The 144,179-nt window shown below is 42.5% G+C and overlaps 2 protein-coding genes across 7 annotated transcripts; both read right to left on the minus strand.

Moving 5' to 3' along the window:
• Positions 1-7,989: 7,989 nt before the first annotated feature.
• On the minus strand, positions 7,990-11,695 carry LOC147901209 (pentatricopeptide repeat-containing protein At4g13650-like). Of its 2 annotated transcripts, XM_087375548.1 has the most exons (3): positions 11,448-11,695; positions 11,088-11,285; positions 7,990-10,998 (listed from the first exon to the last, which is right to left on the minus strand). In XM_087375548.1, the coding sequence occupies exon 3, from the start codon at positions 10,615-10,617 to the stop codon at positions 8,053-8,055; it is 2,565 nt and encodes an 854-aa protein (XP_087231674.1). In that variant the 5' UTR covers positions 10,618-10,998; positions 11,088-11,285; positions 11,448-11,695; the 3' UTR covers positions 7,990-8,052. The 2 variants fall into 2 exon arrangements, with proteins under 2 accessions (XP_087231674.1, XP_087231673.1); XM_087375547.1 differs by having other exon boundaries at positions 11,088-11,695.
• A 13,843-nt stretch (positions 11,696-25,538) lies between these two features.
• Positions 25,539-112,865, minus strand: LOC147901210 (pre-mRNA-processing protein 40A-like). Of its 5 annotated transcripts, XR_015541218.1 has the most exons (32): positions 112,688-112,864; positions 111,588-111,670; positions 111,379-111,447; positions 110,935-111,276; positions 110,612-110,812; positions 110,413-110,492; positions 110,103-110,172; positions 101,692-101,744; positions 101,496-101,553; positions 101,127-101,404; positions 91,008-91,095; positions 87,438-87,545; positions 87,144-87,212; positions 86,785-86,862; positions 86,531-86,617; positions 86,376-86,410; positions 83,172-83,277; positions 82,957-83,037; positions 82,766-82,858; positions 82,592-82,645; positions 69,846-69,962; positions 69,664-69,762; positions 66,439-66,486; positions 66,254-66,346; positions 65,550-65,657; positions 65,374-65,438; positions 65,185-65,287; positions 36,084-36,422; positions 35,734-35,890; positions 35,336-35,366; positions 35,002-35,159; positions 25,539-26,089 (listed from the first exon to the last, which is right to left on the minus strand). XR_015541218.1 is itself a non-coding variant. In XM_087376313.1 (30 exons), exons 1-29 carry the CDS (start codon positions 112,761-112,763, stop codon positions 35,756-35,758), a joined length of 3,216 nt encoding a protein of 1,071 aa, XP_087232439.1. In that variant the 5' UTR covers positions 112,764-112,864; the 3' UTR covers positions 35,002-35,366; positions 35,734-35,755. The 5 variants fall into 5 exon arrangements, 2 of the variants coding, with proteins under 2 accessions (XP_087232439.1, XP_087232438.1); XR_015541219.1 differs by lacking the exons at positions 25,539-26,089; positions 111,379-111,447; XM_087376313.1 differs by lacking the exon at positions 25,539-26,089 and having other exon boundaries at positions 35,002-35,366.
• Positions 112,866-144,179: the final 31,314 nt, after the last annotated feature.

A 144,179-nucleotide genomic window follows, 5' to 3' on the forward strand; every position in this document is an offset into this window, starting at 1 on the left:
TCTGCCATGGCCTCCAATCCGGCCTGCTCTACCTCTGTCTCTACCTCTTCTAGCATTTGAGTAGAAGATAGTTTCTTTTGAAGTTCCTCCTGAAGCAGATGCACCACCATTTCTCTGTTCTTCAGAAATTAGAAGAGCAATCAACTCCTCAAAATCAAGAAAATTCTCACGGACGGCGATGGATGTACGGAATTGTGCATAATCCTTTCCTAGACCATTCAAGGTCACAGAAACTAAATCATCATCTTCCACTGGCGACCCAATAGAAGCAAGTGCATCTGCAATCTTCTTCACCTTCATGTGGTAGTCATTGATGCTCATATTTTCTCTCTGCACATTATGCAACTCCTGCTTGAGAGCTGCATTTTCTTGGCTTGCGTATTTGTGCTATACATTTTTGTCAAAGTATCCCACACCTCCTTCGGCATGCTTACATCCTGAATATGCACACAATCATAGAATTTGAATTTTTGAAATACTGATAGACAGCTAGTACATAACTTTTCTGGCTCTCTCATGCCAGCCTTTAAATGCCTGCAACTCATGTTGATTGGGAACATTAGGAATAACTGGTTCTTGTTCAACTCCAGTAATGAACTCCCAATAGCCTTTTCTCTTAAGGAAATTCGTCATTCTAAACTTCCATGCTTGGAAGTTGTTCTTGTCAAGCTTTTCAGTGACTATCTATGAAAGAGCATCAGACGCCATTATAGAACACTGCAAAAATATTATGTCACTGCAAAAAACACAACTCTGTGATCCCCGGTGATTTTCTCTACAACCGTTGGCGCTTGATATGTATTGGGTGCAACTTGATTTGCATAGATTGGTATTAGACCCTCTGCACCTTCTACATAGTACATTGGGTACTCTGCTTCATACTCGAATGGTAAGTCTACTTCCTCGGCTTGCAATTGTTGTATTGGAACTGCCTCAGGAGCTGGATTTAGTGCTCTTGGATATGGTCATGGATTCAGATTCTTGAGTAATTATTTTTTTGATTCAAGGCCATTTCAGGGCCCGTTTTGGTGGCGGAAGTTTTTTGCAGGCACTCAGAAAAGTGCCCTATTTTTGCTGTGCGACCACTATTCCACAGGTCGGTGAAAAGTTGCTGCAGAAATTGCATCGTATGCCTATGCGCAGAGATATTGGGAGTGACAGAATCATTTTTATTGCCTGTTGATGCAAAATCCTCACTAGGAAGTGACTGTGTGGTCAAATACCACTTTTGTCAGTTTTGCAGATTTGCCCTTGTGAGGCAGAACACAGGGGGGGTAGGTTGCTCTCTTGTGGGCACGCTGATCCGGATATTGCTTTACATAGACGACGTGGCTCTCTTGTCTTCCTCGGCAGAGGGGCTCTAGAGACACCTTGACGAACTACAGTCCTTTTGTGAGTCTCATGATTTGAAGGTCAACCTGGGTAAAACCAAGGTTATGATCTTCAATACATCTCGAACCATTATGCACCAGGAGCAGTTCGTATTTGATGGGTCATCTGTTGAGGTAGTTGCATCATACACTTATCTTGGGGTCGTCTTTTCCAGACCCATCTTCACTATGAGACCCGCGATGGAGGCACGCTCGGTCCAAATGACCTTCTGGTGCCCTCATCGTGGTAGCCCCGCTACTTTCCAACCACTCTATAGAGATTGTGGCATAGGACATGCCTGTATGGATTGTCCCATGAAAAATAAGGTCCCACAACAAAAGAGGTTAAGCCTAACGTCCCAATCGACATCATCGCGATGGACCATCAAAGCCTGGGGCCAACAAGCGTAATATCACAACCTATGAATGTAATTACACGCCAACAGGAAGAGGCCACCAAGGACCCTAACATTCCAATCCAACCCAGACGACTTCTTAAAATGACTACACAGTGCCTTTATCTCCGCCAAGCAATGCACAGCCAAGCTCATCCACATCAACACCCAAGCCTCAAATAAAAGAAGCTCCATACCCAAATGTAGAGGTGGAGAAGGCTCATTTTCACGCACTTCAACAATGGGTACAAAAGGAACAAGCTCAATTTGACGCTAAGAAACAAGCTCAATTTGAGACTAAGAAACAAGCTCAAGATCCAATCCATGACTTGGCCCCACAGAGTATTGATATTGTACTCGAGCCTCTGTTCCAACAACAACCTCTGCAACATAATGTACCGCCATGACAACTTGAAGGAGCCGCACTCTCTAGCATCCTAAGTTGCCCTGTGCCAATTCCCATCGGAATCCTCCTACGGAATTGTCGCAATCTATGGGAGAGTTTCAAAGGGTGGATTGAAGTAGCAAATCCCCCTCCACCTATGGAAGACATCGAAGATATCCCTATGTAGATGGGTGAGAGAGATGATATACGCAACATCACAGTGCCTTTGATCCACAAGGCATATAATGAATTCCAAGCCATTGAGGATGGTGGAGCAGGCGTAAATGTCCTATCAAAGGAGCTCTACGATGAATGGGGTCTCCCACCAATGCAAAAGGCTAATTTCAACATACGCCTTGCCGATAATTCACAGGCTAAACCCTTGGGAATAGTGAATGGCATGTCAACAAAGGTCGCAGGCGTCCGCTTTTCCCTTCAATTCACAATCTTGGATCTCCCCAAAAAATCCTATCAAATCTTACTGGGACGTCCTTGGTTACGGGAAGCATCAATCCTCCATGATTGGGGAACTGATAGACTGACAATCCAAAATTGTGACACCGCAGCCAAGATGAATGTGGGGACAGGAGCTTTAAAACCAATTGTGCCTAGAGCGTTGGATGCAACCATCGACAACTGCCATTCATTAGACCCCATCTTCTCGTAGATAGATGCTGAGGTGCTACAAGCAGATTCTCCACTCACACATGAAGAACCAATCGATCTAGAGGTGCCATTATTTATGACTGACCTCGAGTGCGATAATGAACCTGAAGAAGGTACCCATTCCAATGATAACTCAGATTGTCCGTGGGACCTTGAAACTGAGGCTGAGAATGCTGAAATTGAAGATCAAGTCTATGACAATGACTTAGCCATTCTGCATGCCCTAATGGCAGTCAAGCTTTCAAAAATTGAACCTCCAAAGTTGAATAACAATAGAAGATCCCACAAGAAAGCCGAAGGAGGGAATCGCAAAAAAGCCAAGGCCGAACACTTCAATGAATTCGAACGAGTCCAAAAAAGGATCGTTGAATTGTATCTTGCAAAGCCATCTCCCTCAAAATCAGAACCACCACCTCTTGAATGGTCTCCCGAGGGCCTAGAAGGAGTATGCACAGAAAATGAATCCTTACTTGGGAACACCTTACCAATGGAAAAGTTACCCCACAGTTCCCAACGTAAGGAGTTTCGGAAGTATAAATCACGTGCGGATGAAGCTCGATCAAGAGACTTTAGAAAAAGAAAGTAAAAAAGAGCCTAACAAATTGGTTAATGAAACTATGCCACCTAGTACACATGGCACATGTCAGGCTAGTTCAACACCATCAAAGGCCAATCTTCGAGAAGTGCCAGAGAACTTCAAGAATTACACAAGTGGCAATGTCCCCATAGCAATGCCAAGACCACTAAGAGAATCTAAAGCTCAAGAAACCGATAGCATTGGAGAAACTCCAATCTATGAGGGACCGGCAAAAACTCGCACAATAAACGTCGCCCTTGAAGGGGAGGAAGAAAAATTGGTTTAAATTGGGAAACAGCTTCAACAGGAAGATGAAACCAAACTTAAAGCACTCCTAATGGAATACCGTGACTACCTAGCATGGTCATACAAAGAGATGAACGAATTTCACCAGACGTGACAATACACACCTATAAGGGAAGGTGCCCTTCGTAAGGTATGTGGAACTTATCACACAAATCCTAAGTATGACACCAGGGTTTATGATTGACGAGCTGCAAAAACTCTTAGATGCTGGATTCATCTATGATTGGGTTTCAGCATGGAGGTCTTAATATTCTTAATATCCATCTGCACATTCTTGCTCATAAGGGGAAACTCATGCTGCAGTTTTTGCAAAGTTCTCAACCATGGGCTGTCATGATTCATCAGTTACTCTTGCATGTTGAATCTCCAGCTTTTGGTCATTGGAAGCTTTCCCAGTGGGAGTTCCTTTTTGGTTCTGTGACAGGCAAAATCCTCGGCTGTCCTTTGGTTTTCCATTTGTTAACATATCCTTTCTCACTTGGATTGGCATGGTAGTGATTCCTTGCAGGGCAACTCTTTTAGAGCTGAAAGTATATATTGGTCTAGAGTGTTCGCCCTTCCTTTGGATTTGCAAGAGCCTCGACATTCGTATTTTCTGAGTCTCGAGGGGATTCGTTTGGTTCAAGATGTTGTTGATGATGCTAGAATTCCCCTTACTTTTCCTTTGGCTGTTGCCAAATTTGGCCTTGGAATGCATTATCGTCCACTTTAACATAAGATTACTTTGATGCTCCAACCTTTTCAGCCGGTTCCTCCATTGTATCTACAGGATCGTCTTCAAGACTGGACACTTTCTTCTGTGGGCTTGTCATACCATCCTCTACAGTTTGCACATATTACTGTCTCTTCTCTTTATAAAATTCTACTTCCTCCGCCATTTATCTCACAAAAGGCAAATCAGCTTTGGCATCTTAATCGTCCTATGAAATGGTGGCGGAAACGTTTGAGACAAATTTGGCATTCTAAGATTCCTCTCCGTCAACAGGTTTTCTTGTGGAGAGCTTTGTTGGGTATTCTTCCTCATGGACAACTCTTGGCACGACGACATATTGCTTCCTCTATTTATCGCAGATGTCCGACTCCGAGAGAGACCGTGCCTCATCTCTTTTGGCATTGTCCTTCCTCTTATGCTTTCTTGGACTTCCTTGGGCAGATTTTGAGAGCTTGGTTTCCTCAGATTGCTTTTGGCAAGTTCTTCTGGCTTTTTGGTGTACATCCACCCAGACAGGAGTTTGATTTCTTTTTTGTTTGGGTTCGGTACAAGGCACTTTGGACTCTCTGGAAGGATCGTAATCATAGGGTCTTTGGTGATCCTGTTTTTTCCACTTTCTCTTTCTTCACACACTCTTTCAGCAATCGCTTTTTGATTGCTTGCAATCTCGTGTCTTTGATTATGATGTATATTTGTCCTACAGTGAGATTTTCTCTTGATATAGCTCTCCCTTTCTGGGATAGCTTTTTTTGTAATATAATGACTCAAAGAGATTCCACAAAAAAAAAGTGTGTGTGTGTGTGTGTGTGTGTGTGTGTGTGTGTGTGTGTGTGTGTGTGTGTGAGAGAGAGAGAGAGAGAGAGAGAGATGATATGATATGATTGGATTAAGGTCCTCGTGAGAACCTTCAGGATCTATGGGACTGGTGACCACTATTAAATTTATAGTGGAGTCTATGTTGGAAATGAGGGATAGAATCACTTTAAACCTCTCAACCTCTATGCGGAATAGGAGCAGCTCAGTCTCACTCACTCAATGATGCAAACCATGCAAGAGAACCTCACTCAGATGATAGAGTATAGACAGCGCATACAAGAGAGAGAATATGAGAGAGTAACTCAGATTTGTTCCTCCAAATAATGGGCAATGCACAAGCTCAAGGTAAGCACAAAAGCCCAGCAAAGGGCTGGAACCTAAATCCTAAGACCACTCTCTATCCTTCCTACTCTCCGTCTTGTGTAGGCTTCAGTGCAGCAAAGGGCTGGAACCTGAATCCTGAGATCACTCTCTATCCTTCTTGCTCCACGCTGCCTTGTGTGGGCTTCAGTAGCTGCTGCTGTGGCTGATGAAGAATGAAGGGGGGCTTTATATAGGGGCAGCCAGCCCCCCTGAGCAGGCCGACCAGCAGGTCGTTTCTGCTGTAGGCGGCCGACCAGCCTGGTGGGCTGGACACAGCCTCAGGGGTTGGCCTATAAATAGGGCCTCCCCTGACTGCCTTTTGGTACTGGTTGCTGCTTGTGTTGCAACCCATAGCCCCTTCACCCCCCCCTCATGGTACAATGCCCCTTGTCCCCACAACCGGGGGCTCACGGGTGGGTGGCATTGACCTCCAACAGTCTGGTCTTTCACATCCCGTGAAATAAACATCTTACAAAATTGCTATGTATTTAGTACTTGTGCTGCTACTTGTGTGCTAGCCGGAGTATCTGGTTGCGGTGTTCCAAAACTTCTTTCTATAGCTTCCTAGCTTTTTGGCTGGTTCCAGCAGATTTTTCATGCCTCTGCTGTCCCCATGAGAGAGAGAGAGAGAGAGAGAGAGAGAGAGTGTTTAAATAAGAAGAAATGGAAATAGCTAACAAAGAGGCGAGGAAGTTTAAATTCCAAATTTCAAAATATACGGGGAAAAAAGGTAGTTTTGAATTTCGATTCAAGCGTGCTTTTTGTCCTCGTACTCAGTTTCTTGCTCAATCTTGAATGGCAAAAGCAAATTCTTTAGTCATACATTTGTACTCTTCTCTGGAGTATGAATACATAGTGACACTCTTTTCGTTTGATTTCTTTCTGTTTGTTAGCACTGCCTCGATAGAGAGAATGCTATAGCAGAGGGTTGAAACCCCTTTTTGTGAATTTCCACGTTGATTTCGATTTTCAAATAACAAAATGCTTGATTTAACTGTGTTTTGCATGAGGACAGGCATTGACACGTGGACCCAGGCTCTTTTGCATGCCTGGCAAGATCGGCTGAAAGCCGAATGTTTGCGGTTTGAACCCATCTTGCCGGCTGCCATGTGGGCAGCAAACAATTGTCCTTGGATTAGGGCAGGTCTGTCCTGGAAGGGACAGCCATGATGTTGGCCATCCCTCAGGCCACACAGAGGCCTTGCCTGACATTGAACAAAAGTCTAGCCAAGTTATGGATCCAATGAAAGGGCATGGAGGGGTGCACAAAGACCTACATATAGGCATGTGCATAGCCCAGAATATGCTTTAGGTATTAGGGCAAAGCCCAATCAAAATGTGCATGAAGTTGGCAGCAATAGGGCTATATGGTTTTACCTTTCTCTTAGCCATCGGGTTTTATGGGTTCATGTCATTACAGGGACGATCCTCCCGATAATACGCGGTATTCATCAATATATGGGTCATTTTAGCTCTTCGCATCACTTTGGCTCTGAAGCAGCTGCTCAGTACTAGCATTCCATGGACATGGTTCCGTCAGGCTCTTCAGGTCGTCCAGCCTACAGACCAGTCGGCATATCCCAAATGGGTTGGCTAGAGGGCAAGTCAGTTGTTCAGATCAGTACTTCTAGCCCCTATATAGTAAGCGGCAGAAAGCATGAATTGGTCTATCAGATCAGCAGTACACGACAGCAGAGTCATCCAATGATCCAGCCATCAGGTGCTGCAAAGGTACCGAGCAGTAGTAGGGTGTAGCAAAGGCACTACCAGCAAGTACAGCAGACCCTAGCACTTGTGAAGAGCTCAGGAGGTGAGCCAATCACAGAGATGCACAAGGTCACAGAGTGCAAATAGATAGGGCAACAGTATGGGACCTCAGATCTTGCACTAGTGGAGCAGCAACCTGCTGTAAGATTGTGACTGCACATTTGTGATCATGTTTTGGTCCTTTCAATGGACAACTTGAGATCTGAGCGTCGAATTCATTCATATATATCTTGAGTAGGATCTCGAGTTCCCAGGTGTAGTCTCGTGGAAAAAAACATTCTGGTCTGGTTGGGTGGTTGGCTGGTCAGGTGTAATCATTCCTTTGTTGGGGGAAAAAAACATTCTGGTAGATGCAGAACAGAAAAGTCTTTCTGTGCATGTAGGCTGTCAATATGGCATGGAATGACGTCAATATGGCAAGGAATGATGTCCCGCGGACGGGGAATTCTGGCGGTGATTTTGGGCAAGCAGAGGTCGTGATTCCATTTGTAGAGGGCTGTCAGGCTGGTCCAGATTGGCTTTTGGAGCACGGGATGACCACAAGGCCTGGATAACACAATGCACATCTTGGACGTACACTTCTTCCCCTGTTTTGAGGGACAGATCCTCTAGCTTGGCATATGTATCATGGCTTTGAGAATGCCCCCCCCCCCCCCCAAACCTCCGCGCCCTCCACAAATGTATGCAGAATTCCATCAAGCTCGGCCCAAGTCTGCCCTGGCTTCATCCATGCTTGTTCTCTCGATGTTGGACATCAAGACATAAGCTGCAGCATCCTTTTCATCCAATCGCACTGCATGTTCAAAGGCCCACCTTCCAATCTCCACATTACCCCACTTTCGGCAAGCACCCAGCACAGTATGCCATACGGCAAGAGTAGGATGGAAAGGCATTCTCTCCAACATCGTTACTGCTTCATCTAATTGCCCTGTACGACCAAGTAGATCAATCATGCAAGTATGGTGCTCAATAGTTAAAGTGATGTCATAATCTTTGCTCATAACCTCAAAATACTTCTGGCCCTTATTCAGTAGACCAGCATGACTGCATACAGTCAGAACGCTAAGGAATGTTACACCATTGGGCTTCACGCCTTCTCTTTTCATTTGCTCGAACATATGGAAAACAATCTTACTTTCTCCTAGCTGGGAATAGCCTGCAATTAGTGCACTCCATGAGAAAACATCCCTTACTGGCAGCTTATCAAACACTTCCTGTGCTTTTGGAAGTGAGCCACATTTGGCATACATGTCAACCAAGGTGTTGCCAACAAAGGAATCTCTTTCCAATTCTTGTCTGGCAACCTCAGCATGTATTTCTTGGCCCTTGTCTATGGCTACTATGCTGCCACAAGCTTTCAAGCTGCAAACAAACGTGACATCATCTGGAGATACACCCTCCAATTGCATTTGTTCAAAACAATTCAATGCTTCCTCACCAAGCTCATGCTCCGCATATCCTGCAATCAGTGCAGTCCAGGAGATTACATCTCGGACTGGCAGCATATCAGACACCTCCTGTGCTTTTGCAAGAGAGCCACATTTGGCATACATGTCTACCAAGGCGCTTCCAACAAAAGGATCTCTTTCCAATTCCTGTCTGGATATCTCAGCATGCATATTTTCACCCTTGTATATGGCTCCAGTGCTACCACAAGCTTTCAGGCCACAAACAAAGGTCACAGCATCTGGAGAGAAGCCCTCCAGTTGCATCTGTTCAAAACAGTTCAGTGCTTCCTCGCCAAGCCCATGATCGACATATCCAGCAATTAGAGCAGTCCATGAGACTGCATCTCGACCTGGCAATTTGTCAGACACTTCCCGTGCTTTTGCAAGGCAGCAACATTTGGCATACATGTCGACCAAGGCATTGCCAACAAAAGGTTCTCTGTCCAAGTCCTGTTGGGCAATCTCAGCATGTATTTCTTGGCCCTTAGCTATGGCTGCTATGCTAGCACAAGCTTTCAAGATGCAAATGAATGTGACAGAATTTGGGGAGACACCCTCAAGTTGCATCTGTTCGAAACAGTTCAGAGCTTGCTCACCAAGTCCATGTTCTGCATATCCAATGATTAGTATATTCCACAACAGTACAGTTCGAGCTGACAGCTTGTCAGACACTTCCCGTGCTTTTACAAGCGAGCCACATTTGGCATACATGTCGACCAACGTGCTGCCAATAAAAGGGTCTCTTTCTATTTGTTTTCTGGCAATCTCAGCATGTATCTGACAGCCTTTCTCTATGGCTCCTAAGCAGCCACAAGCTTTCAAGATGCAGACAAATGTGACAGCATTCGGAGAGAGACCCTCCAGTTGCATCTGCTCAAAACAGTTGAATGCTTCCTCACCAAGCGCATATTCGGCATATCCTGCGATTAGAACAGTCCATGAGACAACATCTCGAGCTGGCAGCTTGTCAAATACTTCACGTGCTTTTGCAAGCAAGCCACATTTGGCATACATGTCAACCAGGGCATTGCCAACAAAAGGATGGTCTCTTTCCAACTCCTGTCTGGCAATCTCAGCATGTATTTCTCGACCCTTTCCTATGGCTCCTATGCTACCACAAGCTTTCAAACTGCAAATAAATGTGACTGTATTTGGGAAGACCCCCTCCACGTGCATCTGTTTGAAACCGTTCAGTGCTTCCTCACCAAGACCACATTCAGAATATCCTGCAATTAGTGCAGTCCACAAGACTACATCTCGAACAGGCAGCTTGTCAAATACTTCCCGTGCTTTGGCAAGCAAACCACATTTAGCATACATGTCTACCAAGATGCTGCCAAGAAAAAGATCTTTTTCCAAATCTTGCCCAGCTATATCGGCGTGTATTTCTTGTCCCTTTTCCGAATCTTTTAGCTTAGCACAAGCCTTCAGTAGGGCCATAAACGTATACTTGCTAGGATGTACAGAGTCCTCTTGCATTTTCCGGTATAGGCTGAGGGCATGCTGTGATTCCCCATTTTCGATGTAACCCATGATCAGAGAAGTCCAAGAATGCTCATTCCGATCAACCAACCTATTAAAAGCCTGCTGAGCCTCGCCCATACTGCCACATTCCACCAACAGTGGCACAAGGTAATTCCCGAGTGACCTATGAGCTTCTAGCCCACTTTTGCACAAGTATGCATATAAGCGCTTGGCATATGGTAAATTTTTCTTTCTTCTGCAATTCTGCAAGATGCGTATAAAGTTTTCAGCTGAAGGAAGCTGAGACATCCGTTCCATAGAAGTGAATGCCTCCTCTAAGCTTAGCATCTCCAAAGCCGCTATTGTCTCAAAGTTCTTGTGCTTTAAATGGATTCACCTGTACTCCAGACTGCAGCTGGACTTGCAGTTGCTGCCGTACTAGCTCCTCCACCAAGCAAGGTCTTCTTGGATTGACTGGCCATTGACCACTGTGATGCTTTGGCACCGTGCATTGCCTTGCGTGCGGATTGACTGGGCGGTGCAGCTGGACTGCGAAAGCTCCTCCACCAATCCAAGATATTCAAGGATTGATTGGGCAACCCTTGGGATGCTTTGGCATCGTGCATTTCCTCGCTTGCGGATGATTTTAACCCAACCTGGATTGTACCAACTGTCTACACATAGTGGGTCCTTAATAAGCATAATGAACTGCGGCGCCCTTGGGTTTTTCTGTTAAAACTCACAACAGACACGTCAGAAGACAAAATGATCTTGTATTACAGCTTTACCTGTGCAAATCGTTTCTCTCTAACACTTACTTTGCTATTTCGGGTGTTCCACCACGGAGATGGGTCCGTGAAGCACTCCCGTGATAAGCGATCTGTACTTAAGCACGACCACAACGAAAAACCAAATGCGTGAATGGTGTCGCTAGTTGACAGTAAAATTTTGGAGGCCTGTAATCCCGCCAATCTGTGTATGCTGTGCATGTTGAGTTCCCGGCTGTCTCCAAGCTCCTGCAAGTAGATGTAACAAATCTCGAGCTGTGAATCGTAGCCCATATCGTTCCTGTTGTTCGATCAAGCAATAGCAAACTGCTTGCTACTCTTCTACAATCAAGCAGAGATTGCTCATTCTGTTGTTCTGCTTGATTGCTCATTCCGTTGTTGAATGCTTACTTTTCTTCAGCCTGTTTGCTGTCTAGCGTACCATGGGCACCTCCCACGGATCATAGGCAGGCAAGATTCGCAGCCCACATCCAGCCCACGCTCCGGCACGCTTGTGCGCCCCCCAACTTCTGATTGTTGGTTCAATCAAGAAGAAACTCGTTATTGCTACTCGCCCCTTGTCAGTTAAAAACTCTCAAGGGGCAGATTCTACTTGTCTCTTGTGAGTTTCAAAACAAGCGAGTACAAGTACTCATGAAACCTGCCTTTACTACGGGAGGGAGGGAGGGATTGGGAGGGAGGCACAGAAGGAGTGCCTTTACGGGGAGGGGGGGGAGGTTGTCTCTTCTTCATTGGACTTGATTGCAAACTTTCTCTCTCTCCTTTCTTTATCTCCTCAAGTCTTCTTACCACCTTTTTTCCCTCCGCCCCCAAACCACCCCCCCCCCCTCTCTCTCTCTCTCTCTCTCTCTCCCCCATTTATCTCCTAGATAGATTGGGCACATGGTATGCCTTCCGTTCTATTTCCGTTTCATTTCTGATTTAAGGTGCCTATCGAATTTACGGGCACATGCTTGCCTAAAGTATTCTTGACCTTGCCGGATTTACGGGCACATGCTCAAGGAGTGTTCAATGAGGTTGAGGGAAGCATTTCATTGGTTGCCGGATCCTTGCTGACCCTTACCTACCTATGTCGTGCGATTGTAAGGGTCAGGCAAGGTTTGGCTTTTCGGTGGCCTTCCGTTTGCCACCGCAGCTCGAACCTGCCTGAAGGGCCTAAAAAAGATCTCATGTGCCTAGGGTGAGAGTCTTCCTCCGCACCATTTCCTTTTTGTTTGCTTTTTTTATCTTGGGCAGGCCTTATGAATGATTAAATATCATTCACCATGTTTTATGAAAGTGTCACTAGAGCGTTGCCTGGAAGGCAGTGCTAACAAGATAACTTCCAGTAGAATCTGAACCAAGTTCAATCACGAAGAAACTGCTTCCTATTGGCCCCTTCTCAGGACCACTTTATGCATAACATATAATGGGTACCAATAGAAATGGAAATGTAATTTTCAACCCACCTCTCTCTAAATAGCTCCCTTCCAAGACTTGTCCTTAGTGGTTTGCTCCCAATCCTCAAGTTACATAGATTCAAATCTCAGAGCCTGGGCTTGATGTCCTAGCTTGTGGACGTGTGAGTGTGTGTGGTGTGTGTGAGTTGATCAAGGTTGTGGACCCTGTGCAGGGCAATGTGTAGTGTGTCTCACCTTGTTTGGCCAATGTACAACCAAACTATCTATGCCAACTAGAACAATTGGTGATGGATTATGTAGATCGAAAGGGGATCTTTGCACCTGTGGTTGGATAGACAACCATCTTACTGCTACTCTAGTGGATGTTACTAAGACAAATGTTGTGCTAATCAAGACTCACATGGATGCCCATCCAATACTTTTCTATGAGGGCAACAAAGTGAGAGTGCAAGGATGCAAGGTTTAGAAAGGGGTATAGGATTTAGAAATGTATTAAGGATTGAGTTTGGGGAGAAGGGAACAAGGTTAGGAAGAAAGCGGGGAGTTTGGATAGCAATGGTGGAGAAGTCAAGGGAGAGAGGAAGAGTGGGAGAGATGAAGGGAGAGGTTGATTGTTTCCAAGAGAAGGCACAGAGGGAAGGATGATGGATTGCAAGAGAAGGGAGTAGGAGAAGAGGAAAGTGTGAAAGAGAAGAGGAAAGACTAGGAGAGAAGAAGCAAAGACTAGGACAAGAGGAAAGTGTGGAAGAGATGGGTTACAAGGTTGCAAGGTTGAGGGATAGGTTGCCAGGTTGAGGGCATGTTAGTGCAAAGTTGAGAGTGGAAGGAGCATGGACACTTGGAGAGAGAACATGTAAACAAAATGTGAACGCAATCCCCAAAGTGTGTGAGTTTTCACTACTCATGGGGTATTTATACATGAGCCTTAGTACTCTCTTTCTAGGAGTACTTGCTCTCTCTAGGTTCTAGCCTCTTGCATTGTGCCTTTGGTGTCCTACATCAACGTAGAATACAAATTAGATCTCAGTTTGGATATGTCAAAAGGAGTTAGAATAGTTATCTTCTTTAGTTATAATCTCTCACTATAACCTCTCTCTCTCTCTCTCTCTCTCTCTCTCTCTCTCTCAAGCCTGTTTGATAAGTCAAAAGGAGTATCTTCTTTAGTTATAATCTCTCACTATAACTTCTCTCTCTCTCTCTCTCTCTCTCTCTCTCTCTCTCTCTCTCTCTCTCTCTCACACACACTCACTCAAAAAAGATACACTTTAGTTATAATCTCTCACTATAACCTCTCTCTCTCTCTCTCTCTCTCTCTCACTCACTCAAAAAAGATACACTTTATTTAAAATCCAAGACCTTGATGTAACAATTGTCGTCCACAAAATCCAAGATACACTTTAGTTATAATCTCTCACTATAACTTCTCTCTCTGTCTCTCTCTCTCTCTCTCTCACTCAAAAAAGATACACTTTTTTCAAAATTCAAGACCTTGATATAACAATTGTCGTCCACAAGATAGAAGTGGAAATAGAGTTTCGGTTAGAGAGTATTCATCCTTTTCTAGTCGGCCCTTAGTGAGCAACATTCTCTCACTAGACCTAGACTTCTCTCTCTAAACATAATGCCCAGGTTGGAAAACATGATATGACTGATTTATTTGAACATTACTAGGCGAGTTCTCACTTACATATGTGACATCCCAAGCAAGTTCATTTCTATGCAACTCTTTGAGTACTTCAATATATCAACGGTACTCTCCATTATGGTCTTTGGTATAGTAACCAATTCCACTAGATTCTTTCAACATTTACTAATGTAGATTAGGCCAAAAATATTAATAATAGGAGATCTACAAGTGATTATGTATCTTCTATTAGTTCAGTAGCAATTCCCTGGCAAAAGCAAGAAGCAACCCACAAATGGCTCTTTAATCTATCGAAGCTGAAAAAAAGGTAACATGAATATAGCTTGTGAAGTTACTTGGCTCCATCGGCTACAATCTGAGTTGGATCGACCTATTGATCAACTGGTTCCCATTTGCTCAGATAATATTAGAGTATAAATTTAGCTAGGACTCCTATTTCCATGCATGTACTAAGCACATTGTGGTGCACCATCACTTCATCCATGAAAGATGTATTTTGGTGACGTTAATCTGGTTTACTTCTCCACCACTGATGAGTAAGTTGTAGACATTTTTACGATGCCTTTGAGCTTTGAAAAGTTCACATACTTCAAAAACAGACTTGGAGTATGCCAAGGCCTCTGCAAATACATTTTTGGTCCAAATTTTATATTTCATAGCAAGATTTTTTGCAAGACTTCTACAACCGAATAGTGGATTTTCATATCCAAACCTTGTCCCAAGTTTCTATATCTAGATCCTAAATTTTCATATCCAGATTTTGTCTCATATTTCTACAACTAGGTCTTAGATTTTCATATTTGGATCTTGTCTCGGGTTCCTACATTTGGATCCTAGTTTTTCATATCCAAACTTTTTTCCTAGATTTTTCACATTTATACTATTTCTTTGTTTTTAACTCTTGCAAATGTATTGTACATATTTAGTTTCCACCTATCCTTCAATTGGATTTAAGAGGGGTGTTAAGAAATAAGTCATGCCACACTTTGAGTGGTAAAAGGGGCAAACCCTAAATCTCTAGTATATATTGCATATTCTTTTATTTCTAATTAGAGATTATGTTTATTATGTATAGTATCCCAGAGTTATCTTTCCCTCTCATTTTTTTCCTTCACTTTCACTTATGATTGTTCTTCACAGTCCTATCTTCAATATGGTTCTTAGAGCATCACTTTAACAAAGATGTCTAAGTCTTGGAAGGTGATGTCAAAAGTGGTCTGATACGCAAGCTATTAAACTTGATCCTATCTTGCAAATAGATTTGATCAACTCTAAGGTTTGTGCATTCCATTCCATGGCACTAAAGGAGCATTACGGCTAGATATACGCAAGTTCAGAACCTTTTCCCATATCACGGGCCGTACCGTTGTGGTTGCTATGTTTCTATACTTTCTTCATTCTTTGCATTATAGTTTGAAGGATTTCAAAATTTTGAATTGAATCATAGCAATGTAATAATTCTCTGAATGGAAGAATCTCAGAGAGTGTTTGACATCCTAACAACAAAGTCTTATGGGTATGATTGTAGTATTTGTGGCATGAGGCCCTCTTACCGATGCACCAAAAAAAAAGAGATATTGCCATGACAAAACCTAAAACTAAAGGTGAAAAAATAGAAAGAATTTTCTTTTAAAGGAGAATTTCCTGAAAAAGTTGATCATTCTAAGGGGGGCATTATAGAGGAACTCAATAATATTGAGGGTGAACTTAAAGAACTCAATGAAAATTGTCAATGGATGCAAAAGGACAAGCTTAGCCAAATTGACAAGCATTAAAGGAGGAAAAAACATGCAATTCAAGTTCATGATCAATCTCCTTCTAGACTTTGAACGTTATATGCAACATGTGATCTAGCCAAAATGCATGTCTCAATGATAGTGTTGTAGGCCATGATTGTCTCTCTTGTCAAAAAACTTTGGTTCTTTTCAGAGGTGTGTAACATCATTGAATCCACCTCTAGAACCAAAGATATCAACTATGGAATTGATGCTTGTTGAGAAAATCTGTCCCAACTTTGACTTGTCTCTCAAGGGGCAATTCATCCCTAATGTACTTGTGGATTCTAGGTCAGTAATCAATGTCCATTAAATCTCTTAACTAATGAGATGTAATCTTAGCAAAGGGCAAGGCTGAATGAAGAACCAAGGTTGAGCAACGAAGGGTGCCAACAATGAGAATAAATGCAAAGGTTGGGCAAAATGAAGGGTGAAGCAAGGGGCGATCCACTCACCCAAGTCGATCGCATCTTCATGACTTGAGATGACCGTTACTAGAGCATGTTGAATCGAGCAGATGGGAACACAAAGGATTTTCCAACTATATTAGCATGTCAGGACTCAGAGAATTTTGTCACTATGCTTGATGGCATCTACCCTTCGAATAAGTAGGCGTGGAGGTGAATGTAAATGTGGGTGAGTGGTGCTTACCATCCCTTGTTAGAGGAGATTGTATGTACTTGGCAACGCAAGTAGTAGGTTCATAGATTTTAGACAAACAACCAAATATACTTCCATTTCCCAAGGGGCCATTGTAATATAATGATATTTCTAACATTCCTCCTTTGTTCCACTTGTTTCCAAGCAATGTGTATACTGAAGTTACACCCCATGAATTGTCCATTCCTAACACACATATAACACTCATTCCACGTGATGTGTGCACCACTTGGCCTCTCAAAATGGCACTTTTAATGCGCATGCAACACACGCCCAAACAAATGGACAAATCAACCGTATGTGACTATGATTTAAACATAATAATTGGCAACATTATTGGGGAATGAATTGTGACATGTTGGATGAGCCACGTAGGGAATGAGCTCAATGAATTTAAGAACTAATGAAGACATTAGTAGTAGTAGAGAGACGATTGGATAGCAATATGACATCAACCAATTAGATGAAGAAGAGGAATACTGAAAGATTCAAGACTTGCCTCTCAAAATAGACCAGGCAAGCACCGGTGTCACTAAAACAAAGAAGTACACAACACAAGCTTGAATCGATATGTTTGAAAATCCACTCCACAATCTACAAAGAGATGCAAAACCAATGAGGGGACCACAGAGAATGGTAAAAATCCAAAAATGCATTGGATAAGAGGATGAGATTCCTCAATCCTATGTCTAAATTTTTTTGTGAATGGCAACAATTGCAAGTCAACACAAAGGCAGAGTACTTGATGCACTTCTCCCACCACATTTGTAGAAAGAGTCATTGAGTGGCTTGACTAAAAGGATGGTTTGCTTTTTGCATAGCAGTATCTAGATGATAATTTCACCACATGGGAAAAATTAGAGGAATGAGATTTGAACACAAGTTCAATAAGGAATACTTCAAATTGAAGCTCAACAGAATAAAAAGGAGCCGCGAAAACTAGTGTATAACTTTGTGGCACAAATGAGGTCAGTACAAACCAACTAACAACATGTAATCTCGTTTAGCTGTGCAACATGGAGATCACCTATCTAATGAAAACATATGTCGAATTCCTTCATGAAGCAATTGCGATCAAGAAAGGGGTCATCAATGTACCCATAGAATGAAAAAGTATTATCTTCCTTAAGGTGGATAGCTTAGAGAAGGAAGATGATGATATGGTGTCAAAAAGGGCACCAAGTCTGAGAAAGAGGAGCTGAAAAAGCTTTCGAAAAGAATGGGGATACGAGTCCTCCAGAAAAATGAGGTGGGATGCCACAACTATAAGGTGGATATATATATAGTGAATGAGTATCAGTTAGGTAAGTATTGCAACATTTATAATCACTTAGGTTACATGACCAAAGAGTGTTCATGCAATAAGCACGAGTGACTATAGAGGTCTATCAAGTGGAAAGAGAGGCCAAAGAATACCGACACGAAATATTACTTCTACAGCATGGAAGGCGACCACAAAAGTGAATGTTGATTGTAAAAAAGGTAGCTACACATGCTACAAAAAGAAGGCGACCAAGATGAAGATGCACCAATTGCAAGAGTGGTGTTAGCAAGCGTAGGAGAGCAAGCGAACATAAGATCACAAGAAAATGTCCAGATGAATCCAGAGAATCCAAATGAGCCAAGGATTCACTCCAATTTCATTGGAAGAGAAGAAGATATTAGCCATGCCCTTAGGGAAAAACTTATCAAGATGAGGGAACCTACAATTCGTCGGCCAATGACTAAATGACAGAGAACCTAGAGTGCCACCAAACGGATGAAGGGGATAAGTTAGGGAGACAAAACGAGGTAGAAGGAATTCTACCAAAGAGCTTCACCAAAGATGAAGAGGGACAAATGGAATTCCAAGAGGAGATGACCCATAGGATTAGTTAAATCAACAGTAGCATCTGAATTAGATCAATTTGGAATTATAAGAAGAACCATAGTTGGATACAAATCAATGCAAACCTTCCTAGCAAATTCTTTAACTAATCCCAAGAACTCTTTTAAGAGTACATGGACCACTAAATTCCTCTATTCTAGAGGCAAGCCCAATTGGGCATCAAAGGTACCAAATGAACCCCAATTATGAAAATTTGGTAAAGGCTAAAACAGATCAACTGTTAAGGGCAAGATTTATCTGCTAGGTAGATAGAAGCAATTGGTTATTTCCAATCATGATTGTGCCAAAGAAATTTGGCATTATAGATTCTGTGTTTACTATAGAAATCTCAATAAACAGACCAGCAAATGCCCACTTGCCATTCATGGATAACATCCCAGACAAAGAAAAGACCACATTCATCACAAAATGGGGAGCATACTTAAGCAAGGTGATGCCATACGGGTTAAAGAATACACTAATCACATTCTAGCAAATAGTGGAAAACTTCTAAGAATACATCTCTCTCTCTCTCTCTCTCTCTCTCTCTCTCTCTCTCTCTCTCTCTCTGTCTCTCTCTCTCTCTCTCTCTCTCTCTCTCTCTCTCGCACGCGCGCGCACGTGCCTCTCTTTCCCTCCTCTCTCTCTTTTCTCTCCTCTCTCTCTCTCTCTCTCTCTCTCTCTCTCTCTCTCTCTCTCTCTCTCTCTCTCTCTCGCGTGCGCACGTGCTTAGGATTTCATGTAAAGGCAGCATGATCGAGAAGTCCAAGACAGATTCCATGTTCTCAAGGGTCTGCTAGGGAAGGCAGCATGATCAAGAAGTCCGAGACAGATTCTAGTATAAAAATGAAAGAGCCATGTAACATAACATTAAGCAAGTTTGGTCATTTGTGGGATTCCTCAATTTCTACAAGCACTTCATCAGAAAGTTTGTTAGTGTAGCTGAGTACCACCATCACCTCACAAGGCCAGATACAAATTCGAGTGGAATGCATATCAAGCCGAATCATTCTAGAGATGGTAGTAAAGGCACCCATACTTAGAAACTGGCTAGAACTAGATCTTTTATGTGCATGTGGATGCATCCAAGATGACAATTGGATCCATTCTGGCTCAACCAAATTGAAACTTGGATTTTCCCATATTACATGAGCCAAATTTCCTCAATGTTGGAGATAAACTAGATGACTATCGAAAGGGAGCCCTCAAGATGGTATATAGTGGAAAAAAATGTTAGCAATATCTTGTCGCCAATCCATTCGTATTCTATGTAGACCACCAACCATTTCTATACCTAATCAACAAACTATTCAAAGCTAATTTTGATCAAAGGGATGCTATTGTTGTAGGAATTCAACTTCAAGATAATCCACAAACTTGTTTCATCTCATTATGGCACTGATTACTTGTCTCACACTGAGGACAATAGTAAAATCCTATAATCCTTCAACAATACGTCTTCCTTCGTGAAAAATCAATCTTCATAGATGAAGCACATCACGAAGATGTGGATGGTCATTTTTCCTCTGACATGGTGAGAAAAAATGAAAAAGTAGGATTGTTATGGAGTAACATCTACCAGATGTTGCAAAGGCATTGCAAGCAATGTGATGCATGCTAATAGGTAGGAAGGCCGACCTTCCAACATCAAATGCCATTGTAGCCAACCTATACATGGAAACCCTTCCAAAAATGGGGATTGGACTTCATAAGTCCAATCAAAATCCCAATACATCCAGGGGGAAACAAATATATCTTGGTTCGAAACAATTATGTCTCTAAATGCACTAAAGCAAAAGCCTTCCAAGACATCCCATCCTGAAGCACAATAAGTTCTTATATGAAATGGTTATATGGCAAAATTTGGATACCTTGTTGAAATCATGTAAAAATCAATTCAATGAGATCATGAAGAAGGAATTCCTGATCTAGCACAATAAAACAACAACATAATATCCACTGGTGAATGGTCAAGCAAAAGTGATGAACAAGATAAAACCATTCTCCATAAAATAGTGTATGAGCGCTGAAATGAATAAGCAATGAATAAGGTGGTGAACGAGCATCAAAATGATTGGGACCACAATCTCCACATGGTACTATGGGCCTACTAACAACAAAGTCACAACAAAGAACACCCCATTTGAGTTGGCATTCAGTCTAGAAGCAATGGTACCGGTAGAATTCCTTGCATCGAGTCTAAGAGTAACTATTTAACATACGAATGACTAAGAGAAACCCCTTCAAAAATGATTAGATGAATTTTCCAAGATCGACATATTGCAAGTTAAGGTATACTCAAGTCGACCAACTATTCTAATTAATAATCTATGCAACTCAAAAACTCACACCCCTCTAGCCTAAACCACCCCCAAAAGTGGGAACTCTAGAAAGAACTAGGTGCCCAAGATCTACAAAAATTGGGGCTTTGGAAAAAGTTCTAGCCAAAAGTGGGAACTCTAGAAAGATCCAAGTGCCCAACATCTAAAAAATTGGGGTTTTTGAGAAGTTCTAGCCACCCAAATAAGGTGACCAAAAGGCCATCCTTATTCACTCGCTCAAATAAAACCTAATATGGCCCTATATGAAATACCACTCTTCAATATTAATGGCTTGTACATACAAGGATAACCCGTGCACTAAGGACCATATGTGCCCAATAGCACAAATTATCACATAGAGTATCAAGGGCAATAAAGGATAAAGTTTAAACTAGAAGTCCTTGGTGAACCTATTAGTATCTAAGCAAGTTGAAAAACCATTCTTAAAAAGAACCCTAGCCAAGGCCCTATATACAGTGTAAGAAACCAAAGACAACAAGAATAAAGCATAAAATTATTGAAATTATTCTTGGGGTGATAGAAAAACATTATTATGACCAAAATTGCACCCTTTCAAAAAAAATAGTACATCAATTTTTTGTCGAATTGTTTTTTATAAGAACCCAAATGTATAACTAATAAGCTTTAAAAATTCTACTAGATTTTCTACATCCTCTACCTTCCAAAATTTCCTTTTCTTCTTCCAAAACCAAGATGGTAAAGGCATTGTTTGGATTTGTTAGCGGATTTGGATTCAAGAAGCTATTTTTTTATGCCTTCCTATCACTTAGTTAAAGAAGTCGTGTCCATTGCATTCAATGTCACCTAATTCACTAATATATATGTTCCATTGCTTTGATAGCTACCATCTCATCCAAGTGTTATTTTGTTTATTATTTGAATTGTCTTGAAACATTGCATTAGTATCATGGGAGGTCTTAGTTAGCTTGGTCATGTTGCATGGGTGACCTCCATGATCATCAACTACCTTTTCACTCATATCAAGTTCAATTTTTATATCTGTCATCATCCACATTCTCTTCTCCTTTATAAAAAAGGGTTGCATCATCATCTTTGCCTCCTTACATTGAGATTCACGTCATCCCTAAGTTACTCCTATTTTTCATTAATGTTGAGTACTTTCATGGTTTCTTTCTTCCATCATTACATTCAATGAAGCCTCGTTGATGCTTAACATATTAAATTGGTTGGCAAAGGTAGGGTTGATGAAGTTTGTTGCAATAAATCTTCAATTATAAGTTGTTGCATGATCTTTGTGGATTTGAGCACTACAAAGTACGTGTTTCAACAAGCGAAGTTATGTTCACAATTGGTTGGGCTTCTATCATGCCCCATTTATGACCCATAGGTCTAGGCTCCACAAAGTATCATCTCGTGATTGACATGATATTGAAACGATGTTCCACCCACAATGCAAACAGACACATGATGAGCTCCATGTCTAACTCTTTAATAATTGACAGGCTTGTTTGTCAAAGAGATGTTAAATATAAAGCATGCCATGACTTATGTGGCCAATTGTCTCATGGGCTTCATCACGGACACCAAAACTTGTAAGTGAATCGATTGGGATGACCTCTTGTTCAAAAGTTTAAAGCATGAATTAAGACGCCTTGAACCAAAGAAAGGAAAATTTTGGGTTGTTACCAATGTTGCTATTGCAACCATCTTTATCAATACCATGATCACCCTAATAGTGCTAGCATCCTGATGTGTTTTTCCATAGATTTTCCCTTGGAGATGTACATTGTAGGCATTTTCATTCATGGAAGATTGATTTGATGGGTATTTCCAACTGAAAGGCTCATTGCTCATGCTTGTTGAAACGCTATGGGAGTAAGAGCTTCTGGCAAATTTTTGAGTTGCTCTTGTCAATTGTGCATTTTTGTAGCTCAAGCTATCATGCTAGAATGTCAACAATACTTTGCTATGCTAGAAACATCAATTCTAATTCGCATTTTCCAAAGACGAGGCAGTGATTGACTTAGCATTTTGAGACATGTAGGAAAAGGCAAAACAACCATTAAATCATTCACCCCTTAAGGTAGGCTCTACATGATGGAATGAGCTTTGTGTCTAGCAATCACTGCCATCTTAAGGCCTTACGTAATGAGGACACGGTCTTTAATGGCATTTTAAACCAACCTACCCTTCCAGACCTTCATCTTGTTTAGATGTCCATGACAACAACTCCATTATGCATTCTAAAGATTTGACATCCAAGAGCTTTGATCTTGTGAAACTCAAGGTCTTATCTTCTTATCTCTTCCCTACCTTCTTGGTCAATACTTCAAGAGCTTTACCTTACCTTATTTGAGATCTTCTAGTCTTTACATGACAGCTTCACCTTTTTTATCCAAATCATCACTCAACGTCTGATCTATTGTCACTCTCATTATTGTTTTTTTCTTTGAATTTCTCAAATACATTCATTTCCTAGCCCACATTTTTTCAAGGAGCACAAATCGATCCACCATCAAGGCATTACCAAGGCAAGCATAATTTAAAGAGACTTCTGAGTTTTTACTAATATAACCCTTCATTGACTCATGTTTGCCTAGTTTTGTGATACATAGTTTTTGCAACAAGTGTAGCATTGCCCTATCAACTCAAAACCACTCCAAAAAGGGACTTTTTAGGTCATCCCATTCAATAACATGTTTGATACCATACCATGTGTACTAGTTCATGGTCATCCAATTCACACAACAAAAAGAAGCAACTCAATCTGTCCTTGTTAATCGTGGCACCATCCACCATACAATTGGACTCTAACTCCATTACATTGTGCAAGGGTCATACTCTTAACCCCTGTAATGGAGCAATGCCACTTTGACCATCCAATGATGTTAAGTGAAATCCCAATTTGGTATGCCTCCGACACAAAGTCTACTATCTTGTAAAACTGCAAATTCAATTACCATGGCATTCTCGATGTTTAATTTACTCTCATTTTGCTTGTGTCCTTAAGAACAACATGCATACCCTTCATCCTAAAGGCAACCCTCATGACAACAGGTCCCAAACTATCAAAACAATAAGCAAAACTCCTCTAGGAAGAGTCCATTTGCTGTAGAAACCCTATAGAAGTTAAAAAGTCCTACAAGAGATGAAAAATCTGCGAAACAACTTCTTGACTTGTTTTGGAATAGAGAAAACAGCTTCAGAAGTACCAAAAATGTAGTCACCTATGGAGAAATCTGGACCAAAGGGATGAAAGAAGGCTAGGGACAAGGTCGCCTTGCAAAGCTTCCATCATCAACTCAAATACCTTTTTTAAGGCAAGGAGTGTTGAGTTACACTTGACAAAGGTATTCGTACAAGCACCAAGTCCTACCTTCCAAGATCGCCAACCAACTCACATTAAAAGTCATCTCGTACTACCACAAAAGACACATACACTAAAGCAACGCGGAACAAAGTGAAGCACCCCAAGAAAGTTCTATTCTACCTCCTCTAAACAATTCCTCTGTTCTATCAACTCGCATTCTCTCCTCTACAGCTTCACTATGCTACCTACTTGATGAAATGGACCAAATTCTAAGGCCCAAACTCCTTGTATACAAGTGCGGCTGTGGAAATAAATGGGGTATCCTTAAACAATATATTTCAACATGGTAGGGCAGTGGTTAATATACCAAAGGGTCCTACATCAAACACTAGGAATAAATTTTTCTAATGAGAGACCATAATTTAAGGTATGGCTAGTAACACAAAAACACCAACTCAAACAAACGACACACACACACAATTCTATGGATTTTCAATTTCATGATTTTGAGTATTTAATTACCTAAGCGCGAAGGCAATTCATTGATCTATAAACGTCCTTGCACAAAAATCAAAGAATAATGCTTGTGATATAGCATTTGCATGGGGAGAAATTATCACTAATATTGAGTCCCTTAGAATAACTTTATGCCACTCATTCTTTACTAAGGTCTTCTCAAAGGTTTCACCACAATAGTCATCATATGGAAAATTGCTACTTGTTCAAGCCTATTTCTTGCAATACTGAAGCGCAATTACGCCCTCTTTTTTTTTTTAATTCTCTTAGAGAGAATAGTCCATTCGAAATTTGCATAATAATTTAGGTTATTCTCAAACCTCATCCTCTTAAGATAGCTAGCCCTTGAACCACCTTTCTTTTGGTTGGTAAAATATATGGCATAAAATTGTATATCCGCCATGACTAATTTACAAAGTGAAATTTGGCCCAATAAGCCTAGACAATTACAAAAGTGACTAGGGTTGCAACACTAAACAAGACCCTACACATGTTTTCACACTTATTCTTATTCTTATAAATCAAATCCTTATATCAAACATGTACTCTACATCTACATAAGAGAGAGCGAAAGAACTATTATTTATTTAGTTATTTTTATTTGTTCTTTTCCTCTAAAATCCATTAACCAGATGACGAAGAATCTAAAATGGCACAAGATTCCCATGAAGCAAAACACATCCAAAACTTAGCTTTTAAAACAATTCTTCCATTACGAGAGAGAGAGAGAGAGAGATTAACGTCAACAGAAGCCCTCGCGGGGCTATGCGACCAAACACATCCAAAAGGCAGCTTACAATATATGGATATGACCAGAAATTAGAGGAGTGCCCATGGCAACTCAGCTCTAAGTTATTATAGCAGCCTATTCCTAGATTTTTCTTAGAAAAACTATAGAAAAGTGGCCTTCATTACATCAGTTTAAAACTGAGGGTCTTTAGGTTTGGATTTAAAATCCAAACATAAAGACCCTCAGTCAGAGAGAGAGAGAGAGTCTTACAAAGCCTCAAATTTTAAACACACTCATTTGAAACAACAGTGATGATATTCAAACACTTTCGGGGCAGCCGTTTTCCTCATGTTAATACTTGTTGGATAGATCTTGTAACCATAATATATACTAAAAGCCCAACATGAAAAACTTCAACTATCCCCAGCGTACCACTCTACTCTCTTAACAGACGGTAACTTTTCACAGGCTGCAGTGATAAACTTTGCAGAGATACACCGCATTGTATGCTGCTACCAAACATTATGCCTTTCAGGCAAATGGCTGGCTCTGTGTCTTTAAGAGGAAGAATGATATATAATGGCATACTCTGCACCTTGCAGGTTTGCTTACTAGGAGGAACCAACTAGATAGGTGCCCACCCATCTTCTGTCCATCAAAATCCATTAGAACACTCAGACATGCCATTCAATGCCTCGCTTTTCTTCTACTGACCTTTCCATTCTCAACACCTTTTGATTGGCCATTTCAGAGCCAAGTCCAGACAAAAATATAATTCACACTTGATTCTTCTTCGAAGTCCACAGGTTGGAAACCAAGCTGCTCACTAACATAAGAAAATGAACCATATTGGAGCAGAATGACTACCATAGTGAGCTAGCAGTCACTAATCCACATTGAGATTGTCCTTTTGTCATACAGACTTTAACAGCCATTAGTATATCTATCAGGTCTAATTCAATCAGCCAACAGAAAAGGTGCACATGACTTCTATACAAAAAGAGAAATACAACAGTAGTACAACTATTGTAACTAGATATGAATATGTAAGGCTATAACCCACAAGAGTGTTTTTGAACACTAGGACATGCCATAAACCTCATTGCTGAAAACTTGGTGCCTTACAGACACTGGAACAATCAAAAGACTAAATAACTTGAAAATAAAATGTACATTGTTTTCAGCAAACTAGAAAAGAGCAAGCAGCTGTCTTTAAGGACTGAGGTCAGCATTCTTATTCATATACAAGCCTGAGCACATCAATATCATCCTTACAAGAATATTGGGAAACAAGGAAAACTCTACAAAAATTAGCTGTCCCTAATTCACATTATGCCTTTACTTTTGCCATAACAATTAGTGTATCTCTCAGGGCCATTTCATTACGTGGTTAACAATATGCACAAAAAATCAAACACCGCATGTTCAACTATTGCAGCTAGGTTAATCAATGTAAGCATGGACATGGCTACCACAGGAATAGGGGACACTCATCCTAGCACACATACTCTAATTCTCAACACACTGGGGGGGCTATTTTGCGTGAGAAAACGAGATAAATGAGAGAACTTTGAATGAGCATGGCAAGGCTATCACAAAACAGTATCTACAGCCTAGGACTCTTGTCTGCAAGAAACCAGGAAAAATGTATTCCCGATTAAGATCCCAACCCACAGCAAGCTCGCTTTCTACAGGACACACTATAGGGGTCAATAACGGATCTATAGCCATAGCTACCATGCAGACACATCAGGCAGATGAAGCCGTGTGCATGTGAGTCTGCGTGTGTGTGTGTGTGTGTGTCTGTGTGTGTGATTGACAGAGAGAAATCTTTCCGTACAGCCCCCTCCTGACCGTACAGTCGTACGGTCGTTGTACACCCCCCGTACGGCCGTACGAACGGCCTCCACTCATCCCTGCGCAGTCCCTGAGTAATCCCGCTGCTGCTTACCTTGCCATCGCTGTCCCCTTTCAGTAGTCCCCTCCGTACATCCGTACGCCCCTGGCCTTTCCGTACAGTCCAGCTCTCTGCCCCGTCAGCATCTCTACTCGGTTCTTGCTCCCCCGTACAGTTTCTGTGTTTTCCATCTGCATCACGTACAGTCCGTACAATTCCAGATACCCGTACATTCCTGCCCTGTCCCGTACAGTCCGTACAGCCCTGTTTTTTCCGTACTGTTTGGCTTTACTCTTCCCGTGCTGTTTGCCCTCTACAAACCCTCTCGTACAGATCTGCTTTTTCTGCCTTTTCATCGTTTCTGCCCTGCTTACTTCCATGGAGGACCATCTCAAAAGCTACTCCCGGAAGGACTTGTCCCGGGACTCCAAAAGACAGCAAGTCGACTTTTCTTCTTCAGCATCTGTAGATGCTCACTATGTCTTCAACATGCTCAAGGATGAATTTCATCACAGCCGGAAGGAGTGGGCCAAACCTCCCCCGGCCCTTAACTCATTGGTTGCTGAAGTTGCCCTCATTGGTTGCTCCTCTCTGAAAGTTCTCTCAGCAAGCAGTTATCATTTTTTTCCTAGGAAAGCTACCTTCAGCAAATGATGTAGCTCAGTGGGTTCAGGCTTTGTTGGGAGGCTGTTTTGTTGTTGGAGTATACTTTGCTTCTCGAGGTTTTTATGAAGTGCACTTCTTGGATGCCTCATATCGTCAGCAGATATTGGAGATGTCCCCTCTATTCTATGGCAGACAAATGGTGCATGTCATGCCATGGTCGCCAAGTAAGGATTATCATGGTCTCATTTGACATCATTGCCCTGTATGGGTTGTAGTGGACTTTCCGGATTATATGAGGGCTGAATTACCAAGCTTGGCAGCTACTTTGGGGCAAGTTGTATGCCCACCCCATCCTTCGGGTAATCGCAATCGGTTTTGTGTTCTTTGGGATACAAATCACCCAACCCCTCCTTCCATTGCGGTAGAGGTGGAGGATGTTCCCTTGGGAGAAAAATATTTTGATTTGAAATGGGGAGTATTTGCAGGTGCTTGCTTCACATGTCATAAGTTTGGCCATCTAGCCTCACAGTGCCCTGCAGTCCTGCATCAGCTCCCACCTACAGCTATTGCTCCAGAAAATACTTCCCCTCCAACTTATGGTCCGGGGCCTAAAGCTATGCCTAGCAAGTTGGGTGATGCGCCATCTAAATCTGTCCCTCCCAAAGAAAATGTGGTTCAGATTTCAGCCAAGCAAAAGGATAAAGGAAAGGGAAAAATTTCAGAATCTCCTGCCTCTCCCCAAGGTGCCTGGCAGCAACCCAAAAAGGTATTTGCGCTCAAGCCACGACCGTTACAATCTCGCCATTGGGATGCCTCTACTTCTACCCCTGGTCGGGCCTCTACCCCTGCTCATAGCCTCACTTCTCAACTGTGGGTTGATGTGCTCAAGAAGGGCATCCCTGTATGTGACAATGATGAGGATAATAGAGCCAATGATCCAGGAGGCCAGGTGGACCTCGATGTCATGGCTGAGGCCTGACAACTTGAACTTTTACTATGCTTTTTGGTTTGGCTGTACATATCTTCTATGTCTAGTTCAATCACTTGTATTACATACAATGTTCAAGGTCTTTGTAATGTCAATAAGTGGAGACTTTTTTGGCATTATGTACATAGAATGCACCCCGATGTAATTTCTTTACAGGAACACAACCAACACTTCTTGGCTGGCCAGCAGGGCCACTTTGCTGGTTATGACATATTTTATGCTGGTACAATGTCCTTTCGGGGGTATGCATGATGGTGAAACATGATATGCAGCCCACGGTTGCTTACAATGACCCCCAGGGACGCTGGATGGTGATCAAATGCATCTATCATGCTGATCTTTATGAAATAGCATCTGTTTATGCCTCTCAAACTTCTGCGACAAGAGCTCGAATGTGGGCCTCCCTCAAACAATATCCATGGCTGTCTAATGCCTTCTTGTGTGGAGATTTTAATAATTCACCTGCCATCCAAGACAACACCACTCATCATTCTCACATGATCCCCACTGAGCTTCGACATTGGGAGGATATGCTTTCTTTCTTAAATGCAGAAGATTTATGGCTCTCAACAAGGGACAGAGATATGGCCTATACATACCGTCACAATGCCTTTACTCACTACTGGGCTCGACTTGACAGATGGAATTTGCTGCATGCTCAGCAGTATGCTAGTTTCACATGTGCACTATGGGTTGATCATTCCCTCGTCCATCTGAATAGTGCTTATTTGCTTCATCAACAATTTCAGAACATGGTGAGAGTGGCTGTCCGTCCCCTCCTCTTACATGCTCAGGAGGACATGGATTTCGCTTGGATCAGTCTTGCCCATCGTTTGCAGGCTGTTATTCAAGATTATGGACGGAGTTACATGGGAAACCTCAGGATTAAGCTGAAATGGGCTCAATCTCACAAGCAACAAATGGATATAATCAGCTCTTATAGGCAACTCACCTCTTCTGAACAGGATTCTTGTGCTTATGCGGTTTATCTCATCCATCAAAATGATCTTCGCAAATTGAAGAAGTGGCAAATCCAAGCTCGCATGAAACCCCTTTTGGATAAAGGTTGTTCCTCCAAAGCCTTCTTTAAAAGTCTGCACGCGGATAGGAGAAAGGAGGATATTTGCAGGATCAAGCAAGATGATGGCACCTAGACCACCTCCAAATCAAAATTGGAATCGCAATGCTCTAGTCATTTCCAGCATCTCTTTTCTCCTCCGCCTAATCATTCAATGCAAGTGAATGCAGCTAGGTCTCAATTTCTTATGCATGTTCAGCCTATATTGTCTCTGGAACAGGCTCATGCATTGGAACAGCCCTTTATGCTCAATGAACTGGATGATGCTTTGAGTCATTTACGTAAAGGCACCTCTCCTGGTTGGGATGGATTGACTGTCGAATTTTTCCGTGCATTTTGGAGTGAACTCAAAAACACTCTGCTTCTTATAATCAATCATGCTTGGGCAGCACAATCTCTTCCTTCTTCTTGGAAACATGGCCTTGTCAAATTGATCCCCAAAAAAAGGTTGTGTGAGACAATGGCTGATTGGCGGCCCATATCTCTTATGCCAGTCATTTACAAACTCATTGCCAAAATGATTGTCCTCACGGTCCGATTTATCTTGCAAGCAGGACTTCATCCTAGGCAATATGGGTTTGTTCCCAGAAGACAGATTACTGACAACATCTCCAATGCTTTGCTTGCAATTGAGTATTCCAAATATTCCAAGCAAGATGTTCTCATTTTGCAAGTGGACATTGCGAAAGCATTTGATACTGTCCATTGGGATTTTATTTCTCAGACTATGCATAAATTGGGATTTGGTCCTCAGCTGGTCCATATTATTTACTGGTTCTATTCTCATGCCACTGCGCAGTGTTTGCTTGATGGTGGGTTGTCAAGAACATGGACTATGACCCACTCGGTGAGACAGGGTTGCCCTCTTAGTTCGTTACTCTATGCCATTGCTACTCATCCGTTATTGTTGCATATGGACCATCTTGCAGATACAGGGCAGCTTCATGGCTTGCAAATTCCAGGGGCAGGGGCACAGCAGTTTCTTGCACAGGCATATGCTGATGATTCATATTTTATTCCCAGGAATTCTCAAAATGATCTCTCTCATTTGATGCATACTCTGAATGATTTTGGCATAGCTGCTGGACTGCATATTAACTTTCAGAAATCAAATCTTCTAGCATTGAAAGAAGCTGATTGGCATGCACTTCTCTGGCCAGGCCACATTATCTCTTCCCATACTATTGTGAGGCATTTAGGGTATCCCATTGGCTGGAATATCACCCCTCAACAACAGCTCAAATGGGTGCTTCAAAAGATAAACAAGAAGCTGGAATCCTGACATTTGTCCACCTGGCCTCTACATGTTCGACTTCGGATAGTACAGTCTATCATCATGGCATATGTGCAATTTTATTTGCCGCTTCTTCCCTGGTCCTTCAAGCATTTGGCCTCCTATATGTCCCAGGCTATGGAGATATTTTGGATCACAAAAAGGCTTTGCGACTACTTCCAATGCAGTCCGTTTGTTCTCCCAAGACTCATGGGGGACTGAATATTCTCAATCCTCAGTTTCATATGTTGGCAAAAAAGAGCACCATGATTGCTGATTTTTTTCAGCAAAAACAGCCATGGGCTATTATGCTAGCAGCTATGTGTGGTAACATGAAGTCCCATGCATATGGGCATTGGATTACAGATCACTGGGAAGCAGTCATGTCCACATTTCAGGGGAAAATTCCTGGTTGTCCTGTTTCTACTGCTTTTATTCATGATTGGAAGAGAATTCTCTCTTATGCTAAATGGTCAGGTGCTTCTTCCCATCATGGTAATTCTCTTCGCTTGGAAAGCATCCATTGGAGCAAGGTGTTTGAATCTCCTCTTGCTTTACAGGCTCCTATTAAAGCATATAATCTTATGAAATTGGGCATAAGATTTGTCGGAGATGTTGTGGATCAACATGGTTATGTGCTTTCATTTCCACAAGCTTGCAGGACATTCCCCTTGGGTCTGCATCATAGGCCCATTTGGAGAATACTTACAATTATGTTGCAGCCATTTGTTCCTGTTCCTCCACTGTTTGTACAGGACAGATTACTGGACTGGAATCTGACTTCCTTATCTCCCGATATCTGCTCACTTTCAATGCATAATCTAGCCTCCTCGATGGTTTACAGATTTCTTCTTCCACCGCCATGGATTGATAAGCATGCCAACACGCTTTGGAATTTGGATAGACCTTTATCTTGGTGGCAATCCCAACTCAAGAAAATTTGGAAAGCTAAATTGCCACTGAAACAAAGGCTTTTCTTTTGGAGATGTATTGTGGGAGCTTTTTCTATTGGGGTGAAATTGGCAGCACGTCGCATTGCTTCCCCTTCCTGCCCCCGTTGTTCTCATCACCGTGAGACAGTTCCCCATTTGTTATGGTCTTGCCCACACTCTCAGATATTGATCACTCATGTCTCTCATTTGCTGCGGCTTCGGTTTCCCTCTATCAGATTCGGGAAACTCTTCTGGATGTTTGGATGCTCCTCAGCTCAGATGTCTTCATTCCTCCCTTTCTATCACTGGGTTCGTTTTTGGGTACTATGGACTATTTGGACACAGAGATTGCATTCTAGGATGGGACAACAGTTTCCTCAGGCATATGCTTTCTTCAGAATGTCCCTCAAGCAATCTCTATATGATAGTTATGCCGCGAGGGACCTGGATGCTACTAGCCTTGAAGTCTTTTCTGACTGTTTTTGAGTTCTTCCATTAGGCTCTCTTTTGGAGTCTAATGTCATGTACATTGATCTCATGTTAATAATATAGTTACTGGTTTCACACAAAAAAAGTGTGTGTGTGTGTGTGTGTATTTATATGCTCATAAATTTACATGATGGGAGGTCTCCGAAATGAAGAGTATCCCAAAGATCAGAAACATAAAAAGGAAAGCTCTATGCAAGAAGCATCCATATCACCCTCATGGCAGGCATCATATAAGAATTGCCGCAATGAGGCGCGAAAAGATTCATATGACTTGTGAATCTGCCGACCCAAGTATGCCAAATTATGCTCACTCCAGATTGTCCAAAGAGCCTAATATCTCACCCAAGAGAGAAATAGTGAGTATTGAGACAAAGACCTCATAACTCTGCCAAAGAGCCAGAAATGTTTCCCAAATCTGTGACTCGGGAAACCGAGCCGAAGATAATCTGAAATTCTCCTGAGGAGGATCCTAGAACACGGGCAGTGCCAAAGCAAATGAAGAACAGTCTCTGAAGGAGCCTGACATCTTAAACATGTGGATGGTGCAATGCGACGTTTAGCAAGTGTAACCCCCACTGACAATGTGCTTGTCATACATCTCCAAAGAAAAAGTCTTTGTTTCAATGGCATTTTACACATCCATAACATCCTGAGATTCTTCCGCCACCATGAGAGGGGATTCCTTATATGCCACAGAGAATTAGCATATTGCTGAATCCATGGAGCAGGCTGGAGGAAGAGGAACAGGATGAGTGCATGTAGCAGAGGGTTGCAATTGCCAATCCGTAAGCCTGTCTGTGTCAGCCACGGGAGGAACAGGTAGAAAAGGATGTAATAAATCAGCAATTTTCTTCCATATAGACCTATGATGCATTCCCAATGCATAGGAAGCAGTGGCCTGAGGAAAAGATAAGGCATAGCCCTGATCATCTACCACATCATGTATGTATCTAATTCCCAATTTCATGAGATTGTATGCCCGAACAGGTTCCTGTAAAGCGAGTGGAATGTCAAAGATGGCACTCCAATGAATACTTTCTTTCCTCATTGAGTTTGTCCCCGAGCAATTATCAGCATATAAATATAGCACTGGATATTACCCAAAAAAAAAGTGTGTGTGTGTGTGTGTGTGTGTGTGTGTGTGTGTGTGTGAGAGAGAGAGAGATGCAATATACTTTTGTATATACCTTTGTAAGACTAGAATATGTCCGATCATACAAATTTGGATTTTTTGTTGTTCGAAAGACCAAAATTCTACACAGAAAATAAAAGAGAAAATAAAAGAGAAGAAAAAAGAGGTAAACAAAAACTTTTATAAAAAACAAAAGGAAGACATACTTAGCAAGCAAAGCAACACTTATGTCGTCATCAGTGCCCAAGCATAAGCAGCTATACTGGGTTTCTAAAGACCCGCGGAGGCTCTTGGGCAAACCCACTCCTTACTAAAATATGTCAAATAAACAAAAGAGAAAGAAAACAAGAAATAAGAAGGAAGCAAGAAGGTGACTAAGAAAAAATAAACAAGTCAAGAAACAAAATCTTCCAAAAAACAGGAATAAAATCTCTCTCTCTCTCTCTCTCTCTCTCTCTCTCTCTCTCTCTCTCTTATTTAAAACATAAAATATTTTTTCCTGCAAAATACAAAATGTTTAAAACGTATCGTCCCTCAAATGTTTGATTGAAACAACCATTTGGTTGGAATTATTATGCGCATGACCACGGTGGCTTAAAGCTTTTAGCCCATCAAGATCACCGGAAAACCTCGACTGCATAGCATTCACTATAAAATCCTAACAACCTAAAGTAGTCAGTCTCAGAAATCAGTAAATGGTCATGACACCATTGAATGCCCATGCATATCTCGATTAAAACATAGATTCCTAAAGGGCTAGTCCTCAGATTCACTGTAGTGTCGGAACCAGCCTAAGAAGGGAGTCAACATATGCATTCTACAAATCAAGTTTAATCACATCACCCAATGCTTGTAATAAACCTGCCTTTCACCACTCCCTCCCCCTTCTCCTTCCCCTCTGAACAGCAATTCTAGGCATGTACAATACTATGGCATCCCACAATACTTCTACATCTTCAAAGGCAAATGACTAACACATGAAAGCTGCACACTGATTTCAGCATGCAGTTTTATTTGGCCATGTTATTGAAAATGAGTCCTCCGCATGGTTGATGTGGCATTTTCAGCCTCAACCTTGGATTTTTTCTAGCTCCATTACAGTAGCTTGATTTGGCCCTATAAGGGTGCTTATTTTTCCATGCCTTGCACGATGCAATCTTCTCTTAATTTTTGCTCAACAAATTTCTTTCATACTTAATAGAAGTCAGTCACTTCTTTGCGGAAAAAAAAACAAGAGATTCCTTGCTTCACTGTGATTAATAAAAATGAAAAACCAAATTTTCAGTCCCTTGAAATACTCCAGCACATTCTCACTTTCAAGGGTACAAGTACTAGAGAGTTACCTGCTAATGGTTTCATTGTCTGCAACTCTGACTCAAGTGCTCGTGAAACTCTCTAGCTGGATGCCCAGCTGAGGTGTAAAGGTATCCGCAGCTCTTCCAGTAAATTTTGAATCAAAACACAACATTCTTACAGCCATCTTCACTGTCAAAACTCGTAGCTGAAATAAAGCTCACTACAAGTTTCATAACTACTGACTTTATCCAAAATTTAAAACGAATTTAAAACCTAAAAACCGATATTTGATCCTAATGCAATCTATACAGTCCAACTGAACAAACCCAACAACAGTCACACTGCCACCAAACTTATCAGAAGGGAAATCCAAACACTTACCTTGCAAAAGCCAACTTCTGAAAACTGTGAACTGCCAGTCACAGAACAGGAAAAACACCCAGCTCTTACAAAATGAAATACCATTAAAAAATAGATTGCATTGAATTTGAGTGGTGAACGAGAAAAAGCATTTGGATAAAATAGGTCTTCTAAACATTAGAATGACAAAAAAATGGATGAAATTAATTTCTTTCAATGCTGAAACATAATCTAACAGTCTAAATTGCATGAACATAGGACTGGCTGCTCAAACTAGCATCATCTCATAAGGAATTGAAACTAGAGTCCAGTAACATTGACTGGAGCCAGCCACTGTTCTTAGCAATCTGATGTGCAAAATCAACCACCAAAGTGGTATAGAGAGCAGAAAAAGATTAAGGGAATAAGAGCTACAGAACTGAGACGTGCAGTAGACGATGCCTACGGAATTTCACCATCCTCCCCAAGCTCTCCATCCTCCAACTCATCGGCTGTACCGTTCCTCCTTAGTGTGTCTCGATCCTTCCTGTGTCGCTTATGCTTGTTCTCACTATCTGAACCAGATTCATGCCCGTGCTGCTTATGAGGCAAGAAAAAATCACAAATCAGCTCCACAACCTATTTCTGCAAAACAATTCCCCAGAATCCACAAAAGATCTCTGCATGCACCTTTTTATAAACAAATGACCCATATCAATCAGTGTACAAGCATTTAAGTTAAGCAGGTAAAAATTAAGACAAAAAGGCTAAAGCAAATTCAAGGAACAACCTTCCGAGATGACTTTTTCTTGTCACTGCTATGCCTGCGGGACTTTCTTGTTTCCTCCCTATCTTCTTTCTCTGAGCTTGCTTCTTCACTACTTCTACTGCGATGGCGTTTCTTGTGCTTCCTGTCCTTCTCTCTTTCGCGATCCCTGTCCTTTTCCTTGTCCTTCCTTCGTTCCTCCCTTTGAATATGATTGTTTCCAACATCGCCTGCATCAACATGAATCTCCTTCTCCTTCTTGCTAGTCTTTTCTTTGTCCCTTTCTTTCTCCTTCTTCTCCTTCTCTTTCCTCTTTTCTCTCTCCTTCTCCTTCTCTTTTTCTTTTTCTTTCTCCTTTTTGGCCTGATACAGAAGTTCAACACAGTAAAATAGATTTTGACAAAATGGTAGACAACATTATGAGTAGCAAATTTGGATTACACAGTGCATGACACACGGAGCTAAACACATCCATATTAATTTGCAGCTAAACAAGATAGACAAATATGTCTCCTAGAGTGACTGCAGATGAAACATGAAAGTACACACGCAAGACGGAACATATCCATATATAAACTGTTCCCCACATCCACCACAACACTACCCCATTCCACCATTATTTTAGTAGCATGTATTGTACTTCAGTAATAGTAAAAACAAAATCGGTCAATAGAATCACAAGTGCACCATTCATTGGTTTACAACTCACCTGGGGAGACTATAAGTTCTGGAGAGTGGAATTGGAGATGGAGGGGAGAGCAAAAACGTAAAGTGATCCTGAATTGAAGTTGCAAGAATTAAGTACAAAGTGGCTGTCAACATAACCCCAGGTAAGCGCTAGGGTGAGCGAGAAAACCTTGCCCCTAACCCTCCTAGCTACTTAATACATTGACCATTTTGCATTTTTTGCATTCTGCATTGGTGTGGATGCTCGTGTAGTAGCTCCACTACCACAGCTCATTGTATCAGGTCTTTCCCAGTCTCATAGACCCATCGGTCAACCGAAGACTTTAATAAACTTTCTTTCTTTCTTTTCTTTCTTAGATCTACAATATTTCCAACATCAATGTCCTAGTGTACAAGGAATGATTGCAATCACAAAACAAAAGTAAGCCCAAAGCTTTGCGGAAAGCCTCAAACTTTTCTCTCGATAGGGCTTGGTGAAAAGATCTGTACCATTCTAATGTGTACGACAATAGATCAAACTAATCTCTCTTACATGCAATCATTCTCTGACATAATGATAATGGATCTCAATATGTTTTGTGCGTGCATGAAACACAGGATTCCATGCCACCACCATAGCACGGTGACTTTCAATGAGTATCGCAGCGACTAACCACTGCATCAATCTCTTAAGCCAAATTCCTATCCCGATCTGAACGCTGGAAGTATCCTAAAACACACTTTACAGCACCTTAATGCTTGGGATACCTGACTGAATATCTGGATGGGTATTGCAGAGATCAATAAGGAATCCAACAACCTGACTATATACAACAGCATCAAAGGGTTCACTTGCATCATGCATGGGCAGCCTCAAACCGTAGCTCCATGGGAGTTGAAATAGGCTTGCAGGCCTGAAAATTTGATCCTCTGTAACAGCCCTTGAATTTATTTGATTGTTTGGGCCTTCATCTATTTGCATAAACCGAATGCCCAAATAATAGTGTACATCTCAAATGAAGCTTCAAGATCATTCTTGAATTTGATAATTTTCTCTTCAATTGTGCCTATGAGTAGCATATCATCCACATATGTATTGACAATCAACAAATCTATCTTATCAGTTGGACTATTCAATAGACTCTGATTGGTCAAAAATGTATGGATATTCTCATATCAAAACCTTGGAGCTTGTTCGAGCCCATAATGTGTCGTATGGGGTTTGCATAATTCATATTCCAGGCCAAACACCTGAAGACCAACAAGCTAACTCGCATGCATTTCTTCCTACAAGTCCCCAATAAAAAAGGCTGTTTTTTATATCCAATTGATGTACTTACCAACCAAAATGAACAGCCAATGAAACAACACATCTGATGGTGGTCATCCTCAAAGTGGGACAAAAGCTTTTATCATAGTCTATCCGCTTTTGCTTAGAATAGCCCTTGGAAACCAACCTTGCTTTGTACCTGTCAATTGTACCAACAGATTTTCTTTTGATCTTGTATATACCTAGATGAATCCAGGAACATTCCCAAATTCATCCTCTAAAAACACAACATAGTGCAGTTTCAAACTCATGATAGTCACTCATAAGGTTGAAAACCATAAACTCCATCACGCATAGCAGGGACTAGCTACTATGACATCCCCACTGACGTCATCAGCGCACAACAATGGGTGTAGACCATAGTATAAAAATATGCTCTCACACATACAAATCCACACACCCACACATACTTGAGCATACAAAGTCTTCGTACTTAGTTTCTGTCGGCACTCCGGAGCTCAAGGGCAAACTCAGTCGAAGGCTAGCACTAAACGAGAAGGCTAATCAAAAAGTAGTCCAAAATCTCTTCATTCAAGCTACAACTACTTGTGAAGTCTAGACGATTTCATTTTAGTCTCTCCCACTTGTATACCCACTTTGTCCCAATGGCTTTCTTCCCTATGGGCAAATCCACCAGTTCCCATGTATTGCTCCAACTCTAACTGCATGTCCTTCTCCAATGCTCACTGCCTTGAGCATCCTTAAAACTATTTGGTTCATCCGTATCATATAATGAACTCATCCAAGCTGAATCAGTCCCTCTTGAATTAGCCCTTTTCCCATTGTCCTGCAAAGTTTGTAACAGCCATCTATGGCTGTTCTAGATTAGCCCCTCTCTTCTCTGGCAATTGAGATAGGCTGATCTTGGATCTGATCTAGACCATCAAAAGGCTTATGTACATCAGCATTTGCAGGATGAATATTCTGACCTTCTACTGGCTGCTCTGAAGTGACTTCGACTGCCACTAGGAGTAACCCTTCAAACACATCCTAAATACATGTATGCAGCTGCTTATAAAACTCATACATGCGCTGATTTGAGTTTGCTGTGAAAATCACATCTCTACTAACAAAATCCTTCTTGCTTGAGGATTGTATAGATAGGAAACCTTGCTCTCACGGTTGTAGCCAAAAAAACAAAAACAAAAAAGCATTTAAATGCCCTTATCATCCAACTTGTGTCTTAACTAACTAGCATAGGCTACACACCCAAACACCCTAAGGTAGTCCACGTTGGGTTTCCTGTCATACCAAGCCTCAAAAGGAGTTGAAATTTTTGAAGGCCTTGGTGGGAACAGCAAGCACACATTATTGCCTCCGTCCAAAATCTCTGTGGCAACCTCTTTCCTCTGATCATGCACCTGGCCATCTCCATCAAAGACCTATTCTTCCTCTCAGCAATACCGTTTGCTGAGATGTACACGGGGATGTACATTGATGCATAATCCATTTTTCCTTCAAGAACTCTTTTCAAGGCATCTAACATATATCCCCCCCCCCCCCCCCATCTGTTCTCAAAGTCTGCACTTTGCTCTCATCCATAGAACCAAACTGCTCGAAGCACTCAAAGACATCTAATTTTTCTCTGAGGGAATATTCTATACCCATGAAAACCTAGAATTTTGATCTATGAAAGTAACAAAATATAGATGCTGTCCCAAACATGGTATCCTCATGGGACCCTTGTGTATGAGCTGTCATTTCATCCAGCTCTAACAGGTCCATCCCTAGGAAAGTATTCCTATGCATTTATCCCAATATGCACCCCATAATTCTGCATTTTTCTTTTCTGCAGCCACTCTTGCCATACATGCATTAGGCACACTGCTGTATGTTCGTCCAACTGGTACAAACCCTTATTTAAAAGGCATGTAGTGATTGTCACCATTTGGGACTTCTCCTAAGAAAATAAAGAGTAATTTTTATTAGAATAAGTTTTATTGCTTTACTTTTGCACTGCATTGGTAAAAGTGCGTTGGTTAACCAAGAATAAGTTTTATTGCTTTACTTTTGCCCTGCATTGGTAAAAAGAGAGTTGTGGGGATGCCCACAAGGGACTAGAAATAGTCCAAGAACTAGGAATGCATGCATTTCGCTAACCTCTAATGGGTTAAAGTGTTGGAATTTGTTTGTGCTATGTGTATGACCTAAGAGAGTGCAAAAAGGACCCAAGAGTGGGGAGAAAAGTGTAAAAGGCTCATCCCACAAGGCTCAAAAAGTAAAGACAAGGGGATGCAAAGGAGGGCCAGCTTTTAGAAAGCAGGCCCTAGCTTTTTGCTAGGCCAAGTCTATAAAAGAAAGACCCTAGGCCTCCTAGATTCATTCAGAATTGTACTCAGTTCTATGCTCTTTCAAGAGCCAGTTGTAAAGATTATTCTATTGCAATAAAGACCTTAGGGGGCCCTAGTGATGTGTTTTGCTCCTAACTCTTCTCTCCCAGCACTCTATCTTATCGGCGATTCAGTTACCACAACTCCCACATGTATCTCGAGAAGTGTACAAAATTTCCATCACCACGTATCCTTGCTCCGGGTGCTGTGATTATCCTTGCTTCGGGTGCTGCAATTTACTTCAAAAGAGTCCCGCTTTGATTGCGATTGTCCCACGGTGCCAAAGTGAATCGGGAATTTTATCTAGTTTGGGTTTCAGTGATTGCAACTCACTAGTCCTCTCTCTATAGATCCTCGCACACTGAATTTACTGCAGAAATACTCAGTAAAGCTCTCTCTCTCTCTCTCTCTCTCTCTCTCTCTCTCTCTCTCTCTCTCTACACACTCCTAGGGCCCAGGACAACATGTCGGGCTGGACCCCCCCGAAGGTATTTTATTTCTTGAAGAGAATCTGTTACAAGAGTTCAGCGTAGAGCTGTCTGATACATCCCAAAATCCAAAACGTGAATCCTTCATTACAAGAGCTTCAAGCTCATTTCAAATTGGCAACATGCCACTTGTCTAAAATCTAGACTAAGTCCTATTACATGCCACTAAGGGCCACTCTGGAGTCTTCGAAGCACTTGGTCACGCGCACCGCTCCCGTAACGCTTAGGAAAATAACTCTTCCTAGTACCTACAACAATTAATTAAAGCGCACCACCATGGCACCAATTAATTGTTAGCGCTTTGCATGCAAATAACACACTGTGGACTAATTCTAGTCACGGTGGGCGTCCCCACTGAACACATGTGCACACCTCACAAATATAAAAATATATATTAATTCTCTGGTTGACCGGAGTCAACACTCTTGATTATAATTAAGGAGCTTTGACCAAGGGTCGAGGCGCCTTAATTATAGCCAAGTCTCTCCAACCGAAGTTGGCACAACTCTCCAACCGAAGTTGGCACATCTTGGTTAACCGTGGTTAACCCTCTTGGCGCATGCCAAGTCTTGTTGACCGAAGTCAACACTCTCTGACCGTAGTCAGCTCTATAGTTCTCTGGTTAACCGCAATTAACCCTCTTGGTAATAAACCAAGTCTCCCCGACCGAAGTCAGGTTTACTTGACTAGAGTCAAGTATCTTTGACCATAGTCAATTCTTTGACCATTAAAAAAATTCTTTGACCATAATTAACACATATAAAACTCTTTAATTATAATCAAATAAATGGTCAACTGTACTTTGACTTAGGATATTTACATTGTGGTGAGAGTGATAGTCCTTTTCTTTGTCCTTTTCTATGTCCCAAACAATGCACTTACCGTCTTCAAAATTGACAGCATAGTCTCTTTTCCCAAATGAGGACACACAAAGTAAATTATTGAACCTTGGCACCTATAGGATATCTAGAAGACATAAATCAGTCCCATCAATTGATGACAAAAAAATCTTTCTAACTCCTTTCACACGATATGAAGAATGTACTTGGAAAAACACTATCAAAGTAGCAAACTACATCTAAGGCATCACTTATACCATCACACCTAGCATCATAACTACAAAGCAAACAAGACCTCTCTAGTAACAAGGTTGGTAAAGCACTACCCTTGAAAACTGGCATTTCACGTTCTTTCTTTTTATAGTCTCTCTCCAAAATTTTCTTGCATTCATTGATGTGGTGTCCAGGCTTCTTGCAATAATGACAGTTACCCTTTTTTCTTGGGCTGAACAGCATTTTCTGAATTTCCCTTTCATGGCTGAGCTGTATCAGTCCTCGACTGAGAGCCACCAAAATGAGGCTTATATTTTTCCTCATTTGTTCTTCTTACAATAAGAGCCCCATAAGCTTTGAAAAGTAAGTGGAACTATACTACCCCTCATGGACAAATTCACAAACTTATTAACAGACAAATAAGTCTCTGGCAAAGAATTGACTATCAAGTATAATATCATCAATGCTCAGCAGTTGTTCTCTAAGATCCTAAATCTTAGCCTAATACATGCTCCAAAAGAGCCTGCAACATGTCACAATTGACTTGTACAGCTCCAAAATGCAGAACTACTCTGAAAAATAGCAAAAAGTCAGTTGAAAATGCTATCAAATGTAGCACCCGACAGGCACACTTCTCCAAATGCCTGCACAAACCCTGAAATCTGCAGAAATTTTGCTACAGCAGGCCCAAACCCCTACAAAAGGGTCAAAACAGCCTGCAAACTGTGAAAACCCCTTCAAAACTGTAGCTAAAGGATGGAGAGCAGCCATAAATCTGCTAAAAACCATCTGAAACATCAGTAGCAGCACCTGAAAGTTTGAAATCTGCAAAAATTCTGCAGAAAACCCTCGGAACTCTTTAGAAATAGAGGTGGCATGTAAGAATGGGGGGGAGAGCAAAAACGTGGAGGAATCCTGAATTGATGTTGCACGACTTAAGTATAAAGGGGTTGGAGCTGTCAACAAACCCTGGGGTAACCGTGGTTAGGGGGAAAACCTTGAACAAAAAAGTACCCCTAATCCTCCTAACTACTTATACATATGCCACGGTTTTAAATATTACAATCACTCTTCAGAGAGTTCCACCCTCCTCTCGCGAAGAGATAGACACGGCAAATCACTAGGAGCGTCACACTATATGCAGTGGTCTAGATGGGAGAGGGGACCTGCCTCCACGATGGGGGCTTGGAAAGCATTCAGGAAGCTTCCACAGGATCAAATACACTTATCAGTCAGCCACCTCAAAGGGAGTGCAGTCAAGATTCAGCAAATAGATGCAGCCATACCAAGAGAGTGGACGGATACAGATGACACGCCGATACACAAAGTTCACCTAATCAGGGCTTTCACGGACGGGTATTCCTCTGTAGGTTATAGCCATGTGGGATACACAAGAGGATGCCCTTGCTCTTCAGGTTCAATCGGGAGGCACGCTTCACAAATCTTCAGAGGATATTCTTTTGGGGGTTGCCTTTCAGCCGGTCAGGATTGCAGGTTATTTGGAGTGGGGGAAGGATTCAAGTGGTATCTTGATCTTGACCCCCTTTTTCTGGCACTTGGGTCTTGGAGACTCCGGTTATATGGTGGTTCCCCCATTAGGTCCTGCAGTGGGACCTTGGGGAGTGGAAGTGTTGGAGATATCATAGTCAAAGAGTGTGTTGGAGTGAAGTGTTGGTATGTAGTACTAGGTGATCTAGTACTAGTCTATGTGTGTGAGTCATGTGTGAGTGCCACGTGTCATCATGGGACTTATCCCATATGCACTAGGTGCTAGTGTGTGAGTGAGTAGCCTATATAAGGCTTGTACTTCACTTGTCTTGATATACTTGATGAATGAATGAGAGCCTTTCATTATGTCTTCATTTGTGCATCATTTCCTCACACCCTAACCTTCTCTCTCTCTCTCTCTCTCTCTCTCTCTCTCTCTCTCTCTCACATGGTGTCAAAGCAGGTCAATCCTGCCATAGCTGCCCTACCACGTCATCATCCTAGTCGTAACCCTAATCCAAAAACTTAGTTCTGCTTCAGCCCTTCTTCTTGCAGCCGCCTCAGCCCTGCTCAATTCTACCTCAAATTCAACCCTTTTTCGCCTCCTTTCAGCTGCTTTCTACCCTTTTAGAGTTTTTGCTCAGCCACCTTCACTGCTCCCTCCATTTCGCCTCTGTTTTGTAGCTTCCTATGCCCATTTCTGCCCGTCTAGCCTCTCCACAGCCTGCTGGCTGGCCCTTTTTGCAAAAGGCACCTGCATACAAGCTGATTCATCCCCGTTTTTAAAGTTTGCAGGCTGCTACAGCAGACACCGACCATCCGTCAGCATTGTTTGCAGATTTTTGCCGTCTTTTGGAGGTCTTTTGACCTGTTTTGGAGATGCTCTTGCATTTTCACACCAGTTAGAGGTTGCTGCTGCAGAACCGCCTCTTCCAAACGCAGTTTCGGGGCTGTTTCTAGCTTTCAGCTCTTGCAAAGCAGCCATTTTGGAAATAGTGACCTACTGTAACATTTTCGGAACCTTCTAGAGAGCCGCTTGATCATTTTGGAGCTGGTCTACTGAAGCGCTTCTCACATTTTGAGATATATCATCACCAAGTTTTAAATATCCTAAAGTCAAAGTATTGAGTTGACCATTTATTTGATCATAATTAAAGAGTTTTCCATTTGTGTTAATTATGGTCGAAGAGTTCTTTTAATGGTCAAAGAATTGACTACGGCCAAAGATACTTGACTCTGGTCAAGTAAGCCTAATTTTGGTCAGGGAGACTTGGTTTATTACCAAGAGGGTTAGCTATGGTTAACCGAGTTGTGCCAACTTCTATTGGAGAGATGTGCCAGCTTCGGTTAAAGAGACTTGGCCATAATTAAGCCGCCTCGACCGTTGGTCAAAGCCCCCTTAATTATGATCAAGAGCGTTGACTCCGATCAACCAGAGAATATATATATATATATTTGTTATGTGCCCACATGTGTTGAGTGGGGACGCCCACAGTGACTAGGATTAGTCTACTGTTTATTTTTCACATGCGAAGCGCTAACAATTAATGGGTGCCATGGTTATGCGCTTTATTTAATTGTTGCAATCGCAATCGCTCCGCAATGGCCAAGTCTAGAACCTTTCTTATACCTAGGAGTTATTCACGTGACCAAGTGCTAAGAGGACCCCAGAGGACCTTACCCATGGACATGGGATTAGAATTAGGCTAGAAATTAGACAAGTGGAAACTTGCCAAAAGAATAAGCCTTGAGCTGTTTTGTACTTTGGATTCATGTTGAAATTTTGTAATGCAGCTCTACGCTGAACTCTCTGTGTACTCAAATCTTTTCAAGTAATAAAGTACCTTCGCGGGGGTCCAGCCCGACGATTTGTCCTAGGCCCTAGTGTGCTGTGAAAGAGAGGGAGAGAAAGAGAAAGAGAGTTGTTTGCTGTTATGCAATGGTATGCTGATTGCATTAGAGAGAGAGAGAGAGAGCAAATTGGCATAGAGACCTGTCACGAGGACAACTTTTGATTTGCGACTCCCGTAATTTGCGCGTGATTGCCTTGAGCCTCTGGGACGCGAGAGTCCGGCCATGGGGAATTAAAATTCCTAGTGGGCTCTTGGAAATAGTGAATGTGCGCCCAATTACTAGGCAATTAATTCCTAGGGCCAATGTGCAACAAGGGACCAAAAGAGTGGTGCAATTAAAAAATTGCTTTTAGGGGCCAAAAGAGTGGTGCAATTAAAAAACACTCCTTTTTGGAGCCTAGGGCTTTAAAAGGGGGGAGGAGCCCTTCTTTTAGATTCAGTTGGCCAAATCAGTTTCAGAGGAGCCAAATCATCAGTTTGGAGCTTCCAGAGCCTGCCAAGGAAATTCGTTTTTACCCAGGCGCCAGTTTCAGGTGATCCAAAGCTTGCCAGGGAAATTCGTTTTTACCCAGGGGCCAGTTTTAGGTGATCCAGAGCCTGCCAGGGGAAATTCATTTTTACCAAGGGGCCAGTTTTAGGTGATCCAAAGTTTGCCAAGGAAATTCGTTTTTACCCAGGGGCCAATTTCAGGTGCTATCAGGGAAATTCGTTTTTTACCTAGGGGCCAGTTTCAAGTGATCCACCGCCTACACCAAACACGTGGGTAGATTTCAAGCATGTGTTTTCAGCCGCGCGACTTACCACGAGTTTTGAAGTTGGCATTATGACTGCTTGGCATGAGCTGAATTCCATTAATTGCCGCAATTTAGAGGAGTATAACAACAAGTTTTGGGCGGCTCTATTGCCCGTTAGCTCCTACTGGCTTGTTCCTTTCACTGAGAAGGTTGAGAAATATTCTTGCGGGCTGCCTAAGGAGTTGAGAGACTATTGCACGAATCTAATGGATAACCCACGCAGGTGCCGTGGATTGCTGATTGCACATTTGCGAGAGGCACGCAGACTCGTTCACACTGCAGGATAATGCTTTGTGATGTTCATCGCATACATTGCAGTAGAAAGCCAGAGCAAGATTCATCGTTTAATCACGAGTGTGGGCTCACGTCTGTTCTTTGACAATGATCGTGAGATGTACTGAGCAGACGATCGCTGGATGCTGTCAGGGGTACAGCCTTCTCGTAATTCCATGCTTGTGAATGGCGATGAATGAGGGTACCGTGACCGTGAATGGGCGATGCTCTCCAACGAATTCACAGAAGAAATTTCACGGGAATTCCCTGTTAGGTTTCGTGTGCCCGCAACCCTGTGTGTTTGTTTTATCAGACATGGCGACTTAGGCGTTGACGTGGCGCCTAGCTAGGTAGTAGAGATGATGTGGCAGTGAGCAGAGCTGACGTGGCAAAATTGACATGTGGCAGTGCAGAAGCAGAACACGTTGCAATTCATGACGTCATCTGTTGACGTGGTGCAAGCAAGTGTAGAGATAATATGGCAGAGCCTGCAGGTGACACATGGATGCTGATGTGGCAGGGACACATGGCACATGCTCACATGGCAGATTTGCTGGCGTGGCTGACCCGAGGGTTAACTTAACTTAACCTAACCTTGGTTAGTGTACCGGATTAAAATGTTTGGTTATAGGTCCAGTTAGCCTGACCTAACCAGACCAGTATGGTTAGAGTAACCAGACTGTGACCAATCCAATTACTCTAGTTAGAGGTTCAGTTACAGAGAAAGTTAGTTTGGTTAGTGTTACCAGCCGATTACTCATCTAGTTACTGTTTCAAAAAAAAAGACAGTTGTAGAAACAGTTTCTGCCATCATTTTCCACCTACCTTTCAGACTTTTCCTGTCAGAAAAACAGCAGAAAATCAGTAAAATCAGAGATTTGCACAAGTAAGGAAATGCATGCCTTTGTGCACAGAGAAGGGAAAACAGATGCATTCTGAGTGCTTTTTGCAGCAGCCAGGAAAGGGGCAACACAGTTGTTGATGCTTTAGCAACCTTGTGGGTGTATGCTTTGAGTTGACATCCTGGTACTCACAAGTCGTGGGTGCAATACACCTCTTGTTGAGGTATTTTCTCTTTGAAAAACAAAGGCTGAGTGCATCAGTTGCATACATAGTGTGTGTGAGAATTTGCAGATCTCAGACAAGTTGCAGAGATGGCTTCACAGCAGCATGTCCAATCACCCCATGAGGAAATGGCAGAGTCTAATCAGATATAGCAGGCAGAGGCTATACAAAATATAAAGAGAATGCCTACAGAGAGCTGATTACTCAGTTGGGGAGGCAACAAGCAACCCTTTGTTTCGCAGGATGGTACGACCTCTTTTTGAGAAAAGCCAGAGAAGCCTCCCTCTAGAGCAGATTAGGAAGACATGGTGGGCAAAAAGAGACCTTTGAGTTCTACTCCTCTTTCCACAAATGACACATTGGGAAAGAGTAAGAAGTCTCACCATAAGACAGCAAAAAGAAATAAAAGAGCACGTCCTCTTCCCAAGAAGAACATCATCACAGTGCATCCAGTTTGTCTTCTTCTTCTAGCTCTACCTCTTCATCCTCAATATCATCTTCTTCTTCTCGATCTTCAGAGACAAAACATAAGAAGAAGAAGAAGAAGATTAAGTCCAACAGGAAGGCAGAGACTAAATAATTCAAAGATGGTGGGAAGTCAGTAAGATTTGCCACTTACAATGGCCAGTATGGCCAAGCTGAAAAGGCAATGCAATTAATAAGGTAGTTTGATGCTGCCTTTAGCCTGGAAAATTTCAGTGAGTCCTCAAAGCTTCGTATGTTTGGTTTGCATTTGACCGGTACAACTAGTGCATGGTGGATAGCTAAAACAGCCAACTATGTAGACCCTTGGAAATGGAAGGACTTCAAGAAAGCTTTCTATAAATAGTTTATTCCAAAACAATTTCGGGATCATGTCCTCCTTAGTTGGGAGAGCATGCATATGGAAGCACAAGATACAGTTGAGTCTTACAACCAGATATTTTGGGACTCCTACTTGCACGTTTCACCTTTCAAAAAAATCTTTGACAAGACTCAACTCAAGAAGTACCGGGCAGGGCTCACTCCAAAGATACAGGCCCAAGTGAACACTAGAGATATTAAAGAAATATCAGATCTTACGCATTCAGCCAATGTGGTCTCATGTACATGCAGGATCCTACTAGTGTGCCTTCACTACAGGCAGGGATACCAGGGGAGAAAAAGCCAGCGATCCTCAAGATTGAAACAATAGAGTTTCCCAAGGCTCAGAAGAGGGGATTTCAGCCTCAGAAGCCGAGGGGAAACTAGGTACAAAGGTCCTATAAGGGAAGACCACAGTTTACCCCTGATCAGATTGAAACTTTCAGGAAAGAGAGTAAATGCTTCAGATGCGGCAAAGAGGGGCATGTGGCTGCCCAGTGCCCAAAAAAGCCTTCAACTCCGAAGGGAAAAGAGGCAGAGAAGCCAAGGGGACCGCAACCGCACAGGCCAATGGCAAGAGGAATTCCTGACATACTAGGTCATGTTTCAAACCCAAAGGAACGAGAATTGCTGCTATCATGGGGCAAAGTCAGAGACCAGCAAGCGCTGATTTTATTTGATCCACAGGCTACCGATAATTTTATATCAAAGGATTTAGCCCTGAGACATAGTTGGCCCGAAACGTACGAAACGTTTCACTTATGAAACGCATGTTTCGGGGCCCCCAAAAAACCCCCTAATGTTCACAAGCCCCAAAAATACCCGTTTTGACGTTTCTTGAGCCCTCAACTTTGATTTTTGCGTCGCCCATCGATTTGCAGGCCATACGTACCCACGCGTCCGTGAATCCCCTTACAACTCGTCCGTGCACCCGTTGGTGCCCCAAGCCCTGATGTCTATACGTACGTACATATGTTTGTCCGTACGCCTCACGCTAGTAGCAGCTGCCAGCAACGACCTGCTTGCTTTGCCCATCTCCAAAGGGCACGATTATTTCCAGCCTTCAGGTACCGATTTCCAAAACGTCATGTTGACAAGATGTTCTTCTTTCTGTGTGTTTTTGTTGCCTGGACATTGGAAGGATCTGTTGCCGCCTTGCATGTTGTAGCTGCAAACAGAATATGTATATATATATATATATATATATATGTTTACAGCTATATTGTACTATGTAGGCTGTAGCATATGAGTCATGACTGTATATATAGTCATATGCTCGCACTGGGCAGCTACATGCATAAGATTTCAAAGGTTGAGGCTTTAGCATAGACTATAGTAAAGCAGCAGGGCCCAAGCTAAGCCTTCTTGAAGCAATGTAAGCATTAAGCTAAGGTTGAGGCTCTTTTTTTTTGGGGGGGGGGGGGGGGGAGATGATTTTGCAGCCAGCAAGATGCCTCATGATTCGCTATGGGATAATGTTAATTTTGAGGCCAAGTATGGTGGCTCAAGTGTTCAAAAGGAACTGCAAGTTATGTGGCCTTTCGAAAAGTGGTAGTGGGACCAGGTTGAAGGCCCATTTCTCTCACACCTCACGTTTCGGTGTTGGTCCTTGTAAGGAGGTGCCTGAAGAGATCTTCAATGAACTCAAAAGGTGGAAGTCCAAGGTAACAGGAATCCCCATCAAGGAACTCCCAATTTGGGAAGCCATACATGAAGATACATGTAATGATGTGGCCTTTCGAAAAGTGGTAGTGGGACCAGGTTGAAGGCCCATTTCTCTCACACCTCAGGTTTCAATGTTGGTCCTTGTAAGGAGGTGCCTGAAGAGATCTTCAATGAACTCAAAAGGTGGAAGTCCAAGGTAACAGGAATCCCCATCAAGGAACTCCCAATTTGGAAAGCCATCCATGAAGATACATGTAATGATGTGTCCAAAAGATCTCGCATTGGTACGGAGGACTTGGAGGGGGAAGATGCTAGTGATGTTGCTGCTGTCCGTGGTGGTTCTAGCTCAACACCTCAAGCAAAAAGAACTAGTTTGCAAGGGCATATGAAGACAGGGATGCAAAAGGCTGCCATGAAGGAGGCAACTAGTCAATTGACAAAGTTGTTCATTCAATGTGGGATGTCATTTAACATTGTGCAGCACGCCAGCTTGGAGAAGGGCCATAAGATCCATCTCACGCATAGGTTGTGAGTGGGATGGTCCCTCTTATACAACCTTGCACACATCGCACCTTCTCCAGGATAAGGAGTCTTTGGAGAGAGTGCTAAAACCACTAAAGGCCACTTGGGAGAAGTATGGATGTACATTTCTATGCGATGGGTGGTCAGATGTGAGGAGGGCAAGGACCGTGGTTACAAGACTATTTATTTGGTCTCATATTCGTCAAGCTATCATTGAAATTGGGCCTGAGAATGTTGTACAGGTCATTACAAATAATGGCTCCAATTGTGTGTCTATGGGACAGATGCTTGAGAATGAGTTTCCTAAGATTGTTTGATCACCTTGCGCAGCCCACAGCCTTGATCTCTTGATGATAGATATAAGGAAGCTTGATTGGGTGAGCTGTCTTTTCTAAAGAATTTGTGCTACCTTTGTGGTGAGAAGTGGAACCCTAAACATAGGAATGTGTGCAAAGCAAAAACAGGAGCAAAGTTGAGCTTGATTCTAGAGATTGATGAGGATTTATCTCCTAATACATCTGCAGCAGAATCTGAATTTCTTGAATATCAGGACTGTGTGAATGAAGGCCTTGATGATGAGGAGGATCATAGTTCCGAAAAGGGGACCACCTTTCCCTTTGATCCAGGTGGGTTATCCATGTTTGACACCATGCTTAGTGATGATAGTTTACCAAGGTGCTCAAATAGATCTAGACAATGGAACGTTGAAGTTGTTGAAGATTATGAGGATGAGATCAGAAATTCTGATGAAAATGATGCAATTGATGATGATGAAGTGTATTGGGATACACAATCAGTTGTGTACAGCATATCTCCTGATATTTTTATGGGCTGCAAGGACTCTTAAACGCTTGGGTTAAAAGGAACAATCAATAACAGACCAGTCCACATTTTGGTTGATAGTGGGAGCACTCATAACTTCATTAATGTAAAGACACTTCAAACAGTGAGGTTATGCCCATCCACTTTGGATCATGGGATCAAAGTTGAGGTGGCTAATGGTCAGCATTCCCACAGTAAGCAATATTGTCAGGCTGCTCAAGTGCAACTTTCTCAAGACTATACTTTTCATGGAGATCTATTTGTCTTGGAAATGGGACCTATTGACATTGTCCTTGGTTGTGAATGGTTGAGAACCTTGGGAGAATTCTCTATGGACCTTAACAGGCTGTATATGAAGTTTGTGCATGAAGCCAGCATTCACTATCCTTTCTCAGATCAGCATGTGTCTCACTGGATTATATGATCAGATCTGTTATATTGGACAGCATAGCTCTTCCACCCAATTGCTTGATTTCTTGGGAATATTATATGATCCATTTACAGATCAGCATGCCCACAGGGAGGTATTTGACTGAGAAACTTCATTGTTCAGTTGATATGACAAGAATTGAGCTGTTCAGGTTTACAAGGAGCATTGTATGTCCAGGTTACAGCCTTTTCAAATTTGAGGACAAATTTCTATTTGAGGAGGGAGGATTGTAATAGAGGGTTACTTTTTACCTAGGCTTAAAGTTAGTAGAAAGGCCTTATGAGTCATAACCATTTATTCTTTTCCAATTCTGAAATATGATCATGTCACGGTGCACCATTGCCTCTTGAATGTACAATGATGTGTGATTCATTTTCAGAATTAGTAAATTGTAATATGTTTCAACTTTCAAGCATCAGATTTCAAGTTCTAACTTTTAAGTTCTCAAGAGTCACGAGTCAGGACTCAGTGACATATCCAATGTCTATGGCAAATGCACTATGTGTCATGAGTTTTTTTCAAGTATTGGAGCTCTTTTTTGGAAAAAATATAAATATTTAAATACCCTATTATGGACGAAACGTTTTTACAGACGTTTTGGTTTGCCCCGAATCGTCTCCGAAACTCGTTTTGAAACCTACGGTTCGAAACTCCAAGTTTTAAAAATTTCAAGAAACTGAAATTTATTTTGATCTGCCTCACTTATTTCTACATGCATTTCAACATCTCTCTCTTTTACAAAAACCATGTAAGCTGGAACTGCAGACTTTATTTCTTTTCCAACAGAACCATTTGATACAATGGGAATAGTTTCCCCTCTATTTCTAGCAACCACACGATGTACTTCGCCCCTATGTACAAACTCCAACACTCTCTCAGGAAGAGTCAACTTCACTGCCTTGCGATGAAACCAAGGCATACCCAAGACTACATCATGATGTTTTAGTGGAGAAATGAAGAAGTCTTGTTGATCCACATAACTCTGTACATGAAGACGGAGCTTCCCTATCAAGGTAGTGACTGACACAGGGTTCCCAGAGAACATCTGGTCAACATCCAGAGCCATGTCCAACTCTTTACTCCAAGCTAGGAATAAAGACGAAGGAGTTGGACAGGGCTCTGGATGCTGACCAGATGTTCCGTGGGAACCCTGTGCCAATCACTCCCTTAATAAGGAAGCTCCATCTTCATGTAAAGAGTTATGTGGATCAGCAAGACTTCTTCATTTCTCCACTGAAACATCATGATGTAGTCTTGGGTATGCCTTGGTTTCATCGCAAGGCAATGAAGTTGACTCTTCCTGAGAGAGTGCTAGAGTTTGTACATAGGGGCAAAGTACATCGTGTGGTTGCTAGTAATAGAGGGGAAACTATTCCCATTGTATCAAATAGTTCTGTTGGAAAAGAAATAAAGTCTACAGTTTCAGCTTACATGGTTTTTGTAGAAGAAAGAGATGTTGAAATGCATGCAGAAATAAGTGAGGCAGATCAAAATAAATTTCAGTTTCTTGAAATTTTTAAAGATTGTTATTCTGACGCTTTGCCAGGGGAGTTACCCCATAAGAGACCGAAAGATCATAGCATAGAACTCATTCCTGGCAGCGAGCCACCCAATAGGCCCCCATACAGAGTTAGTGCAACTCAGTGAGGGGAGATTATGGATCAGGTGCAGGATTTGTCATCGCAATATAGACTTAAAGAGTGGCTATCACCAAGTGAGGATACAACCTTAGGATGTGCATAAGACAACCTTCTGCACTACTTTTGGGTTGTATGAATATCTGGTGATGCCTTTTGGATTGACTAATGCCCCAGCTCCTTTTAATCTTCCGACCCTACAGACAGTTCACTGGTACTTTCTTCGATGACATAATTGTATTTTCTAAGTTCGAAGAAGAGCACAACGAACATCTTGCTACAGTGTTTCAAGAGCTGAGAAATCATCATCTCTATGCAAACAGCAAGAAAAGTGAATTCTTCCTGGAAGAAATCCATCACTTGGGGCATTATAATATCCAAAGATGGGATACGGATGGATCTGGTAAAGATCCGAGCCATTCAAGAATGGCCTAAGCTGAAAACTATGCATGAAGTTCGAAGTTTCCTAGGCTTGTGCTCTTATTACAGAAGATTTGCGGATATAGCCACTCCTCTTACTAAGAAAAATGCAGCTTTCAGATGGAATTCCACAAAAGAAAGCATTCACCACACCCAAAGAGAGGCTGACCACATAGCCAATCTTGATAGTTCCAGATTTGTATCAGCCATTTGATGTGGATTGTGATGCTTGTGGGAAATGTGTTGGGGCTGTATTGCATCAAAATGGTCATGTAGTTGAGAGCAGGAGACTCCGGAATGCAGAGAGATATCTAGGAATCTATGAGAAAGAGTTGCTGGCTGTAATTCATGCCATCCATAAATGGAAGCATTATCTTTTGGGCGCAGATTTTACAGTTAAATAGATCACCAAAGTCTGAGATACTTTGTTATGCTCTAGCCAAGATAGCATGACCTCGGAAAGATCGGTGGGCATTTTCTCTTAGATGACCGACTTTTGTAATATTTTATGTGCGTAAATAAAATGGTCAAGGGAAGTAACTGCCAAGGTCCTAGGTGAGGGTGTATTGGCATCGACTAGGTGGTTCTGAGTGCTCAGGCCTAGGTGCACCTAAATGTGTAAAAATGCCAAGGGGCAAATGTTTTAATTGTGCCCCAAGAGAGGGCTAAATGGTGTACCAAGCTAAAGGTCTAGAATGATGACATGTGGCAGAGGGAACCATCTAAGGAACTGAGGGCTTGTGGATAGGCATGAAGGAAATAAAGTTACGTATCTTTGTGAGCATGCCATCCATGAGATAGGCTGGGAGGATATTCAGGATGCCAGCGCCTGTGAATTTCGTCTGTGAATCGGTGGAAAAAAAGAGAGATTAGTTAGGGAATGTGTCATTTGGTATCAGAGCACAGAACATCTGGGAGCATGGATGAACGAGTTGCGTAGAAGGGACGAGCTGTCTACGTGAATCCGTTGGTTTACGGTCAGCTTGGAGCCAGAGAACGATGGCGCGTGACACTAAAGTTAGGGGCAGGCCCTTCGACGCAATGAGCGGTGTTGGGTGAAACACCTGTGAAATCAGCGTGGCTCAGGTGGACGAGGGAATTCATGCGAGAGTTATAGAAGCAAGGCTTCAGCGCCGCAGGATTACGCTGTGGATAGTCACGGATGTCATCGCAAGCGTGAGGAACTTGTCGAGGACCTTCTCCTTGAATAAGCTCAGAAGGTTATATCAGAAGAAATAATTAATGACCGTCGGCACCACTCAGCGTGAGGAAAGCTAGAAAAGAGAAAAAAAAGCACATCGATGTCACGGAGTGAATAAAGACGACGAATGAGGATTTCAATTATGCCAGAGCCACAAGATTGCGATGAATAGCGTCTGTTGCTTAAGAACAACACTATCAAGCTTGGGAAACCTTCACCGGCTGCGGATATTTTTTCGGTAAGGACATGCAAGGAGAAAACGTGCGCCACGTTTTCGGAAACAATTATCGAAAAGACCTCAGTAGCAAGCTATGCAAAGCGCAAATGCGGGTAGAGAGAGTGGTAAAAGCAAGGGGCAACAAACGTATTCCTTGCCTGGCTATAGCTTATTACTTCTCTCGGAAGCTGGGCCAAAAGATGCTTGTAAAACTCAGATCTCGTGAAGGCTCAGGTAGGCGGAAGCGATGCAAGGATGTAGAAGATTTTCAGATTTGACGATTTTGAAATGAAAAAGCTCCGATAGCTCAACGATGTGGGAATTTCGTCATCAAACAGGCAAAGACTAATACATCGCGCAGATTATGCAGTTTGGCAGTGGTTCGACAATTTTATTGAAAATCTGAATACCAGGGATAGGAGTATCCAAGACTTCGCGGAGCTTCCAGGGGGCATCTTTTTTTCCTTCTATACAAATTTTCAGTTTTCAGTTGCAGTCTGTTATTCCTGTACAGCAAAAGGGGAGTTCGAAGTGTGATATATTTTTGGGGTTTTGACGTACGGAAAGAAGTTATTTTTTTAAAAAAAACTATTTTCCCTTTTGAAAGAATGGAGGCAGAGGGACAGGATTCCAGGATAAATCCTGGTGAATCTAGAGCGCGATCTGCACAAGAAATGTCCCATCACACAACACCTACTCTGGTGGGTAGGATTTTTGTACTAGAAGATGCTTTACAACAGATCATGAACCAGCAGCTTCAAGTGAATGCTGGTCAAAATAGAATTAGAGAAATGGTGCAAGCCTTGTCAGCTAGACCATCTAGAAATAAAAAGGGCAAAGCTCCAGTAGAGCCAGAGCCCAGTATACATTCATCAGAACGTGCAAAGGTCAAGGTACCTAATATTGCTAATTAAAGACCGAAAAAGTACGCTAGTCGGATGACCAAGCGCAGTTCTGATGTAATCAAGGTTTGGTTGCACAAGTGGGAAGAAGCCTTCGCCATTTGTGAAATCAGATCTGATCTAAAGAAAATCCGCGAGACCACTCACCTGTTTGTTGAGGCAGCGGATAGGTGGTGGATAAAGCAACAGAAAGATCAAGTTGCCCCTACCACCTGGGAAGGGTTTAAGGCTGAATTTAAGAAACACTTCCTTCCACCTTACGAAGAGTCCCGAGCTTGGGAAGCTTATAGAAACCTTCGCCAGAGGAATTTGTCGGTGGCAGAGTACAGTGACAAGTTCAGGGAATGTGTAATGAAAATAACAGACCCTCTCCCTATGTCGGTTCAATTGAAAGACTATATCTATGGACTGAACGACAAGATTAAAATGGAAGTTCGGGCTAAATATGTGACTACATCAGATGAATCTATTGCAGTAGCCCTGAACTACGAGGATGCCAGAGGCAAACCTAGTGGGTTTGTGCAGGTAGGGAGTCAGCATGAGTACCCGAAAAAATGAAAATTTCAGAGGAAATGGACTTCAAAGACAAGTGTCTCGCAGCCAAGTGGCCAAACCAAGCAGGTGAAGCCGGTTGAGGGACAAGCAAAGACAAGTACCACCGTTGGGATGAAAAGAAAAGTAACTCCAATGGCAGCCCGGGCTTGGTCAAAGTCCTCGTTGACCCCTGAGCAAAAAGAAAAAGCTAGAAAAGAAGGATTGTGCTTCGGCTGCCTTCAGCGACATCAGTGGAAAGATTGTCCACTAAACAAAGACCGTCGCACGGCCAATATGATAATATCTGAATGCGACGCGGAAATGCAGGAGAGTCCCAATGCGGAATATATGCAGATGCAATTAGCGGGACCTTCTCAGAGGTTAGTACCTGTGTTGTTAAGTGTGTCTGTTACTAAGTTAGTAAGCGGTGCACCTGATAACATCCTTTCAAAGCCCGCAGCAACGGGGTATACGGTTTTCGATGAGCCCAAGTTGATTAAAATGAAAGCGCAAGTAGCCAATCATGATGTGATTGTGTTGTTTGACTCAGCGTCAACGCACAATGTAATTAACTCGAAGCTTATTAAGAGGCTCAAGTTGAAAACTAGTCCGTCTGACTATGGTTATACGGTCAGGATGGCGGACGGAAGTTCAACTGAAGTATGGGACCAGAGGGTTACCCAGTTGGAACTTCGAATTCAGGACTATGTTGAGAAGCTGGACTTTGAGTTGACCACGCTTGCTCACGCAGATATAGCCCTAGGCATGGCTTGGCATTTTGAAAAAATCCAGCCATTGATTGGAAAAAGCATATTTACCAGTTCAAGATGAACAGGGTAGAATATGTTTTGCGAGGTGAAAAGGATTTACCTCGAGGACCATTGATTTCAGCCATGGAAATTCGGAAGACTCCGAAAGAGTTTCTGTGTCTATGTATAGCATCGGTAGAGTCGATTGATGATGCATCGGCTAGCACTGAGGCTACCCAAGATGGGGAAATGGCCGAGTTGGCTAAAGAGATATCGGAGAAGTTCTCTGATTGTTTTAGGGATGAGTTACCTTATGGGTTACCTCCAAAGCGGAATGTTTAACATAAAATTGAGCTGACCCCGGGCGCAGAACCTGTAAATAGACCTCCCTATAGATTAAGTTAACACCATAAAACAAGCTGTGGTCTCAGGACCGGACCGATGTTAAAAATAGTTGATTCCCAGAAACCGTTGTTCCTGAAAACCGATGCAAGTGGCATTACGGTAGGAGCAGTTCTCCTCCAAGAGGGAAGGCCAGTAGCCTTTGAAAGCAAGAAGCTTTCTCCCTCTCAATGGAATTAGCCAACTCATGAATTAGAGTTGTATGATGTTGTCCATGCTTTGAAAACATGGAGACATTATTTATATGGATCAGAGTTTTATGTGGATGTTGATCATGATACTCTGAAACATTTTTGTAAACAACCTGACTTGAGAGGCGGCCAAGCTAGGTGGGCAGAACTCATGCAAGAGTTTAATTTGACGATTCGGTACCGAAGAGGCAAGGATAATAAAGTTGCTAATGCAACCACTCTTTGGGCCCCCCTGTTGCACACTTTGGCCCTAGGAATTAATTGACTAGAAATGGGCGCACAATCACAATTCCCAAGGGCCACCACTAGGGAATTTTTATTCCCCAAGTCCCGCCCCATGGCTAGACCCTCGCGCCCCCGAGGCCCAAGGCAATCACATGCAAATTACAGGAGACGCAAATCAAAAGTCCCATAATTTCACGTCCTCATGACAGCAAGCGCCAATGGCACCCAATGCAAGCAGTAACAGAAGTTAGAACTGAAAGTTTACCAAACTAAAACCCAAGCAAATGGGCTGCAAAAATGCCATCAAAAACAGCTTCAAGATGAACTGACAAATGATCTCCCACGAACTATATGTGCTTTCCTTCAAGCATGCTTGCCCTAGCAAGCAATAAATGACCGATTTCTATCTCTGTTTTGAAAAAAACAGCAAGTCCCCTACTGTATGGACTGAAAATGCACTTGGAGGTGCAAAATATGAGCTGTCCTAACACAATACTGCCTGAGACAGATTCAAAATGGCAAGGAGAAGTTTCCCGAAGCTGCAAAACAGTCCCAAGAGTGGTAGAAAAGCTTCAAAACAGCAACCAGTCCTGAAAAACACCTCGAAAAGTGTGTCCAGCTCTGAAAACCACCTCAAAAAGTGTCCACCCCTCCAAAATAGGTGCCCAGCCCAGAAGAAGCTCCCAAAGTGCTCCAAAAGCCTTGGAGAAGGCGATGGCCAGATCCACACTAGCTCGAAATCAGCAAAAAAACCTCCAAAAAATGGTCACCCAAGTCCAAAATAGCGCTAAAACTAACTGTTTTGGCTAAGTTCTTCGCAACAAAAGTAAAAATTTTCACGACAGATTCGAAGCTAGAGGTGCAGAGAGAGCTGTGGGAGCGAGGGTCGAAGAGGAACTTAATCTAGATTCTGATACCAAATGTTGGAATGGAAGCGAGAGAACGCGAGAGAATAATGGAGCTGAAGCAAGCTGGAATGAAATTGCAACAACAACAATGAACTACAAACCTAGGGTAGTCATTGAGATGAAACCCTAGAATGAACCCTAACTAGTGTTAAAAGATGTGTGGTGACTAACTCACCCACAAACTCAACCTCTAGCTGAGATTAGCAGTAAAAAACCTTAATAAAGGAAAAAAATGCCCCTAGCCCCTTTTACATAACATGGCCACTCCCTTTAGGAAATATAAATATTTAAAACACAGTATACTACGAGATCCGAGGTCGCTTTATTGCCTCTTCAAAGGCAACTTCGGGTTACTTTCCCGCTTCCTCGCCTTTCCAAGCCGGAGATGTTTGGCCGGCTTCATCCATGAGGCACTTAGACATCTAGAGCACATACTCAAATCATAGAGACAGGGATGACATGCACTCGCCAACTCTTCTCAGAGCATGATCACAAAGTTTTTCCAGCCAAATAGCACAGGTTATCACCACGCGGTCGGGACCACGCGTCATACCCAACAAAGGATGGTAGATTACACTTAAGGACCATGTTCAAGATGGGGTACGACCTACTGGGGTCACCGTAGCCTTGGTCCAATGCAGAGCTTCTGCTTCGAGACCACGCAACGTAGCACCCACGGATAGTCACCAACACTCTAACTCTGACTTTATGCTACCATTGCCTCATCGGGCGATGGGTCCTTCATTAGATTCTTACCATGTACCTGATGATCTGTGATGATAGTGGTGATGATGGGGACCACACTGACAAGGACATTATGCTTTAGCTTTCTATTGACGTTTTTATAAACTGTAGTATGTAGCATGTAGTATGGGTGTCGATGCTTGCTTAGTAGCTCCACCCTTCCAAATTGTTTGTATCTGGTTTCTCATAGTCTCATAGACCCATTGGCCTTTCGAAGACTCTAATAAACTGTGCTACACCAAACAACCAACGAATAAGTGTTCCAAGTTCCTCATCACAAGGTCACTAAGAGCCGACCCATGAGATATAATGTCACCTATCACTGGACAAATCGATTGGAAGAGACCACGCATATCTCACCTTATCAACATGCTAGACAGCCAAGCCCTCTCCAAATGGTCTATCAAGATGTCCAAATACTTTCTTGATATCTTAGGAAAAGCAACAATATTGTCATCTAAGCTCTTAAAATATAAATTATCTGAAAACTAAGTTGAGCTCGATTTAAGCCTCTCCAGATTGAAGAGGTTTTAAAAGAGGTTTTAAATTGTCCCAGGAAAATGAATAATGCATACCTCCATCCTCAAATAGCCGCAATGCACAATGTCACCATCTACTAGAAGTCATCCCAATAATAGCGAACGTTTCTCCATCAAGAGACACTACTTTCACCTCTAGTAGCCTTGGCAAGATTGCTTGTGCATCCACACTCCATCTATACTATCTATACTCCAAACGTGGCATATTACCTACGGTGAACCCTAAAGCACCAACGGCCATCAATACTGGTCCATATAAGCGAGTCTAGCAACCCTTTGTAGTTTGTGAAAGGCTCCAATACCAACTAGTGCAAACTAGCGCACCAGCCGAAATTGGCATGCTATTAATTGTGAACCTGTCATGTGCACGAATTGGTATCTGACGTGTACTGGGTACACAAGACTAGCTCAGGTAACCTGGGGAGGCTTTGAGCTAGGCAGGCTTGATTCTCGGGTTGAGTGGCAAGGGTACGAACTATTTATAGGTCTTCGCTATTTTTGGCGCTTGGGGCCCAAGTCTATAAAAGGGGCCCACGGGGTTCAGTTCTCAGAGAGCCGATGGGAGCAAGTTTCGTTCCCAGGTGCTAGGTCTGATCCTGGATTGAGTCGCAGACGCGCGCCTGCATCTTAGCGTAGCCCAAGGCCCAGTGGCAGATCCCAAGCTTCACAGCGCCCCCTGGTGGTATGGGACACCAGGCTGGTTTGGATCTGATTGGGAGTTCGTGCCAGTAGCTCAACTCGAGGCTCGGAGGGGACATCTCCTGATCTTGTATTCCGTGATAGATCGATTGCGAATCTGTCTGTCACGAAATTCAAGCCTACACAGGGGTTCTTACGTGTTATGTTATGCACCTACATCTTGGTATATAGTCGAACGCTTGAGGATCACATAGGACACCTCCGGATTGTCTTAGCAATTCTAAGACAGCATAAGCTCTATGCCAAGATGAGTAAATGTGACTTCTTTATGAAGGAGATCATTTATTTAGGACACAAGATTTCTTCTGAAGGTATTAGCATTGATCTGGATTGCATCCAGAAGGTTTTAGAATGGCCTATCCCTCAGACTGTGAAACAACTTCGTTCTTTCCTAGGATTTACGGTATTTCTACGGAAGTCTGTACGTGATTATTCACATATCATGGCACCCTTGACAAACATATTGAAAGGTCGTGAACGCAGGTCTACCCAGCCGATCTCTTGGAATGATGCAATGAACAAGGCTTTTGAAACCTTGAAGTTTTCTATCAAGGAAGCACCCGATCTTGCATTACCCGATCCTACCCGGCCTTATGTTTTAGAGGCCTATGCGAGTGATTATGCGATTGGGGCAGCTCTATTCCAAGAGGGCAGACCTGTAGCTTTTGAGAGTAAGAAGCTAGACGACACTCAATATCGTTGGCCCACAATCGAGAAGGAACTTTATGATGTAGTGTATGCTCTTAAGGTTTGGAGACACTACTTGTATGGTTCAAAGTTCCTTGTATTGACTGATCATCAGTCAATTAAGTATGTGTGTGATGGATCTGAATTGAGGAGACGGAAAGCTAGATGGGCAGAATTAATGCAAGATTTTGATTTTGAAATACGTTATCGTAAGGGTTCGTTGAATAGTGTGGCGGATGTCTTAAGTCGAGTTAAGTTTGTAAATGCTCTGTCATTTACGGAAATATCCTCAGACCTATTTAATCCTTGAGAGGGCTATACGCAACTGATAGTTATTTCAGTTCTTATTGGCAGAGAGTCCAGGATGGGAGCTCCATGGTTGACCAGGACTCAGGGATTGTGCCACCTACGGTACAGGCGGCGGGAGGTCAGTGGATGATTAGGAACGGCTTGCTGTTCCGGAATGAAAAGATTTGTGTGCCTGATGTTCTGGACCTTAAATCCAAGATTCTCTGGGAGTGTCATGATGCTCCTAGTGCTGGACATCCGGGTATACATAGGACTCTGTCTCTTGTGAAGCATACCTTTTATTGGCCTAAGATGCGTGCATTTATTGAGAACTATGTAGTAGGTTGCCGAGTTTGTCAGGTTACTAAGGCAGAACGCCTTAGAAGCGCGGGTTTATTACAGCCATTACAGATTCCAGGTAATAAATGGGAAAGTATTTCCATGGATTTTATTACTGGTTTGCCTCGAACACGCAAGGGTCATGACTCCATTTCGGTCATAGTCGACCGTATGACAAAAATGGCTAGATTCTTACCGACTAGAACAACTATTTCAGCTGTTCAGCTGGCTCACGAGTTTGTGGACCACTTGTTTAAGCTGTATGGTTTGCCATCTGACATAGTCAGTGACAGGGACTCCAAGTTTACAACTAACTTTTGGACACTTGTTTTTGAGAAGTTAGAAACTACTCTAAGTATGAGTTCCTCGGATCATGCACAATCCGATGGCAGTACAGAGAAGGTTAACCAGTTGGTTGAAGACATGCTTCGGGCATATGTATCTAAGAGACAGTCTTCATGGGAAGATTATCTACCTATGATAGAATTTGCTTATAACAGTGCAAAGCATTCGAGTACTGGTTACAGTCCTTTCATGCTTATGTACGGGTTTCAACCTAAGTCACCAGTTATGGTTGGGTTAAAAGGGATTCAAAATGATGCTACTAAGAACTTCTTGCAAGACATGCAAGAAATGTTGCAGTTTGCCAAGGAGTCTATTAGAAGTGCCCAAGATCGGGATAAATTTTATGCTAATAGACATCGTTCACCTAGAGAGTTCTCTGAAGGAACAATGGTATATTTGCGAATTCCCAAGGAATCCAAGAGCCTAAGTACTGGTTTGGTTCCGAAATTATCCCCCAGATACTGTGGTCCGTTCAAGGTCATTAAAAGAATTGGACCAGTTGCATATCGACTAGAATTGCCTCCTGATGTTAAAGTACATCCAGTCTTTCATGTCAGTAGACTGAAAGAAGTTTTGGGTGCGGAATATCAACTTGTTTCTCCTCACGAGATAATAGAAGTTACAGATTTGACTTTTATTCCACACGAACCTGAGTGTATTCTTGAATTTCGTGACAGACAGATTCGCAATCGATCTATCACGGAATACAAGATCAAGTAGAAGGATCGTGTTGAGGAGGATGCAACATGGGAGACATTACAAAACCTCCAAAGAACATTTCCAGGTTTTTTAGCGAACTCAGGAGTGAGTTCTTAGAGGAGGGGGAGTATGTCATGTGCACGGATTGGTATCTGACGTGTACTGGGTACACAAGACTAGCTCAGGTAACCTGGGTAGGCTTTGAGCTAGGCAGGCTTGATTCTCGAGTTGAGTGGCAAGGGTACGAACTATTTATAGGTCTTCGCTATTTTTGGTGCTTGGGGCCCAAGTCTATAAAAGGGGCCCAGGGGGTTCAGTTCTCAAAGAGCCGATGGGAGCAAGTTTCGTTCCCATGTGCTAGGTCTGATCCTGGATTGAGTCGCAGACGCGCGCCTACATCTTAGCGTAGCCCAAGGCCCAGTGGCAGATCCTAGGCTTCACAGCGCCCCCTGGTGGTATGGGACACCAGGCTGGTTTGGATCTGATTGGGAGTTCATGCCAGTAGCTCAACTCGTGGCTCGGAGGGGACATCTCCTGATTCGGGATCACATCCCGTAGATGTCATGGTTGGGTGGTGAGCAGCCTGCTCAGTTTCTCACGTTGTGTGTGTTTGTTTGCAGATCAGAGGTTTCAGGAGTGCTGGGACGTGTCAGAACCCTAGAGCACCAACCAACACCACCACCCGTGCATATAAACAAGTCTAGCGAGTCCCATGTCTAGCCTGTCCAACAACTCCACTAGACCGATACAATTTAGCCATTTTGAGACAATGTTCCAAGTGTCCATTCATCCTAGTTCATTTGAATTAGTGTGCTCTATAGTAACATTGCAATATCTCTTATGTAGTAATCTAGAGAATAGATAGAATCATGATGATATATTAATCATAGATTGCCAAATGAATTACGGCATACACAAAGGAGGTAACTTGGAAAAGGCCCTCACCAAAAGAACACCTTTCTCCTTACTCCTAATTCCTGCACTTTGACTGCCCTAAGCTAATTTTGCCACTTGTTTTTGCCTTACCCTGCCTCCTCACATCCTACCTGGTGCTACCTCATCCTTCTCCTTCCCTTGCCCTCTCACCACTATATGTTTTATGTTTTATACACAGCAGCAAGAATTTCTCCTTCAAGTTTCTATGCTAGAGTAAAAGCTCTTTGTATATAACTAGGAGCTAGATCTTTGCTTTCACTCGATCTAGAACTTGACTTTCAAATAGGCAGTTTGGAAAGTTAACTAGCATGTGATAATATTCCCAGCTATGGTTTTGGGAGGCCTTAAGAGTTTCTGGCTTTCTGATCCTTAAGATTTGGGCCTGCTATCACTCCCTAAGAGTTTTCTGGCTTTCTGATCCTTAATATTGGGCCTGCTTTCACTCCCTAAGAGTGTATCATGGATGGAGTGTGGGAATTTAAAACATTTTCTCTCCCAGAGAATATAGAAATTTAAAACATTTAAGCACCCTTATATATGATTACTTTGTAGCATAGTCACCAGAGACATTTCTAGCAATGTTTCTCGAAATCTGTTTCAGGGGCTTCAATATTGACATAGTCATGCAAGCATTCAGAGTCTTACGTACCGAGAATGCAATATGCAACACATGCCATGATATCTAGGAATGATTGCTTTGTTAAACACGCCTTGAAAGCACTCAAAAGAGTCCAAGATCCATTAAAAATAGTTAGCTTTTAAAAACACTCTACGTCGATGGATTGCCGAAAACACTGTCTTCAAAGGCACCCGGAAAATCAAAAATGTGTGACAGTTAATACCTTCTCCTCTTCTCGTTTCTTCTCTTTCTCTTTTGCTTTTTGCTGCAAGTGAGCTATATACTCATCAAATAGATCCTTGCGAACTGATTCATCAGTTAAAGCCCTGAGTTGACAGATAACAATTAAGCTAATGTAAGCTTTAAAAAACACAAACCCTCTGCCATATCACACAAACAAAAGGACACATACCTAAATTCAGGAGCGTTTTCAAGTAGCACTTTACAGTCCTCCCATTTGGATGTCACCATTAGTGACTGCGTGGCCAAAGGCAAACAAGCTTATATTCAACCAAATGTCCAAAGAGAAAGGAACTAATCTGCATTCATGCAATTTCCTTGGCACTTGAAGACAGTAATGGAACCCACCTTTTCTCCACGGAGGAGCTCATTAAAATCATCGGCAAGTCGTTTCCTTTTTTTCGCTTCCTTTTCCTCCTTTTCCTTAGCCCTGTCCAGTAGATCTTCAAAGACTAACTGTAACACATGACACGAGTACACCAACCCCAATGAGTCCTCCTTATTGAAGGCTTAAATACAAAAAACTCGTTTAACAATGTAGGAAAGGAGAGCTGCAAGATTGTATATTACATTGTCTAAGGAGCACAACATTATAGACACTATATCAACCCAACTTTGAAACCTTTCCAAACCCTCCGAATGAGCCTAGGCATTCACCCTTGCACAACACATGTGTACAAATTTCATTCATGTGACAAATACCAAAGAAATTGGTTTTGTACAGGAAAACTTCAAGAAAAAACCCAATCCTAACAGAATAGGGGGTCCATCTTCATCCAGTTTATTTCTATGTATGACGTAAAGTTGACTAAACCCACATGGTTCAACATGGAAACCCACCAAGTATACCTGCCACAACATTAGAAAGGATGTCCTTCACCAAAAAGGAGCTGCACCATTTCGCTCCAAGGCATGAGATACACCGTATGATGCATTCCCTCTATGTTGAAGGCTTACAAAGCCTTCAAACAAGATACCTTGATTTTGTGTTGCTAGTAGCACAGATTCGTTGGGCTACTAGAACACAACTACAGTAAGTCACTGAAACTAACCTTAAGGTTTGGTTCAGCAATCGCCGCCAAGTCACCTGCTTCAGCGATGGCAGTCTTGAATTTGTCGAATGTCCATGCAGATGTCACATTGATCTGATAACCACAATTAGGGTACAAAAACATCAGACTTTGAGTTCCCCTTCAAGCATAAATTAAAAGGAAAAGGGAAATTGGAGCATGTGTACCTTTCCAGCCTTGATAGCTTCTTTCGTCCTGGACTTATCCTCTTGGTACTGCATTGACAAATTCAAAAGCACTATTAATATAATCTGGAAGGTTGCAACCTCAAAAGTGATAACATTTTTCTTCAAAATGCATAAAGATCTGCCTAAGAAACAAAGACCACCAATGTGTATGTAAGTTTAATAACCTTCACTTAACACTTTATTGAATACCATGTGACTCCGTTTCTTCAACAAAGGTTGCATATATGAAAACCCAACAACAACACCTTAAACCCTTTTCCACACAAATTTAGAAGGCCCACAAGGTTCAAAAAGAGAGCTCAAAATAACTTCCTAAAGCAATCGTTTAATTATAGAAGCAAGAATTTCACCATGTGCAAAATTGAAAGACAAGAAGAAATGGTATTGAGACCTCCGATTCAAGCTAAATTCTAACACACCAGTCTCCAGCAAAAGACAAGGGGGAACGGCTATTTTCAGCTGTTTTTCAACATAAGTCAAGCAGGAGACATGTACGTACCACCAACTCTACAACATTTGACTTTGGCTGTAAAATAAACCTCTGTTTTGATATTACAGCAAGTCATTTTCCTCCTAATTATGATAACTGAGAGATAGAATTACCTGCCTCTTTCCTACAAGAACCTCCTGATAGAGAGTTCTCCTTTTGAAATGAGAGGAGACATGAGTCCACTCAAGAGCAAGGTAATGAGTTTACACCTTTGGCCCAAAATCCCACACACATGGATTATGACCCAAATGCAAATGGAACAGTAGTTATAAGCTGGTCACGTGGGACTAGACCATTTGTTTATTATAGAAGACCAGCTCCAAGCCGGTCACTTGGGACTATATACCTAGATGAATCCAGGAACATTCCCAACCCCGGAGGGCAAACTCAGCCATGATGAAGGCTAGCACTAAAGGAGAAGGCTAATCAAAAAGTAGTCCAAAATCTCTTCATTCAAGCTACAACTGCTTGTGAAGTCTAAACGATTTCATTTTAGTGTCTCCCAAACGAGCATCTAAATCTAGACCATTTGTTTATTTTATTTTGCAAGAGAAGTTCCATGAGGTGCACTAAAAAGATACAAGAATAACACACGACACTATCAAAGCTACCTATTCTTGCCCTTCCTTTTAATTATTATTTTATTGAAAGGAATGAATAAGATAAATTTAACCTAAGGGATAAAGTTTGCATCGGAACCTTGAGGGTGAGTGGTAAGATAGCAAAGTAAAGAGAGAGTGGTTATCCTAGAACTCTAGGAAAATACCATTGACTCAGTCCATAAACAGTACCTATGATAGGAATTTACCCTATTTAGTTTTCTTTTTAGGACATAGCAAGAGGAAAATGTTATGAGTAACCCAGTATTTCCCAATTAAGAATGCTAATCAACAAGATTAGTCAAGAGAAGAATTTTGGTTCACAAGTCTCTAAAATAAGAGTCATATTGAGTAAAATAGGGAGGAAAAAGCTTATAGGACATTACCTCAGGGTAAAAAGGGAGTAGAATAATTAAACTCTAGTAGCTAAGGTCTAAGAATTAACCTAGAAAGGGCACATTGAGATGAGACCGCTCGTGTGGTCAAACACCATCTTCCACCCTTCTATTGGAAGTATGCTCCGCTCTCATACAACGAGTAGTACCTGACTAAGAGAGCACCTTGGATATGTCCTACGCACATAGTCAGCCTAGAAACGGAAATGAATAGGATAGGGAAAGAAATACCCAACATAGAGGTCACGGGGGTGCTTACTGAAGCATTAAGAGCCCAGTAAACAACTGTACATCCTACTTTGGGTAGATCAAGAATTTTAGGATAGTTGGAGACTCTAGTTCAATACAAGCACGACATCATGTGTATGCGTGCGAGCATGCATGTGCATGTGCACGCATGCATTATATGGCTTTAAACACACATTGCGAAACTTGGGAACCATGCATTCAAAACTATGGAAAAGGTTTTAAACCAACCACATTTGAATGTTTCAAGTGTGAGTGTGAGCGTAAGCGTGAGCGTGAGCGTGTGCATGTGCGTGTGAGGTGAGTGTGAGTGTGATTTTGAGTGTGAGAAAGTGTGCGAGCGCGAGTGCGAGCGAGTGTGAGCGAGCGTGAGCGAGAGCGTGAATGTGAGTGAGTGTGAGTGTGAGTGTGTGTGTGTGTGTGTGTGTGTGTGTGTGTGTGTGTGTGTGTGTGTGTGTGAGTCAGAGTCAAAGTCAGAGTCAGAGTCAGAGTGCGTGTGCGCGAGTGAATTGTGTGTGTGTGTGTGTGTGTGTGTGTGTGTGTGTGTGTGTGAGAGAGAGAGAGAGAGAGAGTGCGCATGCACGTATGTGTTCATGTGTGTGTGCGTGCACGTGCATACATAATGTATGGCTTTTCAAACTAACCAATCACATTTGAATGTTCCAAAGTTTGGATGCATCCAAGCACCAACTTCATCACATGCAATGGTCCATGTACACAATTCTCGAAACATATGTTCTCACATATGTACACAACCACTCTCACATGGGCATATAAATTTATATTACCATGATGATACTAGATAAAGGGAATACATAATATACATGCACAAAGGCAGACTCACTATATGTAGGTGATTTTACAAAGTACCTGTAAAATCTCATGGCGATGATGGAGGGTGAACTCGATCACAATTAACACTAGCACACACGTGTAAGGCAGCCCAGATATGACATTATAAGTCACAGTGTTCAGCCGGCACCCCAATAGCCATGATTCTCTCTAGCAATTTTGGAAGCTTCATCTGTTTTGCCCTCCTTGCCAAGCCAATCGACCTCTACTCTAAAGGCTTGCTGGCCTTACATCCGTGGAATGGTCATCAACTCAGTTTGGACTGTAAGGAACAAGTTTACGTTCAACTGTAGTGTATTGGGAATTAAAGACGCCCTGGTAATGTGCGTGACAAGGGGGGCTCTGGCAGATGCAAGCATCTTGGTCATGAAATTTGACCCTGTAGTGGAGAGTGCCTGAAAGATGTGGCTAGAGTAATCTAGGGAGTGGCCCCGGGTGTTCTTGGCTGCTTGCAGCGTAGGCCACAGGAGCGGAGCCCATAAAGTTGGCCCATTTTTGAGCCCGGATGAATTCCATGCCCTCAGGTAGGCAAAATCTGGAACCAACATAAGACCCCACAGATAAGAAAGGTTTACAATTTCCATCAGAGAATCTGTAGGAAGTTCACAGCAACAATAAATACCTGCTTCTCCATATCCTCTGCAACATACTCAAAAAGCTCCTTTGGCGTCGTGCCAGAAGTATTTGAACAAACAGCCTGATATGCAGGATGTTCCTTCACCTGTAAGCAAAAAGACTACTTGTTAACCACAATGATATGGAAGAAATGCAGTTTTACACTGTATTGCAGTTTTTAGTGCTCACCTTCACAGCGTAGTCCCTCCAAGCCACACGGGTGGTGAGTACACCAGATAACCTGTGCTCCTCCATCAATTTCCTAAATTCATCCCTGTTCTTTCTCTCTTTTCTTCGTTGTTGTTCCTGTAAATTTGAATGTACATTAGACAAGCATATCTTCCTTCTACACTGCAGTCTTAACACCCTACCATGTTTGCCAGCGAAAAGTATATTCCGTAATCATACACACACACACACTCTCTTTTGTTTTTTTGATGAAATCCATCAGACTTTATATTACAGAAAACAGTCCCCAAACAAGGGGCTAACAATTACAAGATCAGAAAATCTCATTATAAGATAAGAAAAGAGTTACCACACACACACAGGAGATAAATGTTAGGAAAATGTCTTACATACATAATATATAGGAAATATATCATAAAATCAAAATGGATTAATTAGTTCAAGGAAATGAGAAGAGCAGTGAAAAGCAAGAGCCAAAGTTTCCAGACTCAAGAAAGCTTTGTATGGCCTGAAGTAGGCTCCCGGAGCATGGCATGGAAAGATACATCCTTAGTTGCACATGGCTTTTGCAGCAGTACAACTGAGAGTACCACTCTATGTCAGACAGACAAAAGAGGATTTATTGGTCATCGCCTTGTACGTTGATTGGCATGCTGCTCACAGGACCCCATAAGGAAAATATCTTAGCCTTTAAGGCTGAGTTACATGAATCTTTTGAGATGTTAGGTTTCAACGTTGCATTTTTACTTGGGTATTCTGTTTTCATACCAGAGTGATGGTACTGTCATGCTGCAGTCAAAGAATATACAGAAACTACTGAACAAGTTTTCCTTTGAGGATTGCAAGCATTGTGCTATATCAATGGATACAGGAGCCTCGCTTAGCCTTTAGGATCCAGGGGCTCCTTTTGATCAGATATTGTACCAGCAGGTGGGATCTTTAATTTACTCATGCAATATGCAGCCAGATATTCAGTTTGGGGTCTCATGCAATACGCGGCCAGAACTAGGCACTGGCAGTCTGTATCCGTTATCTGCAACGAACACATGACCTTAAATTTTTTAATGCTAGAGGGGGTAAGTCACAGTTACATGCCTTTAGTGACTCCAATCGAGCTGGATGTTATGATACACATGTGTCCACCACCAGATTTGCTTTCTTCCTTGGTGACTCATGCATCTCATGGCTCGGTAAGAAACACGCTATAGTGGCAATCTCCAGTTGCGAGATCGAATACAAGGCAGCTTTCACCAATACAGTTGAATGTGTTTGGCTCAGAAGATTATTTGCTTGATTTGGGTATAGGAGAGCCATCGCCACTACCCTTTTCAATGGCAGTCATTGCAGGCGAACCCAATGATATATTCAGGATTCAGGAAGATGCTTCCTTGTGAAAAGTCAGAAGCTTTTCAAAAGCTTATGAGCGTGTTGCCCTTTGGGGATTGATCAGTCACATGATCCCTGTATTTGATCACATCATCACTCCAAGAGGATTTGCCGTGGTGCTCGTAAACTAGTGTTAGTAGCCTAGAACACCTTTTCCCTCACTAGGAAGCCTTTTCCCCCCGTGCATGTAAACAGTGGGTGTACGTGCACGCATGTGACATGTGTACCCTAAAAGTACATCCTACTTATTGTACCTTGAACTCATTTTACAATACTCCACAGAATACATTCGCATTCTGCCTGTGTGATCCTGTATACTTCTGCATCCCCACTCCAACAGAACATTTTTTCAGATTAAATGTCCCGGTGTGTTTGGTCCAAATTGATTAGAAATGTCCAGGGTAAAGAAGCAGTGTCAAGTATTGATTTCAACTGTGATCTGTAGAAGATAGGGTCCAGGAGCCAGAAAGCTGATTGTGATTTGAAGTAGAAGGTTGTTTAATGTTCAGATGTGCAGGAAGAATTCATAGGAAGATGAGAACAGAGCTAGTTGCTGAAATTGTCGCTTTTCGCAGAGGTTGGGTACCTGGCTGATGTTCCATTTGCAGTAATTTATTTATTGTGTGTACATTTATTTATTGTGTATGGAGGGTACAACTCTACTGTAAGACCATTAGTCTACAGCAAGAGCATTAATGAAGGTAAAAACAGGTGGCTCCAATATTTTACAAGCTGCCAAGGCTAAAGTCTTGAAGTGCATGCAAGTGGCAGAAACAAAGAGACATGAGTTTGTAAAGGGACCATCAGTAGACGCCTAGAGTCGGAAGCCTCGTGTAATTGCAACCTTCATCATCTAAAAAACAGTATGGGAGACATGACAGTAGTTTTCTTCAGGATGAAGACGATCTAAAATATATCGGAAATTTGAGCAAGGAGTAGATTAGGGAGTTGGTATCCGTATCTCTTGCTGGGTAAATATAATGTGCACCCAAACGGCAGCACACTTAAAGTATGCAGGATAGGTCAGGGAGCAAGAAAGAAAGCAGTAGAGAAGCAAATCGCAGTTCAACGGAGTGGAGCTGATCTAGCTGTCGGGATTTTGTGTCTAGCTTATTCTTTTACCTAGAAAAAGATTCTGGTAGATCCGCTATACACTTTGTCTGCAGAGTTGGCCTCCTGATGGGGTACTATCTGAATTCCCTCTCTGAAAAAGAGTATAGCTAAGCTACTCCTTGAAGGGGTACTATCTATCGAGAGAGAGTATATCTAAACTTCCCGTGGAAGGGTATTATCTGATAAACTTTAAATTGGCGTTGAGCCCTTTACGCTAGGCTCTATCAAGACAAGTACCTACCTATCTTTGGAAGGAAACTTACACCATGAGTTAGCATCAAAGCAATATACACCACATGCATAGAATCAACGAAACACGCAGTCATCATGCAATCAAGAGAGTTCCTTGAAACATTTGTTGAGTTTCAAATTTGTGAGGGTCCTGATAGTAGATACACCTATCATTCTTCTGCAATTACCAAAATTATGTCAATGCGTGCATTAAGTGTTGGAGATATCATAGCCAATGAGTGTGTTGGTGTGTAGTACTAGGTGATCTAGTACTAGTCAATATGTGTGAGTCATGTGTGAGTGCCACGTGTCATCATGGGACTTATCCCATATGCACTAGGTGCTAGTGTGTGAGTGAGTAGCCTATAGAAGGCTTGTACTTCACTTGTCATGACATACTCGATGGATGAATGACAGCCTTTGTCATGTCTTCATTCGAGCATTATTTCCTCACACCCTAATTCTCTCTCTCTATCTCCCTTCACCATGTTTCTAACATGGTATCAGAGCAGGTTCAACCTTCCATAGCTGCCACGTCACCCTTGCCCTAGCCCTAATTCGTCACCCTTGCCCTAACCCTAATTCTGCTTCAACCCTTCTTCCTGCAGCCTGCAGCCGCCTCAGCCCTGCTCCATTTCACCCTGGTTTACCTCCTCCATAGTTACTCCACCTCCGTTTTCTGTCCTTGCAGCCAGCAGCCTTCATTCAAGCCCTCTTGGACCTGTAGCTAGGCCCTTGGCAGCCTCTCGGATAGCTGGTCGGCATATTCTCTCTGTCTTTGCTTGCTGGTCGGCACTTCCTGCATGCTGCATAGCCGCCTTCAACAGAGCCACTTCCGAGCTATTTCCAGCGCTCCAGCATACAAATACCAGCCGACTTTTAGCTTGGTGCTCTGCTGCAGCTATTCGGAGTCCCTTGCTGAGCAGCCTTACAGATTTCGAGACTTACCTTCACACTTGGAGCATTCTACAGCTACCGCTTTGCAGATTTCGGACCTGCTGTTGCGCTTTGGAACACCTACACACATCGACTAGTTGCTGAACGCCCACAAGAGCAATTCAACAGGTCGACTATTCAAAAGATTTCGAAGCATGACAGAGTTTGGGGTTTCAGTTCAGCTGCTCCAACCTGTTTTGACGACATTTGGAGCTGTCCTAAGCCGTTCTATCATGGATTACACTGGTTTTTCTGACCTACAGCAGGAAACCCTAATTTTTGCAAACCTTAAATTTCAGAAATTAGGGCTTTCCTGGTTTTCATCTTCTCTTGGTACAATTGAAGACAAATCTCTATCCTACCAGGTCTTGGCTGTTTTCAGGGCTCGAGAGACCTCAAATCATGGAAAGACAACCATCCTTATTGATGAAAACCATTACAATCTGCACCATTATGATTGGGATTCTTGGGCTTTCTAGGCCCCTATGCTATGAGTGTTTATGTTGAGTCAAATAAAGGTTCTCAGCCTTGAGTTGTCCCTCTAAATTGAATGTATTGGGAGTCAATAAGAGGTACTCTGCCCTGGGTTGTCCCCCAAAAATGAATGTATTATCTTTTACTTTGGTTGACAGTATTGACCACCCAGTAAGGGGGGATGACGAGTGATGGTTTGCCCTTGTCGGTCGCAAGCTGACTGAGAAGTCACTATCACACAGGAGGTGTTGGATAGTTGGACTTGCTCTTTGCAGTATTGCGGTGGAGGAGGGATCAGTCTACTCTTTGCGTGTTGGGTCTCACACTCTTTGCTCTGAAGGGGGGTGTTGGAGATATCATAGCCAAAGAGTGTGTTGGTATGTAGTACTAGGTAGTCTATGTGTGTGAGTCATGTATGAGTGCCACGTGTCATCATGGGACTTATCCCATATGCACTAGGTGCTAGTGTGTGAGTGAGTAGCCTATATAAGGCTTGTATTTCACTTGTCTTGACATACTTGATGAATGAATGAAAGCCTTTGTCATGTCTTCATTTGAGCATTATTTCCTCACATCCTAACTCTCTCTGTCTATCTCCCTTCACCATGTTTCTAACATTAAGGGAGATGAAACCTTTGATCTATTATCATGCCGCAAGCATTGGGAGGCTTGGGTATCATTGATCTAGAGATAAAAGCAGAGCCCTCTTTTGTGCGCGGCCTCACCAAAGGTGCAGAGCCTTGGAAGCTTCTCTTACAGCGAGGGCTTCTCAGGAACACCCCACGCACTGGGGGGCAGTCGCAACATTCACACAGATGGATTTCTCAGAGAGATTGCTTTTCAGATACCCTTCCAAATGAGCTGCTCCCCAGAAAGACCAAAAGATCATACTATTGATCTTATTCTAGAGAGTGCACCACCCAACCAACCACCTTATCGGATGTGTGGATCGCAAAGGAAGAAAATAATGGCTCAAGTGCAAGATCTTTTATCAAAAGGGCTAATCCATCCCAACTCATCTCCCTTTTGTTCCCCAGGCTTGTTGGTTCAAAAAAAAGACATTCTTTCCACATGTGTGTTGATTACCGTGCGTGAACAAGATGACCATTAAGAACCGGTTCCCCATTCCCATATTGACGATGTTCTCGACCATCTGGGAGGTGTTGCATCTCAAAAGCGGGTATCATCAAATCCGCATACATCCAAATGTACATAAGATGGCATTCTGTACGATTTTTGGGTTGTATGAATTTCTGGTTATGCCTTAGGGATTGACTAATGTACTTGCCACTTTTAACATGATGATGGATAGAATTTACAGGCCACACAAACACATTACGGACAATTTTTTTGATGATTTTGTTGTCTTCTCTAAATCAATGGATGAGCGTAGGCAGCATCTAGCCACAGTTTTATGAAAACTTCGCAACCATAAGCTTTATGTAAATGGTAACAAAAGCAAATTTTTCTTCGACAAGATTCATAATATTGGTCATATCATTTCTAAGGATGGTGTGCAGATGGATCCTGCAAAGATCCAAGCTATACAAGAATGGCTTGAGCTGAAAACCGTACATGAAGTACACAGTTTTCTAGGGTTATGTTCTTATTACAGGCGGTTTATCTGACATTTTGCTGATATTGCAGCACCACGCCATGATCTGACTAAGCAAAATACTGTTTTCAGGTGGAAGGAACGTCAAAAGACAGCATTTAGTACTCTTTAAGGAAACGTTAACCATTGAACCCATTCTTGTCATTCCAGATTTATATAAACCGTTTGATGTAGACTGCATTGCATGTGGGCATTATATAGGAGCTGCTCTGCATCAAGACGGGCATGTGGTTGCCTAAGAAAGTAGGAGATTGCGAGATGCTGAAAAGCATTTGCAGATTTATGGAAAAGAATTGTTGGCTGTTATTCATGCTATGGCCATCTAGACACATTATCTTTTAGGGCCTGATTTCACGACCAAGAATGACCATCAAAGCCTAAAGTATTTCTTGACAAAGACCAAACTCTCCCAAAAGCACATGAAGTGGGCAAACTTTTGTCTATGTTTGATTCTCAGATTGTTCATACACCAAGAGTGCAAAACAGAGTGGCAGATATCCTATCTCGGTGGCCCCATGTAAATAATGTTACTATTTCTTATCATCAGGATTGAAAATAGATGCAGTCCCAGTATGGACAAGACCCAAACTTTGGGGAGATTATGCAACAATTGCAAGCGGGTGAGTCAACCAGCCACTATTCTCTAAAAGATGGCTACCTGATGAAGGATGATTGCTTGTGTGTTACCAGAAATTTAAGGCTGAAAATTATGGAAGAGTGCCATGATCAGCCTTATACACCCCATTGAGCAATTGCCTCCACTACACAGGCTTTAGAGAGGTATTTCTTTTGGCCAGGTATGTGCAATCAGTTTGTTTCTAAATGCCATGTTTGTCACAAACTGAAATATGACAGGCATAAGACACCTCAACTATTAATACCTCTTCCAATATCGCAGGCTGGGAGAGCATAGAAATGGATTTTATTTTTTATCTCCTGAGGTTGAAACAAGGAAATAATGTGATATGGACTGTCATTGATAGATTCAGCAAGCATGCACATTTTGTACCTGTTCGGAAAACAATCAAAGCTGATCATATGGCTAAGTAATTTTCAGCACAAGTTTTCAAGCATCAGAGAATGCCTAAGTCCATAGACAGTGATAGAGATACCAGACTGACTAGCATGTTCTAGAGAGCTTTTATATACCTAGATGAATCTAAGAACATTCCCAAACACATCCTCTAGAATCTAAAAACACAACATAGTGCAGTATGATAGTCACTCATAAGATTGAAAACCATAACATCACGCATAGCAAGGACTAGCTACTATGGCATCTCCACTAACGTCATCAGAGCCCAACAGTGGGTGTAGACCATGGTATTAAAATATGCTCTCATACATACAAATCCACACACCCACACATACTTGAGCATCCCTTCGTAGGAAGTCTTCATACTGACACTCCGGAGGTGAAGGGCAGACTCAGCCATGATGAAGGCTAGTACTAAAGGAGAACGCTGGATAGCTTTGTTTGATAATATGTGAACTAAGGTGGACTTTTCTTCTTCCTTTCATCCCCAGTCTAATGGCCCACGGGCAAAGTGAAATAGCGAATTCCATTGTTTTACACATGTTGAATTGTTGTGTGGCTGATCAGAAGGCTAAGTGGGGAAGATATCTTCCATTGGTGGAGTTTGCTTACAACAATACCGTCCACAACTCCACAGGGAAGGCCCCTTTTGAGGTAATTTATGGTAAGGTTATTCTCCTACCCATCCTCCGGACAAAAAATGAAATTTTTGCTGCCGATCAATATGTGCAAGAACTAGAAACAGGTTTTGAGCAGGTTAGGACAGCAAGTGCCCGATCTTAGGAAAAACAAAAGAAAGCTGCAGATAAGCATCGGAGGCAGCTAGACCTTCAAATTGGGGACTGGCCTCAAATTTGAAAAGGCAAGGCTTTGAAAGATGAAAGGTGAGGAATATGTCTATCCAAAGCTGTCCACCAGGTATTATGGCCCATTTTGGGTCATAGATGAAATCAATGAGGTTGCTTACAGGATGGATTTACTTGAGTATTGGAAGATTAATAATGCATTCCATGTGAGTCTTCTAAAGAAGTGTAAGGGTCTTGAGCCAACTGAACCTATTTTGGAAGAGCCACCAAAAGTGGATGAGTTGGAGGAAATCCTTCAACCAGAATAGATTGTCTATTATACAAAAAAGAGAGGACCAAAAGGCAAAGTTTTCTATCGCTATCTTGGTAAGTTTAAGAATTATTTAGCACTTGATGCCAATGGGTTGATGAAGATTACAGAATATCCACAGATCCTACAGATTATAAGGAAGCCTTTCAGTTGGGGACAACTGAATAGATGCTGAGGGGATGTCACAAAACCATATTTATCCCCGAAAATTAAGCGAAAAATATTTTATATTGACTTTGGTCAAAGGTTATTGACTCTGGTCAAAGAGTATTAACTTCAGTCAAAGTGAACTGTGACTTTTGTCAACTAGAAAAGTTTATATCTTCCTAATTGAGTTTGCTTAGTTGCATGGTGGGGACCCCATGGAGGACTAGGATTAGAATGCATGCATTGGCTAACCTTTAATGGGTGCAATGTGCTCGGTTGTGTTTTATTGATGTGCAGGTGTTTGGAGAGGGCTAAAATCCCAGTTACACGTTCAAGATTGCTATTCTTAGCAAGAATTGCCACGATTGGCAATCAGCTCGCTTCTACTAGGGAAAAGGATAAATTTTGGAGCTGGCTGCTCAGTTGTAACAGCGATTTCGCTGCAGCTTCTTCAGTGTGCTCCAGGAGAGCTCATCTTCGTAACAAACTATTGAAATCCTGAAATAAAAATCTTCAGGCAGGGGGACCTTATTTCTGGCCCCTAGTGTGTGTGTGCCTTGCTCTTTTTCCCCCTCTTTCAGTTCAGTTGGATTCCCAAAAGAAATTCAATCCTGTTCCCTCCCAAAAGAAGTGATCAGATCCACATTTTCCCCTGTTTTCTCTGAAATTCGACTTTTCCTAGGTATTTATTTGCTGTGAATTGTACCAGGCTGCTACGAATTTTGTTCAACTGCTACGATCTAATGCTATCTGCTGCAAATTGAGATCTTTAACTGCGAATCATCTTAGAAGTGCTGCGTTAGGGTTTCTAGGCTGATTACAGATTCGTTTTTAGGGTTTCCAGGCTGATTACAGATTTGGTTTTAAGGTTTTTACAGGTATCTATGACAGGTCAAGTGGCAGCTAGTGGCAAATGTCGTATAGTGCACGTGCATAAGAAAGTCAAAGTTTGGTGTCGGCGAGAGGAGAGGCGGCTCGTCGTTCAAGAAACTTCCGTCAAAAGTCCTTGAGTTGTTGCTAAGCAAGGATACTTAGTAACCCTACCTCGTTATGGCGAACGAATACGTGCTTCTTCCAACAGACAAGACTAGATACTCACAGATTGTCTCCATCTCACTCAAAGGATGATGCTTAGTCTCAAATCTGAGTTGACGGCATAATGCCGTACACTCATCATCGTACTATCTATTGCAAGGGACTGAGTCAAGAGGCAACACACGAGTCGAGTGTGTGGTGTGTGCAAAAGTGTGCAAGGCGGCCTCATGGAGTCAACAGGTGATCATTGAGGCTCGATCTTCCAAGAGTAGAATGTCCTCTAGATTTGTGAAAGACCTGATGAATACTCGAGGGATAGGCTATGCTTGAAGTCGATGTCATGACATCTTGTGTGTGTGGACGGTGTCATGGTGTGTGTGATGTGTTAGGGGATGGACGTACAAGTACGATCAGCTCTAAGTGGCGACGGGGAGACTGAACTAAAGCCCACCCCACATATGGAAAGCAGGTGAATCCACCTGAGGAGGGCAATCGGTCCAGACCCTTGTAAATGATACCTCATGTGCCCATGTCTGGTTGCGAACAGTGCACATGAGGTGGGTAAGGCATCTATAAGAGCTCATGTGATGTAAATGTGTCATAGTGTGCATGCATAAGAGTGCCAAAGTTTGGTATCAATGAGAGGAGAGGTGGCTTGTTCTCCAAAACCTTTGCGAGAAGCCCTTGGAGCTGTTACTAAATAGGATACTTAGTAACAACTCCTCATTCTAGCAAACGAATGCTTCTTTTCTCTGCAAATAGACTCGCATATAGTCTCCATCTCACTCAGAAGATGATGATTAGTCTCGAAGGTCGACAGCATAAAGTCTCACACTCATCATTGCACTAGCTATTGCAGGGGACTAAGCCGAGAGACGGCGGACGAGTGGAGCTGCTAGTGTGCGCAAATGCCAAAAGTGTCCAAGGCAGCATCATGGAGTCAACAGGTGATCAAAGCGGCTCAAACTTCCACAGCATAATGTCCTCAAAATTTGTGATTAGGGTTGCTGCGTCCTCCGGGAATAGGCTATGATCAAACTAAATGTCATGATATGTGGTGTGTGCAAACGCTATCATGGTGTGAGTGATGTGATAGGGGATGGATACACTAAAGAAAAGATAAGTGTGGTCAGCTCCGAGTGTGGTAGGGAGACTAAGAAGTTAGTAATGTGCGAGACGAAGGCAAGGGATTCCATGATGTAGTCAACTTGGCTGGAGGCCCCCGTGTTGAGAGCATGTGAATCCACCCGAAGGAGGGCCATCAATCCAAACCATTGTAAATGAAAAGATAATGTGTCCAAGAAAGAGTGCTCATAAGTGGTGATTGGGACTCATCTATCTGCAGATTCTTGCCTCATCTAGATCAACAAATAATAAATTTGAATCATCTCAAAAATCATGAAGCGGTGCATGTCGCATAGCCGTCCTCACGTTGAAGTCACCAACAAGGACTTCCCCGCGGCTTGAGAAATCCATGATATCCAAATGTAGGGCTACGCAAGGTGAGATCTCAACCTCATCAGGGAGATCTCTGGCAAAATGTGAGTTGTCGGGAAGGAAATAATGAAGAGTTCCTGTCGAAAGGTGCGTCGGCGGATCCTAATCCAAAGAAATCTCAAACGTGTGTCACGTCTCTCAACAACGATCAACCTTGTGAGAAATGACCTATATAGCACTACCACCCCTCCCGATCCATGAACTCCATCAAGTCTCGTCTCAATATGTTGACTCCCGTGACTACCCACAAACCCACAAACTCTAGGCATAGGGAACTCTGGCCTCTTACGAGTCCCCGTATCGAAAACCATATCGCATTCTCTATATGACTTCAAGAATTCCCTAGATCTAACCACAAAAAATTACAAACATGTGGATCTGGGTTTCAATCCTCTGAGTTTCATAGACCATCGCCCCCCTATGCAAAAGAATCCCAGGTGCCCATCGAGGGCCTATCAAGATCCGCCTATCTCCGACCGCTGCCCACTTCCTCTCTGATATCCCACTCCTATAGGAGGGTATGCCTCTCCTCTATCTATAAGGCTGTGAGATCCTCGTGCATATGGATCTCGAGAGCGCTTGTGTACTGCTGCAAGACAGAACTCAATGTCTCTAAGTCGGACGAAAAAAGCATGCTCCTGAGTGGGGTCACATCCTATGATGTCATGCGCACTCAATCCCATGCTCCTCGACTCCCGAAGTGGAAGCCATGAGGCCGGTCACTTGCGAGGGATCCCCCGAACTCTGATGTTGAGAGCCTTACTAGCTCTATATTACAGCTCAAGAATGGTGGACAAAATGCTAGCCTTTGCATGCTACCATTTTTCAACATCCACCCATCTAGAGGTCTCCTTGAGGGCCAACCGCATGGTGGCTATCTACAACTCCACTACTGGCCCACCGCTCGGGGCTGTCGCCACCTAATGGCATACATCAACAAGCTCCTTACGGAGCCATGAAACCTCCTGACTGAGGTTGTAGATATATCTATGTTGTTCAGCCTCTCGTGCACAAAGGCAGTGAACCTCCATGAGAATATGCTCTCAGGCCTTTGAGAGGGGATACGGTTAGAGTACGACGCTGATGGCCGGCTGTGGGAGGATGGGAACCCAACAGTGGGTAGAGAGGACATAGGAGGCTGAGTAAGGGGGATAGGCAATAAGGGCAAAGGGGTGGAAATGACAGAGGACTGGGAGGAGTCGGGAAACATCTAAGAGATAGCTGAGGTGGGGCCGGCCACAATAAATGGATAGGGTGGCTAGCTAAGGGGTAGAGGCGACAAGAATGTAGAATACTATTAGGGGACAAAAGGGGATAAGACGGAGCTCGGACTGGAAGGGCATGCTGAGGCTAGACATTGATGCCAATGCCGACGCCAACGTTGATACCGATCATGATGCAGAGGATGATGCTTGTGATGATGCTAACGCTGAGGCTGCCGCAACTGTAGGCTTCTGCATGGGGGTACAGTCCATTGCGCGTTTTTCGGCTGTTGATGTCAACCACTATCTTCTGTTGGGGAGAAGCAAAGGGAGAGGGAGGGGCTGCTGGGGAGAGCAGGGCTGAAGGGGGGATTGAGGGGGAATGCCTGAGATGGGGAAGGAGAGGGTAGGTCGGGCTGCGATGGGAGAGGGAGAGGACAGCAGGGAGGCAGTGCAATAAGCAAGGAGAGGATTGCAATGGGAGAGTAAAGGCAGGGAGGGGGCAAGAGGAGCAGAGAGGGAGGGGGGGGGGGGGGGGGGGGCGGGCGCTGCTGGGAGGGAGGGTAGTGGGGGGGAGAGAGAGAGAGAGAGAGAGAGGTCTTATGTTGAAAAAACACCAAAATGGTCCATGGGACTAAAACTGGTACATATACATAACAATCACACACATGCGCACACACACACACATCACTTTGATTGCATTGAAGATTAAGAAGATCAAATAAACTTATAGATACCAAGAGCACGTGTGCACGCACGCGCGCGCACACACACAGCACTATAATTGCATTGAAGATTAACAAGATCAAATAACCTTATAGATACCAAATGATCTATAAGTCTTCCCCCCCCCCCCCCCCCAAAACACACACACACACACAGAGCATCTTTTGAAAGAGAAGGCGAGAGAAGTACTTTGAGCATCCACAAGAGCCCCACAGTAAAATGTCAACTTTACCTTTTGAATTTTCTTCTGTTCTTCTTCTTCTTTCTCTAAATCACGAATGTACTCCTGAACAAATCAATAGAAAACATCACATACTCCAATCGAAGGAAGAGACCAGAGTTTCAATAAGGGCTAGCATTCACCAATAAAGACAGACAATATCTCAAGAGCTAAATGATTGACTACCTGGAACACTTCTAATCGATCAATTTTATCCAAGCGAGAGCACCTTTCGTCATCTTCAAGCCTATCAACCACTTTCCTCCACTGGGTATTAGCCTGGGAGAAAAGGAACAATCCACAAAGAGAGTAAGCATACAGTGAATTGTTACCACGATACACCTGTAGTGACCCAAAAGTGAATTCTCAAAAACCACCTTAATGAAGTCACAAGTCTCCAAAAATGCTCTATATTCAATCACATTTTTCTTCCTCTCCTCGCGAGCCCTCTCTCGTTCCTGAAACAATACATTTATAGGTGCTTTAATGATACATATTACTTCTACCCATTTACAACCATGGCCTATATGCAAAAGAAAAAACAGGCCTTTTTACACCAACAAGGGAGACACCTAAAAGTCAAACAACATACTTTACGCTCCAGATCAACCAAGTAATCTTCAAAAAGCTCCTCTCGCTCACGTTCCTTCTCAACAGCATGACACCTTGGGTCCTCAACAAATAGTGCAATCGCCTTGCTGCATAAATTTCCAACCAGCAATAAGACAATACGCCATAGAAGAGAAAAAACATACTATTACGAACCACCTATCTATGGATTAGCAATGTCAATGGCATCTACAAAAACACGTCCAAGGAAAAATCTTGTACACTAGAAGTGCAAATGCTAGTTGCAACAGATGCTCAAATGCTCTAATTCATGACCATGACAAATCTAAGATGCACATCAAACTCTGCCAAAAAATGTTGCAAGCCCTTGAATCAAAAAACACAGCAAACTGAACAAGTAAAATCCCTTCCTGGGATGTAAAATGCACAACCAAAGTTTGCCAAAGAAAATCTGCCCACAATGACAAATACAGTCACAGCCTCTCAAAGGCTTGAAATGCACCACAATGCTCTGCAAATGCGCAAAAATCTGCAAAAAATGGCAAAAGTCTGCAAATTGACTCACTAAGTCCAAAACTGCTTACAAATCTCCCAAATGGTCTTTCAACTGCCAAATTGCATCCGAATGCCAAAGGCCCCAATTTCTTCAAGGAAATTGCATCCAAAAGAGGGCAAATTAACTGAAAGCCCCAAAAATTCCTGAAATTGCAGTTCAAAACCAAAAGCCCCAAATTTTGGGTGCAATTGAGCAAATGTCACTCAAATTTCAAGTCCCCTACAAAAGCGCCAAAATTTCCACCTGCGACGAAACCACCACAGCCAAACAATGACTCAAATGCACAAATGCCTAGCAAAAGTGCCTTCCAAGATGCACCTACAAAGGAAAACTGCTCAAAGTACTAACGCCTCCAAACTATACGGACTGACACTACGGAATTGTCAGTACGGCTAAGTACAACTGTACGGCCCGTACAACCTATACGGATGGCATCTTTACACCTGTACATAAATGTGCTGCGTTGAAGTGTGGACAAGCTGGTACGGTACAGTACGGCGAATCTGTACGAAAGCTGTCAACTGTTGTACGACGATCTATACGGAATGCAGGTACACTAACACTACGGACATCGTGCAGGTACGGACAGTTGTACGGCACTCCAGTAGAAGATGTACGGAATGCGGGCACCCCCCCCCCCCCCCAAAAAAAAAAACCCCCGTTGACTATACTGTTGTACGGACGAATGGCACAGAAGCGTGCGGGGCAGCTAGTACAAAATCCGTACAGTCGTATGGACTATACGACTTGAGTGCGAGGGGACATCTGCCTCCTTTAATAAGTCCCTCCAAAGTTCATGGACGCTACGCAACATGACTTTGAAGCAGTAGCTTAGCCATTTAGAGGCATCCATCAAAGTAGTATCACAAGCAGCTGCAATAAATATTGGCTTTTTTGGAGTTTTGTGAAAATTTCCAAGCACGGATTGCAAACAAACCCAGAAGACTTGCAAAAACTCTGGTGTTTTGAGATCAAATCCTTTTGAGAAACTAAGGCAAGGACGTGAGTTTTGGCAGACGAGTTCACTTCTCTCAAAAGACATTCTAAGTAAAACTTTTTGCAAATAAAAACACAGTTATTGGAACATTTGTCCATATAAGAAATGACAAATTCCTATGGAATTTTCAAAGAAGAGTTTCATCTTCTTTAGAAAGATGGTAACTTTGCTTTGAGCAACTAACAAAAGGAACTTCTTCTAGTTTCAAGGCAACTTTCTACAAAATCTTCCCTTTACATTCTGATAAGATATTTTGAACTCCTAAACTTTCTTCTATTTGCACACAAAATTTTAAGATTCCCTTATCAATAGCTTTTAAAAGGCAAGACTCTTTAATTAAAAAGAGTACAATCGAAATTTTGTGCCTTTCATAAAAAGGTCTCTTAAGTTACTAGAAAGCAAAAATTAAAGTATCAGCTGTGACTACATGTCCTAAATCAACATCAATAAAGCTTTGGAATCTCTTACTTTTACAACAACAAGGTTCTCTAAGGATAGAAGATTTTGAATGCTCTGAAAGCCTTTTACCTATCTCTCCATAGTTGAAAGCCTTTTGTCCTAAAGTTTTTACATACTTCCAAGCTACTGCTTGATGCTTCCAAATTCTTCTCACATAATGAGGGAGAGAATCCATTACTTCAGGCTACTTCAAAATTGAGTTCAAGCAGACCTGAGAAGTAAAAATACAAATCAAGAGTTCCTTATTTAGGTAGAGTTCTTTGCTTTGAAAGGAATCTTTTAGTTTTAAGGAGCGATCCAACGAAGTTTTAAGTTGTATATAATGGAGCTTATTTAGATTCAAATCCTCAAAACAGAAGTTTTCAAAGGTGTATTGAAGTTTTAAAAGAACTTTGACATTATATGTTTCAAAAACTTTTATAGGAAAAAGACCCGGAGACATTAGTCTATCTAGTTTAAGAAGTCTTCTTTTATAGTCTCGAGAAGCAAAAACTCTTGGAACTGAGGAAGTTAAAGGAACTGAAGGAGGAGGAAGAGGAGGAAGAGGAAGTGAGGGAGGCAACTCACGATCAACATGTGAGATATCTATGCTGCCATAAGCTGCCATCTAGGTTTCGAAAAATATCAGAATGTCATGGGTAGACCCAGTGCTTACTAAGTGTTAAAATCCCAACCCAACAACCAAAACTTTGACAACATGAAGGAAGATAACCAAAGAAATACAAAAAATAAAAGAAAGACTAAGCAAACACAAGGTAACAAAAGATACACAAACACAAATACAAGAATTAAATTAGCTTAATCGTTAAAAGCAAAAGAAACATTAATGCAAACACAAAAAAACAAAAGCTAAACTGACACAAATACAAAAATACAAATGAAACACAAATGCAAAAAATACACAAACTTATTTTTTATTATTTACTTATTTATTCATTTGTTTTAAATTAGTAAGGTGTTGGGGGTTGCAGGAAACAACCTGCCTAATCCCCTAGAAATAGAAAAGGGCTTGAAAACCGCTCTTTTTGAAGCAGGAAAAAGGGAGTGGGTGAAAGATGCTTGTTTGATCCCCCAGACGCAAGAAACCATGATCAATAGGACAGAAGGCAGGTATCCAGTATAATCACAACATAAATATCGACATATTGTGACAGAAATATGTGCTAAATTATAATTTCATAAATAAAATGCAGAAAGAGAGAGGAAGAGAGAACCTCCATCTCATTGTTGATGTTAGCTCTTTTGACTCCTGCAAAATAGTGGAGACCATTAAATTTGCCAGTACATCCTGATTCCCATCAACTCCAAAACCACGAAGAAAAAGTCCTTAGGTAAAACTTAATTTGCAAAACAAGAGCCTTTTTTCTACCTGCAGCATTATTACAAACTCTTCTCTTGCTTTTTTCTGTTTAAGACGTTTTTCCTCAGCTTCCTGCTTTTTCCTCTGAGCCAGATACTGCAAAACCCATCCCAAAGATTTTAAATTCAAACCTCAACATTTTGAAACAACAACAATATAGCTTGCAACAAAACTGGATGTAAAAAGAGATTCTAGAACTTCAGAAGCTCACAAGAAACCAAGTACTAGTTCGACAACACAAAGAAATCATACAGAGCTCGGACCTCATTAAAAGCCTGCTTCCGCTCTCCCAATGTTTTAAGAGCACCATAACGCTTGTCATTGATGATAACACGCATTGCCTGAAATAACATTCAATAGACACATAATTTCATACCCGCCAATGCCACTGCACAATATACTTTTCTGTTGAAGAAACAATAAAGCCTCACAAATCCCATTTCCTGGCAGGAAATATTAGTGGAAAATGACAGAAGGCCTACGCTCCCAAAAAGAAACCTCTTTGTCTAAGTCGATGGGTTCTGCTAATCCTTTCTTGGACTATCAAATCAACAAATACTCAATTATATCGCAATTCTATCATCCCTTGATTTGATTTAGCCTCGGCTGAGAGGACACTGACCTGATCCCAAGTCCAATCTGATTCAACATGGACAGCTTCGAGAAGCTCTTTGAATGCATTCTTTGCCTCCTGAAGAGATAGCGAATGCAAATCTTAGGTCACTGAATGCTTTATTATATGTATACAAGAGTTTGTACTTACACCACAGCCATTATATAGAATATATCACTTGTACCGGAAACAGTGCACCAACTTCTCTTCAAAATGCATGTAAATTGGCAACCAAGTCAACCTCAAAAGATATGAAGTTTACACAACATCGCCAACCCAATAATCAAATCATTAAATGCTTACCGTTTTATTAGCATATGTCGGTGCCTCTTCAGCAACTGCAGCAGGTTTGTCATCAGTCAGAGGAGTCACATTAACCTTCCCTGCAAATGGCATTGCTTTCTTCGCCTCCTTCACAAAGAGCCAGGTAGAAAAATAGAGTTTACACATTCACCAAAATTTTCATGTCAGATGGTCAGGACATGACCTTCAATCTACATAAACAAGACCCCTCCTCCCTTCCCCTTCAAACAAAAGAAACAAAAAGTCTACACTGCATGTAGATGAGGAACCCTTTAATTTTTAACAGTCGTTAAAGCAAAAAACAAAAGAAAACGAATATGGCAATGTGAATACACAAATAAAGAGCTATGTGGATATTATGAGCATAGATGCCACTAAATTTATGTCCATGCACAATTTTAAACCCAACACATTTCCCACACTCCAAGGGGACAGACATATCACTCCAGTCTATACAGATGCAAAAACAGAGCATTCCAGAAAGAGATACTTGTCTCACCAGCTAGGTTATCGACACCATAGAAATCTAGGACCAATGGAATCATTATCGAAGGGCATGGTAGCCCTATCGTCCCCTACCCTGTTAGAGTATGCTCGAATACCTAGATCCAGGGTTAATCTGAACTTGAACCCTAAGTCCGTGTTTAGACCACACAGTCCATAGCCCTAAGCAACAACCCTGACTAATATCTGTCATGTCTAGCAAAGCAAAACGTAGGTAATACAAGTTATACAATTGCTTCTTTGAATTGATATTAACCCAACATCTCAACAGAAGCCTGATAGATAGACTCAATCTTAGTCTACGAGCCTACACACACAACAAAAAGCAGTGTCCCATACACAAGAATATTAGCTCCAAAACTCCATGATCAGACTGGATGACACTACAGGATCACTTCAGTACATTTACACCAAAGATGTTGTTTCTTACATTTACACCAAAGATGTTGTTTCTTTATTATACCCACATCAAAGCTCAAGTACCCACCCACCCCCCACGGCCCCAACTTCTTAATTTCCAAAGCATTGATATTCTGCCTCTTACAATATCCAATAAAGCCTGCTGAACTTATATCTAGATGAGCCCAGGAACATGCCCAAACACAACAAATAGTGCAGTTTCAATCTCTTGACAGTCACAAGATTGAAAACCATAACTACATCGTGCATAGCAAGGACTAGCACGGTCTAGAAGCTCGTGTAACAATTTCTAAACGAGTGGACTTGAACCACTTAGTTCCAAGCCTACCTTGTGGGCCCAATGCATCGAGGTCGAAGCAAGGACTCATAGTCTACAGGTTTAGTGGACAATGAATAACATTTGCAATTTCTCATCCGCATTCAACCGCCACTAAACACCAAAGCCATGATCTGTCCTTGGGGAAGGCAATTTGGAAGCTTGCCTTGTGACCACACTCAATTCACAACTTGAATCCTTGCTGAACCAACCAATCTTCTAGCATCTAGATCACCTAGGCCTTCGTAAGAAAGTCAAAGATAACTGGCCACCAATGCTTCCCACCATGGTTGCAAAATCAAAGCCCAACAAGGGGCAATGGAGCTCCTCCCCTGCCTCAATTGTGTCTCCTTTCGTCGGCCGCAAAATCATGACCGATGCCTCAAAAGCTAGCACCAGAACTCTTGGGCGAGGCTTGCTGCCCAACAACTAGAAAGGGGTTGGTCCTAGTGATAGGATCACTATGGGGTCCAGTGACTAGCAACGATTTGGGGCTCTCCAAAGAGGTACACAACTCCTATCATCTCCCTTTGCAAGAGGGCAGTCTGCTTGGAATTGGGACCGAATGGGGGTTAGACGGCCAAGTGGGGACCAGATGCCTCATTTGTTTGCATCATAGGCATAGTCCTAGTGGCCATTAAACCTAAACTCACTAATAAAGACCCCTCTGTTAGAAATCGACCAGCATAGGGTACGCATAGCCAAAGACTGATAGAATAACCCAGGAGCTCACACAGTGTGTGTGGGGAGTGGAATCACAAACTTCTTTAACTTATGTGCATCACATAGATGTGCAGGCTAGTAAATAGACAATGATCCAGCCAGATATAGAAACCACAAAAACAATATATTTCCGTCCAAGGCTATGGACACAATACAAAAGAGATAGATCCAAAGTCCCACGAGCGTGGTCCTTTGGTCTTACCACAAGGTACTTCTACTATCTGCCGGATATCTCTAGAACACTAAGCCCGCGTGCTCCACCTCGAGCGTATGTAGACTCTCTGTCCAGAATGATCCTCTCCATTTTACTGCCTATAGATCAGCCTAGGTGGGCAGCCCTTCAAGCTTAGTCTGCAGCTTCTCCAGGTCTCTTGGTCCTCCAGGGTATAGGCTCCAAGGTGGGTGGAAGTCTGCTCCTTGCTGATTGGCTTCTCTAGAAGATGTGTTATGAGGGCCAGAAGGCCCTCCTTATATAGGGGGTGGATGCCCCCATATGAACCGACCTGGTAGGGGGGCTCAATCTGGCCGACCACACTGCCCCTCCCACCGACCCATTGGGTCTGTAAATCCCGACCAGCAGGCAGCCCATTGGCTGCCCCTTGCTGACACGCCTTGCCATGTGATCTTCAGCCACTGTCACATGTACTGCCCTGCCACAGTCAGAGCCTATTGCAGGCCTATGGCCTGCCCAATGCCCCCACCTGGTAGCTGCTCCTGATCAGCCTATGTACAGCCTGCTTCCAGGGCCTGTTGCAGGCCAAGACCCTGCTCACAGCCCTCGCCATGCTGCCGTACTGCAGCCGTACAGGTCCACGCCTGTCCCGCCATGTTCAAAACCTGCTGCAGGCCATAACCCTGCGCACAAGCCTGCCCAAACAGGTCGCATAAACTCCTGATTCATCCCGCCATGCTGCTCTTCAAGAATCGCCTTCTGCCAGGGCAGATCCAGGGCTATGTACCCTCGCCATCTCTCCTGTATGATGACGCCATTTGATGTAGCCACGAGGGTCCCTCCAGGTACCTCTTTCTTTCTCTGATCTCTGCCCCCATGGCAGCCATGCTACTGCTCATGTGGCATTCTCTCAGTCCCCAGGTTCACCCCCCCCATGCTCTCCTCATATGGGGGCTTACAAATGGGGAGGTGACCTTTCCAACACCCTCCACTCAGAGTCCCCAAGAACACCTCATTAGGAAGGGAGTCAAGGTCCACAACAACCAAGTGGACCTTTCGTGCCCCATCATCAAAGAGTGCAAAGGCATCAAAGAGTGCAAAGGCTACTCTTGTCAAAGTCTCTACTATTCTACCGTAGTAGGCACTAATCTATGGGAGAATGGCTTGGTATTCCTTAGGGAGACCTAGCAACCAGATTAGCAAAAAAACAAAGGAAAGAGTAACTTTAAGCAAAATTATGAGTAAATGAGAAATTTCAAAATAAAAACAGCTTTGTATGTTCTCATCGATACCCAAGCATAAGCTGCCATCTAGGTTTCGAAAGATATTGTAATCTCTAGAGTAGCTATTAGAAAGTAGCTTAACCTTTGAAAGAAAGAGTCTCATAACAAGACCTTAATACAAGATAAATATCAGCTTAGAAATTTCGAAATACCTCAATATCTTGGGCTGATGCTTCTTCAGAAGGTTCTTCTTTAGCCACAATCTTGTTCTCAGAATTTAGCTTTAAGTCAGAATTTATCCTGGATCATAGACAAAGAATTTTGTCAGACAAGAGACTTGCTTTATAAAGCCATCAATCATAAATATTTCATTCATTTGCATACAGCATAATTATGTATGCATGTATGTATGTATGTATGAATTTGCACACATCAAGAAAGATAAACGATGAATATCTACGAATGAGCATTCTGAGATACATACAGTGTAGGTGTATGTGTATGTGTATGTGTATGTGTATGTGTATGTGTACGTGTACGTGTACGTGTACGTGTACGTGTACGTGTTAAGTGTAAGTGTCATCATATGCGCACACAAGTGCAATACGTACATGAATGAGCCTGCATGTGTGCCTACGTGTACAATTGTGCATGTGCATCATGTATGTGTTTGCACATGCGTGCGACTATGCAAAATGCATATGCGGGCATGTGTGTGTGTGTGTGCGCGCGTACGTGAGTGTGTGTGTGTCTGTGTGTGTTTTTTGGACCATCTGGCAGGATCACAACATGCGATATTTTGGGAATCTGTTCTTGCAATCTTATGAATATTTCAGACTCTCCCTACGGCAATCTATCTATGATGCTTGCCATCAAGGAGATCTTCCTCAGTCATGCCTGGAAATAGTTTTTCTTTGCTTTTGATTTCCTGTTGAGGCTCTCTGCTTTTTTGAGACCCTCATGTAAATTTTGCTGATAATATGATCATGGATTTACCAAAAAAAAAAAAAGTGTCTGTGTGTGTGTTCTTTACCCTTCCTTTATATAGATACATGCAGATATGGATGTATATATGTATGTGTATTGTTTAAGTCATAACCCCTGAGTAATATCTTGACTTAGAATCCTCTAATTTGTCAAGCCATGACAAAGAACAGCATATAAACAAATGGAGAATAGAACAGCAAGGACATGCATTTACAGCTAATTGGAAAAGAAAAAGGAAAGCCAAATGCTTGAGGACTCACAACCTGAAAATTCCAGCATCAAAGAGGATTTACGTTAGTAGCACAAACAAGAGAACTAACTCATTTTGCAAGGTGGGATGGAATGTCTAGATGGCACAGTGGCAACAACCGTTCAATACATGTTTCCGATTATCAAAGAGCATTTCAAATTGTACCCTCCTTCCAAGATCAAATCTCTTAATCGATTAGCAAAGGTGCAAGGAGATTAATTTGAGTCTGAACACATCCATGAGAATGAGACCAAAAGACAATTGTAGACAGCCGTGAACAAGGTACAAGAGCTAAGTATTGTGAGGACAAGCAGATTGAGAAGGGGGAAGGTCCCAATACCCCAATTTAAAACCCCCTTCGGTTGTCCCACAAGCTTTTACATATGATGAGTGGAGATAAGAGTAGCACAAGGGAAAATGGAGAGAAAGAAAGAAGGAAGAAAGAAAGAAAGGTTTATTACAATCTACAAAAGGCCAAAAAGGCCTATGAGACCAAGGGACTGAACTTAACATGAACGTAACACTCCAATAGGGAGGAGCAGAACGTGTCTATCACACACTCCATGTGTCGGAACCAGTTCTTGTCATGTCCTCATATGTGTGGTGAATCAATTGTCAATCTGAAATGAAATCAAACGCTTTTTTCATTTGACCACTCCCGTTTCGACTTTCTGAGCCAAGGTTGGGGTTTGTTTTAATATGTGAACCTTGATTCAATCATGAGTAATCTAAGATTCGTGTAGGTCCGACTAGGGTCTTGTCCGTAGCTCAGGTGTCTCTGGAGTATGTCTGAGATCAGCTGCTACAGTCTCTGACTCCTCTTTGCAGGATGCACTCAAGAGGGTGAGAGGCTGCTTGTTGCCTAGATGCCACAATGACGGTACTAATGGGACGGCTGCTCACGCGGCTTGTGTCCCCCTTCCATGTTTTGAGTGATCCAATTAAGCAGACAATCTACAATGGCTTTCCTTAAAAGAAAATTGCACACTCACTCTCCATAACGTTATAAGTACTCTTATATCCTTGAAGAGTGCAAGAGCATCAAGCAACATACATCCAAGCACATTGGTCCTCCACCTCCCATCTCAGAAGGTGTGCAAAGGAAGGCTATTCACATCCGATAGAGAAGAGAGTGGTTTCTAGATATTGTATCTCCAGTGGAGCTTCAATTTTTCAGCCTGATTGTATATACTCATATCTACATTGTTCTTCTATCTCTCTCTTGTGTGAACTATTCTTGATTGAAGATTGTTTTTGTCGGATGTGCGTTGCATGCATGGAGAAATTTCTCACAATCTTTCCACCAGAAAGTTTTGGCAAAGTTAGGAATACAAGACCCGATTCCCATTCCAAAAAGCAAAAAACAAATCATTGATCGTCCCACAAGCTTGCACCCCTAGTGATTGGGAGCAAGGCCATGCGGGGAGGCTCTGGTCCTAGATGATTGCTCTGCCATCTCTGAAAACTGAATATTGCCCTTCTCTTGTGCCTCTGCCACCCTTTCGAAGCCCTACTTTAGTTGAAAGGACTAGCAAGAGCTCAAAGTAGATTAAGGGGATAAGGTGTCAAATCAATGGCTATACATAAAAAAGAAACACCGAAGGGTCTATGAAACTAAAGAAAAGTAGATACAATGAGAAAACTAAGAAGTGGAGCCACTAAGGTGAGCATCCACACCCAAGACTGATAGCTGAGACCATAAAAAAAGGAGAGAGTTTATTAAAGTCCTTTTCAGACCAAAGGGTCTATGAGACTAAAGAGAACCAAAATATAATAAAAGCTAAGGGATGGAGCAACTAAAATGACTCCCAATGCTGATGACAAGAAGAACAAGTAGAGAAGTATACCGCGATGTCTCTACGAGAGGATACACGTAGCCTAGCATAATTGTCTAATGAGAACCATGGGCCATGGGGAATCCCTAAAGGGGGAACCAATTGGTCAGCAGTCCACCAGAGTTTCTGTGAGCACCCTGATCATCATGCATCCTTGCAGAGAAAGTCTGCAGCCAAGTTCTCGCTTCTCCCAACAAACAAAAGGATAGAATCTGAAGAAGGACTTATGGAGCATTCTTGTCTTTAATAAGAGCTGTGAACTCCAAACACTCTAAAAACCTCTCTGGATATTCATTGGGCAATCCGTGAAATCGAGGAAATTCATGAGCCCCTGCATGTTGTACCGGGGACCAAATCCACCAACAAGGAGGATAGAAGAGATGATCTAAGCCTAGAGTGGCTGTAGTAAAGGCTAGCATCATCGAGAGAAGAAGTTAGTGATAGGATCAAGTATTGCGGTCTCTAAGGATCAAGTAAGAGGATGCACATAGCACAATTCTATCAGTCAATAAGAGGCCATGAAAGACCACTACTAACGGGCTTGTCCATAATCTAATCACGTGTGTTGAGTCCTCTGTACACAGTATGGAGGACTAGGGTCGATGGGCAACAAAGATATTGAAAACTGGCCTCGTCAAGGATGAAATAAGTGATGTGATGCGATGCTATTGCTAGTTGCCCTACTCTCCTCCTATGTGTAGGTCAAGAAATTCTCATGTGTGTCTCAGCCTATTGGTGGGGTCTCTTATGTCATACTCTCTTGGTCTCAGCGCCATCACCTCCTCCCTAACTACTGGTTCGTGTCATCTAGGATGGAAGAAATCAGTGATCGTCCTTTGGTTGGGCTCCATCAAGACCTCTTGATCTCATCTCTGCATTTTGAGCAATCGATCTCTACGTCGTTGGGCCTCATAAACAAAAGTCACCACACATCTCCAATCGAAGGGGACTATGCAAGCCGAGCGCGCTCCAAATTTGTCCCTGAATAGGTAGTGGTGTCATCCTCAGTTCTCATAGTGCACAGGCATCTAAAGGCGAAGTGCTCTTCTAACTCAACCTCTTGAATGTCACATAAGGTGCAAACGGGGAGTGCTTTGTGCACGCCCTGACTCCATACACAATCAATGCAAGGACACTCGAAACTACCTAGTCAAGAAAAAGGCATATGGGAGATGGATCCAAGTATGGCCCAAGGGATTGATGAACCCTCCTTTGAGATCTACGTTGAGCTTTACCAAAAGCTCATCGAACGCTAACCAAGTCCCATGCTATACTGAAAAGACGGCAATCTGTCCATGTGGTGCAAACCATCTACGTGCCCGCGCGTACCCCCTCCTCTAGTCTCCCTCTATCGCTAGTATCATAGACGAGAACTCATGACCACCTAAAAGATTGCATTAAACTGAAGGGGAGTAGCTCTGACTCTTCTAGGGGGTCCTACTCTCCTCTTCTATAAAGAGCCTCCAATGACATTTGGAGGCACTCCAAACTTATTAAGAAACACATGCTCTGAAGGTCCACGTTGGGAAAACCAAGGTTATGATCTTCAATACATCCTAGGCAGTAGCAGACCGAGATCGGTTCACCTTCAACAGGACACTATTGGAGAACATGGCATCCAATACCTACCTAGGAGTCCTCTTCTCAGGTCAGATCTTTACGATGAGACTGGCTATGTAGGCCAGACTGAGCAAAGGGTATGCCGCACTCGCAAGACTTGAAAGAGTGTGTTTCTAGTCACACTTTCAAGATCCTAGGACTAACACTAGATCCTCTTGTTTGTCCAACTGGTATGTATGGCAGACCTTTGCGGCCAGACTTATTAGGGGTTGACCGGTTCCAGATAAAGAGTTGCATCTAGGGCACTGAGGCTGGCCGTACATGGCTAGGGTTGGTTCTACGATGTGGATCCCCATGATGGAGAGGTTGTTGAACGGTTGAACTGGTGGTGCTGCTAATGATGACGAACAACAAGTGCTTTACAAATCTAACCCGCCTGGCTGACACGGACAACCTAGAAAGAAAATATTAATAGTGATGTGCTGTGTTGTAATCGGGATGCCACTAGGGGTGAAGAAGAAGAGTCTAACCAGCTAGACACAAATTATGCAAGCTCCCAAACCCATTGTACCTTGTCTTTTTTCCTCCCCCGAATTCACACGACGTCTTCCAAAAAATCCTTCCTCACCAAACCTCTTGGCACTTCCCTCCATTTTACACATGCCCCTTGTCCTAAAATCAACCACTTGTCCTAAAAAATCCTTCCTCACCAAACCTCTTGACACTTCCCTCCATTTTACACATGAACCTTGTCCTAAAATCAACCACTCTTACCCCCCCCCTCTCTCTCTCCTTCGAACACGTCCCCTTTCAACACAGTTAATGACATAGCTTGGGCTCCAATCACCTGATTGGTGTGGAACAAGTCCGAAAGCCCCCGTGAACCCTACCTCCCTCAGACTCCATAGAGGATGTCGGTTTACAAAAAGCTCAGCACAGCCTCCCGCAGCACTGTCACTAAAACTCGCACAGCACCCCAAAAATGAAATAAATTTTCACATGACATATTCCCCCCAGCTGCAAGTATGCAACGCATCCTCAGCAGCTATAAATACTGAGAATGCTTCCTATCCACTTGGATCAATGTAGAAGCTTGTATGTTGAGCCACCTCCTTGTTTTCAAATGGGTTCTATGCATATATTCCTTTGAGCAAAGACCGTACCCCTTTCTATTTTGGCCTTAACAGAGCCACTTTCAAGCTTGGCCATACATCCAAGTAAGCTCACATGCTATAGTGAAACCCAACTTCCAAAAAAAAAATCTGTAACCACTCCATGTAGCCTATTTTTGCACAAAAGAACCAAGTACTACATCAATAAGAACCCCCTTGCTATTCGCACTAGAGGCTGCACCAGATGCATGTATCATATTGAGAGATGCCCTCAGTTCAAGTAGTGTATCTCAGCATGACCAAGCTCTATCCTCCTCAGCAATATGAGAGTTCTCAACACGTACCTGTCCATTGGAACTTTGCTGCTAAATAATCTCATTCAAAATCCCATCATCCAAACCTTTAGAAACATCGAGTACACAACGAAACACATAAATGCATAATCAAGGTTTGTATGGATACATTAGCATTGTTCAAAGTTTGCTCCTTTGCACATATCATGTAAGAAAAAACATCCATGTCCAAGAGACCATCAACAACATCAATAGTGTCTGGATCACAATGAAAAGCACAATTATCTATGTCCAAGTCTAAAGCATCACATGTTGGAATCCTTTCCCTTGATAACCACCTGAACCCAAGGAAGAAGCTCCTTCCATAGAAACAACCTCCTGACACGTATTCAAATAAGAGCCACCTTGCACAGCATGATCACATGTGCCACCTCCCATGAGCTCACTTACTCAGTATGCTATTGCAGCACAGTTCAACTTGGCAAGTTGCTTCTTCCTCAAATAAGCCAACAAGACTATAAACGGCATCATCCTCAAGAAACAACTCCTCATGGCATCCATCATACTCATCAAGTAGATGCAAAGGCAACACATCGTCCATATGCATCATCATTGCCTACAACTTAGGTGAACTTATTCATATTTTTCAAGGTACAAAGCATTGAATTCTATGGGGCACCTAGAGGCAAGACTCACTTCTATACAACAAGAGGGCTAGAGTAGCACTACAGTCCACATGCCTAGCTTCTTCGCTATTTGGGTTCCTCGCAACATGACATTATCTCAATTGTTCATAGCACGCGTTATCCAACATGTGTCCTTATTTCATTGTAGAAAGAAAGAGGCCAAGGAAGAAGGGCAGAGGATGCCTACCATGGAAAAAGAAAGGGGGGGAGGCGATTTTTTTGGAAACATGGTGAGAGTAAGAGAGAGAGGTAGGCTAGGAAGTGGAGAAATGAAACTCAAATGTAGACAACATAGAAGGCTTTCATTCATCCATCATCATCAAATGAGACAAATGAAGTACAAGCCTTTATAGGCTACACACTCACACACTAGCACCAAGAGCATATGGGATAAGTCCCATAGTGACACGTGGCACTCACACATGACTTACAGTACTAGATCTCCTAGTACAACACATCACACGACATCTCACACACTCTTTGGCTAGGATATCTCCAACACCCCCCTTCAAAGCAAAGAGTGAGACCCAATACGCAAGGAGTAGACCAATCCCCCCTCCACCGCAATATTGCAAAGAGCAAGTCCAACTATCCAACACCTCCCGTGTGATAGTGACTTCTCAATTAGCTTGCGGACGGCAAGGGCAAACCATCACTCGTCACCCCCCCTTACTCTGAATTGGGTGGATACCAAAGTAAAAGACAATACATTCATTTTTGGGGGACAACCCAAGGCAGAGAACCTCTTATTGACTCCAAATACATTCAGTTTAGAGGGACAACTCAAGGCTAAGAACCTTTTATCTACCACAACACAAAAACACATAGCATATAGGGTCTAGAGAGCCCAATGGCTTCTCACGAGAGAGGCGTGAACCTCAACTGTAGCTGCATGTATCTCCACAGGGGACTCTTAAGGTTCGCCATGTTCTTCAACGAGAAGATTGGCATGGTGCTTCTCTTGTTCCTATTCCTTCTTCTTAAAGCAATGAGCCTCAATATGTCCTTTTGTCTTGCAAAACCTGCAAATAATTTCTTGTTGGTCTTCCATTTGCTTGTGGAAGCAAATGCTTGATCACCAAGAGAGACAAGAGTGGCTTCCTTATTACGACGGTCCTTCTCAATTAGTAGAGTCACCATATCATCAAACATGGTAGTGGCAAGGCGTAGAGCTTCAAGAGTTTGCTCAAAGCATGATATCTCGTGCATACTATTCATGATTTTATTACCAAATAATGTCTCAAGACGATCCCAAATCTCCTTAGCTATTGACTTGAAGTCCACATGAAGGTTGAGACAGTTGACCAAGCAAAGACCAATGAGGACAATGGCTTTTGGATTCTGATGCTTCCAAAGCTTGCATTGTTGTTGCTGATCAAGTGTATGAACTTTGTCATCCTCAACAACATCCCAAACTCCTTCACACATAAGGAGCAGCTGCATCTTGGTTTGCCATGTGGGAAAACCTTACGAACTTCTCCACGAGCAAGGAACTAGAAGACAATGAAGTCATGATGGCAAAGGCCTATTGGTCTCCATGGAGGACATGTACATATTACAAAGGATCTTGAAAAATCTTCAAATGAAAAATATGTTCCTATCAAGCCATCTATTGGTGGAGTAAAGGCTAGAAGATTTCTGTCTCATCTAGAAAAAAGAAAAATAAATGGCAATAAAACAACATACATATCAAGGATAAAGTATAACTTGTGGAGAAAAGTACACAATGTTGTCAAAGATCATCAGGCAGATGGATTGGCAAGAGGTGTCAAGGCAGAAGTGTGGAAATGCTTAGATAAACTTTTTTTTTTTTTGTGACCAAGCCACCTTTAGCAAAAATGATCAACAAGCATTTGAAGAAGTGGTAAAGAGTTTTGGAAAGGCAATGAAAGAGGCTTGGACAACATGTAACATCACTCATTACATGGTAAGAACAATATCCTATTTTTGTGCATGTTTTTTTAAAAGCAAACAATATTAGTTTTATAAATTCTAATGCCCACTTGCCTATGTATCAAAACAGCATATAATCTGCAATCACCTTCCTTTCTTTGTAAAAAAATACGGATGCCCTACAATTTGGTCCACGCGGGGAATGGAGAAATCACACTACATGGCATGAAGGCGGGCAGCAAGCTGAGATGAAGAACCAGTGAAAGAATGGGCTGGTCTTGGGCTTCAGAACACAATAGCAAACTCCTCGTGTGCAAAAGGGCAGATATAGAAGATGCCTAGTGAAGCTCCAAACATGAACCCGAATCAAGAAACAGCATGTATATGCCCCGAAATGCAGAACAGAGTGCTGCAGCAGGTCCAAACACCTCAAAAAGGCTCACCAGGGCACTCCAAAGTGCAAAAGTGGGTTGCCTATGTGAAAGGCGGCTCCCTAGAACAGCTCAGAATGCTGTAGCAGGTCTCTGATGTGCTGGAGGCCAAGAATCAGTCCCCAAATGTCTCTGTTATGGGCGGCTATGCAGCAACAGCATACAAAACATTGATTTTAGGGATGGAGAGCTGCAAAACGGCCTTAGGGAACATCACGTGCACAAGCGTGCTGAAGAAAACATCAGCCAGCTAGCTATCAAGCTGCCTAGTGCTCCAAGAGAGCTCGAATGGAGGCAGAATTAAGGAAGCAATGGAGGTGGGATGTAGGCTAACAGAGACGGATGCAGGAGAGGCAGCTGGAGGCAGAAATGAGCTGAGAGAAAGATACAGCTAGAGGCGGCTGCAAGAAGAAGAGCTGAGCAGAGTTAGGGTTAGGGTTAGGGCAGGAAGATGATGACGTGGCAGGGCAGCTAGGGCAGGACTAACCTGCTCTGATACCATGTTGGAAAATGGTAGGAGTAAGAGAGAGAAAGAGAGAGTAAAGAAATGAAACTCAAATGTAGACAACATAGAAGGCTTTCATTCATTCATCATCATCAAATGAGACAAGTGGAGTACAAGCCTTTATAGGCTACACACTCACACACCAGCACCAAGTGCATATGGGATAAGTCTCATGGTGACACGTGACACTCATGAACTAGTACAAGATCTCCTAGTACAACACATCACACATCACATCTCTCACACTCTTTGGCTATGATATCTCCAACAGATTTCGTGGGTGCTCTTAAGGTCAAATAATGAACTGAAAAGTCACTGGGGCCGACACCCAAAGGCAACTTTTGCAATGCCCTCCCCCCCCAAACCCCCTCTTTGTCTAGAATATGTTGCTTTTTGGTGGCCTAGAGGTTTATAAAAAGCCTGAAAACACCATGGCATTTTAAAAACCGCCTAAAAAGTAATAATCCACCCCCCCCCCCCGAAAAAAAAACACCATGTTCCGCATTGTACTTCCAATTTGCTTTTCCCATGCGATTTTACTTGCCCTTCCGGCTAGAAACAAGGATAATTGTTTTCATGATTAGTTGTCTTATTAAAGTCAATCCAGCTTCTTTCTTTCGTCTTGTTTGAGCACATGAACCAACAAATGCATGCATGAACTTGCACAGAAGTCAGTAAATAGAGACAGTTTCCTTGTCAATATGCAGATATGAAAAACAAAATCAGAGATGTCGTACACCAAAGGCTCATGTGCACACAAATCCAGCTGCGAAACATACGTTGTATCGGCATTGCCAGCTGATGGAGTAGTATTAACAGCTGGCGAAGAAGCCTCCAGAACCGAACTGGTCTCAGCAGGTGGGGTAGCAGGTTTTGACACTGCAGATTGCAATACCGGCGGCATTGCAGCAAGACCTGGGCTTGGTGAGGCTGTCAACGATGGTGAAGAAGAGACACCAGCCAACACAGGTGCTGTTGGCATTCCAACAGCAGAGACTACTTCAGAGGCTGCTGTAGATAGAGCATTAGCTGCTTTTTCTGCTTTCTCCCGGGCTAACTGTAAAGTCATCCAAGCGACAACACAATCATATAAAAGCTACGGAAAGCAAATTGTTATCACAGTGCACTACCAAGTTACTAGAACAAACCTTCATCTCGTCAGGCATTGTCCATTTTGACTGTTTTGTCAATTTGTTGTAATAATACCTGGAAACAGACATTGGCAGCTAGATAAGTTTCGTGAGCCTTGAATGACAAGTGTTCAGAATGCAAGGGATTTTTGGCTGTGCCAAAGAGCTAAACGAGAAACACGTTGCGAAGTTCATCTCCTTATTGAAAACGTACTTTCTTCCATCAGCTGTGGTGAACTCCTTCCAAACTGTGGAAGCATCAGCACGCTGCAACACCGAGCATGTGTGAGAACAAATTTGCAGAAAGACGAGTGCAGGGAGTGAATTGACTTACAGAAATAACGCTCAAGAAAAACACTGCAGTTCACAATTTCAATTTTAAAGAAGTCTTGCACTGACAGTCTAACCAAAAGAGCCTAACCGAAACAATCTTAGATAGAAGATATAGCCATAGTCCCCTCCAATGTATTTAGAGGAATTTACACCTCAACCCTAGATCTTAGGAGCCAGTGTATACAGTCCTTAGCCCCCAGGGTTACATACCCTGGCCAATACCAGCCACACGGTGGTGTATAAATCACCCAAGATTAACATGGATCAGCATATGAGGTACATTATGCCCCCCATAATTTAAGATCTATGTCCTAATAAGTTTATGTAAATTGCACTTTTATGGCTTGTACACATTGTCTTAAGTTGCGCATCTAGGGGTTTCAACATTGTCTTTTGCATTTTTTAGGGTTGCACACATGGTTTATGAACCCTAATCTTGGTTTATCTCACCCTAATCAAGATTGCCCTCCTTTGGGGTTTGTACAATAATTGTACACTGTAGGCTACTCTCTTGTGCACAGCTCACTCGCTCCCTTGGTCTTAACCTGTTTTTAAACATGGTACCAAAGCTTCTAGACCTGAGAGTCAAAGTTTGAGAGGTCGTCATTCTTGCTCAAAGGTCTAGCATAGCTCCAACCTAACTCATGAGTCCTCGTTTGAGCTCCTTCAATAGTTCAAGGCAAGATGGTTTCAAGCCACAATCCTTTTAGTTTGAGTTGCAGCCACTCTAGTGTTATCAGAAATGTTTCGTGAAACTCGTTTCCCAAGTTTCGTTTTGAGACGTTCCAGGAATTTGATTGGAGTTTTGCCTAGAAACGCACTCTAGTTATACATTTAAAATACATAATATATAAAATACTATATGCATAATTATTAATATATAATGATCTCTCTCTCTCTCTCTCTCTCTCTCTCTCTCTCTCTCCCCCCCCCTCCTATCACACGAGGTCAACCAGGTTATTTGTGAAGATCTATTACAGCTACACACATTTCGGACCTGGCTGGGCCCGAGTGATCTTCCTCTTACATATCACAGCGGAGGGTTTCATTGACCCACCAGGGTACACTCAGATTTACTTACCCCACTCACTGAGGATCTCTTGGGCAGTTCCGAGTCTCTTCACAGACTTCGTATTGATAGCGGCAGAGCAAAGCAACTAACCAAGGAGAGGCGCATATGCACTTTGTGTGATATGCAGGATGTTGAGACAGAGGAGCACTTCATCTTCAAGTGTCCTATTTACTATGAGATCCGTGGGCTTTTCTACTGCCTCTTCAAAGAAAGCTATGGGGTTTTGGCCCAATTCATCTCCTACCCAGACCAACAATGTTTGGCAGGTTTCGTTCATGAGGCACTCAAACACCGCGAGAGGATACTTCAAGCACGGAGACAAGAGCAGACTTTTTCCTTGGCTGATCCCTCTCAGAGCTCTATCACGGAGTTTTTCCAGCCGGATCACATGGACACCCACGAGACGAGGCCTCGACACGACTGTGACCCAGAGTCTGTGACCCGACAGCTCAGATAGAGGGTTGACACATAGATCACACTTGGGTATGGGGAGGCAGCATTTCAGCCTCTACATGGAATAATGCAAAAAGCTTTCTTAAGGCGACACCTTGGTGTCAAACCCACTACTCCATACTCAGTACTTCTGTTGGAAACTTCAAATACATACACTAAGTTTTCTATCCTTCAACAACTTGAGTAAAAATCGTGATTGATCTAATAGCAGTGCATGAGCTCTAGGTCTCATCTACCTTAAAGATCTCAATGGTTGAATGCTATCACACACATAGAAGAGATGTACATTGGCAAAGGTGCTACATGTCCTTACTTCAATGCTAAGACCCGTGCTAGGATGAGCATTCGAGAAATGGAATAACTTATTGTGAGTCTTGGAAAATGTCATCCATTGATCAGAGTTATGCAATACCTAATAGAGGTACAGCAAATGCAACCTGATAGGCTGCCTCATAAAGCATGGAAGGCCATCACAAAGCTTCAAAAGAACTACAAAAGTAAGATCATCTGCACAGGATGGGCAACCGACATAAGAAAATGGTTCAGCAGATGGAAAGTGGAAGCATATTTGACCATGCCGCCTACAAACGTCAACATGCAAGATTTTCAACTGTCTTTACTGAGCACTTTGCAGAATCACTGGCTGACAAGTGAAAAGAGGGTAAAGCTGGAACATTATCAAGACAACATAAATCCCACATGTTGGTCTACATACATGTCCATAGAGACACATGCTCAGCCTTATATTAACACACCTATCCCCCTTCTATATCGCAGGAACATAGCCAGGTTCCATACCATATCTCAATGCTCATACATTTGCCATTGAGCAAGGAGCTTGGATACACCAACCCAGACATGCTAGAGTCTGTACCCTTTGTGACATGCAGACAGTTGAGACGGAGGCATATGTAGCTCTACAGTGCCCCCGTTATGCACATATTAGGGAGGAATACCAACAAATACTAGAGGACTTCGCTCAATTGACATCAATTCTCTCCACTGCCTCTCCGACAACTTTGGGATCTTTTGTCACTCGTCTTTTTACTTGTCGCCAGGAACTCATAGACTCCTGACCCCTCTCCTTGAGGAGACTCTTTTTACATTGTATTGAGACAGGTCCCATGGGTCATTTTTGGCCCCCCGAGGACACTATTAAATTCTACTTCTACTTCTCTCTCTCTCTCTCTCTCTCTCTCTCTCTCTCTCTCTCTCCGAGGTTTATGGGATAGAATGCACATCCTGGGGGTCCCTCTGACACTCAGACTGGGCATCTCCCGGATATATGAAAAAGTTCTATGCCAATTGAAGCAATCTCAGGGACTATCGACTGCATTTCAAAGCAACATGGGAGTCAAGCAAGGCTGCCCACTCTCACCCACTTTATTTGGGATATGCATTGACAGGCTAGAAGAACTTGTAAAAGAAGCTATGTCAACAGAAGACATACAAGGCCCCAAAATAGGAGTGTGGGTAATATTGTTACTGCTATATGCAGATGATATAGTTCTTTTTGCATATGATCCCGACCACATGCACAAACTATTACAGATATTGAAGACCTTTTGTCTAGAGAGCGGGCTGCAGGTAAATGTCAACAAAACCAAAATGATGGCAGTGTGCACCATTCAGCCTTTACATCCCCCAGACATTATATTCGATGGACAGCCCCTCGAATATGTCAATACTTTTAAATACCTAGGAATTGATATTCCAGCAGATCATAGATGGTGTCAAACAGTACTCTATGGAGTGGAAGTATGAGGAGGCAGCATTCCCCCATCGACATGGAATGAGATCGAAAAAATGCAGAAGGCTTTCTTACGCCGCCACTTAGGTGTAAAGGCAACTACTCCATACTCGGTGCTACTATTAGAAACAGGCAGGAGACCTATCGAGTTCCATGCTTTGGTTAGAGTACTGCAATACTTAGTGGAGGTACAACAAATGCAAACAGATAGATTACCTCACAGGGCATGGATGGCCAGCATGAAACTTCAAAAGAACCATAAGAGCAAGATATCCAAGAGCTTCAGATGTCCCTACTGACCACTCTACAGACTCAATGGCTAACAACAAAGAAGAGGGTGAAGCTGGAGTATTGCCAAGATCACATCAACCCCACATGTTGGTCCACATATATGACAAAAGAGGCCCCTGCTCAGGCATACATCAGCACTTCCATCCCCTTGCTCTATCGCAGAAATATTGCTAGATTCCGGACTAGATCTCACATGCTTGCAATTGAGAAGGGAGCGTGATTGAATCTTCCGCGACATGCCAGAGTATGCAGATTTTGTGACTCTCAAACAGTGGAGACAGAGGCACATATAGCTCTGCAGTGTCCCAGTTATGCACACATTAGGGAGGACTACCGGAAGTTACTGGGAGACTCCACACAGTTAACATCAGTCCTTTCCACTGCCTCGCCGGCAGCATTAGGATCTTTTGTTACCCGCCTCTTTTTGTACCGTCAAGAACTTGAAAATTCTTGACCCCTCCACACCGGAGGAGACTTTTCTTGTACACCGTTCGGGTCCCATGGGTCGTTTTCGGCCCCCCGTGGACGATAATAATTTCTACTTCCACTTCTACTTCTCTCTCTCTCCCCCCTAAAACGAAACCCCAAGAAGTTTTTTCAAAGACTACAAGGCAATAAACTCAAAAGAGGAAAGCAACAAGGGAAGACGTGATACGGTTTGTCACAGACCTTTACAAAAGAGAGGGAAAAGAGAGAGTGTATCATGGCTTTTCCATCAAAGCAACAATATCTACGATAACGAAAGCAGATGTAGAGAAAGGGCTGAAAAAACTAGCAAATGGGGAGGCTCTAGTCACACAAGGGCTAGTAGCGGATATCCTCACATGGGGGGAAGAGACAAAGAAAATGCTTACAAGGCTTATGAATATAGCACTAGAGGAAGGGTTTCCCCTAGAATGGCAGCTCAGCACTGTATGGCACCATTCTCAAGTAAAAAATCAGCAAATGGTCGAAGAGACAAGGGGGTCAAGGCATAATCCCAGGCACCCCAAGCACTCAACAGTAGACCATTTGATCGCCATAAGGCTTGCATCAGAAGGAGCCAAGCATAAAAAAGAGGCTGTATTTTGATGTTTTGTTGAAATCAAGAAAGCCTTTGACACAGTCCCGCGCAAATAACTATGGGAAAGAGTGGAAAGGGTTCAAGTCCCTCACAAACTCCGAGAAGCTACATACCATCTATATGAGCAAGTAATAGCCGAGCTAGCACCACCACTTATGTATGAGTCATGCTCCAAAGGGAAAGCTGTCATAAGCAGTGACATAGGGGTCAAACAAGGATTTTCCCTTTCGCCAACTTATTTTTGTCTTTTTATCGATGACCTAGAAGCTTCGATAAGAATACACAACATAGGTGGTGTCCAAATTGCTGGATATGCTCTATTGTAACTTATTTACATAGATGACGTAGTATTCGTCACAATGAGCAAACAAAAAATGCAAGCGCATTTGGATGCACTGGGGGACTTCTACAAACACTCAAGAATGCAGCCAAGACAAAAGTCATGGTGATTGGGATGCAATAAACAAAATGATATCACTTACAAAGGGGAGCCTTCGAAAACAATCAACTCATATAAATATCTAAGGCTAGAATTTGCTGACAACTACAAGTGAAATGCATGTGTAGAAAGAAGAATCGTGTGGGGTTCAAAAGCTTTGTACAGCTTGTACAGCTTCCACAATAAGTGCAAGAAGGCATACCTATGGAATTGGGAAATGAGAAAGTTTCTATACACTATGTTTGTACAAACAATGATCCTTCATCGGTGCCAAGCATTGGCTCCCGGGCGCGAGAGAGAGAGAGAGAGAGAGAGGCTAGGGAGTGAAGAAATGGTAGACAAATGTAGAATCCATGAAGGCTTTCATCCAGTCATCATCACTAAATGAGACAAGTGAAGTAAAGCCTTATAGGCTACACACTCACACACTTGCACCAAGTGCATATGGGATATGTCCCATAGTGACACATGGCACTCACATGACTCACACAATGACTAGTACTAGATCTTCTAGTACTACACACCAACATATCACATCTCCACACTCTTTGGCTAAGATATCTCCAACACCTCCCTTCAGAGCAAACACGCGAGGCGTAGACCAATCCCCCCTCCACCACAATACTGCAAAGAGCAAGTCCAACTATTCTACACCTCCCGTGTGATAGTGACTTCTCAATCAGCTTGCGACCAGCAAGTGTAAACCATCACTCATCACCCCCCTTACTTTGAACTGAGCGATCAATACCATCAAACCAAAGTAAAAGACAATACATTCATTTTCGGGGGATAACCAAAGTACCTCTTAATGACTCCAAATACATTCAGTTCAGAGGGGCAACTCAAGACTGAGAACCTTTATTTGACTCAGCACAAACACACATAGAGCTTAGCATCATCTACCACCTCAGAGAGGAATAGATCATGCAACACAGCAGATGAAGCTTCCGGCTCAGGTCCAATAGATGTAGCATAAATATTCTTGAGCTTGTCTAGGGTCTCCTTAGTTGAAGTAGTGAGGTCAAGTTGATGAAGCGATTTGTTGACCAACCTCACACCAATAAGCGTCATTGCTTTGTCATTCTATTCATCCCTAGCTGAGAGTGATGCTGATGAGTCTTCACCGCGGGGACGAGGCTCCATAATATCAATCTCAGGTAGCAAAGGCAATAAGCTGAAATGGATAACCAGCCAATAAAGGAGTTGGTCTAGGGCTTTGGAATGAATCAGCAGCTTGAAAAAGGCGTAAAGGTGTCCAGCTGCTAGTGGATGAACTCAGAGGTTGCAAAATGCAAACCCTAATGGAAAAGCAACAAGAATACTCCTTGTATACCTTGAAGAGTAAGAATGAATCAATTAAAGAGTGCTTGTGGGCGTAGGGACTGCTCAAGGTGCTGTAGCAGATCTGAAAGCCTCCGAAATCTTCAAAACAGCTGAGCAAGGTGCTCCAAAATGAAAAGCAGCTCTCTCAAACAGCTCCGAGATGATATAGCAGGAGACTCTGCTGAAAAACGGCTGTTTTGGATGAATTAGAGGCTAGGAGCAACCCCGAAAGTGCTCTGTTGAAGGCGGTTCTGCAGCAGCAACCCTAGAACAACTCGAAAATGCAAGAAGCAGCTCCAAAACTGGTCGAAAATGCCTCCAAAAGTGACGAAAGACCAGCCTGGTCGGTGCTGCAGCAGGGGGCCAACCCCCTGCTGGTCGGTTTTCACAGCCCAGCAATGGGCCTATAAAAGGCCCCCGCTCTCAGGATTTGGGACAGCATCTGTTGGCTGTTTGTACACTCATCTCTTGAGCTTTTGTCAGCCCACTGTTGTGGAAGAATATATCAGAGTCTTTGCTATCTCTCTTTCTCTGTCTCATTGAGTGTTGTTTGAGCTGCGATCGGGAGTGTGAGGTCTGAGTGATTCTATCCTCTATTTCCAACACTCTCTCCCTCTTCCTGCCCCTCTTCCTCTAGAGGGTATCACTCCCCCATGCTCCCCTCATTTGGGGAATTACAAATGGGGAGTTGACACTTTTTCTCTGACAGTTCTTAGCATCCTCTGCTGAACTGCGGACCTGCTGCCAAAGCACCTCAGTGTGAAGCCTAGAGAGAGTTTCCAAAACCGCCTAACATCCTTCTCAGCTGAGAGCAATGAATGTATTCGCAAACCCCCAAACAGGCTCTGTTTATAAAAGAGGAGTGGACTCAGTCTGTCCCCCTTCATGTGCTGGCTGACGAGCTTCCAATAGGGATAACCAAGCCATCTAGGCCAACCTCCAGTGGCCCCATGAACCAGCCTAATCCATCTGGCCAACCAGAACAGGACTATTTTAGGCCCCTTTGGCCCATTCCATGCCGCTTGTAGTCGCTATTATCCTCTGCCTACATAGCTGTATGCCCAGTCCCTACCTCTGCCCCTTCCCCTGCAGATCTGCCAGCACTCTGTGCACTCTTCCAAGCATCATGCTTTACTACCGATGTGCATGTCCTTCCGCTGCCCAGGTTGCTCCCTCATATTTGTCCTCCATGCTGCCGTGCAGACAGCCATATAATCTCTTCAGCATGCTGCCCATGTGTCAGCCTTTATACTGTCCATATGACAGCCCGTTGAAGAGAATATCTTCCACCTAGATCTCCCCTTTGCACTGAATCCTCTACTCCAACAGCGTCCTCAACATAAGCTACCTTAAGCCCGGCAAAGAGAGCCAGATGTGATCATCAATGCCACAAAAGTGAAGATTGGTCTGCTTACATACCTCTAGCTATAATTAGCCTAATCCTAACTTGATTCCTGAAATTCCAATCATCCTGTCCTTGGCCCCTTGGGATTAAAAGCCTTGTCCAATTTCCACCCAAGTTATGTACAAGCTAACCACTGTTAAATTGGGACACGTGTGCATACTGTGAAAATAACACATGCACGCACGCACATAAATATGTGTCGGTACATAATTATGTGTCGGTATCTGTGTCTCAAGTGTGTACACACATGCACATGCACACATGCATACTTCTTTATACATACATAAACATGTACACAAAATACACGCATGTGTGCATGCCCACACGTGGTTGGCTGTTTTTTTTTTTTTTTTGGTTTATAAAAATTAAGCCTATACTGCCCACACACACAGAGAATAATTTGCTTGCAAATAATTAAAAACTAACATTTCAAATTGTAATGACACATTTTTCCTCATGGATGTAACCTCACATATAAATCTGAAAACAGAGATACCTCGACTGGGGTCATCAACTCTACGGGCTTTTCCCAACTTGACGTTTTTGTCCTTTTATTATAGTAGTACCTGTAGTTTCCACCAGAAAACAGAATCAGTCCCAAACGGCCAGGGCAACATAATCAACTAGGCATCCAACACTCTACACAGTTGCCTGTTTTTAATATCATAAAAATGGCATGGATAATTTAAAGGCTCAGCTAGATATATTCTTGTCCTGGGAACTACAAAGCATACATGAAATCTCCAAATCACACCAAGTAAAACATGACCACTTATTGGTATGCACTCGCTAAAATAAACACATACTTTCTTCCATCAGGGGCGTTGTGTTCCTGCCAATCTGAAGGTCCTGGAGAAGGCGAAGAAGCCATTGGAGCCAATGTTCCCTGGTACATCCAATGCAAGTAATTCCAATTCAGCCAGCAACATAGAAAAAGCTTATCGCCATAAGGAACATGCATATATCCAGAAAACTTATGCATCACCAATAGGCATACGATCTTACCGAGACTGAGTTCACTGTAAAAGAATTTTGCTGACCCGTTTGTACCATTTGCGGAGGGCCCGGAGCACTTGTCTGGGTGGAACCTACAGGCCATGGCTGTGCATTAGTCTGCATCAATTGGACCTGATGGTGTTGGGAGGAGGCTTGAAATGGTACTGGAGTAACTCCAAGGCTTTGTTGAGAATATGGTGCAGATGGAAACTGCATCAGCAAGCCATCTTAGAAGCTAAATATAGGAAACCAGAGTCATTCAATAATTCAATGCAAAGTTCTTGAGACATGAGCGGAAAGTACACAAGCTGCCAAAAATCTGCGCATCTTACCGAGAAAGCAGGTGGAGGCTGCATGTTCAGTGGCTGAGAGGGTTGTGGCAATGGCATCGGTCCACCAGTTACCGGTCTCTGCTGCTGATTGAAAGAGAGTCCTTGGGACGTGATTGGCTGTGGCTGTTGGGTCGCTCGTGGTTGCATTTGTGCGTATTGTGTGGTTTGTGGTTGAAGAGAGGAAGTGTTTGGAGGCCCACCCACTCCTGCCATGCTCGGAGGTGGCATACTCATAGGCGGTCCCATACTTGGAGGGGGGGCTACTGGGCGAAAGGGCTGACTGCTAGGAGGTCCAAACTGCTGTCCTGGCTGGGGGGGGGCAGCCGGCCTGAACTGCATTGACTTTAACCACCAAAATAAAGCATCACTATCACACTAACAATTCGTCCAATAAGGTCACAAAAGCCAACATGTCATAATCATGCTATCTTTGTAAGCAGATACCTGCATCTGCATAGGAGGACCATAGCTTGGAGCCGGTCCTGAGGCACCTAAAGCAGGTGGCCGCAGAGGCTAACCACCACATACAGACCCATAACTAATGCACTCAGTATAGACAACTAATGTTACAAAAATGATTGGACAAAACATCCTTTCTTTACCCATATGTCCCCTTCCTTTTTAAATAAAACATAGAATGACAAAATGTATACCATTGTGCCGATAGATGCAGAATTGCCATGGAGAGGAGCCTGTGGTGCAGGTGGAGGGGATGGAGCACCAGGTGCCGTTGGCCCTGGACACCAAAAGAAACCGTTCATATTAAACATCTCCAACATATTAAACCGTTCATATTTACCAATCGACCAACCGCCAAACAAAGTGCTGGCCCCCAAAACCACATAGACTACCAATAACTTAGTGCACGGATTCAGTTTTCAGAACTCTTTTTAATACCAACTCCTATTCCTATAAAGATGCATAATTCAGATGTTAGACCTGAAAGTAATCCAAGAAGTAACAACCTATAAAGCAAAGGAAAAGAAATAACAAAGGATGGATTGGTGCTTAAGTTGGACTACTCCCTCAGACTACTCTTCAATCTCATTTTATCAAATCCAAAGGGGAGTGGGGAACATGAAAAAGAGGCAATCAACGAGTTCAAATAAATGGCATTATAATTTCATGATGAAGTTGCTTATTTATTGACTCAAATGGTGAAATTGGATGAATCATTCCCTCCAATCAGATAGCTGGGTCCATCTCTGGCAGTTCGAAGCAATAAATATAAATTTCAAACAGACAGCTTTGTATCCCCAATGTGTACATGTTGGAATGTGGGCATGCGAACCACTGTACGTGTGTCTTAAGCCTTCACGGTTGCAAAATGACAGCTTAGAAGAAGAAACACGAGAATGAAAAACGAGGAAGGCCACAAAATAAGTTGGGGGAACACAAAAACAATGCTTAGTAAGCAAAGCAACGCTGACAGTTGTACGGCAATCCACAAAGTTCCTAAGCCCCATTTCAGACTACAAGCACCTGCGGCATTATCCATCCGTCTCCAGAAAACAACCAATTTTCGACAAGATGATAATTCCAAATTCCAAGCATCAGGTTTGCACAATATTCAACCGCAGACAGCCAAATCTGTCCGGCCTTGCATGCTGCAGCTCAAAAACTACACGAGGCGCGTGTGGTAGAAGCAATTCGATGGGCCCTTGACAAAGGAAAGACGGTGGGCAAACCGAAATTGGAGCGCCAAAAGGGCAAAAAAATACCTAGCGATAAAGGAAGGCGAAAGGGGAAATACCTTTCATCCAAGCGGGGACAGTCATGCCGCGACCACGGCCAGCACCAGAATCTGCGGGCGGAGGTATGCCCGCCATAGCCAAGCCCTAGTTGTCGCTTTGTGCGATTCGTGAGTCCTCGGCTTTTTTTTCTCTTGTCAAGAGAAACAGGAAGAAGACCTCCGAGGCAAAAACTTAATGTATGATTTTAATCTCACTTAAGTACTAATATATATTCTCATAGGGCTGTCCTAATAACAAGACCTTGGTACATCTCTACCTCTCAAAAACTTAATGTAGTACTAAGATATATTCTCATAGGGCTGTCCTAACAAGACCTTGGTACATCTCTACCTCTCATGTGTCACAGTCTGGTTTAAGACCTTGGTACATCTCTACCTCTCATGTGTCATAGCGGGTTTGAACTCGGTCGAACGCACAAAAGGCGACGGGCCATCCCTCGACGGGCTAAAAGACGATTATTGTTGTTCATAGACATTGCCTGAGGAAGGAAGGTGTGTCTCGCACTCACACCCCCCTACCAAGCGCCAGCCCTCCTGTCCAATAACATCCAGCGATTTGTAGGTGCCTCTGAAATGTGCCCCCTTGTGTGAACATCCCTCCATAGCAACCATCCTCCCAAAAAGGTGTTTTGGTTGAAACCCAACCTAATGGTGATACCTTCATGTGAGCCTTAGGGAGGATTGACAAATGTCTATGGACGCCTGAGCTGGGAAGGAGCATTCCCATTGCCAGTGCATGCGTTCAAAACTCAATGTTAGCATCCATTTTTGGATTGGGGGGGCTTGGTCAGGGGGTTGAGGCTGCCCAAGCTCCCCTTGTTGTACACCTAATGTAAGGATATTGAGTAGTGGCCATGTGAGGGCATCTTGGGCACTTGGTATGTAAAGGCCCTAAGGCATGATTCACAAACATTCGAACAAGGGGAGGGTGAAGGGGCAACAAGATAATTGGTGAAATTTTATGTCCCATATTTCTTTTCGTTCAACCTAGGTAGGTCACTCAAGGGTGTGGGCAATCAAAAAAGTGAAAGTTTGAGGAGCCCATCTCACGTCGATCCAATTCAAATGGGTAAAAAGCTAGTGCAATGTCCAGTCATGTGTGAAACGCATCAACGCTTGAACACTATTTCAATCATCTCGATGATAAGATGATTTTAATCACTCTGACTAGATTTCTAGTCTCATAGCATTGACTGTGTGCCAAATCGGAGAGGAGGAGCATTTACTAGGTTACCCTCCTCTTACGACATTACTTGTTGGGCCAAAAGTATAGCCTCTTGCACTTAAGATGGTTAGCTTGTCATCTAGTAAGACTTTAGTATTACCAATCATCTTATCCTTCCCTTCTTTGATCATCTTTATATTCTTAATGATAAATCTCTCTTTGCACACTTCTAATGTGATCTACTCTTTCCAAAAAGGAGCCTCATAAGGGGTTGGAAGGCTCTCGTATGACATTTTGATCTTTTCATTAATTTCCCCAAGAAGATTGAGTACCAATAGGCTCGTTCATGTTCATATAAATCACAGCTTGTAGCAAGACATGCATGAATGACAACTTATATTTCCCCTAAAGGTGTGGCTACCTCGTGCACTAGTTCTGCATCCCACCTTGTGTTAGAGATGCCAAGAGAGGCAAACCACATGCAAGCCAAATGGAGAGGTATCCTTTGTCAAAATCTATAGTCCTAACCAATTGGGAATTCAGCTGATGAAATCCAAATACCAATAGGGAATCCTTTTGGGTTTTGGAATTATAAATGAGTGGGGAGGCCATATCCTAGAGTTTGAACTTCAATGGGCCCTTTTAACTTTGGCACAATCCCTAATGGTAAGCTCCTCATTAACCATTTACCCCCACACTTTCAAATTATGTCACAGCCCTTAGCCTAGACTAATCTAACTCTTTAAAGATAAGCACTTTGATTGCTTTCAACAAATGCGGGGAAGGATAAATATTTGGAAGGAAGTTCAAACTTTCACTTGGAAAAATGCTTATGTCCTCTCCTTGGGTTTTGCCAACTTCTTGTGCTAGGATCGTTCGAAAGCTGCTTAGGCCAGATAAAAAGATTACCTATGACTAAAAGCTTTCCATTGCACTTGTTTGTTGTGCTAGCCTCAAAATTGTTGCCACTCGATCTTATTAGACTATCCTCATGAAGCCTCCTTTTGCCTTCTCCCACAATGGCTTAAGGACACCAAAACTAGCTAAAATTCCACAATAAAGACTTTTGTTTTCCTTGAAGGCAAACAAGCTCATATCCATTGTATTTGATATTAGCATTGCCTTTGACAAACTTATCAATTGAACTTTGTGTACTTGCTTTATATTGGACCATGCTTATGCATGTACATTTTGTGGAACTCTCATGGTGTAAGTGTATTCAAGGACCAATAGAAATTAAATAAGCAAATATAAGAGGGGAGGGACTAATAATAGAGGTTTGTAATAGGTGTCTTACTCATGGAGGAATTCAATAGTTTCTGGCAGTTGTTGAGAATTTTTTGTGTCATCCTTATGAATTTGGCTAGCACATGCTCAAACTCAAGTTCGATCATGTGCAAGTTAGATGGTTTCATCTGCCAACTTTATGTCATCTTCTCGTGCAATCTTATGAGGACTCTAATAACAACTATCTGGTTCAGCATAAGCTTTATTTGAAAGCTTCTTTGAAATCTTTGTTGTCTAGGCTCTCTTTGCTATAATACTGAAGAATTGATTGATTGTGGTGATTAATTCCAAGGTTATCTTATGCTTGGAATATTTCATTACTATTGATCATGTGAATCTAAGGGAAGAGTAATTGATTGGGCGATGGCATCTAACAAGCATGATCCGCCATATTTTGGGTGCATAGGTGCAACTCTAGTGATGCGGGGATGAATAAGGCTTATGCCTAATTTTTTATATTAGAAAAGCTTATGTACATATTTGAATTTTGGAATATTAGTGGCTTGGCTAAGTGTATAAACTAAAGTTAGAATAAGCATTTTTAGAAAAAGCCAGCTATTCTAGAAGGTGGATGGGCTTTTTGTAAAAGGGTGCACGGAGGAAAGCACGGGGGCTTTTGTATGATTTTTGCTTGGAAGCTTTTTGAAGAAATATACATAAATACATAGGAGGTGGAAGGAGAGCGCCACTCCTATGGGGGGAGATTGTACCCAGTATGCTTGTTTTGTCTCTTCCGTTTGTGAGTTTTGAGAGTTTGTGTGTATTTTCGAAGAGTGTTGCTGAGTTTTTCAAGGATTTGTAGGTCCTGCGAGTGTTTCTCATCGCAGCGGTATTAGAGCCAAGGTTTTGTCATCCATAGCATGGGAAGCACATGCATCCCGTGTCCTTGAACAAGAAACCGCAGCATGCATCAGATTGTGGACACCGCGTACAAGAGCGCAACGAAGTTCGAAGCAGTAGAAGCGAACAGCGTAGAACGGCTTGCAAGCAGGAAAACATGCGGCGAAGAAAAAAAATTACAGCAAAAGAAGTCAACCGTACGTAGATAGGTTGAAGTCTGTGAATGCACACCTGCGCCTTAGCTTCTCCAAGCGTATGAGAAAGGTGGCGACCAAGGCATAGTCCTTGGCATACTTGGCACCGTTGGCTGTGCGTGAGGAAGCCTTGGAAGATTGCTCTTAAAACTTCCCGGGAGGTCCCCCATCTTGGTACTATTCTAGCTCAAGTTCGCTTAACAATTGGTGACTATCCACTAGGTTCCTAGTCATAAAGATATCCTTCAAGGCAAAAGTGCAAACAAGGGAGCAACCCAATGGATTTTGGAAGAGGAGAATCTCAAAAGCAAGTGTTCACAAGAGCAGGAGGCAGTCTACAACTGCTATTCGGACACGAGCTTTGCTTTGTATAGTGTAACATGGATTCACTTGGAATCGTGTGAGTTTGAGAGCCCACAGAGATACTATTCGACAAATAGCCGCTTTCAAAGCTTGGAAATCGAATTGAGATAAGTCTTGTGTTTGTGTGTATTTCCTTTCATAATAATTTCTTCTTTGCACCGTGCACATATTTAACTATGTCTGGAAGGCATATTCCATCAAAGATAGGTTATCTTGAAGATCTACATCATGATGAGGATGTGGCGATCACCATCGGTCAATAAGAAGTTCAACACCAATGACACTTACTGATGAAGAATGGCGAGAACGCTATCAACATGAGAAGCAACAACGTCAAGAAATTGAAGATGCTCTACGCCAAGTGACAACAACTTGGAAGCCACCTATATTGATTGAGGACGAGGAACCTATGCATGCATCAGATTCTTTGGATGCATGGAAACATCATGCACGGGACCTTGAGCAAGAACTTGAGTACATGCGCAACATGTGCAACACGCATAAAGCCAACGAAGAATGTGCAAATCGAGTGTTAAAAGAGATGATTGAAGTCACAAAGAAGCGTATGAAGGACAAAGATGATGAAACAAGTGAAAGCAGCAAATCATCAGACACTAGTGATAGTGTTCGTGGAAGAAGCAAGACAAGACATCAAAGGAAGAAGAAGCGACATGTAAAGACTTCACTACGATGACATCATGACACTACTCCTTCACATGAGTCTAGTGATGAAGACAACGTGGGAAAGGCCATCTTGAAAGCACTCAAGCTTCGTGATAAAAAGAAGTCTGGTAAGATTAATCGCAAAACTTTTTCTTTTCCAAAATATGATGGTAAAAGAGATGGACAAGCTTTACTTGCGTGGATTAGTTCTTTCAATCAATACTTTTTGGGAGAACGGTACAAAGAGATCGAAAAGAGGCCATAGGGGTGCTATTAGTTTGCTTAGTTTTATGCCAGATTTCTGAAAAGTCTCAATCAGTAGGATAGTCCAATTTCATAGGCTCGAAAAGGTCTCCCTCGATGACTGAGATATTATTTATGCTAGGTCGACAGCTCAGTGCATTGGCAACTACATTGTCTTTTCTTGGTTGTTATTGGATCATCGGTTTAAAGCTGTCAATAAAGGCAACCCATTTACTGTGCCGATCCGAGATCACCGGCTGAGTAAGGAGATGTCTAAGACTCTGGTGATCAATCTTAATGAGTAACTCGAAACCCGTAAGATAGTGTTTCTAGAGTTTAAGGGCATGCACCACAGCGGCTAATTCTTTATCATACGTGGAATAGTTTAGCTCTGCTGGTTTTAATTTACGTGACTCGAATGCAATTGGATGATTATCTTGCATGAGCACAGCCCCAAAACCCTGTCCACTAGCATCAATAACCATGACAAAGAAGGGTCTCGTAAAGTTCGGCATGGTCAAAACTGGTGTGTGCGTCATTGCACCCTTAAGTCATTCAAAAGTTAAAGTGTGTTGCTCACCCCAAGAGAAAGCACGAGTCTTACGCAGTAGTTTGGTAAATGGATGTGCCTTGTGTGTAAAATTTCTAACAAATCTACGATAGAAACTACACAAACCTAGAAGATCGTAACTCAGGGATATCTTTAGGCTGTGGCCAGTTTACTATCACATCTACCTTCTTGGGATCTACTTGAATGCCTTCAGCTGAAATGATGTGTCCAAGATATTCAACTTCAAGCTCGAAAAAAGAACTTTTCTCTAGGTTGGCATAAGAAAAATCACGGCTCTCAACTAATGGCCCTAAAGTCATCTCAAGATCCTTAACCATTTGCAAACAATTATAATTCAATCCTTGAAAAGCTGATTTGACTTTATATTTTTTTTAAATAATTGCGAGCCCTAACTTTTTAACTAAATGTTGCGAAATGAAATCATGGGTGCTTCCATCATCAAATAAGACACTATATTCTTTTTCGTGCAATAGTGCAGTCATATGTACCAAAGAAGTACGAAAATAAGAAGCACTTTTACTTGAATAACACTTACCTGAAGGGGTGTAGTTGGCATCTTCAGTGTCGTTGTCCTCATCCTCGCCCTCTTGCTTGAAAGATTTATCATGGGATCCATCATCAATGTAGTTGATCCGTGCGGAGTTGTTGTGCTAACTATTACTTTTAGTACATCCATTGGTTCTCCCTCCATTGCCTCTGTTGTTGTTGGTAGCATTCTTTGCTTGGGTACCTATCTTGTGTGTGGCAAATGGATTCTTTGGACATTCATAAGAGTAGTGTCCTTTCTCTTTGCATTCATAACATGTGACAAGTTCTTGGGTTCTTCGATTAATACGTGACTTAGTAGGTTTCTAGTTAGACTTACCATTATATCTACCAACTTTACCACTTCCACCCTCTTGCTTGAAGTATGAAGTACGCTTCTTTGCTCGAGGGGTGCGAGTAGCAAAGCTTCTTCCCTGATTTCTTTCTGACTCTAATGCCAAATCCATAGCATTAGAAGCTGTAGATGGTCGAAGCATACGTACATCAGCACAAATAGTAGGGCGTAAACCCTCAACAAAGGTACGACATTGCTCCTTTCGGGACACTTTCTCAATGGTTTGCAATTGAAGTAGAGAGGAAATATATTTCTCGATGTATGTGTCCACACTCTCATTATCCAACTGCCTCAATCTTTGCCATTGCCTGCGAGTATCCTCTTCAAGCTGTGTAGCTAGGAAGCGCTTCTTGATTTTATCTTTGAATGCTTCCCATGTCTTTGGAACATGAGTGCTTTCGGCAACCACACTCCACCATAATTGTGCACTGCTTGTCATTAGCAGGAGGAGGAGACTATGGAGGCTCATTGGCAGGAGGAAAAGGCTCTTGAGGCTCATTGGCAGGAGGAGGTGGCTTGGTTGGGGAGCTAACAACCAAAGATTTTGGTTTTGAGAATTCATAATTACTTGGAAACATTGGGCTATTCATTAAGGCCCAAGCCAAAGGCCCTATGTTATGAAAAAGTATTTCTCAAAGCTCTTGTTCAAAATGACGTAAAGTATTTATAGGATCGCACTAGACGTGGCGGGGGTTCTATTTAATTCTTTGGTTTAGTCAGGGACGCCTAACTAAACATGTGCTATTAATAAGCATCATGGGTGATTCCATTTAGAAATACTCACATTAATGGGTAGTCGCTTGTAAAGACCATTACTTAGCATCATGGTTGACATGTACGATCACGTTCGATATGTACCGTTTGATATTAGTATGGTACTAAACAAACTAAAAAATCTTAGGCATATGTCCGATGGTACGTTTGATACCAAAAAAAAAGACAAAGATTTTAGAGTTTTGGATATGGTACTTGTACAAGTTTTAAAACTTGTACAAAACATGTAATATAGGTGCTTGATAAAGATAAAGGGAGAGAGATGAAGATGCTTGATGCAGCTTGAGCCTCATCACTTGTTGCAGATGGAGAAGGGAGAGTCGAGACTCAGAGTCGGAGGTAGATGCTTAGTGTGAGATCATAGTGAGGAGAGAGGGGGTTTATATGGAACCTTGCCATTTGGGAGGCCCAAAATCAGTTTAGCAGAACCACCACCAATAACAAAACCAGTCATACAGAAGAAATGAATGCAAAAAAAAAAAAACCAAAACAAAAAACCCACCCCCCTCCAAAAAAAAACGTACGGATCGTACGGTACCGTACGGAACAAAACGGAACGTATGGAATGTTCTGTACATTGAATGAGGGCAACCACTAATGGTGGATTTGTTTATTGAGTACATGAAATGACATGGATGGATGGGAGTAAACAAGCTCAGGGGAATAAAGGCTAAATGCCATGGTTTTATGCTAGTGCTATGTAATGTATTAAATGGCCAAGGGTCATTACATTTTTGATAAGGGAAAGTGCTTAAAAGCCTTCCACTTTTGACATGTAATTTTGGATGAGTACGTGAGTAAAGGAGTGACAAAGACAAAAGTATGGTAAAAGGATGCTCAAGAGAAAAGTATGGAAAAGGAATGTTCAAGAGATAAATACATGACTTTGTATCAATGGCTCACGCTCTTATTGAAATATTATAAATACTCTTGGTGTGGGATCACGAGCCACACACCTCGAGGGGGGAGATTGTACCCAGTGATTGCCTCTTGTCTTTTCATGAGTTTCCGTACATATTCGATTTTTGGTGCTATTGTACGTGTTAGAATTATTATTCATGTTTCAGTGGTATCAGAGCTTAGGTCACGCTCTTGTGGAGGAAGAAGGGAGAAGCTTAGTGAAAGAGATTGGACTTTGGAGACAAGACTATCACCTAACTCATGTGCAAAATCAAAGTTAGGGAGTTTGCATCAAGGGATGTGTCCATACGTGTGTCTTGGAGCCCAACAAACCTCGTTGACCACACCTTCTTTATAGTCCAAGACTCCAAGAAGCTCTACGCATCTCCTCGATGCCAAAGGCTTTATATTTATCCTTACTCAAGGAAGTCAAGGCCTTGCGTTATGAGTGCGTAGTCCATTGGGAACTTTGGGAGCATCGAATTCAAGACAGCCATTGCATGCCTATTAATACCCTTGGCTATCGTGTCCCCACGGATCATTCAAGACTACAGATTATGCCACAAGCTGCAATCTTCATCTGCCAGTGCTGGTAGCTGCCATGCCTTCATGAATTTCGAAGCGAGATCTCTAACCTTGGGGAGCTGTATCCTTCACCACCCGTCCACATTGTGCAATTGTAGTAGTCAGGTGCCTCTACATCGAGACTAGGACTCTGGGAGTCTCCCTCTGCAACTGTGCGTGTTCGCCTACAACCGCCTCCACCTTGGAAATAGGTAGTCTCCCTATGCATGCATGTCTGTGGATTCTGCACACTGCATAATGCAGACTATTAAATGACTTGCACTCCACTAGCTCTAGTCTTCCATCTACAGATTGCCACGCGCCCAGCCGTGTACATTTGGCTCTTGAAGTAGCTCCTGCGTGACGTGCCATCTGGAGCCTTCTATAGACTTGGGCCACTTGGCCATTGTGCATTGCTTTTCACTGCCGTTCAGTCCATCAATCCACACATAGTCTGCAGCAGCAACCATTGCCAGCCAACGTGTACACAGACACAATAAGGCCTTGGGATTTGCCCCATTCAAGTAGCCCCATCACATAGAGGCCACGATGATCTTTGTGCGTGTAGATTGCAAAGCTTATAAGGACACTTGGGAGTCATCCCATTTAAAATAGAGCTACACTGAATCAGCAGCCACTAAAGGTCCAGATTCCAAAGCAAGAGAGAGATCATCGAGAGAAATTAGAGAAAGAGTTTGAGAGATCTAAGAACAAGAAAAGAAAGAGACATGCGAGAGATGAGAGTAAGTCAGGATCTGATTTTGAGGGAGTGATTTGTAGAGCTGTTAAATCTGCATTGAGAGAAAAGAAGGAAAATAAAATTACTCAAAAATCTTTTACTTTTCAAAAATATGATGGGAAGACAGATGTAAAAATTGTTTTAACATGGATTAGTCAGCATGATGATTATTTCCAGGGTGAAAGATTTCTTGAAAAAGACAAAATTAAATGTTTTGTTAACCATCTTGTTGACAATGCGGCACTATGGTGGAATGTGGTAAAAAATAGTAAAAGATGACCAACTACTTGGAAGGAATTGAAGAAAGACTTTCTTCTGATGCAATTCAAGTCGAAAGTCCGCCAACAATGGGATAGTTTGCATCAATTAGAAAAAGAGATTATTGCTTTGTATGTTGAGAGATTTTGGTAGTCTCTCATTCAACTTCAAACCATAGATAGGATTTCGGAGAAAGAACAAAAGAGGAAATGCATGCATGTTTGCACAAATTAAAGTTTGAGTTTTAAGGTTCAAGAATGTCTTACATAAAAAAAGATACCTTGAACATCTTCACCTTTAACCTTCAACCTTTGGATGTGAGAATCACAACCATTTTTGTCTACATAACTATATGCTAAGGGTGTAGCTTTGGCCTACCACGTGATATTTTACACAAAATAGCAGTAACGATCTATCCGCGATGCGCAGATGCACCGGTTGTAACCAGGGGGCATGTGGGTGTTGCAGTTTTGCAAATGCGCCTGGTACGACTAGAAGATTCGCCAGCCAAAATATGCACAATTCTGCAAGAATTGCGAGTAGAAGGCACACAAACTGGAGGTGCAGAAGCAGAGAACCGCACACAGAAGGTGCTATAGAACTACACCCAACCGTAGGAGTAACGAATTTTATACCACTAGCCGTGGAGATTTCGATCCCAGCAACCACACCAATTCTATAATCTAGAAAAAGATATCAATGCACAAGGCTTGACGCTAAGCATGGCAACGCTCGGGGGGCCATAGAGGAAAAGGAAACGTAAGGGGAGAAGTGTTAACATGGGTGGGGAAATGGGATTAAGAGGGGTGAGAATGAAGAGGGGGACTATGGCACAAGGGGGAAGGGAGAGGGGGAAGAGGAGCATGTACATGATGGGAGGTGGAATGTAGAGATGGGGACATCAAGGGAAGAGAGCCATGCTTTATTTGAAAAGAAGGATGGGGGGGGAAATCAAAGTACTAGTTAGGTGGCTTTACAAGAATGAGCGTGTTACATCAAGGAATAGCCCCCTCCTTTTATAGCAGTAACGATCTGTCTGTGATGTGCAGATGCGCCGGTTGTAACTAGGGGCATGCGGGGCAGGGGGGCGAGATCTTTTGCAGAAGTGGGAGAAGAAGAAGAAGAGAAGAGAGGGAGGGGCACGAGATCTTTTGCAGAAGCCCGGCAGTCACGACCAAAAGACACAGGAACTCAGGAAAACAGTTGCGATCTGTCCGTGATACGTAGATGCGCTAGAAGACGCATGAACTCAAAAAAATAGTAACGATTTGTTTGCGATGCACAGATGCGCCGATCGTAACTAGGGGGTGTGCAGGTGTTATAGTTTTGCAGATGCGCCTGGTACGATTAGAAGATTCGCCAGCCAAAATACACGCAGTTGTGCAGGAATTGCGAGTAGAAGGCACATAGACTCTGGAGGCACGGAAGCAGAGAACCGCACACGGAAGGTGCTGTAGAACTACACCTAGCCGTAGGAGTAACAAATTTTACGCCACTAGCTGTGCAGATTTCGATCCCAGCAACCACACCAATTCTATCATCTAGAAAAAGAAATCAATGCACGAGGCTTGACGCTAAGCATGGCAATGATCGGGGGGCCATCGAGGAAAAGGAAACGTGAGGGGAGAAGCGTTAACATGGGTGGGGAAATGGGATTAAGAGGGGTGAGAATGAAGAGGGGGACTATGGCACAAGGGGGCAGGGAGAGGGGGAAGAGGAGCATGTACATGATGGGAGGTGGAATGTAGAGATAGGGACATCAAAGGAAGAGAGACATGCTTTATTTGAAAAGAAGGATGGGGAGGAAAATCAAAGTACTAGCTAGGTGGCTTTACAAGAATGAGCGTGTTACATCAAGGAATAGCCCCCTCCTTTTATAGCAGCAACGATCTGTCCGCGATGCGCAGATGTGCCGGTTGTAACTAGGCGTGCGGGTGTTGCAGTTTTGCAGATGCGCTTGGTACGACTAGAAGATTTGCCAGCCAAAATATGTGCACTTGTGTAGGAATTGCGAGTAGAAGGCACAAAAATTGGAGGCACAGAAGCAAAGAACCGCACACGGAAGGTGCTGCAAAACTACACCCAGCCGTAGGAGTAACTAATTTTATGCCACTAGAAGTGGAGATTTCGATCCCAATAGCCACACCAATTCTATAATCTAGAAAAAGAAATCAATGCATGAGGCTTGACGCTAAGCATGGCGACGCTCGGGGGGCCATAGAGGAAAAGGGAACATGAGGGGAGAAGCGTTAACATGGGTGGGGAAATGGGATTAAGAGGGGTGAGAATGAAGAGGGAGACTATGGCACAAGGGGGAAGGAAGACGGAGAAGAGGAGCATGTACATTATGGGAGGTGGAATGTAGAGATGGGGACATCAAGGGAAGAGAGCCATGCTTTATTTGAAAAGAAGGATGGGGGGGGGAAATCAAAGTACTAGCTAGGTGGCTTTACAAAAAAGAGTGTGTTACATCAAGGAATAGCCCCCTCCTTTTATAGCAGTAACGATCTGTCTGTGATGCGCTGATGCGCCGGTCATAACCAGAGGGCATGCGGGTGTTGCAGTTTTGCAGATGCGCTTGGTGCAGTTGTGTAGGAATTGCGAGTAGAAGGCACACAGACTGGAGGCGTAGAAGCAAAGAACCGCACATGGAAGGTGCTGCAAAACTACACCCAGCCGTAGGAGTAACAAATTTTACACCACTAACTGTGGAGATTTCGATCCCAGCAGCCACACCAATTCTATAATCTAGAAAAAGAAATCAATGCACGAGGCTTGACGCTAAACATGGCAACGCTCGGGGGGCCATAAAGAAAAAGGGAACGTGAGGGGAGAAGCGTTAACATGGGTGGGGAAATGGGATTAAGAGGGGTGAGAATGAAGAGGGGGACTATGGCACAAGGGGGAAGGGAGAGGGGGAAGAGGAGCATGTACATGATGGGAGGTAGAATGTAGAGATGGGGACATCAGGGAAGAGAGCCATGCTTTATTTGAAAAGAAGGATGGGGGGGAAAATCAAAGTACTAGTTAGGTGGCTTTACAAGAATGAGCGTGTTACATCAAGGAATAGCCCCCTCCTTACATAGCCAAGAGAGAGGGTCTCTCCCAATAAATATATCCTCCCACATGCATGGTGTATGTGGAAAAGTCTCCCATGTGGGCTAGGTGGCTATGCACTCTCAACTGTGTGCAACAACCCTTTGCCTCATTTTTCCACATAAATCAAACCCCATATCCCAAGTCTAAGATACTCCCTTGGTCTCTTCCCAATTTTATAATACATTCAAACATCTAGGAGGACAAGTGGAGGATTGTTGGCACAAGGAGCCTTTCCACCTCATCCTACTTTCCCCATTATTTAACTTGCATACTTTGACTATCTACCACCCCCCCCCACATGGGCCTATCCTACATGGAGGGAATAATCCAATTTAATATCCATCTCCACCTATTTTATATTACTTCTCCCATGGTCCTTGGTCCATGTTTCACTAAATGCAGGCATGGGACTGCCTAGGTGGAGGGGTGGCACATGGAGGAACCATGCCACCTTAATATTTTATAATATTACTACCATGGATTATGTACAACACACCTTATGGGTCCTCTTATGTGGAAGGGTGGCACATGGTCATGCCCTGCCACCTCAACCTTGGGCCCTATGCACACCATATTTTATTATACTATTGCCACACATACAAGCACACACACATATTTATGCCTTTTATCTTGGTCAAATTTATCCATAATAGTACTCATTTGGATGAGAAATAGCTTGCTCCTTCCAAAATGCATATTTTAGTCTAGAATGCTGAACCAATCCATGATGAAATTCTCTTTTTTTTTTTGTATGATTCTCTTTGTTCTAGAGACGTTGCACTCTCAAGTGCTCTTTAGATCATCACAATCACTACACTGACATTTTTTGCCCTTTTGGGATTTTAACATGTACAAAGTTCTTCTTTAAAAGAGTATACAAATTGTGAAAAGATGTCAGAGCATGCCCTCTTTGCCTTTGTGTTTCTCCAATAGACTTAAACACTTCTTTTTTTGTCAAAGCTATCGGAAGATGCATTTCAGATAGATGGGGTTGAGATAAAGCATTTTCATGAATGTAGTCTTTTAAAATTGCTATTGCCGACACTATTGAGGCTCTTGTTTTGGGCCTTCATATGTTTCCATGAATGTTAAACTTTACTCCATACTTTGCTTTATTTGCCAAATCCCAGTATGTGTCATGTGAGAATCCTGTAGTAATGTGATATGCATTATTGCAAATACTTTTTCCATTTATACGAGGCTTTATCTGTTGTTCAAAATTTGGTTTTTTCATATCATTTACCAGAAAGCAAGAGAGCCTCGTGAGTAGGTATCCATTTCTTTTGCTCCCTCTTCTTTGCCAACCCTGTTCTCTACATCCCTTGATGTCAAGTAAGTTAATGGAATGCATACAAGTTTGCTTGCAACATGTAGATTGCATTGCTTTTAGCATAACATCTTCATTCAATACTCTTATTCTCTTTGGTTGCTTTCCTACATCTACCTGGACTCGCTTTCTTTTCATGCATATGTATGTCCGTTTCTTCTATAAGTTTGTACACTTCTCCTTATCAAATTTATTTGTCACTTTATTTTTATGGGATGTTGCATCCTTCATCTTATTACATTTAAAGTCAAATACCGAATAGTCTTTTATTGGTTTCTTTTGTACATCCAAGTTTTTAGAAATTCTACACTTCTCTCCATTGAATTTATTTGTCACTGTGTTTTCATGGGATGTTGCAACGTTTATCTTATCACTGTCAAAGTCAAATACTGAATAGTTCTTTGTTGATTTCATTCTTGTCCCTTGAAGTAATCTTTGGACCATTTGAGTTCAATATCCATGTCATCCATGTTTGATAAGCCAACACTTTCGAACTCTTTGTGCTCCTTGACAATGTGTATGAATTCATCCACTCCAGACGAGACATCACTTCTGAAACCTTTTGCTTTATTGGTACCAATGAACTCATCCACTCCTGATAAGATATCACTTCTACAGTTAAATGCTTTGAAATCATCCAAGTTTGAGGAGACAACACAAATGATATCTTTATCTTTCTTGACATGGGTGAATTCATAGACTCTAGATAAGACATTGCTTCTGTAGTCTTTTGCCTTCACAATACCATAGAACTCACTGATGATATCTTTATCTTTCTCAATGTGTGTGAATTCATCAACTCCTGATAAGACATCGCTTTTGAAGTCTTTTGCCTTCACAGTACTACTCAACTCATCTACTCCTAATAAGATGTCACTTCTATAGAGGAGTGCATTGAAATCATCTAATTCTAAATAGACAACACTTTTGATGCCTTTGCCTTTCTCAATATGCAAGATTTCATTAACTCCAGAGCAAGCATTGCTTCTAAATTCTTTATCTTTCTCTGTATCAATGAACTCGTCCACTCCCAATAAGATGTCACTTCTGTACTTGAGTTCATTGAAATCATCCATGTCGAAGGGACAAAGCTTAGCTTGTAGGCATATTCTTTAAGTCCTTTGAAATTATAGTATACTCTATCTCTATCATTGAAAACCATGTCCCTTTTTAATCTTCAAAAATTGCATGCTCCATCTCAAATCTTTTCCTTCCTCATAATAAGGACCATCCAATGACGTTGTGTTATAATCCATACCATCATTAGTAACTTTCACAAAGGCATAACATCTCCAAGTACTTCCATATCTCCACACTTATGCTTTGGCTCAACATGTACACTAAGAATCTTTGATACAATAACTACAACCTTATCTTCGCCAAGTCTTTGAAACTGACAAAGAGAATTTGGATCACTATCATGGATTGTAGCAAATGCAACTACTTCTCTTTGGTAACATAATATCACCTCCATCCCAGGAATGAAATCTTTTGCCGTCTTCCTGTGGAAAAATTATAGAAAAAATTAGTCTCTTTTGAATATTTTTAGTATTTGTTCGGATAACGCACCTAGGAGCGTGTTTTTTACGGATGTGCATCACATTGAGGTAAAAACGATGTTTAATGCTTGATTAACAATGCAAAGCCTATCCGATGGGCACAATACCATTGCATGCACCTCAAACTAGATGGTATTTACATGTTTTCAAAGTGGAGTGCCCATTTGGTAAGTACATGTTGGAATAATACACCTAGGACCATGTTTTTATATGGTTGTGCATGACACCAAGGCAAAAACGATGTTTAATTCTTGATTGGCCATTCAAAGCATATACGATGCCCATTATTCTTTGCACGTACCTCAAGCTAGATGGTATGGACTTAGGTGCAAAGTTGCATGCCCATAAGATAAGTTCTTGTTTGAATAACATACCTAGGACCATGTTTTTTTATGATGGTGCATAACACTAGGGAGAAAACGGTGTATAATGTATGATCAACCACGCAAATCATATCCGATGGACACAATACTTTTCACATGTCTCAACCTAGGTGGTATTTACATGCTTGCAAAGTTGCATGTCCATCCGATAAGTACTTATTGGAATAACACACCTAGGACCATGTTTTTATATGGTTGTGCATGACATTGAGGCAAAAATGGTATTTAATCCTTGATTGACACTGCAAAGCCTATCCAATGGACACAATACTTTGCACGCACCTTAACCTACATGGTATTTACATTCTTGTGAAGCAAAGTGCCCATCCGATAAGTACATGTTGGAATAACACACCTAGGACCATGTTTTTATATGGTTGTGCATGACACTAAGGCAAAAACTCGACAAAAACGATGTTTAATTCTTGATCCACAATTAAAAGCATATGCAATGGGCACAACACTTTGTAGGCACCTCAACCTAGATGGCATGGAATTGTATACAAAGTTGCGCTCCCATAAGATAAGTTCTTGTTCGAATACCACACCTAGGACTATGTTTTTTTATGGTGGTGCATCACAAAAATAGTGTATAATGCGTGATCGACCATGCAAATCATATCCGATGGACACAATACTTTGCACACATATCAAACTAGGTGGTATTTACATGCGTACAAAGTGGAGCATCCATACTATAAGTACTTATTGGAATAACACACCTACGACCATGTTTTTATATGGTTGTGGATGACACTAAGGAAAAAATGATGTTTAATTTTTGATTGACCATACAAAGAATATCAGATGGAAACAATACTTTGCACGCATCTCAACCTAGATGTTATTTAATTGGTGTAAAGTGGCATGCCCATTCGATAGTACTTATTCAAATAACGCACCTAGGAGCACATTTTTTGACGGTTGTGCATAACACTTGGGGAAAAATAGTATATAATACGTGATCAAACATGCAAAGCATATCCGATGGACACAATACTTTGCACACACCTCAGACTAGGTGGTATTGAGTTTCATGCAATGTGGTGCATCAATCCGATTAGTACTTATTAGAATAACACACCTAGGACAATGTTTTTTTACGCTTATGCATGACACTAAGGCGACCTAAATACTATGCACATGTCTCTATTCAAGTGATATTGACATGCATGCAAAGTGGCATGCCCATCCCATAAGTACTTGTTTGGATAACACACCTCGGAGCGCTTTTATTGACGATTAGGAGGAAAACATTGTATAATGCATGATTGAGCATGCAAATCATATCCTATGGACACAATACTTTGCATGAATCTTAAAATAGATGGCATTGACTTGCATGCAAAGTGGTGCACGCATCCAATGAGTACTTGTTTGGATAACACACCTAGGAGCGTGTTTTTTACGGATGTACATCACATTGAGGCAAAAATGGTATTTAATACTTGATTAACAATGCAAAGCCTATTCGACGGTCACAATACTTTGCACATGCCTCAAACTAGATGGTATTTGCATGCTTGCAAAGTGGAGTGCCCATCCGATAAGTACATGTTGGAATAACACACCTATGACCATGTTTTTATAGGGTTGTGCATGATACCAAGGCAAAATCGATGTTTAATTCTTGATCGACCATTCAAAGCATATGCGATTCGCACAATACTTTGCACATACATCAAGCTAGATGGTATGGACTTGGGTGCAAAGTTGCATGCCCATACGCTAAGTTCTTGTTTGAATAATACACCTAGGACTATGTTTTTTTATGATGGTGCATAACACTAGGGGGAAAATGGTGTATAATGCATGATCGACCATGCAAATCATATTCGATGGACACAATACTTTGTACACGTCTCAAACTAGGTGGTATTTACATGGTTGACAAGTGGCGCATCCATGCGATAAGTACTTATTGGAATAACACACCTAGGACCATGTTTTTATATGGTTGTGCATGACATTGAGGCAAAAACAGTATTTAATGCTTGACTGACACTGCAAAGCCTATCCGATGGACACAATACTTTGCACGTGTCTCAATCTAGGTGGTATTTACATGCTTGCAAAGTGGAGCACCCATCCGATAAGTACATGTTGGAATAACACACCTAGGACTATGTTTCTATATGGTTGTGCATGACACTAAGGCAAAAACAATGTTTAATTTTTGATCGACCATTCAAAGCATATGCGATGGGCACAATACTTTGCACACCTCAACCTAGATGGTATGGAAATTGCATACAAAGTTGCGTGTCTATACGATAAGTTCTTGTTCAAATAACACACCTAGGACTCTGTTTTTTTACGGTGGTGCATAACACTAGGGGAAAACGGTGTATAATTCATGATCGATCATGAAAATCATATCTGATGGACACAATACTTTGCACGCATCTCAATCTAGGTGGTATTTACATGCTTGCAAAGTGGCATGTCCATCCAATAAGTACTTATTGGAATAACACACCTACGACCATGTTTTTATATGGTTGTGCATGACACTAAGGAAAAAATGATGTTTAATTCTTGATCGACCATACAATGCATATCCGATGGACACAATACTTTGCATGCATCTCAACCTAGATGGTATTGAATTGGGTGTGAAGTGGTGCACCCATCCGATAGTACTTGTTCAGATAACACACCTAGGAGCACGTTTTTTGACGGTTGTGCATAACACTAGGGAAAAAACAATATATAATGCATGATCGAGCATGAAAAGCATATCCAATGGGCAAAATACTTTGCACATACCTCAAGCTAGATGGTATGGACTTGGGTGCAAAGTTGTGCACCCATACGATAAGTTCTTGTTTGAATAACACACTTAGGACAATGTTTTTTTATGATGGTGCATAACACAAGGGGAAAAATGGTGTATAATGTGTGATTGACCATGCAAATCATATTTTATGGACACAATACTTTCCATGCATCTCAACCTAGGTGGTATTTACATGCTTGCAAAGTGGTGCATCCATCTGATAAGTACTTATTGGAATAAAACACTTAGGACCATGTTTTTATATGGTTGTGCATGACGTTGAGGCAAAAACAGTATTTAATGCTTGATTGACACTAAAAGGCCTATCCGATGGACACAATACTTTGCATGCACCTCAACCTAGGTGGTATTTACATGCTTTCAAAGCAGAGCGCCCATTCAATAAGTACATGTTGGAATAACACACCTAGGACCATGTTTTTTTAGGAATGTGCAAAAAAATGATGTTTAATGCTTGATCGACAATGCAAAGCTTATCGGATGGACACAATACTTTGCATGCCTCTCAACCTAGGTGGTATTGACTTAGGTGCAAAGTGGAGGGCCCATCCAATAGGTACTCATTTAGATAACACACCTAAGAGTTCGTAAAGTTAGTGGTTTTAAAAAAGGTTTGATTCAATGGATAGCCAATTTTGAGTAACAATTGACATGAGAAGTATTTGTGAGGTTAGTAATTAAAAAAAACTTGTATTTATTAAGAAAATAATTAAGTTTAATTATTATGAAATCTTTTATGCTTAATAGGATATTTATCAATCAAGAAAAGGATGCCTATAGAAAACTATTTGTGAGGTTAATAGTTTTTAAAAATGCATGTTTATTATGAAAATAATTGAGTATAATTAATCAAGAATAATAATTGTGCTTAGTATGAAAGAGAGAGAAGGGTGAAAGGAAAGGAAAAGGAAAAAGGATAGTGAAAGGAAAGGAAAAGGAAAAAGACTAGTGAAAGGAAAGAAAAGGAAAAAGAAAAGAGAGTGCTGGAAAAGGAAAGCCTTAATTTGCCCTAAAGAAGTATAAAAAGGTTATCTTCTCTTCATTCATTCTTATCTCAATCAGTTGGAGCAAGAAGGAGCAAGAGGAAGAATCAAGGAGCCTATCTACAAAACCGAGTGTACATCTTATCTACAAAACCTTCAGCGACCTTAGCCAAGTATGGAGAATTTATATTCATGTTTTCTTTTCTTAAATATTTAAGAAACTGAAATTGAGAGAAAGGAGAGAGAAACGAATCTTTTGGTTGATGGAAAAGGAAGAGAAGAGAGAGAAAGGATGAACGGAAAGGAGGGAACAGGATTGAAGGAAAGGGATGGGGCTAAAGGTGTGGAGAATGAGCATGCCTTCCTACACATCTTTCCTTCGTCATTGGAGGATGCAGTTGATGTACGATATAGTCAATTCCCCTTGACCATTTGCAAACTTGGACATCTCTAATAAGGGAGGAATTCTTACAGACTTTCAAATTGGAGAATTTTGAACATATGATTGTCCACTGACACTATGAAGCCTGGGGAAAGCATCTTTGAGATGTACACAAGGATGAGGGTCTTGGCTCCCAAGATGTCCATGACACCTAATGATGCTATCATGAAAGGGTGTTTTTTGAAATTATTGCCTCCCACCATTGCTATAAGACTAGTTGACAAACTCCTTGAACATGCCTCACTACAAGATTTCTTAAGGGAGGTAGTGAAGATGGAATGGTCACAGTTAAGTTTTGCCTCATGGCCGACTTCAACCACCCAACCCTTGAGAGAGGAGGGATCATCGGCATGGCAACAACCCAAGAAAGAATTAGAAGAAATCAAAGAAGGTCTGGAAGATAGAACAAGCATGGATGGACAATCATCCTATGAGGCCCAGATCAGAAGTTGTATATTTTGTGAAATCCATGGATATGATGCTTCCAAGTGTAGGTATCTCAATGGGTTAAGGAAGCTTCTACCAGAGTATTCTTTAGGGAAGCACTTGTACCTTCTGCTCCTAGAAAAGCATCTGAGCCACCTTCCCCTCCTATCATTCCACCCTCATTTCTTCCTAATCCCCCTTTGCTTCAAGACCCTGTACCCAATCTGGTTGGGGCACCATACTTTTATCCTCAACCCTATTATGTACCATACCAACCACCTACTCCCGGAGGTGAGTATAGATAGTACTATCAATGAGGTCGATGGGGTGGTTTTCGAGGAGGCTGGGGAGGTGCTAATAGAGGGACCACCAACCTTAGAAGACCTATCATGTGTTATCCATTGGTCCAAGACTTGTGCTTGTAAAGTGCTGGCCTCTTGAGTGGTAGCAAGTTGGTTCCATTCCCTTATAAGCTCGTTAATGCTAAAGGCACGTACTATCAAAGATTGTTTCATGTCTTCAAGCTTGTCTTTGCAATCCTGGAGCTCGTGAATTAGAGTGAGTTGAGCTTGTGCCACTACTTCCATTTGCTGAGCATGTGCGGATGTCAAGGAGTTATAGTAGGTCTATAGGATTGCCATTGCTTGTACTGCTACTATCAGCTTTGTTTGACTTTGGTGGAGGTTGGAGGTCACATCCCTCACTGCCTTCTCTTGAGCTTGGAGAGCTTGGTTCATGCACACTTCTTCTACCTCCTTCTCATCTATTTGCAATGGAAGTGCCTTGATCTCTATGGCGATTGCCTGGAATTGGTCTTCGATTTTTGTTGTAGTGTGTCTGTCCAATTCTCTTGCATATTCTTCCTTGGCCAAGCTAGTGAATAGTTCTGACATTTGGATCATTTGGCTAGCTTGATGTTGGAGAATGACAGACGGTGATGAGGTCTGGCAATACTACTGATACAAGTGGTGCCCATGTAGCCATCCCGATGATTTTCTAGTACTTGGGGGAGGTTGTTCCAATGGTATTTTAGTCCCTTGTGTACAATAGTCATACTATTGATCTGGCACTAGCTCCCCTTGTGGCTCATCGATTGTGGCTCATCGATTGGCATGGCATCGATGGGCAGTTCTAGTGATGATGTAGCCTCAGGCTCTGGTGCTGATCTTTCCTCAAGCTCTGGTGCCAATCTTCCCTCAGGCTCTAGTTACTACTGTTGTTAGAGATATATTGGTTGCAGTTGTGCACCGAGCTGTAGCATCTCATGGGACAATTCCTCAATCCCGACCTCCAGAATAGGTATTTCTTCTAAGACATCTGCACTTGTCAATGTGATAGTAGGAGATGTTGGTGATGGCTCCCATACTGGTGAGAAGGGTATGTCCAACTCCTCAATTGGTTTTGGTGATTGGGGCAGAGTCATTTCTCTTTCTTGTAGCTCTTTTTTGATGATTATAGCCAATAAGTGTGGAATTTTACATTTTTGGCCTGATGAACCATCTAGTTTCTTTGTAAAGAAGATGACTAAGTGCTGGACCCAGTCTTGCTTTAGCTTCCTACTCAACAAAACAAATGTGTGGAGTGGAAAGGATCGATTCTTATTGCACTTAACCCCCAGGATTGTGGATAGGAATTGTGCTACTTCCTTGAGGCAATGGTTAAGGATTGTGCGAAGCAATATGCTGTCCTTATGGAACAGTGTGCCCTTGGTGAGGAGAGGTTGTACTTTGAGAAACTTTGCATCAGCAGGCCATGTAGGGTATTTGGCACCGTGTGTTGGCAGTGAGAAATCCCTTTGAATGACTATACTATCGAGGATAATGTTTAGTGGGATTTGATGTATAGTGATTGTACCGTACTTGCCAACTTGTGCATTGCTGTAGTGGTAAGAATGGAGAAAGTCCCTGATGTATGTGGTCATTGTAGGACTGTCCTCCAAGGATTTTAGGCTCTCATGCATACTGCCTAGACCCCTTTGCTCTAAGTAAGATGTTGCTTCTTGGGAAAGAGCATAAATTGATGTAAGTGGCCAAACAAGTTCCAGTGACTGGGCCCCATAAATGGTTGTCTAGGCCAGTGGTGACTGGGGTGGCATTTGTTCTTCTTGGTCATGCATTGAATCCTCTTCGGAGCTATCGCTCTGGACCACAAATGCCTGTGGTTGTTGTGGTTGAGAGGATGTAGATGGCTGCAAACTCTGGATGGGGTCTCGTGGTTGAGGCGGTGGGCTCTTTTTGCACATCCTCTTTAGTGGTGGCATCTTTTCTGAACCTGCATCCATGTGCATGTTGTACCATTGATCATTAGATTGGTTGGCATGCAAGTATGACCTTTCTATGTGTTTGTGAGAGATCTTATTTTTATACATGTTTTGAGAGTGTGGAATCAAAGTGTGTGGTACAATTATTCATGCAATCATCTATGTGTCTAAGCGAAAGCGTATGAGTGCATGTGACCTAGTAGCTAGGTAGGGACTAACTATATGCTTTTTTTTGTTGCTGGGATTTTCATAGGGCAGCTAGAACTTAGGCATCATGTTTGAGCCCTAGGTTAAAATCGATTGATGCTACCTATATGTGCGAAGATGTACATATGCAAGTGAGTGCTCGTGATACAATCTAATCCTAACTAAGGAAGACTTGGTTTCCCAAATCTTCGTTTTTGTCGAGGATGGCTTGCATGTTGAAGTAGTAGCACTTCAGTCAGCTCCCATTTATTGTTGTGTTGAATTGGACTCCATCCAATGTTTCTAGCAGCACAGCTCCGATGGGATTCATCTTTTTTACTCAGTAGGGTCCTTGAGCTAGATACTTCAATTTCCCCTTGTGTACTTTGGCATTGTATAACAGGACCAAGTCACCTTCCTTGATGTCTTTAGCTTTAAGATTTCAGTCAAACCATGCCTTTCTTCTAAGTTTTTCTGTTGTCATGGCATGGTAGGTGACTAGTCTTGTTTCTGTATGCTTCTCCAATTGATAGAGTCTTTCTTTCAAGGATTCATGGTCTCCCATGCGTTCTTGTACTGCTATGCGTAGACTTGGTATTACAAATTCTAGTGGGACCACAGCTTCAAGGCCGTACACCAATTGAAAAGGTGTGTTCCTTGTACTAACTTTGAGTATGGTTCTGTATGCCCATAAGGTTGCATTCAGTTTCTCTGCCCAATCAGATCACTGTGGTTCTACTACCTTGGTGAGGATAATGCATATTATTTTGTTGGTGGATTCGACCTGTCTATTCCCTTGGGGGTAGTAGGGTGTGCTTTTTCTATGGATTACCATAAAGCTAGACAAGAGTTCTTGGATTACCTCATTGACAAAATGTGTGCCTCTATTCGACACAATTTCAATGGGGCATCCGAATCGGGTGATCATATTTTCATATAAGAATCTTGTTGTGCTTCTGGCATTTGCCTTTCTGACTGCTTTAGCTTCAGTCCATTTTGTAAAGTAATCAGCGGCCATAATGATGTAACATGCCTGTGTTCCTTTTGTTGCTGGATGGATGGAACCCACATAGTCAATCCCCCATTTTTCAAATGGTTTTTGTGCAACAACTGTTGTTAGGGGATTGAAATCTTTGGGTTGTGACTTAGTAGTCTGTTGGCATACATCATAGCCTTTTACATATTCATAGGCATCTACCTACTGCTTTCATAGGAAGAGTAGGGTTCTCTTAGTATGTAGGGTTCCAAGGCTTTTTGTCACCTACAGATATATTGGGGTTGTCGTTGTAGTATACATGTAGCTTAGGACCTGTGTTTTGGTGAGAGATGTAGGCTTATGTGTGGTAAGCAAACAAAGTGCATGCATGTGTAAAAGGAACGTGTATCATCATGATTGAGGTGATGAAGGCTTTTGCCTTCATTGGGGGTTGTAGGGTTTAGGAGGAGTTTAAGGGTTCAGAAGGAGGTTCCAGGGTTAGAAGGAGGTTCCAGGGTTTAGAAGGAGTTCCAGGGTTTAGAAGGAGGTTCTAGGGTTTAGAAGGAGTCCAGGATTAGAAGGAGGATCCAAGGTTCAGAAAAAGGTTCCAGGGTTAGAAGGAGGTTCTAGGGTTTAGAAGGAGTTCTAGGGTTTAGAAGGAGGTTCCAAGGTTTAGAAGGAGTCCAGGGTTAGAAGGAGGTTCCAAGGTTCAAGGTAGAGTACATGGTGGAAAACTCGTCTCCCTCATAAATCATGAGTTTAAGGGATGAGGAACAAAGGGTTTAGGGGGAGCATAGGAGTGGGAGAGGAAGAAGGTGTAAGACCATGGGGCAAAGAAGAGAGAGGAGGGAGGAGGAGGAGGAAGGAGGAGGAGGAGGAGGAGGGAGGAGGAGGAGGAGGAGGAAGGAGGAGGAGGAAGGAGGAGGAGGGAGGAGGAGAGGGAGAGGATGGGTTGCAAGGTTGGAGGAGAGGGGAGGAGGAGTTGCAAGGTTAGGACATGCTTTTGGATGTGGAGTGCAAGGAAGCATGGACACTTGAGACAAATGCTTGGAATACCAAAGTAGACTCAACACAATGCCCCAAAGAGTGTGGGCTTCATTCCATTATGGGCTATTTATACAAGCTAGAGAGCTTCTCTCTCTACATGTAGGAATTGTAACACAAATTTGTAATACAAAGTTGTAACATAAATTTGTATCACAAAGTTGTAACACAAAGTTGTAACACATTCTCTTTCTACATGTAGAAGTCGTATGTAGAAGTTGTAACACAAAGTTGTAACACATTCTCTTTCTACATAAGTTCATGTTGGCACAGAGTCAACATACTCCCGGATCCATTTTATTACCCGTCCTCGGGTTATGGCTTATTTGATTTCAGAGTTGAGATGCTATGTGCGTAATCTAGTCGTTCCTGTTGTAATGCTTTTGCACCATACAATTTGTGGTATGTAGTCAAGAAGATTATCTTCTCTTAAGGAGGGGTAGTCATTGCTGAGGTTGCGGACACTGCCATCGAACCTTCTTGGGAAGAGGTTTGGCGGGGGTCTCGTTGTTGAGGCTGGCATTTCTTGCTATCTTGCATACATGTTGGATGCAATTGCACTCGTATCATTGAGCTTGTAGATAATTTGTATGCAAGTCTAATATTATAGCATATAGGAGACGGCTGTCATGTTTGGCAGGGTCTCGTTGCGAAGGCTGCAGAATCTTTTGCCAATTCATCTTGAGTTTTGGCATAGCTTCTTGTCATGGTTGTGAATTCATTGCATGCTTTGAGAGTATGGAATGAGAGTGTGTGATACTATTATTGATGCAATCTATTATGTGCCTATGCAAAATCATGTGAGTGCACATGATGTGTCTAACTATATGCTTATTTGTGGGATTTTATAGGGAAACTAAGACTCAATCATCCCTAATACAAAATTGATTAGGTCTTTCTACATGTGCAAAAATGTGCATATGGCAGTGAGTGTGCATGTAACAATCTAGTGCAAATTATATGTGCAAATACGTGCATATGCTAGTGAGTGCTCGTGATAAAATCTAATCCTAACTAAGGAAGACTTGGTTTCCCAAATCTTCGTTTTTGCCAGGGATGGCTTGCGTGTTGATATAGTAGTGCTTCAGTCGGCTCCCGTTTATTGTTGTGTTGAATTGGGCTCCATCCAATGTTTCTAGCAACACAGCTCCGATGGGATTCATCTTTCATACTCGGTAGGGTCCTTGACCTGGATACTTCAGTTTTCCCTTGTGTACTTTGGCAATGTATAATAGGACTAAGTCGCCTTCCTTGATGTCTTTAGCTTTCAGATTTCTATCAAACCATGCCTTTCTTCGCGTTTTTCTATTGTCATGGCATGGTAGGTGACTAGTCGTCTCTGTATGCTTCTCCAACTGATAGAGCCTTTCTTTCAAGGATTCATGGTCACCCATGCGTTCTTGTATTGCGATGCGTAGACTTGGTATTACAAATTTGAGTGGGACCACAGCTTCAAGGCCATACACCAATTGAAAAGGTGTGTTCCTTGTACTAACCTTGAATGTGGTTCTATATGCCCATAAGGCAGCATTCAGTTTCTTTGCCCAATCAAAACGCGGTGATTCTACTACCTTGGTGAGGATAATGCATATTATTTTGTTGGTGGATTTTGCTAGTCCATTCCCTTGGGGGTAGTAGGGTGTGCTTTTTCTATGGATTACCATGAAGCCAGACAAGAGTTCTTGGATTACCTCATTGACAAAATGAGTGCCTCTATCCGACACAATTTCAATAGGGCATCCGAATCAGGTGATCACATTTTCATATAAGAATCTTGCTGTGCTTCTAGCATCTGCCTTTCTAACTGCTTTAGCTTTAGCCCATTTTGTAAAGTAATCAGTGGCCATAATGATGTAGCATGCTTGTGTTCCTTTTACTGCTGGGATGTATGGGACCCACATAGTCAATCACCCATTTTTCAAATGGTTTTTGTGCAACAATTGGTGTTAGGGGATTGAAGTCTTTGTGTTGTGGTTTAATAGTCCATTGGCATACATCATAGCCTTTTACATATTCATAGGCATCTGCCCACAGTGTTGGCCACTAGTAGCCTACGAGGAGAACTTTTCTTGCTGTGGCTTCCCCTTGGAAGTGTCCTCTTGCAGTGCCTTCATGGACTTCACTCAGGATTGGCATGATCTCATGAGGCATTACACATCTTCTTAAGATCTAGTCCTTGCCCATCTTGTACAGTTGTCCTGCAATGAGTTGATAGGGTGCAGCCTTTAGAATCAATTTTCTGGCATCTACTACTTTCATGTTAGGGGGTGGTCTTCCTGCCATCAAGTACCCAATGATATCTCCACACCACTCTAGAACAACATCTATTTGAAATAGTCTGGCATCTAGTAAGTTGTCTTCTACTCTAGTCGCTTCTTCTCCTGACTTGACCCGAGACATGTGATCGGCAATGTAGTGTTGGGAACCTTTGCGGACCACGATTTTGAAGTTGAATTCTTGAAGCAAGAGGAGCCATCTAGTTATTCTTCCTATTGTACACAGACGGTTCACAAGATAAAGCAATGCTTGATGGTCAGTGTAGAAGACAAAATCATTTGCCAGTAGATAGTGCCGAAATTTCTTTACACTATACACCATTGCTAGGGCTGCTCTTTCTGTGGTTGTATAGTTGATCTCTACATCATTGAGTTGTCGACTAGCGAAGTAGAAGGGGTAGTCTTTCTTATGTCCACCAGGTTGACAAAGCACACTCCCAATTGCATACTTGGATCCATAAGTATGAACATGAAAATCAATATCCCAATTGGGAGATATAAAGATGGGTGCTGTGATTAGGCACCACTTTAAAAGCTTAAAGGCTTGGTCGCACTCTTCGGTCCATAAGAACTCCACTAATAATTTGTAAAGTGGTCTAGCTATCATGGCATACTACAATATAAATCTTCTATAATAGCCGGCATGTCCCATAAAGACCTGTACATTTTTAGAATTTATAGGAGGCGGCAATTCCATGATGACTTTGATTTTGTCCATGTCAGTTGCAATCCCATGTTGAGAGACGATGTGTCCCAAAACAACTCCGTGGGTGACCATGAACTGGCATTTTGTTGGATTTAGGGAGATGCCATACTCCCTACATTTGATTAGTACTTCTTCAAGACATTTGAAGTGGTCTTGTCTGTTTGAATGGATGCACAAATCATCCAATAACACCTGTAAAAATTTATTCAAAAATGACTTGAAAGCTGTGAACATGACTCCCTGGAATGTGGCTGGGGCATTACAAAGGCCAAATGGCGTGACTCTATATGCAAAAATACCCCATTCTGTAGCAAATGCTATTTTTGATTGGTCTTGAGGAGCAATTTGCACTTGATTAGGGTGAGCACGTTCCCTTATAGGTATCGTGTGTACTACCACTTCTGGTGAAATTCCTTTCATGACATTGTATGACCATGCTAGGCAATCACGGTATTCCATTAGGAGTTCTTTGAGTTTGGTTTCATCTTCTTGACGAAGTTGTTTCCCAATGAAAACCAATTTTTCTTCCTCCCCTTCAAGGGCGAGGTTTATTGTGTGTGTTTTTGCTAGTCCCTCATAGATTGGAGTTTCTCCAATGCTATCGGTTTCTTGAACTTCAGATTCTCTGAGTGGTCTTGGCATTGCTATTGGTGCACTGCCACTTGTATAATTCTTGAAGTATTCTGGCACTTCGCGAAGATCGGCCTCTGATGGGGTTGAACTAGCCTGACATGTGTCATGTGTACTGGGTGGCATAGTTGCATTTATTAATTTGTTAGGCTCTTCTTTTCTTTCTTTTTTTGAAGTCTCTTGATCGAGCTTCATCCGCACATGTGGATTATATTTTCGAAACTTCTTATGTTGGGAATTGTGGGGTAACTTTTCCACTAGTAAGGTGTTTCCAAGTAAGGGTTCATGTGCTGCACATATTCCCTCTAGTCCCTCAAGGGACCATTCAAGAGGCAATGGTTCTGATTTTGAGGGAGCTGACTTTGCAAGGTACAATTCAACAATCCTTTTTTGGACTCGTTCGAATTCATTGAAGTGCTCAGCCTTGGCTTTTCTGCGATTTCCTCCAGCTTTCTTGCGGGATCTTCTGCTGTTATTCAACACAGCGGAGGTTCAACTTTTGGGAGCTCGACTGCCATTAGGGCATGCAGAATGGCTAAGTCATTATCAAAGATTTGATCTTCAATTTCAACATTCGCAGCCTCTGTTTCAAGGTCCCAAGGAAAATCTGAGTCATCATTGGTATTGGTACCTTCTTCAGGTTCATTATCCCATTCGAGGTCAGCCATAAAGAATGGAATCTCTAGATCAATTGGTTCTTCATGTTGGAGTGGAGGATCACCCTATAGCACCTTAGCATTGATCTATGAGAAGATGGGGTCTAATGAATGGTAGTTGTCGATGGTTGCCAATGTTTGTATCCAGTTATTGACATTGCTTTGTGAGTCACCCGCTATGGCATGCTGTTGCAAGGGAGCTGATTTGTTTGAGATTGTTGTTGAAGATGTGTCATCCAACGCTCTAGGCACAATTGGTTTAATAGCTCTTGTCCCCACATTCACCCTGACTGCAGTGTCTCAATTCTGGATTATCAGTCTATAAGTTTCCTAGTCATGGAGGACTGATGCTTCCCGTAACCAAGGACGTCCCAGTAAGATTTGATAGGATTTTTTGGGGAGATCCAAGATTGTGAATTGAAGAAAAAAAAATCCTACGATCTTTGTGGACAAACTACTCCCAAGGGTTTAGCCCATGAATCGTCGGCAAGGCGTATGTTGAAATTAGCCTTTTGCATTGGTGGGAGACCCCATTCTTCGTAGAGCTCCCTTGATAGGACATTTACACCTGCTCCACCATCCACTATGGCTTGGAATTCATTATATGCCTTGTGGATGAAAGGCATAGTAATGTTGCAGATGTCATCTCTCTCACCCATCTGCACAGGGATATCTTCAATGTCGTTCATAGGTAGAGGGGGATTTGCGAGTTCAACCCATCCTTTGAAACTCTCCCAGAGATTGGGACAATTCCATAGGAGGATTCCGATGGGAATTGACACAGGGCAACTCAGGATGCTAGAGATTGCAGCTCCTTCAAGTTGACATGGCGGTACATTATGCTCTGGAGTCTGTTGTTGGAATAGAGGCTCAAGTACAGTATCATTACTTTGTGGGACCAAGTCATGGATTGGGTCTTGAGCTTGTTTCTCAGCCTCAAATTGAGCTTATTCATTTTGGACCCATTGTTGAAGTACCTGAAAACGAGCCTTTTCCACCTTTGCATTTGGGTATGGAGCTTCTTTTATTTGAGGCTCGGGAGTTGATGTGGATGAGCTCGGCTGCTCATTGCTTCACAGAGGTGGAGGCACTTGTAATTTTTTTTTTCACGTCACTTTGGTTGGATTGGAATGTTAGGGTCCTTGGTGGCCTCTTTCTGTTGGCGTGTAATTACATTGACAGGTTCTGACTTTACACTTGCCCGGGGACCCAGACTTTGATGGTCCACCCCAATGATGCCGATGGGGATGTCAACAAGCTTAACCTCTATTTGTTTTGGGATCTTATTTTTCATGGGACAATCCATGCATGCATGTCCTATGCCACAATCTCTGCAGAGTGGTTGGAAAGTAGCTGGGCTACCACGATGAGGGCACTCTGTGATCCGATGATTTTCTCCACAATCGTAGCACTTGATTGGTGTGCGATATGTGTTGGGACGTACTTGATTTGCATAAACTAGTATTAGACCCTCTGCACCTTCTACATAGTACACTGGGTACTCTGCTTCATACTCAAATGGCGAGTCTACTTCCTTGGCTTGTAATTGATGTATTGGAACTGCCTGAGGAGCTGGATTTGGTGCTCTTGGATATGGTCATGGATTCGGATTCATGAGTAGTTGTGGGACTTGTGTCCGAATGGGAATAGGATTTAGCCTCAAAGTTGGGGGCGCTTGTGCAAGTGCCAGTTGCTTGTATACTGGCATGGGTGTCGCTTGGTATTGTTGAGGTTGAGGCGGGTTGTTGTGCATGTTAAAGATGCAACTGTTCTCATCATGGCCGCCGATGACGCAGATATGGCACCACAACCTTGGCGATGGATTTGCTTGTGCAGTGATCCTGGCTCTGAGGACCGGGCACTCATTTGCTACATGATTTGCCATGTAGTGTGGACACCAAACATTTTCTCGCCGTGGATATGTCTGAGTTGGCGGCTGAGACAAGTGAAGTTTTTGTTCCATGGCCTGCATCATATCTTCTTTTAGCTTCAAGGTCATGGCCTCTAGGTGATCTTCATTGGATGGTTCAGTAATGTCCTTTGATTTACCAATTTTCGAGCGCTTATCTTGTGTATTAGACTTGCCGTCATCACTGTTAGTGTCTGAGTCGGTCATGCCATCCTCAATGTCAATGGCTGCCGCATGAGCACACTGAACGTTTCATAGCTGCTTATCTTTTTCACATCCTTTCGGATTTTCTTTCTTAGATCTGCTATGAACCATGTCGTGAGGTACTTTGCATCTGGGCGTGGGTCACATTTGGCGATTAATCTCTTCATCTTACCCAGGTGTGAAGA

This window comes from Dipteris shenzhenensis, chromosome 6 (assembly GCF_047967505.1).
Source record: "Dipteris shenzhenensis isolate YYH24624 ecotype China chromosome 6, Dip_SZ_1.0, whole genome shotgun sequence".
NCBI classification, from domain to species: domain Eukaryota; kingdom Viridiplantae; phylum Streptophyta; class Polypodiopsida; order Gleicheniales; family Dipteridaceae; genus Dipteris; species Dipteris shenzhenensis.

Bases quoted from the DNA above. Each gene is read 5' to 3' on its own strand.
- LOC147901209 (XM_087375548.1), bottom strand. From the start codon at position 10,617: ATGCTAAGCTTAGAGGAGGCATTCACTTCTATGGAACGGATGTCTCAG.
- LOC147901210 (XM_087376313.1), bottom strand. From the start codon at position 112,763: ATGGCGGGCATACCTCCGCCCGCAGATTCTGGTGCTGGCCGTGGTCGC. The intron at 101,554-101,691 runs GTACGTTTTCAA...GTCTGTTTCCAG, and splicing joins ACCACAGCTGATGGAAGAAA to GTATTATTACAACAAATTGA. The intron at 87,546-91,007 runs GTATTTCGAAAT...CTCTTTGTGAAG, and splicing joins CATCAGCCCAAGATATTGAG to GAGGCGAAGAAAGCAATGCC.